This window comes from Ovis aries, chromosome 21 (assembly GCF_016772045.2).
Source record: "Ovis aries strain OAR_USU_Benz2616 breed Rambouillet chromosome 21, ARS-UI_Ramb_v3.0, whole genome shotgun sequence".
In the NCBI taxonomy this organism is placed as follows: Eukaryota; Metazoa; Chordata; class Mammalia; order Artiodactyla; family Bovidae; genus Ovis; species Ovis aries.
The window spans coordinates 39,830,831-39,971,396 of NC_056074.1; the positions used below are offsets into that span (position 1 = coordinate 39,830,831).

Sequence of the window (140,566 nt, forward strand, 5' to 3'; positions counted from 1 at the left end):
GCAGGGATCAAACCCGTGTCCCCTGCATTAGCAGGTGGACTCTTCACCACTGAGCCACCAGGGAAGCCCCTCCCAGGTCTTCTGGAGCGTGATCATCAGCAATCCTCTGATCTTCAAAGAGAAACCTGACTGAGTTCCTGGGAACCCATTATGATTCTTTGAGTTTCTTGAGATGCGTCACCGTTTTCACTCTAAAGTGACTCTCACTGCTTTCCTGTTCCGTGACTTCGAGTTTAATATCCTCTTCCTTCTTATCCCCCAAGTCCTCAGTTGAAAGTTTTGAAATGGGGAGCTATTGTTTCGTGAGTACTTAAAAATGTGAACTTAAAGGGTGTTAAGGCAGTACGTATTGTTCAAGTTATGTGTACTTTATTAAGGGAAAAAAAGGGGGGAGAAGTCACCTGTCACATGTAGGTGCTGACTGTCCCACAACACTAAAGAGTGAAGAGAAACTGAGTCAGTGAAGATGGAAAGGCTTAAGGTCTGCTTGGTGGGGCGTGTGGGGGAGCAGTGTGGAGGGGCTGAGCTAGGTGGTCCTGGGCAAAGCCCTCCTCCTCCACTTTGGAGCCTCTGGAGGGGCTCTCGTATCCCTAAAGGACCTTGGAATGGGGATGTGGCCCCAGGGAATTCTCACTCCAAGACAATCTCCTCTCTGGTTCCCAGGTTTGGGGATTCCTGTATCTGAAATAAATACAGACACAACCAGCGACCCTTCCCCAGCAAGGCACAATCACTGAATATTTATAATTTACTCATCAGCCACGCGCCGCAACCCAGGTTGGTAGCATTCTAGGTCCGCACCTTGGCACTGCATTTGTAAAGAGCGGAGAAGGGCTCCTGCTGCCTTTCTGGCCCTGGGGTCCCGCTGGCCTGCCCTCACCCTTCTCGTAGATGATGAAACTTGAGAGAAGCCTTTACCCAGGAGAGCCGCAGCTGGGAGGTGCGTGGTGGAGACTGACTGGGTTAACTCTAAGTGGAGGTGAGCGGTGATGACGAGAAGCCACACCCTTTCCCAGGAAGGGGCCTGATTGGTGGAGGGCTTCTAGGGCGGGGCAGCTCTGGGGCTATATAAACACACTCGTTGGGCTTGGAGTTACGCTGTAGGCTAACTCCTGAGCTCAGGTAAGTCTTCTGGAAGGAGGAGGCTGGGCTTACCTGAGGGAACCTAGATGGAGGCCCCTAGGTTGACCAAGCCGTTTTGGAAGGGACCCTCCCCCGAGACCTGTAGTTGGAGTCTCTCTCTTTGTAGCTCCAAATGTTTGCAGTGGCTCCACCTCAGAACTCGCCCTAAACCCCAGTATTTTTGTCTGATAACGTCCTTGTCTCTGGGCTTCAGTTTTCCCTCTGTGAAGTAATGGTCTGCTGGTCTTTTCAGGGCTGCTTGATGAAGGGTGAGGGGGTGGTTGTGAATTGGGTGGCAAGAGGCGCCATGAGTCTCTGGCTTTGGGGTCAGACAGGAACCACCTTGAAGTGGCCATGAGACCTCCATGCTTCAGTTTTTGTGTTTGCAAAATGGGTTTACTTACCAGGACTAAATAAGTTAAAGCGTTTAACACAGCTCCAGGCACTTAGGAAACCCTCAGAGGCGCTCGTTGCTGCTGTTGTTACTCTCTGGCCTGGTCTGGGGTGCCAGGAGGAGGCGTGAGGGTGCTGTAGCTCCCAGGAATTCTGCGGCCTGTCTTGTCTCCTCACCCCCACCCCCACCCCTGTTTCTCCATGCCCATCCCTCCACCCTCTGGAGGTCCTCTGTCAGGCCAGCCACACTGATCCTGTTGACTTGTGTGGGGCTGATGGGGTAAATGCTAAGTCCTGGGGCTGCTTTCTTTACAGGTCACCCTGTCCCACCCCACCCCACCCGCCCCCAACCCCCCAAGAGATGAACGATGCCCAAGATCCGGCCACAGTCCCTGGAGCTGATACCCAAGTGAAGCTGAGGGGCTGGAGCTGTCAAGGTGAGGGTGATGAGTCTTCCCATCTCCGCCAACACCAAGAGCTCCAGGCCTTTCTCCACCTTCTGGGTGAGTCCACTTGGGGGCTGGCACAGAAGGGACTGTGAGGACCAAGCGTGAACTGATGTGAGAGGTGGGATCTCAGCCTGCCCACGTCTTGGTCCCATCCCTTCTCAAGTAACTCTGGTTTGGCAGGTTTGCGAGGGGGCGGGATGGGGGGAGGCGGTTCATGTCAGACATGTCAGACAAGTGGGTTCAGTGGGGGCTCGGGCTTTGGAACTTAGAATGCTGCTCTCGTCTCCTGGGGTGAGGGTGGTAACTCCAGGCTACCATTTCTCCTCCTCTCCCCCAGAGCACAGTTTCCTCCAGGATTTCCTCTCCAAAGATCCCTGTTTCCAGATTTCAGACAAGGTGAGAGTGGGGGGAGAGTCCAGGCTCACTCGGGGAAGGTTGAATTAGTGGAGCCTGAGTGCTGCTAATGCATTGGGTCCCCTGGTTTGGTGGAGGGAATGCCCCCATTTTAAGCCCTTGTCTTTGCAGGTCCCCCCGCACCATTTTACCCTGGATTTTCTAGGCCTGCTCCAAGCCCAGAACCTGCTTGATGGGCCTGGCACAGTCCCCTCCCCTGCCCGCAGTGCCCTGCTCTAACTCTCCCCATTTCTGCGTCTGCAGTATCTCCTGGCCATGGTGCTGGTCTACTTCCGGCGTGCCAACCTGCAGCTCAGCGAGTACACCCACAGCAATCTGTTCCTGGCACTGTGAGTGGCCCGGGTGCCTGGTGGGGACGCCCACTTGGAGTCACAGGGTGGGGGCAGGGTGGATGCTTACAACCTCTGTTCCCCCTGTCCCCCACCTCTGTGGCCAGGTACCTTGCAAATGACATGGAGGAAGACCTGGAGGACCCCAAAAGCGTGATTTTTCTGTGGGCCCTGGGCCAAGATTGGCATCACCAAGTATCAGACTTCCTGCATCAGAGGGACAAGCTGTGGGCACGGATGGGCTTCAGGGCTGTTGTGAGACGCCAGAGCTGCGAGGAGGTGAGGCGCCAACCCCCCCCCCCCACACACACACACACACCAGCATCCCAGGGTGGGGGAAAGAGGCTGGGCCTCCCACCTCACACTTACCATCTACTCTTCTCATGCAGGTCATGGCCAAGGAGCCGACCCACTGGGCCTGGACTCGGGAGCGGCACCCCCACCATGGCAGGGCTCAAAGGAGCTACCCAAAGGCCCAGATCCCCCTCCCCCGGGGTCCTGGCCTCTCGCCACCCCACTGCCCTCTCTGTGCCTTGCCCCCTCGCCGCAGCCTGTGCTGCCACCGCCCCCGCCCCTTGCCTGTCTTATCCAAGTGCCTTTCCTACAATGCTGAGTGGCACCGCCCTTCATTCCAAGCTTGGCCCTGGAGTAGGGGCTTCCTCATTGTCCTGCCCACCCAGCTGCTACTGGAACCAGGCACCTATACCCTCCACAGTGAGTAGTGGACAGAAGCTGGGGGGTGGGGGGGGCAGGGTGCTGGGAGGAGCTGGAAGGCAGGTGTGGAGCCCAACAGAATGGGAAGGAAGGGCATGGTGCCTGGGGTCCAGCAGGCTTGGGCAAGTGTCCAGCTTGCACCCCCTTGCTGTGTGAGCTTGGCAGGCTTCCTCTGAGCAGCTCTCTGTCCTTCCTCCCCCAGTCTTCTCTAAGCTGCTGCTGTGCCCTCGGCGCTGATACTCGCAGGGTGAAGAACAGCCCATCTGCTTGCCTGCTGGCCCAGTGCTCTACTGACTGTGGCCCCTCCAGCCTCCTGTCTGCTTGGCCTCAGGCTGGCAGGGCTGCTCATGCCTCCTGCCCCTTTCTCCCAACCTGCAACTTGTACCCACTCTGACCTGACTCCTCTAATAAATTCATACCCACAGGACATCGGCTGTACTTAGGCCCTGGTCTGGGTCCTTCACCCAGGGTGGGAGTAGGGAGGAAGTTTTGGGGAAGGGGGGGATCTGCCAGATTTAGGTACCAGTGGTTGAGACCCCTGAGCACAGGCCCTGTAATAGCTCTCCCTTCCCACTGGTGACCAGTCATCCCGCTGTTTCTCCTCTTTAACATCTTAGTGGATGCTGACACCCACATAGAGCCCACGGAACTGAATGAAATGAGCTATATGCAGTCCTTAGAAGAGGGCCTGGGACCTACTGGACCAAAAAGAGCTCCAAAGGAAAATGGCTCTATGTCAGTCTAGGAATGCCTGCAGGGTGAGGTCTTTTTCAGAATGAGTCTTAGTCCTTGCTCTGGGCTGCAGTTGCCTCTTGTGACCCCATGGACTGTAGCCCACCAGGCGCCTCTGTCCATGAGATTTCCCATGCAAGAATATTGGAGTGGGTGGCCATTTCCTTCTCCGGGGGATCTTCCCAACCCAGAGATTGAACTCAGGTCTCCTGCACTGCAGGTGGATTGTTTACTGCTTGAGCCACCAGAGAAGTCCGTCTGATGTGATGAACTATGTCAAGTTTGCCCGTGCTTGGGTGGTGGTGAGGAGCAGGATTTTTGGAAAGACTGTCTAGAGTAGTGATTAAGACTTGGTCTTTGGTGCCAGACAGTTTAAGTTCAAAATCCAGGTTTCTGCATGACTTTAGCACAACAGATTTAATCTCCTCTACCGCCTCATCTGTAAAATGAGTATTACACTAGAAAGGATACTGTTTGAGATTTGGATGTGATAATACTAGAAGGGTTTAGAAGTAGATCTCAAGAAAGGAGCTCGGATGTGGGTGTTATCAGTAGAGGGAATTGCTGCCCAGAGAAAGGTTAAAGGGGAGTGTATCTGGAACAGAAAGAAGGCAGAGATGTCTAAGGGGTCAGGTGGCAGAGGAATCTAAATGTAATTTCCCTCCCTCCTCTCTGAGTGGTTCCCAAGAAGCATGGGGGTGAAGCCTGGAGGCTGCAGACATTAGAAGCCAAGACAAGGACTGTAAAGTATTTTTAAGAGTTCTTCAAATAGGTAATATAGTCACATATATATTTTGAATTTTGAACCAAGAGTCATCTCCTGCCCCTGACTACCAGCCACCTGGTTCTCCTTCCTGGAAACAATGGAAGTGATCATTTATGTCCATCCAGAGAACAAATCTAAATGTATGAAACCAAATGTGGTATAATAAAAATACACAAATTTGGTCTTTGTCCCTGGTTCCTGGCACAGAGTGCCTAATACCCTTGGAATTTCCAGAGTTATAGGAATGTCTTTTGTTATTCATAATGAGCTCCTATAGATCACACCAGAGTTTATGCTAATGAGGTTATTCTGGATGGTGGCTGTTGCCAAAAAAACTGATTTAGAGGGTGGGAACTTTCAGCTTCCCCAGCTCTTCCAGGAAGGGCGAGGCACTAGAGAGTTGGGATTCTGTGGGAGGGTGGCATGTCTTTCCCTATGAATCTCTCCTATTTGGCTGTTCCTCAATTGTATCCTTTATAATAAACCAATAACAGTAAATAAAGCATTTTCCTGAGTTCTGAGTCTTCTACTGAATTATCAGTTCTGAGGAGGGGGGTTATGGGCATCCCCAAATTTGTAGTCAGCCAGACAGGAGTATGGGTCACCTGGGGGTTCCGTTTGTGGCTGCCCTCTTGTGGAAATGAGATGCATGGGGCCTGTGCTAATTCTGGGAATTGGTATCGGAATTGAATTGTAGGTGCCTAGATGGTGTTAGAGTTGGTGTAGACGAATCACATGGATTCCTATCTGCACATTCCTTTTGACAGCTGTATAGTACTCCTCTGTGTGGGTGTACTCTTTTTTTCTTATTGACTGGCACATGTTTCCACACTTCTGCTATTCCAAACAGTGCCATAGAGCAGTGGCCCCCAACCGTTTTGGCACCAGGGACCAGTTTTGTGGAAGACAACCACTCACCTTCTGCTGTACGGCCCAGCTCCATTAGACTGGTACTGTGCTGGGGATCCCTGCTATAGAGACTCACTAAGACTCTGTAAAAGTGTGAAAGTTGTGTAAATCAGTTCTGAATATTCATTGGAAGGACTGATGCTGAAGTTGAAGCCCCAACACTTTGGCCATCTGATGTGAAGAACTAACTCATTGCAAAAGACCCTGATGCTGGGAAAGACTGAAGGCAGGAGGAGAAGGGGATGACAGAGGATGAGATGGTTGGATGGCATCACCGACTCGACGGACGTGAGTTTGAGCAAGCTTGGGGGTTGATGATGGGCAGGGAAGCCTGGTGTGCTGTAGTCCTCAGGGTAGCAAAGGAGTTGGACATGGCTGAGTGACTGAACTGAACTGACTGAAGGCTTTGTAAGAACAGCATTATTCAAATATGAAACGGAGTGAATTCCTAGAAGAATTGTTCAGCCAAAGGTCAAGTCAAAATTGTCATCTTTTTTCCAAGGACCATTTAATTTATTTTTTGGTGGCACTGGGCTTTCACTGTGGGATGCAGTCTTCTCTAATTACACCATGTGCACTCTAGAGGGAGAGGCCTCGGTAGTTTCAATGTACCACTTCAGGGCTTAGCTGCCCTGAAGCACGTGGGATCTTAGTTCCCTGATAAGGTATCAAACCCACATTCCCTGCAGTGGCAGGCAGATTCTTAACCATTGGACCACCAGGGAAAGCCTCCAAAATTGTCATCTTGAAGAACTTTGCCACATGTCCATCTGTTGGGGCTGTGTCTGAAACACCTCCCCAGCCTCCAGCTGTGTCAAGGCTGTTTTCCACAACACTCACCAATCAATGAGGAACAAGGTTATTTTATGTTTGCCAAACTGCTAAGGAGAAAATCGTGTCTTGGTAAAGGTTTAGTTTGTATTTCTTTTTTCTTTCAAGTGAGCTCAAGCATTGTTTCATACATGAAAGTGCTGTGTGCCTTTTTTTGTGAACAGTTCTTATCTTTGCCCATTTCTCCATTTTTTTTTTTGATACTTGACTTATATGTAAGGAAAAATAGCCTTTCAGGATATAAATTTTAAGTATTTTCTTCAGTTTATCCTTTTAACTTTGTGTGTGGTAAAATAAATTTTCTTGGTTTCATGTCACACTTAAAAAGAATTTCCCACTGAGATGATTAAAAGAATGTCTCCCTTAGCTGCTGGCTGTATTTTTGTTTTCATTTTTTACATTTAAATCTTGAGTTCATCTGGAATTGATCATATACAAAATTCCCTCCCATTTTCCTAATGCTTTTTAATGAAAAACTCATCTTTTCTCAACACATGTGAGATGCTGCTCTTATATACTAAATTCCTGTATGCATTTGGACCTGTATCTAGATTCTTCTGTCTTTCAGTGATCTATATGTATTAGTCCCCTTCTTCATAAATTATTATATAACAATTGTTTAATCATTATAGATTGGATTCAATACCTGATAGTGTTAGGCTCCCTAATGGACCCCCTGATGGCTCAGATGGTAAAGAATCTGCCTGCAATGCAGGAGACTTGGGTTTGACCCCTGGGTCAGGAAGATCCCCTGGAGAAGGGAATGGCAATCCACTCCAGTATTCTGGCCTGGGGGAATTCCATAGACAGAGGAGCCTGGCAGCTACAGACCCTGGAGTCACAAAAAGTCTCCAGGGTCAAAACTTGACTGAGTGACTAACACTTTCACTTTCACAGGGTTAGACTCCTAACTTGTTTTCAGAAGTCTCTTGGCTATTCTTGCTTGTTCCGTTTTCCATAGGAACTTTAAATCATTTTTTCTAGTTCTTTTCCCCAAATAATCTGTTAGAATTTTTTTTTTTTACTTGTTAGAATTTAAAATTTTTTTTGGCTGAGTCATGTGGCATGCTGCTGCTGCTGCTGCTAAGTCGCTTCAGTCGTGTCCGACTCTGTGCGACCCCATAAATGGCAACCCACCAGGCTCTCCCATCCCTGGGATTCTCCAGGCAAGAACACTGGAGTGGGTTGCCATTTCCTTCTCCAATGCATGAAAGTGAAAAGTCAAAGTGAAGTTGCTCAGTCGTGTCCGACTCTTAGCGACCCCATGGACTGCAGCCTACCAAGCTCCTCCCTCCATGGGATTCTCCAGGCAAGAGCACTGGAGTGGGATGCCATTGCCTTCTCGGGAGTCATGTGGCATCCAGGATCTTAGTTCCCCAATCAGGGATGGAACCCGTGTCCTAAGTATTGGGAGCTCGGAGTCTTAAACACTGGACTACCAGGAGAGTCCCTAGAATCTTTAATTTTGATCACGCTATTACTTTCAGAACAGACATCTTTATGAAGCATCTTTGTATCCAGAGTTACATGTCTGTCCCCTGCCTCTACTTCTTTCAGGCGGCATGATGGCCAATGACTCCCAAATCTGTTCCTCTATTGGGAGGGCTGTTCACACCTCCAGGCATCTCCCCTTGGATGAGGGCAGGTCCCACAGCTTTCTCATTTCAGTCACTCAGTTGTGTCCCACTCTTTTCAACACCATGGACTGCAGCACTCCAGGCCTCCCCGTCCATCACCAACTCCCAGAGCTTGCTCAAACTCATGTCCATTGAGTCAGTGATGCCATCCAACCATCTCATCCTCTGTCTTCCCCTTCTCCTCCTGCCTTCAATCTTTCCCAGCATCAGGAGCTTTTCCAATGAGTCAGTTCTTCACATCAAGTGACCAAAGTATTAGAGTTTCAGCTTCAGCATCAGTCCTTCCAATGAATACTCAGGACTGATTTCCTTTAGGGTACCACAGGTACCTCCCTAACCTGACCCTCCAGTATCCCCTCTAGATAAGAGTCCCCTACACCATGAATCTACTCAGATGGTCTAGAGTTGTCTTTTTCCTCCCTGTCTCCCAAGAGCCATATCCCATCAGTGGCTAAGTTCTATAGGTCTTTTTAGCAGCTTTACTGAGGTATGGTTGACATAAAATAAACTATGTATACTTCAAGGTTCATTTTTGTTGACAATATATACCACCACAAAACCAATACCACAGTCAAATAATGGACATATCCATTACCCCCAAAAGTTTCTTCAAGCCCCTTTGTAATCCTTTCCCACCTGCTAGCCCCCCCCATCCCCCACAGCAATCACTGATCTGCTTTCTATCACTAAATTGCTATCATTTTCCTAGAATTTTCATAGAGATGAAATTATATAGCAGACCCTGATAGCTCAGTTGGTAAAGAATCCGCCTGCAATGTGGGAGACCTGGGCTTGATCCCTGGGTTGGGAAGATCCCCTGGAGAAGGGAAAGGCTACCCACTCCAGCATTCTGGCCTGGAGAATTCCACGGACTGTATAGTTCATGGGGTCGCAAAGAGTCGGACACGACTGAGCAACTTCACTTTCATGTCCCTTTCTGTCTTGTTTCTTACACTCAGTATAATTATTCTGAGATTAAGCCATTATTCCTTTTTATGACTGAGTAGTATTCTGTGGTGTATATGTGGCACCGCAATTTGCTTATCCAGTCACAATTTGTTGATGAACATTTGGTTATGTCTAGTTTGGGCTGTTACAATGAAAAGTTGCTATGAATATTCATACACAAGTCTTTGCGTGGACACATGCTTTTATTTCCCTTGGGTAAATGCCTAGGAGTGGAATGGCTGGGTCATATGATAGGTGTTTATTTAACACACATGCTCTAAGTTGATTCATTTGTGTCTGACTCTTTGCGACCCTATGGACCGTAACCCAGTAGGCTCCTCTTATTCATGGGGTTTCTCCAGGCAAGAATACTGGAGTGGGTTGCCATGCCCTTCTCCAGGGGAACTTCCCAACTCAGGGACCAAACCCAGGTCTGTCTCCTGCACCGGCAGGCGGGTTCTCTACCACTAGCACCACCTGGGAAGCCCATATTTAACTTTACTGTTCTTTTTTTTTAAGGTAGACTAATTTTTTTTAGAGTAGTTTTCAGTTCACCTCAGTCGCTCAGTCATGTCCGACTCTTTGCGACCCCATGAATCGCAGCACGCCAGGCCTCCCTGACCATCACCAACTCCCGGAGTTCACTCAAACTCACGTCCATCGAGACAGTGATGCCATCCAGCCATCTCATCATCTGTCATCCCCTTCTCCTCCTGCCCCCAATCCCTCCCAGCATCAGAGTCTTTTCCAATGAGTCAAGTCTTCACATGAGGTGGCCAAAGTACTGGAGTTTCAGCTTTAGCATCATTCCTTTCAAAGAACACCCAGGGCTGATCTCCTTTAGGATGGACTGGTTGTTTTAAGTTTACACAAAAATTGCTCAGAAAGTGTAGAGAATTCTAGTAGCCCCTTTCCCATCTGCACAGTTTCTCTATTGACATTTTGTATTAGTGTGATCTATTTGTTACAATTGATGAAACAATATTAATACATTGTTATTAAAGTCTATAGTTTACATTAGGGTTCAGGCTTGTTTAAAAAACTGTGTTTATTTTACTTGGCTGGGCCAGCTCTTAGTTGTAATGCAAGATCTTCCCTCTTTGTTGCAGCCCATGGAATCTTTAGTTACATTTGAACTCTTAGTTGCAGCATGTGGGATCTAGTTCCCTGACCAGGGATGGAACATGGGGACCCTGCATTGGGATCTCGGAGTCTTAGCCACTGGACCACCAGGGAAGTCCCCAGGGTTCACTCTTGCTGTTGTACATTATATGGGTTTAATGTAATGTCATGTATCTACCATTACAGTATCACACAGAATAGTTTCAGCGCCCTAAACATGCCCTGTGCTCCCTTCCCCCACCTTCCCTGAAAGCTTGGCTATCACTGATCTCTTAACCATCTCTAGTTATACCAGTTCCAGAATGTCATATAGTTGGAATCATACAGTATATAGTTTTCTCATACTGGTTTCTTTTACTTAGCAATATGCATTTAAGGTTCTGGCATCTTTCTGTAGCTTGATAGTTTATTTCCATTTATTGCTGAATATATGTTTAACTTTTAAAGAAACTGCCAAACTGTTTAACAAAGCAGTGGTATCCCACCAGCATCATATGAGAGTTCCAACTCCTCCACATCCTTGCCAACACTTGGCATGGTTAGTCTTTTTAATTTTAGCCATTCTAGGTTTGTAATGTTGGTCCTTCCAGTTGTTTTAATTTGCACTTCTCCAATGAATAAACATTTTTTTCAGTGCTTATTTGCCATCACATGTCTTCTTGGGAAATGTCGATTGAAATCTTTCACCCAATTTTACTGGATTATTTTTTTTAATTGTAAGAATTCTTTATATATTCTAACTACAAGCCCTTCATCAGATATATTTTTTGGCAATGATTTCCTCCTCTGCGGTTTTTCTTCATTTTTACAATAGTGCCTTTTGAGGAGGAACAAAGTGTTTTATTTCAATACATTTCAATTTTTTTTTCTTTTATTATCTGGGCTTTTGTGTCATATTTAAGAACTCTTTACCAGTGAAAGTGAAAGTTGCTCAGTCATGTCCAACTCTTTGTGACCCCATGGACTGTATAGTCCATGGAATTCTCCAGGCTAGAATAATGGAGTGAGTAGCCTTTCCCTTCTCCAGAGGATCTTCTCCACCAGGGATTGAACCCAGGTCTCCTGCATTGCAGGTGGTTTCCTTATCAGCTGAGCCACCAGGGAAGCAGATCATAACCCGCATATCCTTAATTCAATACACTAGATCTGGCTTCTCAAAACGTGGGGATCAAGCTTCATTAAAATAAGGCTGGATCATTACTTACATTCTCTACCAAAAAACAAACAAAAAAAATGATAATGCTGGTACTCGTTATAACAAAGTCCAGAAGAAATGTGTCCAGTACCCAGAGTACCTACATTATATTGCCTAAAATACCTAGTTTTTAACAGAAATACGAGACATGCATAGAAATAGGAGTTGGAACCATATAGTAGGAATAAAGGGCATTTGAAAAATGACCAGTAAAATCACCCCAGTAAAATTAGGTGATATTGCAGCAAAAATACAGTGAGGCCAAAAGGCAGAGGGAAGCATTCAAGGCGTGCTAAGAAAAAAACCTATCAACCAGAACTCCATCTTGACCAAAACTACCTTCTGAAAGATAAGAGACAAAACAAAGATCCTCTCAGATCAATAACAACTGAAAAAAATGTATTAATAGCCAATTGCCTCACAGGGATTACAGGAGGCATTCTTCAGCTTGAACACTAGGGATTCCAGAAGACAGTTCGTATTAACATTAACAAAGAAAAACACTTGTTTATCTAATGCTGTAAGAATAAAAGGCAGAGGTAATACAATTTTCTTTTAATTGATGTCAAAGGAACTATGTAAAATCCTATGTATGTCAGATGTTAGTACACTACAATATATAGCAATGTGATACCAAACTCAAGAGAGACTTTATTTTCTTGGGCTCAAAAATCACTGTGGACAATGACTGTAGCCACAAAATTAAAAGACACTTGCTCTTTGGAAGAAAAGTTATGACAAACCTAGACAGCATATTAAAAAGCAGAGACATTACTTTATAGACAAAGATCCACGTAGTCAAAGCTATGGTTTTTCCAGTAATCACGTATGGATGTGAGAGTTGGACAATAAAGAAAGCTGAGAGCCAAAGAATTGATGCTTTCAAACTGTGGTGCTGGAGAAGACTCCTGAGAGTCCCCTGGACAGCAGAAAGATCAAACCAGTCCATCCTAAAGAAAATCAGTCCTGAATATTCTGTGGAAGAACTGATGCTGAAGCTGAAGCTCCAATGCTTTGGCCACCTGATGCAAAGAACTGATTCATTGAAAAAGACCCTGATGCTGGAAAAGATTGAAGGCAGGAGGAGAAGGGGAAGACAGAGGATGAGATGGTTGGATGGCATCACCGACTCAATGGACATGAGTTTGAGCAAGCTCCGGGAGTTGGTGATAGACAGGGAAGCCTGGCGTGCTGCAGTCCATGGGGTCACAAAGAGTCGGACACGACTTAGTGACTGAACAACAACAATGCTTTCTTCTAGAGGTTGTTGTTCTTTTCTTTTTTTTTTTTCAATTTATTTATTTGGCTGCACCGGGTCTTAGTTGTAACATATGGGATCTTTTAGGTGTGGCATGTGGGATCTAGTTCCCTGACCAGGGATCGAACCCAGTCTCCCTGCATTGGGAGCAAGGAGTCTTAGCCACAGACTACCAGAGAAGTCCCTCTTCTAGAGGTTTGATAGTTCTAGGGTTTATATTTAGGTGTATAATCCCGTTTGAGTTAAATTTTGATCTGGTGTATCCTATTAGTAAATAGTTTTCAAATCCATCTCTTTCTCTCTTTTGTCTACCACCTCTGGAACTTGAGCCACCCACTTCCAGGTGTCCTCCATCATCTGTACAAATCTGAGCAGGCTTCTACCTCAGGTAGAACAAAATCCATCTTCCACAGCCCACCCAGGCCTGCCACAACTCTCCTCTCTCTTTCTCTCTCAGCTCAAGCAACACTCAGAATATTTCAGTTCCTCCATACGCCGAGGCAACTAATTCCCCTACCTCTCCCACCCCTGCCATAACTTCTTTGTCTGATTTATCTTTACTCTAATACCCTGGATTAGCGAGGGCTTCAGCTACGGGCTTCCTTCACATCGTTCTTCTTCCCAGTTAAATCATGGGTATAAGAGTTGAGTCAATGTCTGCCTCCTTCAGAGGGAGCCAAGGCCTTGGGTCTTCAGCATCTGATGTCCAGGTGACCACGGCACCTTGCACATACAGGAGGTGGTCAGTGCCCATTTGGGGAGCAGTCAAACGCAGTCAGCTGGAGTGACAGTTTAGTGAAAATAATCTGGGGACTGTGGGGCACGTCGGTTGAGCCAGAGTGCTTTGAGGGGAAGGGGGGCCTTGGCTACCTCTCCAGAGCATCTCCCAGGCTCCTGCTCCCTGCGTTCCAGTCACAAGGAACAATTGCAGTCTCCTGACTGACCTGTGTCCCCCCAGCCCCTGGACCTTTGCACACGTACAGTTCTTTCAGTTTGGAACGCCCTTTCCAGCACCTCACTGCCTAGTTAACCCTATTTTTCCAATAAGATTCACCTTTCTTAAACCCCAAAGCTGAATCAGAACAGCAGCCTCCTCTAGCTGGTCCTGGTCTGCCTTAGTCATGGATCTGCTGTGCAAAGACCTGTCAGAAGGGTTTGGTCAAGATCAGACACATAAATGCCCAACGGTGATGAGCAAAGAGCTCAGAAGCTGGCTCCAGGCTTGACTCACCAGTGGAAGGAGCTCAGCAAGCTGCACTCTCAGGCCTCAGTTTTCCTCATCTGTACACTAGGAGTGAGAATGGAGTCAAGTTAGATCAGTGGCCCTTAACCTTCTTGGGATCAGTTCAGTTCAGTTCAGTCACTCAGTCATGTCCGACTCTTTGCAACCCCATGAATCACAGCACGCCAGGCCTCCCTGTCCATCACCAACTCCCCGAGTTCACTCAGACTCACATCCATCGAGTCCGTGATGCCATCCAGCCATCTCATCTTCTGTCGTCCCCTTCTCCTCCTGCCCCCCATCCCTCCCAGCATCGGAGTCTTTTCCAATGAGTCAACTCTTTGCATGAGGTGGCCAAAGTACTGGAGTTTCAGCTTTAGCATCATTCCTTCTAAAGAAATCCCAGGGCTGATCTCCTTCAGAATGGACTGGTTGGATCTCCTTGCAGTCCAAGGGACTCTCAAGAGTCTTCTCCAACACCACAGTTCAAAAGCATCAATTCTTCGGCGCTCAGCTTTCTTCACAGTCCCTCAAATTCGAGGAAGGCAAAGTACTGTTTGCCCAACAAAAGGCTTGTGTGTACAGCACTTAAGGGGCTTCCCTGGGGGCTCAGTGGTAAAGAATCCACCTGACAATGCAGGAGGTGCAGGGTTCGATTCCTGGATCCTGGAAGACGCCCTGGAGAAGGAAATGGCAACCCATTCCGGTACTCTTGTCTGGGAAATCCCCAGAGGAGCCCAGCGGGCTACAGTCCATGGGGTCACAAAGAGTCACACACTTAGGGACTGAACAAGAAAACATCATGTAAGGGCCGTGGGGTCACAAAGAGTCGGACACTTAGGGACTGAACAAGAAAACATCATGTAAGGGCCGTGACCTTCCTGGCTGGGGCCGCCAAGGTCAATCAAAAGCCCTGAGCCGAGGGTCCGCTGCAGTCTCCGTTCCTCCTACTTCCGCATCTCAGGTGGCAAGGTCTCTCCGGGTCCCGGGTGGGCCTGCTGTCCGCCTCGCAGCCTCTACCGCCCCCTCCTGGGTAAAGTGGCACACGGGCGTTCCCAGGTGGGTGGGAGAGGGAGGGCAAGGAGGAGAGGGCAAGGATACTGGTCTCTCGCAATTTCCGAGCACAAGAAACCTCAGAGCGCAAGATGGGATCCCGCAGTTCCTCATTTCATCCCATTCGCGGCGCAAATGGGGAAACTAAGGCCGAGAGGGGCAGAGACTCATCCAAGGTCACGCAGCCAGCCCGGGTCCGGGGGACAGATTCCCCGAGCCCCGCCTGGATGCCGCGAGCCGCTAAGGCGGGGTGGCAACACCGGGAGCCTGCGCCCCGGGGCGCGGGGGCGGGGTGGGGGTGGGGAGAGGGCCCTGCCCAGGAACCGGGCTGCGGCGGGGAACCGGCGGGGTGGGGCTGCCGTTTGCAGAGCGTCCGGCAGGGGTCTGCCCGCCTCCGGCCCGGCCCCTCCTCCGAGCAGCTGCCATAGCCCGAGGTAATCTCGGCCCCGCGCTAGGGACGCGCGGGGCGGGGGCCATGTGGGGGGACAGCTGCGGCTCTGCCGAGGGGAGGGGGGACGGACCCCGGGCTGCGGGAGGTGGCGCCGAGGGGCTGGACTCCCGGGAATGCCCTCCGGGGCGGCCGCGTGGGGTGGGGCCACCCAGCCCTGCAACTCGAGCTGCTGCCCCTGGTTAAAAATACTCCCTGTCCGTCCTCCCCCTCCGCTCCCCTGCGCTGCCCTGGCGTCCGGGCCCCAGCCCTCCCCACCCCGACAGGCGCTGGCCCCTCCCCGGGGACGAATCTGCCTTTGACTAATTTGTCCTCTCGCGGAGTTGGCCCGGCGTCTGCGGAGGAGGGCCGGGGAGATACCGTGAGTTAAGAGAGATCGTCGGAGAAGGTGCCCGGAGAGAAGGGAGAGCGGAGAGGAAGCGGGGTGGAAGCCCCAGGAGGAGAGAAGGGAGGGGCGGAGGAGGGCGGGGAGGAGCGCTCTTCCTGGTTGGGCCCTGTCCTCAGTTGCCACCCGGGAAGCCAGCGCAGGGACCGCAGCGACCCCCCAACACGCTTCCCCCAGGTAAGGAGGGTGAGGCCGGCCCGGCGTTCCCCCAGCTTGGCCTGGATCCCGGCTGCGGGGCTGCCTTTCCCCCGGGCTCTCTGAGTGCCTGCGACGGGGCGGGTGCTCGGGAACCGCAAGGCTCCGGAGCCCGCCCCAGGCTGCGTTCCTCACTGTCTCCAGAGGCTGGGCTGGGGGCTGGCGGGAGGGGAAAGGACTGAGGCCGAGCCTCCCTGATCCTTCAACCCGTCTCAGGAGCCTGGGGAGGGGAACCCCGGACTGCCTGGGCTTATCAGCCCCCAAGCTGGGAAAGGGGCCAGTGCCTAGGAGCTTGGCTAGGCTGGGGAGAGGGGCATTCAAAGAGGATTTGCCTCGGGGTCTCCCACCTTCCTCGTTCCTTGTGCTATTATCTCGGGCCCCGCCCTTCCCCACCTGACTGGCTGACCGCAGGCCTGCAGACCCGGGACAATGGGAGTCTGGGAAAGGAGAGGTGGTAGCATTGGGTGGGGGTAGGGAGGTGGTGGCCAGCGCACCTGGGGGATGGGAAGCCCCCTCTGGTGGATTCTGGGAGCAGAGAGGTATGGCTGCCAGCCCTAATTTAGTGAGGAGGTGGGGAAACCACAGGCTTGGGGAGAAAGGATGGCAGCGGGTCAGAGAGCAGTGGTAGCAGATAGGAGCCCCAGCTCTAGGCCTGGGAAGGCCTGGGTTCTAAGCAGGGCCCCTCTGTCCCACAGGATGGCCGAGGAGTTCATCACTCCGGTGTACTGCACCGGGGTGTCTGCACAAGTGCAGAAGCAGCGGGCCAAGGAGCTGGGCCTGGGCCGCCATGAAAATGCCATCAAGTACCTGGGCCAGGATTACGAGCAGCTGCGGGTTCACTGCCTGCAAAGGGGGGCCCTTTTCCGTGATGAGGCTTTCCCCCCAGTGCCCCAGAGCCTGGGCTTCAAGGAGCTGGGCCCCAACTCCTCCAAAACCTATGGCATCAAGTGGAAGCGTCCCACGGTGAGAGGGGCCACCCTGGATGGGATTCAGTTTACCCCCTTCCTGAGTGAGGAGTGGGAATAGGACCCCAGGTCCCTCGAGTGGGGTCTGGGATGGCTGGGTTCCAGTTTCTAGGAGGGGCTGGCCCAGAGACAGGACTCTGGGTCTCTTGCAGGAGCTGTTCTCAAACCCCCAGTTCATCGTGGATGGAGCCACCCGCACAGACATCTGCCAGGGCGCACTGGGTAGGCCCTGGGGGATTCCGAGTGTGTTTTCCGTAGTTCCCTGTGCCCGTTCCTTCCTGCTCTGCCTCAGCCTCTCCCTCCTACAAGCCCGAGCAGGTTCTGGCTCTCAGTGCTGGGGCTGGTTTGCCCAGATTCCTGGGTCTTTTCTGTAAGTTGAGGGGTACCCTGCCTGGGGAGTCCCAGGTTCTCCGCAGTATGGCACTCACTGGGCGAAGAGTAGATCTGACATGGATCCTTCCCATCCCAGGGGACTGTTGGCTTCTGGCTGCCATCGCCTCCCTTACCCTCAATGACACGCTCCTGCACCGAGTAGTTCCACATGGACAAAGCTTCCAGGATGGCTACGCGGGCATCTTCCATTTCCAGGTGAGGAGCCCCACATGCGCCTTGGACAAAGACAGGGGCGGTGAGGGAGAGAGGGGTAGCAGGCAACGGAGATGGGCTGGGGGACCCTGAAGTTAGGGTGACTCAGGGCCGCACCTTGCGGGGCCAGCTCCCCTACCTCCCCGAAAGTATTTGACCTCTTGATTCCATCTCAAGTCTGTCATGTGTGAGAATCTATCGTGTGTGAAATGGTTGGGCAGGTATTTCAGCTGGCAATCTTCCTGGCTGGTTGTGCACACTAGAGAAAAAAAAGTGTTTAGAAGAGGAGAAAATTCTCTGGATTATGTCCTGTGGGACAAACCCTTTTCCTCCCCAAGGTCTGTTTCCCTGTCTGAAAAATAGTGTTCTTCTGGGGAAAATCGGCCATCACCTGTGGTCATCTACACCCTTGGCCTCAGTCTCTCCCCGACCCCCTCACCCCCAACTCCTCCTGCGCTCAAGTCAGTCTCCAGCCACTGAGAGAGCCCTGCGGAAAAGAAAGACTCTGGATAAAGTTTATTTAAAGCAGCTTTTCCTGATGCTCTTTGCGCACAGGACCCACTTTTCAAATTACACTGATGAATTCTCAGTAGGCTCGTTTTGGGGAAGAGACACGCCAGTAACCCTGGGTGAGAACCTCTGGCGCCGGTGTCCTCTCCTTCCGTCTGGTCACGGAGCGCCTTGCCCCCTACTTCATCCTCACCCGCCTTGGCGCATATGGCTTGACTTGCGGGACCCACAGTGCAGCGCGAACTACTGGGGCCAAGTGAGGCACCTGCCCGCGCTGGTCCGCAGGGGCGTAGCCTCGCTGCCCTTTCCCCACCCTCTCCTCGTACTCCTCCAATCCGTTCCTCCGCAGCCTCTGATTAGCCCGTTCACTTTCTCCACGGTGCTGTGGGTGCACCTCCTCCCTTTCGCACACTCACGGCCCCCAGTGCTGTAGCACAGAGTCACTTTTGGCCTGGAATAGGGGGAAGTCCTTCCCTCCACTGGGAAACTTGCCTTTCAAGGCATCTTTGAAGCAAGCCCGCGATTGTGGGAATCCTGTCCTCCTTGGGGTTGAAGGATCTAGATCCCGCGTCTTCATTCCACACCTAATTTACCTATGTATCCCCACCCCCCCTACACACACACATGCACACACCCGCATTTTCATTCCACATCTAATTTACCTAGGTATCCCACTCCCTACACGCGCACACACACACACACACACACACACACACACACACACACACCCTGGCATAGAATGGTGGGAGGGGGAAAGCCTGGGGTCATGGTAGAGTCAAGGTTTAAGGGCTTTGCAACATCTCTGTACCTGAAGAGGCACCTTGGTCTGTTTCAAAAATATGAACAATGCTGCCTTGCAAGCGTTACCTTCCTAATCTTGTTTAGTTTTCCCATTAGGAAGGCATTACTGTTCCCTTTTGTGGAGGGGGAAACAGGCCCGGAGAGGACGACTTGCTCAGATCCCTGTGTCTAGGATGCATGGCCTAGAATCAGGTATCTAGTGAGTGGCAGAGCTGCTGAGGCCTGACCTTAGGCCGGAGGGATCTCAAAGCAGGGATTCACCGTGCCCCTCCTCCCCCAGCTGTGGCAGTTTGGTGAGTGGGTAGATGTGGTGGTGGATGACCTGCTGCCCACCAAGGACGGGAAGCTGGTGTTCGTGCACTCTGCCCAAGGCAACGAGTTCTGGAGCGCCCTGCTGGAGAAGGCATATGCCAAGTGAGTGGGGGCCCAGGGACAGCTCCAGGCCACACCTGGGTTGGGGGTCCTGCTCGGTGCAGAGTGCTGACCTGGGCCGCCCACAGGGTGAATGGCAGCTACGAGGCCCTCTCAGGAGGCAGCACGTCTGAGGGCTTTGAGGACTTCACCGGCGGAGTCACCGAGTGGTATGAACTGCGGAAGGCGCCCAGCGACCTCTACAACATCATCCTCAAGGCCCTGGAGCGCGGCTCCCTGCTGGGCTGCTCCATCGATGTAAGTGCCTCCCCCATCCCGGGCCCTGAGTCTCCTAGCGGTTCCTTCTCTCTACTCAGCCCAGCCTCAGACTTGCCACGGGCTTGGCTCCAGACCCTGTCCTTTGCTTCACACCATCCCCAGATCCTCACCCAGCCTCGCTCATCACCTCGGTCCTGTCCTCCACCTCCATGCCTGGCTTCCTCCTGGTCCCCAAAACCTCAGACCTCAGCATGTTTTCCGACTTCCTCTTTCCTGTCACGAGGGGCCATGCCCATGCACTGTCCAGTTCACAGCCTGGCCTCAGCTCCTCCTGAGTCCCAGTTCCTGTGGGCCCCAGACTCCCCATTCGTTCCTTCGGTTGCTCTTCTGTTCCCCGACTTATCTTCGGACCTCCCTCATCCTTGATCTCGGCCTCCACCCCCACCATCACTGCATTCTCCACTCTAACGCTGCCGCCATGCTCTTCCCCAGCCTACCCGACTCTAGTCTCTGCTCACCCCTCTTCTCCGCCTCCCTGAGTCCCTCCACATGAGGTCCTCTGAGGATCTCGTGGCTCCTGGGTGAGGGGAGGGGCTTTGCATGGCTGTATGTTTGTGTTCACGCGTGTTTGCCCAGGGTCTGGCCAGCTCTGGCCAAAAGCAGTGTCAGTGGGCTGCACAGGCCCCCTCACCAGCAGTAACATTGGTGGAGTAGCCAGCAGCTCCTCCTTCCAGGGACTGAGAAGGGGTCAGGGGTCCTGCCCATCGCTCCCAGTAACTGTGGGTGTATGCAAGGGAAAGCCAAGACTCGGGGCTCATCTCCTGAATGGGGGTGGGGACAGCAGCCACAGCCCATGTGTCTTTCTGCAGATCTCCAGCATTCTGGACATGGAGGCTGTCACCTTCAAGAAGCTGGTGAAGGGTCACGCCTACTCTGTGACTGGGGCCAAGCAGGTACCGCCCCAGGTGGAGGTCTTCCCCAAAGGGTGGTTCCAGCCTCCTTGCCTCTCTGGCCTGTGGCCAAGGCTGTGGGAGAGGCCGACTCTCCCCGTGACCTTCAGCAGCACCTTTCCTATCTCCCAGGGACTCTCGCCCAAAGATGGTTATCTTGTCCCACCCTAATTTACTGTACTTTGTGTGTAGAATTGCCTCTCTCAGCAGTTTATGCCCAGACAGGCTTCTCAGCTGTGCTTCCAATGGTGGGTGCTGGGTACTGAGTTGGGCTCTGCGAGGATGAGGTGGCGGGAAGGGGTGTTAAAGTGTGTGCCAGAAGCAGACACTGACGTGAGCTCTGGGGAACAGGTGAACTACCAGGGCCAGATGGTGAACCTGATCCGGATGCGGAACCCCTGGGGCGAGGTGGAGTGGACGGGAGCCTGGAGTGACGGGTGAGGGGCCGTGGACGCTGGCTGGGGAGGCCTGGGAAGACTGTTCAGTGCCACTGGCATTTCTGCTGGGGTCTCTGCCAGCCCACAGTGGACTCAGGCTTGAACACAGGGGCCCATCTGTGTGTGACTGGGTCTGGGGACTGCCCTGGCAAAGCTCAGGCTGTGCATGTGGGCGGCTGTGCATCCTCCTATGAGCATCCTCGGAGCGTCTGACCCGGCCCTCAGAAGATAACCCCTGGGACTGGGGTCTCTGGACATGACCTTGTGGAGGCCTCCTGAGCCGGGCCAGGGAAGGACAGGCCCCAGGGATAGAGGCTGGGCAGGTTGGTGGCCGCCAGCCCCTGGCAGTGCCCTTTTCCCGCAGCTCCTCAGAGTGGAACGGCGTGGACCCTTATGTGCGGGAGCAGCTCCGGATCAAGATGGAGGATGGGGAGTTCTGGTGAGCAGCCCCCTCCTCAGTCTGAGTGGGCACCCCAGCTCCCAAGCCCCCCCCCCCAGAAAGCCAGCTGTGCCATGTCTCTCGATGCCCCGCCTGGGCACCCTGGTTCACTCTCACCTCGACCCCCCCAGGATGTCATTCCGAGACTTCATGCGTGAATTCACCCGCCTGGAGATCTGCAACCTGACGCCTGACGCACTCAAGAGCCAGAGGTTCCGCAACTGGAACACCACCCTGTACGAGGGCACCTGGCGGCGGGGGAGCACCGCGGGGGGCTGCCGCAACTACCCAGGTGACCTGGGGGGTGGGGTCCTGGGCCCTGCTGCCCTGGACAAGACGTATCTTCTCTCTGAGCCTGTTTCCTCACCTGTAAGATAGGGGTAGTTTTGCAAATTTGCTTTGAGGATGAAAAAGTGTAAATTCCCAAGAGCCACCTTTGATTGCCTTGCTGGAACCTGAGCTCAGGGTGCGGACAGAGGAGACTTCCTTGCAGCCTGGCCACCTCCTGTCACTCCTCCTTCAGGCCTTCCTCCTGGCCCGCTGTCTCCCTCCTTGGTCCTTCTGTCGCCTTTCCCTGGGGTCCATGGGTATCCTTCCTCTCCCACCCTGCCTTCTCTTCTTAGCAGGTTAGCATCCTCATCCTCCCCAGGTTGGAGTCAGCATTTTAATGCTGTCCCTGCAAACACTCAAGTTTCTTGGCTTCTAGCTCCCTCTGGTCCTCTTACCTGGCACACCCATAATCCTCTTGACCGGCTCCAGAACCACTGACCGGGCCTGGAGAGAAATCACACACTTGGAGAAATCACAGCCACAGACCTCAGATGTGTGCTTTCTGTGGCCCCAGCAATTCCACTATTCATATGTTCCTAGTCTCTCCTCAGACCTGCCTCCACTGTCAGTGTTTTCCGATTTCACGGGACACCCCCATAGTCCCACCTCCAAGGCCCCCAGCCTGTCTGGACCTGTGCCCGTCTTTGCTGCCTTCCTGCCTGTGACAGTGGCGGAACTGTCCCCGCTCAGGGGCACCCCTCCCCCCACCTCTGCTCTAGACCCCGCTCTCCTTGGGCTCCTTCACCCGTCGCCTCTCTCTCCGGGTCACAAGGGAGAATTGCCTACCTCTGGAACCCACTTCCCCGCTCGTTTCTCTGCTCCTCTTCAAAGTGAAGTTTCTCAAGATGGCCAGCCTCCCCATTTCCTTCCTCACCAAGTTCAGTGCTTAACCCGCTCCAGTCCACCTTGCGTCCCCACCACGCTGCCGCGGCTGCTCCTTGTCCGCTTGGGTTTTGCCAAACCCACCACTGCTGCTCTCTTCTCGTGTCCTGCCCCCTCCCGCAGTTCTCAGCCTGGCTCCCAGCCTTCTGTGTTCAAGCATTCTTCTCCCTCGCAGGAACCTAATTTCAGTTCTTCCCCAAATAGATGACCACTGTTTTCTGTACCGTTTACTGAGAAGTCTGTCCTCTCCCTGCAGGTCCAGCCCTGTCATAAGTTCCCACGTAGCTGGGTCTGTTTCTGAGTTGCCTCTCTGTCCCTCGGCCTATCTCTTTGCTACTGCCGCACTGGTTTACTTGCTATAGATTTGTAAGTCCTGGGACTTGGCTGTGGTCCAGTGGTGAAGATTCTGTTTCCAGTGTAGGCAGTGCATGTTTGATTCCTCATTGTGGAACTAAGATTTATAAATCCTGAAATTGGGCAGGATGAATTCCTTCTTCAAGAGTCTCTTAGCTCCTCTTGCTCTTTGCTTCTGGTTTTCTTTTTTTGGTTTTATCTGTGTGAATTTTAGCATCAGTTTATCAAGTCCTACAAAAAGCCCTTTTGAGATTTTAATTTGGGATTGCGTAGACCAATTCAGGGAGAATTGACATCTTTCCAATCTTGGTTCTTCTTATCCAAGAATGTGCCGTGTCTATTTTGGTCTTTAGTGTCTTTCAATAAAATTTTATAATTCTCATTGTAAAGGGCTTATACCTCTCTGTTGAGATTTGTTCCTAGATACTCTATCAGCTTGTTGCTGTTGTAAATAGTATCTCTTTTTAAGTGACGTCTGCCAGGTCATTGCTGATACTGTAGTATGCAGCTGACCTTTTACGTTTATTCTACATCTGGCAAGCTTGTTAAAATGTAATGAATTTTACTCATTTTTCTGTATTCTTTTTGGTTTTCTAACTGACAGTATAGCATCTGCCAATAATGATAAATTTGTTTCTTTTCCAGTGCTTATAACTTTGGTTACATATTCGTTCTTGTTTAATGTGCTGGCCAGGCTTGCTACATGCCCACTAGGACTCACTATGTTCTGGTCTTACCCCCCTCTCTCAAAGGAAAAGTTTTTACTATTAAACGTTGACTGTAGATTTCATCACTACAAACTTTTCTACTCTAGGTTTTTGTGTGTGTGTGTATATGCACCTTTTATCAGAGTAATGAAACTTAATGTTATGAAATAACTATTAGAATTAGAATTAGCTGTTTTAAATTACCTGTTAAAACAATAAGTTGCATTGATCACTTTTCTCACATTAAATTAACCTTACATTCCCGAGATAAAACAACAGAGTAATGATATAAATTTTTTATATAATAATTTTGCATCCACGTTCATGAGTGAGATTTGCTAATAGTTTTCTTTTCTCATGCTTACTTTATTTAGTTTTGATATGGATGGTATATTTGGCTGGCAAAGTGAACTGGGAAATGTTCTGTCTTTTCCTATTTTTCTGGAAGAGTTTGCATAAGGTGGGGATGGTTTCTTGCTTGAATGTTTGGTGGAACTGGTCTAGAAAACTACCAGGCCTGCTCTTTTATGTGAAGATTAACTTTTGATATTGAGTATCTTTTAAGGTCATTGAATTTTTCAGATCTTCTACTTCCTCTTAAAACTATTTTGAGGAGTTTTATTTTCTAGGAGTTAATCCTTTGCATCTTGTTTTCTTAATTATTAACATGAAGTTATCCTTAATATACTATACCTCATCTGCAATGATAACATCTCTTTTATTCATTGTCTCTTTTGTCTTTATTAATCCTATGAGGGGTTTGTCAATATAAGTCTTTAAAATAAAATGATTTTTTACTTTATTCTTTATAGTATTTTTTTTCCGTATTATGAATCTTTCTTGCTTGTTATTTCATTCTTCTGCTTTCTTCAGATTTATTTTTAGAATTTATTTTATGACATTTTTTTCCTTCCAGTTTTATTGTGGTATATTGACATTCAGCATCGTATAAGATGTACAGCATAATGATTTGATTTATATACATCGTAAAATGATGGCCACAATAAGTTTAGTGAATATCCATCATATCATATAGATACAATATTAAAGAAATAGAAGAAAATGTATTTTTTCCTTATGATGAGAACTCTCAGGCTCTTAGAATGTACTCTGTTAGCAGCTTCCATATCTAACATACAGTATTGCTCTATTTATTATGCTATACATTGTATCCCGAGTATTTATTCATTTTATAACTGGAAATGTGTACCTTTTGACCACCTTCATCCAATTCTCTCTGCCTCTACCCCTCGCCACTGATAACCACAAATGTGATCTCCTGTGAGTTTCTCTCTCCTATTCAGTAGGCAGTCTTTTCATTTTGTTGCTGTGCAGAAACTTTTCAGTTTGATGTAGTCCCATTTGTTTGTTTTTGCTTTTGTTTCCCTTGCCTGAGGAGACAGATCCAAAATAATCTTACTAAGACCGATGTCAAAGACTGTATTGCCTATGGCTTCTTCTAGAAGTTTTATAGTTTCAGGTCTTACATTTAATTCTTTATTCCATTTTGAGTTTATTTTTATATATGGTGTGAGAAAATTGTTGAGTTGGTTTTTTTTTTGCATGTAGCTCTTCAGATTTCCTAACATCATTTATTGAAGAGGCTGTCTTTTCCTCACTGTGTATTCTTGACTCCTTTGTCATAGATTAATTGCCCATAGAAGTGTGGGTTCATTCCTTGGCTCTCTGTTCCGTTCCATTGATCTGTGTGTCTGTTTTTATACCAGTATCATATTGTTTGTTTGTTTGTTTAAAGAACCCAAATAAATCCTTTATTCTTATTAGCAGTTTTCTATATTTTTTCAGTTGACAATACATGGTGTCCAAAGTGGGCTGCAAAGCAACCTGTGCAGACTGTTTTGATTACTGTAGCTATGTAGTATAGCTTGAAGTAAGAGAGTATGCTACCTCCGGTTTCGTTCTTCTTTCTTAATATTGTTTTGGCTATTCAAGATCTTTGTGTTTCCACACAAATCTTAGAATTATTTGTTCTAGGCCGGTTAAAAATACCATTAGTATTTTAATAGGGGTTGCATTGAATCTGTAGATTGTCTTGGGTAGCATGGTCATTTTAACAGTATTAGTTCTTCCAGTCCATGAGCATGGTATTGCTTTCCATTTGTTTGTGTCCTCTTCAATTTCTTTCATCAGTGTCTTGCAGTTTCCTGAGAATAGGTCTTTTATCTTCTTACTCAGATTTATTCCTAGGTATTTTATTCTTTTTGATGCAATTGTGATTTTATGACTTCTTCAATCAGATTCTTACTTCATTAATTTTTTTTCTGTGTGTACCTTTGAGTTATACAATTTTGATACATAATGTTTTTAAGAATTGTAATATAATTTGCATTCTATAAAATTTACACTTTTAATGGGTACAATTCAGTGGTTTTTAATATATTCATAATGCTATATAATCATCACCATTACCCAACTCCAGAACATTTTCACTACCTGCAAAAGAAATCTTATATCCATTAGTAGTCACTCCCTAACCCTCTCATTCACCAACCCCTGGTAACCACTAATTTAATTTTGTCTTTATAGGTTTGCTGTTCTGGACATTTCATAAAAATGGAATCATGCAATATGTGGCCTTTTGTGCCTAGCTTTTTCCCCTGAGCATTGTGTTTTCAAAAGTCATTCCTGTTGCAGGATGATCAATACTTCATTTTCAAGGTTGAATAATCTTCCATGACATGGATATACCGCATTTTGCTTATTCATCCTTCAGTTGATGAATTGCTTTCAGTTTGGGGGTATTGTGAGCACGCTGCTCTAAAGACTTCTGTACGTGCGTCTGTATGAGCATACGTTCTCTTAGGTCTACAAGTAGGAGTGAGATTTTCAGGTTGTGTGGTAGCTCCATGTTTACCTTTTCGAGAAACTGTGATCTGTTTTCCAAAGTGGCAGCACTGTTTCACATTCCTCCTTTCAATGCATGAGGGTTCCAATTTCCCCACATCCTTGTTTTTTTTTTTCCACATCCTTGTTAACACTTATTGTCCACCTTTTTTATGATAGCCATCCTGGCTGGTATAAAGTGGTATCACGTTGCAGCTTTAATTTGCATTTCCATAGTGACTAATAATGTTTAGTATATTTTCATGTATTTATTGGCCATTTGTGTATCTTTTCTGGGATGTCTATTCAAATCGTTTGCCCACTTTTAGATTGAGTGTTTGTCTTCTCATATATTCTTCATACATATATTTATATTTTCTGGATGTGAGCCTTATGAGGTAGATGGTTTGTGTGTATTTTCTCCCTTTCTGTTGGATGTCTTCATTTTCTTGACAGTGTTTTTGAAGCACCAAAGTTTTTAATTTTGACGATACCCAATCTTCTATTTTTTCTTTTATTGCTCATGCGTTTGGTGTCATAGCTAAGAATCCATTGCCAAATCCAAGGTCATTTATCTTTGCATTTTCTTCTAAGAGCATTATTATTTTAGCTGTTATATTTAGGTGTTGACCTATTTTGAGTTAGATTTTGTTTATGGTGTGGGATAGGTGCCCAATTTAGTTCTTCTGATTGTGGAAACCCAGCTATCCTAGGATCTGTTGAAAAGACTATTCTTTATGCATTGAATGGTCTTGTCACCCAGTGGTCAATAGCCATTTAGGTATGGATTTACTTTTGGTCTCTCAGTTCTATTCCTTTAGTCTATGCATCTGTTTATTCTTATTCCAATATCACACTATTTTGATTATTTTAGCTTTGTAGTGAGTTTTGAAATCAGGAGGTATGAGTCTTCCAACCTTGCTCTTTTTCAAGATTATTTTAGCTTCTGGGCCCCTTAAAATTCCACATAAATTTGAGGATCTGCTTTTCACTTCTGTGGGAATTTTGATAAGGATTGCATTGAATCTGTGGATTACTTTGAGTATTATATCTTTTGACTTTTCTATGTCTTTTTTAATTTGTTTCAGCAAAGTTTTGTAATTTTCAGTATATAAGTCTTTCAACTCCTTGGTGAAATTTATTCTTAGGTATTTTACAGCTTTGGATGCTGTTATAAACATATTGTTTTCTTAATTTCCTCTTTGGGTTTTTTTTTCATTGTTGGTGTATAGAAACACAGCTGTTTTTTGTGTCCTGATGTAATCTGCAACTTCACTGAATTTGTTATTAATTCTAATATTCTAATTTTTCAGGCTTTTCCATACAGGATCGTGTCATTTGCAAGTAGAGATAGTTTTTTTCTTCATTTTTAATTTGGTTACTTTTTCTTTTTCTTGACTAATTGATCTAGCTAGAACTTGCTGTACAATATTGAATAATAGTGGTGTAAGTAGGCATCTTGTTCCTGATCTTAGAGAGAAAGCTTTCATTTTTTTTCACCACTGAACATATTACTTAAATGCTCTTAAATGCCCTTTTTCTTATTAAGGACGTTCTTTTATTCCTAAATTTATGTATGTTCTTGTCATGAATTTGTGTTGGATTTTCTAAAGTGCCTTTTCTGTCTCAACTGAGATGGTTATGTATTTTTTTCCCCTTTGTCCTATTAATGTGATGTATTACACTGGTTGATTTTCTTATATTGAACTGTTCTTACATTCTTGGAATAAATCTTCCATAGCATATAATCTTCTTAATAAACTGTTGGATTTGGTTTGCTAGTATTTGTTGAGGATTTTTATATTGCTATTTATGAGTGATACTGGTCTGTCATTTTCTTTTCTTATGATGTTTTTATCTGGCTTTGGTGTCAAGGTAATGCTGCCCCATAGAATGCGTTTACCTCAAGGAAATAATAATGTAAATGAGAAATCACATATGATAGTAATTAAAACACTGTGTACCTATATTTAAAAAGAACTCAAAACAATAGCCTAATTTTCTACCTTAAGGAACTAGTAAGTGGGCAAACTAATCCCAAGGCAAGCAGAAGAGACAAATAAATGAAATAGAGAAACGATAGAGGAAAATCAATGAAGCCAGGCTGGCCCCGTGCAGTGGAAACGTGGCATCCTAACCACTGGATTGCCAGGGATTCCCTATTTTATTGTTGATTTATAATTTAATTTCCTTGCATTCAGAAAATATGATCTATATAGGTCATAACTTTGAAATAAACGGAAGCTGGTACAATGGCTCAGGGTGAGTATTCAGGTGTCCTCAAAAAGACTGGCGAACACTTTCATGTTGTGGACTGTAGGCTAAGCACTTCTATAAATATTTAGAATAGAATCTACTTAACTTTCACACTGACCCTATGAGGGATGTACTATATTTTCACTATTTTACAGATGAAGAAAGTGAGGCACAGAGAAATTAAATAGCTTACCAGAGTCACTAGTAAGTGGCTGAGCTGGGATTTAACCCCATCTGGAGTCTGTTTTCTTGACAGGCTGTTCGCTTGACTATTCTCTGAATGTTAGAGGGAATCTTCTACAATTGTTCATAGTATCAAACTTACTGACTATTTTGTCTGCTTAATCTATCAATTACTGGAAGAGGGATAATAAAAATCTCACACCGCCCTGTTGGCTTTGCCAATTTCTCCCTTTATTTCTGTCAATTATTTTTCTTTACAAATATCGAGCTATGATTTTAGGTATATCAAGTTTAAAATTGTTTTAAGTTCCTAGTGAGTTAAACTTTTTTTTATTTTCCAGTGCCCGCCTTCATCTTAGTAATTCTTTTTACTTTGAAGTCTGTTTCAGTCTGTGTGGCTGTGCTGTTCCAGTTTTCTGTTGATTACTGTTTTTGTGGTATGTCTTGTTATACTCTTTGATGTCTGATCTTTCTATAGCTCAGTGTTTTAGTTATCTCTTATAAATAGCATATGACTTTTTTTAATGGTCAGATTTGGAAAACACTGTCCTTTGATTGGAAATTTTAATCCATTTGCATTCATAGTGTTACTGATATATTTGTATTTAGTTCAGCAGACTTACTATGCATTTTCTGTTCATCCCTCCTGCTGTGCCTTCTTTTGGAGTGAGTTTTTTTTCTTTTCTGTCTGCTAGTTTTTCCCTCTATGAGTTTGGAAGATATAAGAGTTTGCTTAATAAGTTCCAAAGTTAGTTGGTCAGTATCTTTACCCTCTACCTGAACAGTGTAATGTATAAAGACCTGAAAATGTTTCAGCTGGATCACATCCTCTCTTTATTCAAGATGCTGTCTTTAGCTAGCATTTTAATCCTGAACTATTTCCTGCCTGTCCTAAAGTAAGCACCATCATCATCCCCATTATTTGATATAATCCATGTTTGTTTGAGTACCCACATAATATTAGTATTTTTGCTTGCCATACTTAGACCTTTCACCTGAGATCTTTTTAGTCTGTCTGCAATATAGCCTTCTGAATTTATTTTAGTGAGGGTCTTTGGTAATAAATTTTCTCAGAACTCGTGTAAAATGCCTTTGTGATGTGCTCATTCTTGGTGATTCTCTAGATGCTGAATCTTGAATCGACATTACTTTCACCTCCCTGGAGATGCTATTCCTCTTCACTCTGCTCCCACTCTTGTGTCTGAGTCTGGAATCTGCCCATCTACCATGTCTTCTGAAATGTTTGTCTTTCCTCCTTTAAGATTGTGTTTCTTTGATATTCTTCAATTAGACAATGATGTGTTGAGTTGGGGATTCTGTTTTGGATTTGTTGAGCTCCCTGTATATGAAGATTGATGTTGTTCAGCAATTCTAGAAAATTCTTAGCCGTGCTCTTTCAGAATATCATTTTCCTAGTCTCTTAATTTTCTGCTTTGAGAATGCCAATCAAATGTAAGCTAGACTTCCTCAGTCAATCCTCTAGATCTCTTAACATCTCTTAAATGGTCCTTCTCTGAATCTCCCTAGATTGCATTCTGGGTAGTTTCTTTAGATCCATTCTCAATTCACTTGAATTTTCCTTTTTGCGGTTGGTTAAGCTTTCCAACAAATACTTAATTTCACTTTTATTTCTAGAAGTCTTAGTGGCTTTTTTCTAATCTGTTCGTTCTTGTTCATATATTCCAGCTTCTCATTTATTTCTTCAAATGTAGTAAGCTTAGTCTTTCATAGTCCATGTCCGATCATTTCAGCATCTGAAGTCTTGGCAAGCTGTTTTTCATCCATCATGGTGTCAGTCTCAGCCATCATGAGGTTTGTCCACTGTGGCTGCTTGTTCTCAGCCTTGAGAGGTTTTTGGCTTATTTGACCTAGAAGTATGTGGGAATTCTTTGAGTTCTTAGATGAAGTTAAGTTCCTCGAGTGTTTCTGCCAGTCACCTTGGATACTCCAAAGCCATGACTGAAAAATAAATTCTCTCAAGTTTTTTTTTTTTCACCTCATGGGCAGCATGAATTAAAACTGCAAGCTCATGAGAAGGCTGCTTATGGTTGTAAATTCTCAGAGAATGCTTTCCTTCCTCCCGGTGGTTTTATTTTCTTTCATACTTCTGCTGCGGGCATTCCTCACAGAGCTCCCAGTTTTATTGCTGGGATCTCCTTTCGGACTTTGTATCCTGCCCTTGTGCCCAGGCAGGACTCAGGGTCTCTATGAGTCCACAGAAGTCCTTCGGCATTATTTACCTTTCATGGCTCCCAGTTTTTATTTTTTTTAAATAGCTTTATTGAGATAAAATTCACATACCATATATTTCACCCATTTTACAGCGTAAAATCCAGTGTGGCCATTGCTGTATTCATAGAGTTGTATACCCATTATCACATCAATTGTAGAACATTTTCATTACCCCCAAAGAAGTGCTGCACACCCCTGGCTGTTACTCCCAAGTCACTTCTCCCCCTTATTTCTATCCTACCACTCATCTACTTTCTGTCTCATATGGATTTGCTTGTCCCAGAAAATAATTTTATATAAATGGAATCATACAACATGTGGTCCTTGGTGACTGGCTTCTTTCACTTCGCATAATGTCTTCAATGTTCATCCACGTTGTACAGCATGTGTCCAATTCCTTTTTTGAATAATATTCCATTATTTGGTTATATCCCATTTTGTTTAAATTGGGTTGTTTCTATCATTTGTCAGTTATAAATAATGCTACTTTGAACAGTCACATACAAGTTTTTTGTGTGGACATATATTGTCATTTGGAGGAGGAAGTGGCAACCCACTTCAGTATTCTTGCCTGGAGGAGGAAGAATGGCCAGGGGGAGCTTGGCAGGCTACAGTCCATGGGGTCGCAAGAGTCAGACATGACTTAGTGGCTAAACCACCACCACCACCTGTTGTCATTAGTCTTGGAGATACATACGTATATGTACATATATATACACACACATACATACATATTCCTAGGAGTGGGATCACGGGGTCATGTGGTAATTCTATGTTAAACCATTTGAGCAACCGCCAGATTATTATGCAAAGTAGTTGAACCATTTTATGTTCCTACCAGCTGTGAGGTTCTGATTTCTCTATACCCTCACTTATGATCTGTCTTTTTGATTAATGTTCATTTGGTATGTGGGGGAGGGAATGCTGGACTTACTGGTGCCTTTAAAAGGAGGTTTGGTATTTTCTGTCCAGCACTTTGCTGTTCTAGTCCGGGGGGGGGGGGGGGGGGGGGGGGGGGGGTGGTTCAGGCAGCTGAATTACTAAACAGCCAGAAATGCAAGGCTCCATCAGCCCTGTGGCCCCCCTGCAGACCCTCTTTCTCTGCCCCTGCTCCAAGTCACTGTCTACACAGCAGACACCTTCTAAAACCCTAATCCAGTCACGCCCCTCCCAGTACAGACCTGTCAGGGGTCTTTTTTACTCCCTGATTCAATCCACACTTCTTACCTCTGCCACCATCCCAGACCCCCTTTGCTCACTGGAGCCCCCGCTGTGGGTCTTCTTTCTCTTTCTGCCTTGTCCTGCTTCCCAGGCCTTCTCCTTCAGGTCTCAGCTCACAGGTCACCTGGAAGATTCCTTCACTGCCCAACTCCAGCTTGCTTTCTTTGTAATTGTCCCATTCACTAGCCTGACTTGCTCGCGCTTTGCCGAATGTGAGCTCCTGAGGGCAGGGACTTTGTGTGTCCCCTCTGCACACATGTCACCTGGCACGCGGTGGACACAGTGACATTTGTTGAATGAACACATGCAGGAGGGAAGGCTTGATGGGAGGCTGCTCTCCTCCGCCTCTCCTCTGATCCCTGCCTCTCTACCTCCTGCAGCCACTTTCTGGGTGAACCCCCAGTTCAAGATCCGGCTGGAGGAGACGGATGACCCAGACCCCGACGATTACGGGGGTCGCGAGTCAGGCTGCAGCTTCTTGCTCGCCCTCATGCAGAAGCACCGCCGTCGAGAGCGCCGATTCGGCCGTGACATGGAGACCATAGGTTTCGCTGTCTACGAGGTGAGCAGGCGGAACGCGTGGAATGCGGCAGAGAAAGCGGCCTCCCGGCGAGCTCCGCCAGGGGGCGCCAGTGTGTGTGGGGGGGGTCTCCGGAGGACTTGGTGACACCTGCCAATCATGGTTCAATTGGGGCCAGTCACACCCCTGAGGTGCACAGTCCTAGACCTGACCTTGGGGAGGCACCTGCTGAGGCCCTCCACCAGGACTAGGGTAGCCAGGGGCCTAAAATGCTTCGCAGGAGGCGGATAGTGAGTGAGGAAAATGTTTAGCCAGGAGAAGGGAAGATCCTGAGATTCTCCCTGTCCTCGGAGGCCAGCAGGCTGCTCTTGGGCAGACCTCTGGCTTAGCGATGCCTGGGAGACAGACCGCCTGGCTCAATTTCAGAAAGAAGTGGGCAAGTGGTCTGCCCTGAAGGAGTAGTGAGCTCCCCATCTGGGAAATATGGAAGCAGATGCTGGCCATGGAGGACCCTGCTACATACTCTGTATTCGTGACAGACAGACACTTCTGGATCTCCCTGGTGGGGGTAAAGGACAGTCACAGCCTCTGCCCAGGCCCACAGCCCCCCTGACAGCAAATTCGTGTGGATGTCTGATGTCCCTGGGCTGGAGGACTTTGCAGTTGTCCCTGCAGGGGGCAATCCTGGAGACTCCGGTTCAGAGCTGAGGTGCAGGGCATTCCAGGGACCAAGAGGGCCCCGCCTGGGCCTCCCTCCTGGGGTCCCTCTCTGGCATGAAAACAGGTCTGAGTCAACAGTAGCCCCAGGCCCATCCCTAACCCTCCTGGTCTCCCCATCTTGTCCTTTTCATCTGAAGAACTCTGGGCCCCTGTGTGGCACACACCATACTCCCTGCCCCTGGGCCAATCGTGTATCTCTAACTCCCCTCATTTCTCCGGCAGGTCCCTCCGGAGGTAGGTGTGGCACCTGACTCACCTGGATTTACACACCCTTGAACACACGTGGCCCGATGCTGCCCAGAGGGAGCGGGACAGCGGCACGCCCACATGTAGAGAGCTAAGACGCCACCCCCTCTGGGGGCTCACACAGTGCCCCCACCCCCTGCCCACTATTTAGTGGGCAGAGCAAACACTGTCCTCCTGTGTGTCAGAGCAGGTAACAAGTCAGGAGGCTGGATTTGAACCTTGACCCTCAGAGCCCTGCCTGAACCACACCCACAAGGCTCTTCCTGTCTGACTCTTTACACTGAGGACATCTGGGACCCTGGTTGGGAACAGGGTAGTGAGTGGGCTGAGTGTTCTGTGCCCTTGAGCAAGTTGTTTAAGCTCTAAGCCTCATGGGCTCCCATGAGCTTAAATAAGGTGCTTGTGTAGAGGGCCCTGCAGTGTCTTATATGGGAAACTCCTGGTAAGGATGATAAGAAAGTTACTTCATGGTGTCATCAGTCAGTTCAGTCGCTCAGTCACGTCCAGCTCTTTGTGACCCCATGGACTGCCAGGCTTCCCTGTCCATCACCAGCTCCCGGAGCTTACACAGATTCATGTCCATCGAGTTGGTGATACCATCCAACTATCTCATCCTCTGTTGTCCCCTTCTCCTCCCACCTCCAATCTTTTCTAATGAGTCAGTTCTTCCCATCAGGTGGCCAAAGTATTGGAGCTTCAGCTTCAGCATCAATTCTTCCAATTAATATTCAGGACTGATTTCCTTTAGGATGGACTGGTTTGATCTCTTTGCAGTCCAAGGGACTCTCAAGAGTCTTCTCCAACACCACAGTTCAAAAGCATCAATTCTTTAGCACTCAGCTTTCTTTATGGTCCAATTATCACATCCATACATGACTACTGGAAAAACCATTGCTTTGACTAGATGGTCCTTTGTCCACAAAGTAATGTCTCTGCTTTTTTAATAAGCTGTCTAGGTTTGTCATAACTTTTCTCCCAAGGAGCAAGTGTCTTAATTTCATGGCTGCAGTCACCATCTGCAGTGATTTTGGAGCCCAAGAAAATAGTCTGTCACTGTTTCCATTGTTCCTCCATCTATTTGCCATGAAGTGATGGGACCAGATGCCATGATCTTAGTGTTTTGAAAGCTGAGTTTTAAGCCAGTTTTTTCACTCTCATCAAGAGGCTCTTTAGTTCCTCTTTGCTTTCTGCCATTAGGGTGGTGTCATCTGCATATCTGAGGTTGTTGATATTTCTCCCTGCAGTCTTGATTCCAGCTTGGGCTTCATCCAGCCCAGCATTTCTCATGATGTACACTGCATATAAGTTAAATAAGCAGGGTGACAATATACAGCCTTGACGTACTCCTTTCCCAATTTTGAACCAGTCTGTTATTCCAGGTCCGGTTCTAACTGTTGCTTCTTGACCTGCATACAGATTTCTTAGGAGGTTGGTAAGGTGGTCTGGTATTCCCATCTCTTGAAGAATTTTCAGTTTATTATGATTCACATAGTCAAAGGCTTTGGTGTAGTCAATAAAGCAGATGTTTTTCTGGAATTCTCTTGCTTTTTCTATGATCCAACGGTTGTTGGCAATTTGATCTCTGGTTCCTCTGCCTTTTCTAAATCCATCTTGAACTTCTGGAAGTTATTGTTTCACGTACTGTTGAAACCTAGCTTGGAGAATTTTGAGCATTACTTTGCTAGCATGTGAGATGAGTACAATTGTGTGGTAGTTTGAGCATTCTTTGGCATTGCCTTTCTTTGGGATTGGAATGAAAACTGACCTTTTCCAGTCCTGTGGCCACTGCTGAGTTTTCCAAATTTGCTGGCATATTGAGTGCAGCACTTTCACAGCATCATCTTTTAGGATCTGAAATAGCTCAGCTAGAATTCTATCACCTCCACTAGCTTTGCTTGTAGTAATGCTTCCTAAGGCCCACTTGACTTCACATTCCAGGATGTCTGGCTCTAGGTGAGTGATCACACCATCATGGTTGGGTCATGAAGATCTTTTGTGTACAGCTCTTCTGTGTATTCTTGCCACCTCTTCTTAATATCTTCTGCTTCTGTTAGGTCCATGCTGTTTGTGTCCTTTATTGTGCCCATCTTTGTATGAAATGTTCCCTTGGTGTCTCTGATTTTCTTAAAAGAGATCTCTAGTCTTTCCCATTCTGTTGTTTTTCTCTATTTCTTTGCACTGATCACTGAGGAAGGCTTTCTTATCTCTTCTTGCTATTCTTTGGAACTCTGCATTCAAATGGGTATATCTTTCCTTCTCTCCTTTGCCTTTCATTTCTCTTCTTTTCTTAGCTATTTGTAAGGCCTCCTCAGACAACCACTTTGCCTTTTTGCATTTCTTTTTCTTGGAGATAGTTTTGATCACTGCCTCCTGTACAGTGTCACGAACCTCTGTCCATAGTTCTTCAGGCAGTCTGTCTATCAGATCTAATCCCCTGAATCTATCAGTCACTTCCACTGTAGAATCGTAAGGGATTTGATTTGGGTCATGCCTGAATGGTCTAGTGGTTTTCCCTTAGTGTCTGCATTCACCTCCGTGGTGTCTCCTCCCCTTGCCTTTGTGCAGTAGGCAGGCTCTTCCACCCATTTTACAGATGAGGAAGCAGACAATGTGACTCATCAGGGTTGGGCCGCCTGCGGGTGGCTGAACCTTGACCCAGCTTTCTGGCCCGTTGGCCAGAACCTGGAGCCTGAGGTCTGGGTCTGGGGGCAACTTCTAAGGGTGGGCTGAGCTGCAGCCCCCACTTCTTCCTCCCTTCCCACCAGCTGGTGGGCCAGCCGGCCGTGCATCTGAAGCGAGACTTCTTCCTGGCCAATGCCTCCCGGGCCCGGTCTGAGCAGTTCATCAACCTGCGGGAGGTCAGCACCCGCTTCCGCCTGCCGCCCGGGGAGTACGTGGTGGTGCCCTCTACCTTCGAGCCCAACAAGGAAGGCGACTTTGTGCTGCGTTTCTTCTCAGAGAAGAGCGCAGGGACCCAGTGAGTAGAAAGCCCTCCCCCGACTCCCCTTTCCTCCCACCACGCCCTCGCTGCCCCTACCCAAGTTGACTGGCCCCTCTCTCTCCCACCCTCTGCAGAGAGCTGGATGACCAGGTCCAGGCCAATCTCCCTGATGAGGTATGTGCCCTGCCCCAACCCTGGGTGCACGATGGGGACCTGGGTGTCCTGTGTCTCGGTCTCTAGCCGGCAGGGCAGAGCCCCTCCTGGCAGGAGCCATACACATCCCTCACTTGCCAAGCACTTTACAGCTTGCAAAGGACTTTGTGATAGTAATGGTGCCGGGCCCCTGGGTTCTTGCTCCCTGCAGGGTCTGTGCTGAGCTGTTTACCTGGGTTACTCAGTTTCCTCCATAACAACCGTGTCAGGGCGCTGTCACCATCTCTCCTCTCAGGGAAACTCAGGTTCAGAGAGGTTAAGGAATTTACCCAAGGTCGCACAGCAGGGATCCAGCCTCACCCCTCATCATTGGGCTGAACTTTCGCCTCCACATTTAGACTACACGAGTTCTAGACAGGAGTAGAGTAGGGGCTGGGTTCCCATTTTACAGATGAGGAGAGTGAGGCTCTAAAGTGAAGTGACACCTAGCTGATGAGTGCTCCCAGCCCCGCCTGCCGCTGCTGGCCGCGCAGAGGCCAGCCAGGCTGGGGCACCCCTGACCTGCTCTCCCCGCCTTCTCTCTCCAGCAAGTGCTCTCAGAAGAGGAGATTGATGAGAACTTCAAGTCTCTCTTCAGACAACTGGCAGGGGAGGTAGGCTGGGCCTGGTGGCGGGTGTCCGGGGCACCGAGGGGTTTCCCCAGGGCAGGTGCCATCCTCCCTCTCCCCCCCAGGACATGGAGATCAGCGTCAAGGAGCTGCGGACCATCCTCAACAGGATCATCAGCAAACGTGAGCATTCCTAGGAGGCTGCTCTCTACCCCGTGTCCTGCCTCCACACCCCCAGCCCCCGTTCCTCCAGACTCCAGGATCTAGGCTTCTCCTACCCTGGGTTGAACCCAACCCCTCGGTCTTCTAGGGCGGGCACCCTCCACTGCCTTTCAGAGCCCTGCTCACCCCACTTTTTCCTCCTAAATTCCTCTTGCCGGACCCTATCCTCTGTGCCTGAGCTCCAGGCCCTGGTGTGATTAGGAACTTAGCTGGGGAGTAGGCCAGTGGTTAAGAATCCACCTTTGATCCCTGGCCCAGGGGCAACAAAGCCCTTGCACCACAACTGGAGAGTCCATGTGCCATAGGGAAGATCCTGCATGCTGCGACTAAGGCCCGACGCAGCCAAATAGATAAATAGATGGATATTTCAAAAAAGCAGCAGCTTAGCTGGCTGGTGGCACCTTAGGGCCAGTGTGCCAGCCCCCTTCCTCCCAGAAGGCAGGTGACAGGTACCTGGCTTCACTCCCCAATGTGTACAACTGAAGGCAGCTGCCTTTCAGCCTTCCCTTTGCCCCCACCTCTGACTTCTGACCTCCGACCTGTGTCCATGGTTTTCCCTCAGCCCAGAACTCCTCTCTCCTGCTCTTCTCACCCTTCAGGACCTGCAGCAGCCCCTAGCCCTGCCGTGACCACCTTCCCTCCATGTTTCTGCTGCATTTCCTTCACTTCTGTCTACACTGTTCCTTTTTACCTGCATCTAATCGTGGTGTTGATGTGGCTGTTGGGTCAGCGGCTTGATTACTAGAGTACTTTAAACTCCTTTTTCTGATGATAAAAACAATCCTATGCACCTCCTCAGCTAGATTTTAGATACCAGGGGACAGGAATGGTGCCTCCCTGCCCCTCGTCCTACCCAGTGCACCCAGCGTGGGGCAGGCTAGGGACGCTGGTCGGGTTGAGGTGTTGAGACTGGTCTTTCTTGCAGACAAAGACCTGCGGACCACGGGCTTCAGCGTGGAGTCCTGCCGCAGCATGGTCAACCTCATGGATGTATCCTCCTGAGCAGGGCCCGGGGTTGGGGTGTCCACATAGGAAGGGCTCGGGTTGGGATGTTGGCGTAGGAAGAGCTCTGGGTGACCCGTCCCAGGAGCAGCACAGGAAAAGAGACAGGTGTGGACAGGGCAGTTCCTTCTTCCTGGCATCCTCCCCTTGACTAGGGGGAAACTGAGGTGCAGGGCTATGTCAAGTGACAGGGGAGGGCCTCATCTACAGGCTGGCACTCGGTGAACGCCCCTCCCAGCCTACCCTAATTCAGGCCTGGCTTTGGGCGGCTCCTGCAGCTTCTCCCCTCCCCTCCCTCGGGTTTCTCTCCACGGCCAGTCTCCCCTCCCCTCGTGCTCAGTACTCGCTCACCCGGTGTCTGGTTTAAGCTGTGGAGTTTTCTTCTTAACCGCCGCCCAGCGCGACGGCAATGGCAAACTGGGCCTGGTGGAGTTCAACATCCTATGGAACCGGATCCGGAATTACCTGGTAGGTGGTTCCTGCCGGCAGCACCCTCCCCTCTTCTTCAGCCTCAGTCACAGCAGGCGGCAGGCCTCCGGTTCCCAAGCCCTCACCCTGGCTTCTGCCCTTCCGAGCCCACGTGTCCCAGTGGGTCACCCCCTCTCCGCCCCCCGACCCTCGTTAACCCTCCACGCTGGGCGGATAGGAAGGGCTGGATGCCTGCTGAGCCCTCACCGTCTGCCCCCACCCCAGTCCATCTTCCGGAAGTTTGACCTGGACAAGTCGGGCAGCATGAGTGCCTACGAGATGCGGATGGCCATTGAGTTTGCAGGTGAGGCCTGAGGGTGGGCAGGACCTGTGGAGCCCCCAGGGAGAGGGCCCCGGGTCTCTTCCCTGACAGTTCCCAGGGCAGTGGCCCACCCACAGGGCCTTGTTGGTGGGTGGGGGTGGGGGTTGTTGATGGCAATGGTGGAGAAGTGATAAACAGCCATCTACTGCCTTTTTCTCCTGGTGACTGTTAGCATTTCCTTTTGTCCTCACTAGACTTCTCTGGTGGCTCAGAAGTTAAAGCGTCTGCCCGCAATGCGGGAGACCTGGGTTCGATCCCTGGGTTGGGAAGATCCCCTGGAGAAGGAAATGGCAATCCACTCCAGTACTCTTGCCTGGAGAATCCCATGGACAGAGAAGCCTGGTAGGCTACCGTCCACGGGGTCTCAAAGAGTCAGACACAACTGAGCGACTTCACTCATTTCACTTTGTCTCACTGTAGCCTGCTGAGGATAAGGTCTTTTATCATCCCGTTGAGCACAGAGAAAAGTATCTACTCAGATACTGGATACTGGAGCCACACAGCCAGGGAGAAGTGTAGCCGGCTTCCAGGGGCTCCAATGGGAGCCATACAGGGCTCACCCTCATAGTCCCACTTCAGGATGAGGCCAGGGCTTTCCGAGCAGATGAAACTGGACCTGTGGGCCTTGATGGCCAGCTCCTGGGTGGGGCATTCTGGGTCCTCAAGCTTTCTCTGGGCCAGCACTTGCCCAGGACTGCCCCCGAGCCCAGGGTGGGGGCTCACTCCGCCCCGCCTTCCGTCCCCCTTCCCACACTTCCTGGGGCCTCACCTGCTCTCCTGGGCCAGGCTTCAAGCTCAACAAGAAGCTGTACGAGCTCATTATCACCCGCTACTCGGAGCCAGACCTGGCCGTGGACTTCGACAACTTTGTGTGCTGCCTGGTGCGGCTGGAGACCATGTTCCGTGAGTGTCCCCGTGGGCGCCCCCTACCCATGAGGGTCTTGGAGTGGAGCTGGGGGTCCACACAGGCTGAGTGCCAGGAGATGAGGAGTAGGGAGGGAACTTTGGAGGGGGCTCTCGGGCAGCAGGTGGAGGTGGAGGGTGAGGCTGGAGGTGCGGCTGGCCCTCGAACTCGTGTCTCACCAAGCCCTCCTCCCATCATTTCTTGAACACACAGGGTTTTTCAAAACTCTGGACACCGATCTGGATGGAGTGGTGACCTTTGACTTGTTTAAGGTGGGACTCTCCTCTGGTTGGGTTGGGGAAGGCACTCAGGGGCAGTGGGTTTTTCTCACCCGCCCCCCCGCCCCGGAGTGGGGCTGGAGCCTGCAGCCTCAGAGTCAGCCCTGAGGCTGGCCACCTGCGTCCTGCACGGACACAGCAAGGATCTCTGGTTTCTGAGGGTGGGGGCAGGAAGGTCCAGGCCCCTGGAGGCCTGCACAGGAGCCAGCAGCCTGGGCTTCCGGGTTAGAGGAGGTAAGAGTGGCCCCCTCCCCAGGAGGGTCCCTCTCCCTCCTGCCCTTGACAGAGGGAGGAGACGGCAGCTCCTGAGCCATGGGGCTGGGAGGTGGGACTTGGGGCTTCTGCCCTGGCTGACCGCTCTCTATGCCCTCTCTGCCCGGCAGTGGCTACAGCTGACCATGTTTGCATGAGGCGGGGGCTCGGGCCCCTTGCTATGCTCCTCTGCCCTCCTCGTCCGCCAAGCCACGCCTTCCTGCGACACCACGCCAGGCCACACCAGCTGCAAGTGCCTTCCTTGGAGCAGGAGGCGGCCTCGACCTCCTGTCGCCTCTCCTTTCAGCCGCTGCGGTTCGTTTGCTATGGGCAGAGCCATGGGGCCCTCCCTGCCTCCAACAGGCGCACGTGGACTCCTCCAGCCCCTCCGGTCGCCAGACCAGGGAGGCAGCTTTCGCTAGTTCCTGCCTCAGGATGGGGCTCCCCAGGGAGCTGGGGGCCCCTGGCCTCCCCCATCCTGACGTGTCCTCTCTCCTGCCCCCGCAGGCCACCCATCCGCCCCCTCCCCCACCTGCACACTTTATAACCACTAGCTCTGCAACAGTCTGCAGTCTAGACCTGTGGAGCCCCCTCCCAGCTGGGGCCCCCTCCCCAGGACTGGGAATGCCTGTTCGTGCCTGTGCGGAAGCCAATGCTACCCTCTGCCCCATGACCCCCCCAGCCTGTCCCTGCCAGCTGAAAGAAGCAGCCTAGCCTGGGAGGTGGTCAGTCCTTCCCTCCCTCCCTCCCTCCCCCTCTCCTTTTTTATATTGGTGATTTTAAAGGGGACTCTGTGGGGACTGAGTTACGGGGATACCAGAGGCACCTGGGCATGGGGTGGGAGGGGTCTCATGTTTACATGTGGAGAAACCCCAAACAATAAAGGAAAAGACCCCACTTTTGTCTCTGGAGTATGTTTCTGCCTAAACCTGCTGGCCCATGAGGGCACCTTGTCCTGCACCCGCCTCTGCCCTGCCCTCTGTCTCCTTCCCCATTGCCCCAGTGGCTGGCACCTCTGCTGGAGTCCTAGGCATCTGGTCCGGGGTGGGGGGGGGGAGCGGGGCGGGGGGGGCCACACTGCTGAGGTCCCACATGGCCCTGCTGGTCCTCCATGCCCCCCTCCTCTGAGCCCTGACCCCTTCATCCCCTGCATGTTCTGCAGGGAACACGAGGCTCTGGCTGAGACCCAAAGCTCTACTTAGCACCAACCTGACCCCCAGGAAGCTCCGCAGAGCACAGAGCCTCCTGGAACTCTTCTTGAGGCTGGGGGAGGGGAGTTGCCCTGTGACCCAGACACCTGTGGTTTATATAAGCTGCTCTGGCCCTAAGAATCCAGGTTCTTCTTACCAGGGATAAGAGAAGGTTATGTTGGGGGTAGAGGAGGGGCTGGGACCAGTGCTGCAAGGGGAGAACCGCAAACTAGGGCAGCACCTGCAGGGCAGAAACTGATGGAGCCAGGTGGGGGGTGGGGACTGCCCTTGGCCCCAGAAGCCCCAGGCGGAGCCCCGAGTGGCAGACGGGGCCTGGAATCTGCATTTTGCCTCTGGGAGTCCCTGGGCCTGTCTGCTGGGTCTCATCAGTAAGGGGAGTGGCCCGTCATTTCCTGGGCGCCAGGGCTGGTTTGTGAGAGGGGGCAGGTGGAGGGCCCCACCCTCTTGGTTCTCTGTAGTGGGTTTCCTTTGATGAGGGGCTGGGACACTGTGGGTGCCCAAGCGCGGAGGCCTTACTCCTCACCCACCTCCAGCCTGAGGGTGCCTGGGGTGGAGGCAGGGAGAGCAGGCCTTCCTCTTGGTTGCCCTATTTGGGCATTTTTAAAGGACTTTTTTTCTGAGTATCTCCTGTGCAGCCCCCGACTTCCAGGAAAATGGGGGAGAGGCAAGCAGCAGTAATCGCTGGCACCCCCTTACATGATCTCCAAGCTTTTAAGGCTCTGGCCTCAGGGGAGACCAGTGACAGGCCTGAGTCCCGTGTGCTGAGGCTGGAATTGGGCTCCTGAGGATGCCTCAGCGGCCTCCAGAGAAAAGGGGAGGGTGACGATGGTGCCACGTTTACTGCTGGGGTCCCCCCATGAGGGCCGTGGGCAGGGGCCTGGGCCTGCAGATCTGGGCAGGGGGCTGTGAGGCGGCCCCCTGGGACCTCCTGCTTTTCTAACCTGGGAGGTGAGAGATTAGGAGAAATGAGGAGAAGGGGCTTGGCAGTAGGGGAACTTGCAGATGTGGGGACGCCCCAGGCCTCCTGTGAGGTGTAACCAGACTCCTGTGAGTTCCGGACACGGGGCATCTGCGGTCCTAACCCCAGGCCGTTCCTCCACCTCCCAGGGCCCAGCCCCTTTACTTAAGGCCCCACACCTGGGCCTCGGGTCGGGCCCGGGGCCATGGCCTTCACAGACCTGCTGGACACCCTGGGTGGTGTGGGTCGCTTCCAGCTCGTCTCCACGGCCCTGCTGCTGCTTCCCTGCAGCCTGCTGGCCTGCCACAACTTCCTGCAGAACTTCACGGCCGCCGTGCCCCCCCACCACTGCCAGAGCCCCGCCAACCACAGCGTGGCCGCCATCTACGGCTCGGGGGCCTGGCTGAAAGCCACCATACCCCTGGACCCGCTCGGGCTCCCCGAGCCATGCCGGCGCTTCACACGGCCTCAGTGGGCCCTCCTGAGCCCTAACGCCTCTGTCCACGGGGCAGCCACGGAGGGCTGCAAGGACGGCTGGGTCTACAACCGCAGTGTCTTCCCGTCCACCATCGTGACGGAGGTCAGGTGGGGCCAGGGGCTGCGGGGTTGGTGGAGGCTGCACCCCAGGCCGAGGCTGGAGCATCCTTCCCTCCTCTACAGTGGGACCTGGTGTGTGAGGCCCGCACCCTCCGTGACCTGGCTCAGTCCGTCTACATGGCCGGGGTGCTGGCAGGCGCCGCTGTGTTTGGCAGTATTGCAGACAGGTGAGCCTTTGGGGCAGAGGGTCTCCCCAGTCTCTTCATTAACTATTCTTTATTAAAGTTTATTTTAAACTAAATTTGAAAATAATATGTATTTTAATGTATTTTAAATATATATTTTAAAGTAGATGTATGTATTATATGTTGTATTATATAATTTATTATAATACATATAATACATTCACGTGGTTCAAAATTCCAGAAGGTACAAGTGGGTATGCAGGCCAGCGTTCTCCCCTCTGCCCTGCACTCCAGTAATTCCTCTAGGGCAGCCTGGTTTCTGTGTATCTCACAGAGATGTTTTATGGTTTTATACAATCCAAGGCTGGGCGAGCTCCGGGGAGTCGCAGAGTCGGGCACGACTGGGCCACTGAGCAACAACAGTGCGAGAGCGCACGCACACGTGCTCCGTCCCCCTTTCTCACACAAACGCTGGCGCAGCCCACACATGGTTCTCTATCAAGATTTTACTTCATTCGAGGCCTCTGCGCATTGCTTCAGACAGCTATCCCATCCTGCCTACATCCAGGCTGCACCCCACTGTGTGGGTGAGCCACTGCTGACCATCAGGGCCCCTGAGGGTACAGAGACGCCCCGAAGCGCAGCGCACACCGCGGCCCTGATGGAGCTGGCATCCTTCCCTCCTCCGTCCTCTTTCCCTTCCCTCCCTGCTTCGCCTCCCCTTCTCTCTCCCTCCCCTCTCCTCTCCTCACCCCACCGCCCCTCCTCACAATCTTCAGGCTCTTGGGTCTCCAGGACTGCAGACCCACACCCTGGACTGTGCTGTGTGGCTCAGCTGCCTCGTGGGTGGCCCTGTCGTAGCCCCTGTCGCCCTGTGTCATCACACATTGGATCTTTCTCTGTATGAGCCTATATCTTATGCATAGTGTCTTCTTTGCCCCCAGCTCAGACCTACCCCTTAGAGGTCATCAATGGACATCTGTGCAACTGAATCAATGAATGAGTGATGAAATGAATGAGTGTAACGTGCGGTGTGTGAGCAAGAGGTGCTGCCCACCTGACCCAGCTGGGGCTCCAGCCCCGGACCCTCACTTACAAATGAAGCAATGCCAAGGCCCTGCTTCCCTGGCCTTGGACTCCTTTATGGTATAACAAGCCCCACCTCACCCTGGCCCCCGCAAAATGACCAATCCAAATGAAGACTGGCCCCTGGGGTCCTGCTCCCATCAGCCTGGGCCCCCTCAAGGGCTCACACCCCCGTGAGTTCTGCTTCAAGGGCTACCCCCTGCCAGGAAGTCACTCAGGGGACCCTCTCCTAACCCTCCGCACCAGCTTCTGGGCCTCTGCAGAATCTCTGCCTTCCCCCAAATCCTGGGAGAGTGGGGGCTTGGTCGGGAGCTAGAATTCTCCTTGAGTGAAAGGACGAAGGTGGGAAGGTGTCTCTTCATTCCCGCTCTCCTTCCCCACCACGTTCTCCCTCCCCGGCCTCTGCCGGGGCCTGGGCCCCAGCGAGTGCGCTTCGCTTAGGATGAGTGGCTTTCAAACTGGGGAGTAGTGAGTGGGGATAAGTAGCTTCCTCTCATCCTCCCTCCACAACAGCCGTGGGGGAAGCTGCTGCCACCTCGGAACCCTAACCCTGTGCCCATGGCCGGGCTCAGGCTGGGCCGCAAGGCCCCCCTGGTCTGGTCATACCTGCAGTTGGCAGTTTCGGGGGCAGCCACGGCGTACTTCAGCTCCTTTGGCACCTACTGCTTCTGCCGATTCCTGATGGGCATGACCTTCTCCGGCATCATCCTAAACTCTCTCTCTCTGGGTGAGTCCAGCCATGGAGGGGACTGGAGGGGAGGGGCCTGGCAGGGGCAGGAGGGCAGGGGCAGCCCCACTGGTGGGCATCTTTCCCATTTCCTTGTGGTGGGATTCTCATCCGGTGACCTCAACTCACAGCCTCCCACCAGGGTTCTCAGGAGACCTGGGTTCTCAGTGGGGTCTGCCAGCAGCAAGCCGGGGACCCTGGGTTGCGATTTGCCTGTCTGTGAGCTGAAAGGGCTGGGTTCCCTTCTTTTGTGAATTAGTCAGCAATAACCACTTACTAAGGACCTACTGTGTGCCAGGCTCCTGTGGGGCTTAGTGTGGGGGCATGGAAACGAGATGAGACACAGGCATCCCCGGGGTGGGTGGCAGGCATCCTGAAAGTATGTGGATCCAAAAGAGGCGAGGCTTCCCCTTGGGGCCACTGGCGGCCTGGCCTCCTGGGTGCCAGGTGGGAATGTCCCCACCCCACAGTGACAGGGTCAGTAGTAACTCCAGGCTGGTTCCAGTGGCTGTGGCAGAGAGCCGTGTGGGCAGAGGAAGCCCACCCTGGACGCAGGCCCGCCCCTGCCTCTAATTACTTGGTTTGTTGGGGTCTTTTATCCCAGGGTGGTGGGGAATCTTGGGGCTGGAGAACTAGGATGCTCCAGGTCACACTCTGGTCACCTCTCCTCCCCACATCCGGACATTGAAGGGTGCTGAGCTCACAGTGGGACCTCAGCAAACCCCAGCCCACCCGCCTCATCCTTCAGGGTGGGCGTCCAGCCATGGCTCGTGGAATCGAAAGGCAGAAACAGTTGTCCAAAATCCATCTCCTGCTAGAATCACCTGTATAATACACATGCCTACACACACACACACACACACACACACACCCCATATACATACATCCTGACATACACACATGCACACTTCTAACCACAACACCCACCCCTGCACAATATATAATGTGTATATTGTATACACAACAATGTGTATACCTCTACACATACACACACCCATATACACATACTCCTACATACACACACACACATGCTCCTAACCATTACACACGCACCATACACACTCCTAACCACAAGACATGCACCATATACACACATCCCTACACACACACACGAACACATACACACGAACACACACATACACGAACACACACACACACACGACTAAGTGTGCGAGATGGCAAACAAGTAGATCCTGCTCTGTAGAGCCCATGTTCTCCTGCAAGAAGACAGATAAACAACACAAAGAAGCGGACTGCGTAGTGTGTTAGAAGGTGACAAGCGCTACAGAGGAAAACTAAAGCCCAGAAAGGGGATGAGAGCGGCCAGGCGAGGGGGCCAGGCGGCGGCGGCCTGAGGCGGAGAGAGCCTGCAGCTTTATTGGCTCAGGGCAGGCCTCGCTGAGAAGGGGTCACTTGGACCAAAGCTTGAGGGGGGTGAGGGAAGGGGACCTGTGGCCGCCGGGCGAGAACGTTCCAGACAAAGGCCCTGAGGGGAGAGTGTGTCTAGTGGACTCAAGAGCAAGGAGGGCCTCGTGGCTGGACAGAGCTGAGGTGGGTGACAAACGGGCTGGGACGACAGCGGCAGATCCTTAGACCTGCTGGCCCTGAAGGACGTTGGCTTTGACTCTGAGCGAGGGGGCAGCCTCTGGAGGGTAAACAGGCCTGACTTGGTCCCACCTGGCGTCGGCCAGGACCCCTCAGGCTGCATGCGGCTTGAGGACAGGAGCAGGAAGGCCGGTCCGAGGCTCATCCGGTCACCTGGCAAGAGGCGAGGCTGGAGTGAGCCGGGGTTAGCGCAGGGGGAGGCAGGAAGGCGCAGTTAGGCTCTGAGGTTCTGTCTGCGGGGAGAAGCCACAGGGTTTGCCAATGGACTGGACACACGAGCTGGCTGCTGCCTGAAAGCAGCATCCTCTTCCGTTTATTCTGGTCGCTTCGTGAGAGTGTGCCTGCTCTACGTCACCAGGCCCCCACGGATGGACATTTAAATCATTTTGCTATTTGCTATTTGCAAAAAATAATGTAATTAAGAGGGGCTTCCCTGGTGGCTCAGATGATAAAGAATCTGCCTACAATGCAAGAGACCCGGGTTTGTTCAATCCCTGGGTCAGAAAGATCCCCTGGAGAAGGGAATGGCAACCCACTCCAGTATTCTTGCCTGGAGAATTCCATGGACAGAGGAGCCTGGCAGGCTATATATAGTCCACAAGGTCACAAAGAGTCGGACACGACTGAGCAACTAACACAGATAAACATGTGTAATTAAGAGTCATTATATTCCCTTTTCAACCAACTGTTCACAGCCTTTGCCCGTTTTTCCTTTTGACGTGTTAGTTGTTTTCCTATTGATCTGTAAGAATTCTTCCCAGATTAGGGAAATTCACCCTTTGACTATTATTTGAAATGGTATTTTTTTTTTCCTGTCTTTTTTGCCGAAGTTATGACTCTGCTTACAATGGGTTTTGTTTTTTTTTTTTTTTTTTAAGCAGAGACTTCTTATTTTTATGAAGCTCTTTGTTGGTCTTCCCTTTTGTTGTTTCTGGGTTTTGTGACATTCTTGGAAAAGCCTTTCCTGACTCTAAGATTGAAAAGACATCTAGCATGGTTTCTTCTAATATTGTTATGCTTTTATTGTTATATTTAGCTCCTTTTTAATATGTATTTATTTATTTTTGGCTGTGCTGGGTCTTTGTTGCTGCGCAGGGACCTTCTCTAGTTTGGGAGCTACGCTCTAGTTGCAGTGTGCCGGCTTCTCACTGCAGCGGCTTCTCTTATTGCGGAGCAAAGGCTTCAGGCTCAGGCTTCAGTACTTGTGGTGCACAGGCTTAGTTGCCCCATGGCATGTAGAATCTTCCTGGACCAGGAATCGAACCCATGTCCCCTCCCTTGCAAGGTGGATTCCTAACCCTGGACCACCAGGGAAGCCCTACGTGAAGCTCTTGAGTCCACCTGGCATTTGTCTAAGGGTAAGGACTGAGGTTGGGATGTCTTTGCCATGCTCAGTGCCTCTCTGGAATGATTTCCAGCTGCCACAGGGTCATTCTGAAGGAGGGGGAGGCTTGAATTAAACACCCACGTGAGCAACGAGCCCCGCTGAGCCTGGCGTGGTTTTCTCCGCAGTCATGGAGTGGATGCCCACCCGGGGCCGGACCGTGGCGGGGATCTTGCTGGGGTTCTCGTTCACCTCCGGTCAGCTCATCTTGGCGGGCGTGGCGTACCTGATCCGCCCTTGGCGGTGGCTGCAGTTTGCGGTCTCTGTCCCCTTCCTCGTCTTTTTCCTCTACTCTTGGTACGTCCTGAGCAGAGAGGGCTGAGGCAGAGCACCTGCATAGCCGGGCCCTCACCTGTCCCTGGGGGAGCCTTGGGGTGGGCAGCGACTGGAATCTGGGGGACGTGGTGGGGACATGCAGGAGTGAGGACATGGGCTCCCGAGGACCATGCATGGCTGTGGGCAGGTTCAGGCTAGGACCCCTTACATTACTGAGGGGCTCCAGAACACACCGAGAGCTTTGCCTTCATCAGCTCCTTTGCGCCTCACAGCAACCCCAGGGAATTTTATAGGAGGATCGCTGAGGCAGCCCAGGTGGATCCATGACTTCTTCAAAGCCACATACGGGGAGAGACTGGGATTGACATAAAACACTACTATATATAAGTTAGGGCTTCCTGGTGGTTCAGATGGTAAGGAATATGCTTGCAGTGCAGGAGACCCAGGTTCAATCCCTGGGTCGGGAAGGGTCCCTGGAGAAGGGAATGGCTACCCACTCCAGCATTCATATCTAGAGAATTCTATAGACAGAGAAGCCTGGCAGGCTGCAGTCCATGGGATTGCAAAGAGTCGGACACGACTGAGCAACACGCTTTCACTCTTTTTTCATATATAAAGTAGATAACCAATAAGGACCTACTATATAGCATAGAGAACTCTACTCAGTACTCTACAATGACCTATATAGGAAGAGAATCTAGAAAAGAGGGGATTTAGGTATATGTGTGACAGTTTCACTTTGCTGTTATAGCAGAGAGTAGCACAACATTATAAATCAACTATACTCCAGCAAAAATTTTAAGAAAAAAAGAAAATTAACTACAACAAACAACCAAAGGAAAACAAACAAAAAGGCCATTTACTGGGGTCAGAACCAGTTTCAAAACCAGATCTGTGGACACCGGAAGGCCCATGTCGTCTCTAAATACACTGTAGAGATTCTCTGAAAGATGTGCTTCGAGAGAGGCCGCGTGTCCCCCAGTTTTCCTGATTCTGCTGACAGCAAGGGTTTTTCCTTTTCTCTGGGGTCTGGAAGGTGAAAGAGGGTGAGCTCTGGTTTGAGGAATGGCTCGAGTGCCACCCTGCCCACTCAGGGCCCCAGTGGCCATCACAGGCCGTCACGGTGGCCATTTCTGTGCCTCTCCTTCTCCATCCTTCTCTCGGTCCCAGGTGGCTGCCAGAGTCGTCTCGATGGCTCCTCCTCCATGGCAAGACCCAGGCAGCTCTGAGGAACCTGCGGAAGGTGGCTGCGATGAATGGGAGAAAGGAGGAAGGGGAAAGGCTGACCAAGGAGGTAGGCAGGTCTGGTGCGAGTTCGGGGAGCACCAGTTTTCAGTCTTGCTGGCAGCCTCGAGATGTGCTAGGATTTGGTGACTTGCCAGGACTCACCATCCAGGTGAACAGGCTGAGAATAAATAGAATGGGATGAGCTCCAGTGAGACAAAGATGTTTAACCATAGAATGGCTGTGTGATCTGGGGTAAATCATTTCACTGCTTTGATGGGGAAATAACCCATTCACATTTAGCCAAAAATTCAATAAAATAAAAATCCTAAGATGAAATTATCAAATAATCAATAATAAAAGTACCATTTACCATGCATACCACTTATGATAAGATAGCTACCATTTATTATAAATAAACACATTTATCTAGCCAGTTGCTTGATACCGTGCTGAGGGTTTTCCATACACAATCTCATTTAATGCCTCACTTTTTTTTTGTTGGCTGCTCTGTGCAACTCGCAGGATCTCAGTTCCCCAAATAGAGATTGGACTGGGGCCATGGCAGTGAAAGCGCCGAGTCCTAATCACCGAACCACCAGGGGATTTCCTAATGCCCCACTTTTAAAGATGAGGAATCTGATGTTTGGATTACCAAGTCACCCAACCCTTTGGATCCAGAGGGAACAGACAGGGAAATAATAACTTAGGCAATCTGCTTAAGAAAACACGATAGGAGGTGGCAGAACCCCTGGGAACCTGCCTTCTTAACCACTGGCTGAGACCGTCTCAGAGTTAATGCCAGGAGTGGGGCCTGTGGGTGCCCCTGGTTATTTCAGCCTAATCAGTGGGCAGCCCAGGCACCCTGGGACTCAGGTTGGAGCCTCTGCTTCACCTCAGAGTCCTGGAACCAGACTGGGGAGGAGACAAGAGTCAACCATCCTGCCAGGGCTCGCGACTTACCAGGCCCTCCCCTGGGAATAGGATAGCAGATCCCGCCTTCCCCTGATCAGACTTTCCTCGCCCAGGTGGTGAGCTCCTACATCCAGAGTGAGTTTGCAACTGGTCGCCCCTCCAACTCAGTCTTGGACCTCTTCCGAACCCCAGCCATCCGTAAAGTCACGTGCTGTCTCATGGTGGTCTGGTAGGTATTGGGCTCCTGGCCAGGACTTTGACCCAAGCCCAGGTCACGCCAGTGTCCCCACTGACAAACTCTCAAACACTTAAAACAATGCACAGAAGGGCCTTGTGAAGTCAGTCCTGTTCCCCATGCTTTTTCCCATGTCTTCTGAGTGTCCAGGGTCCTCTGGGCCCCCGCTGGTTGCTAAGACCTAAGGTTGTGCATAAGATACCCCTGCTGACCTAGGGTACCCACATCTGGAGATGGGTCTCACCCAGCTGGGGCACCGACTGAAATCAGCCAGGCAACTTGAATGAAATACCCCTGGTTGCATCCTAATATGCCTCCAGGGGATTCTGGGAAGTTCCCCACTCTGGAAAAACACTTGTGTCCCTGTGCCCTGCAAATGTGGGGGTGTCCCCTGCACTGAGCATTCAGAGGGCTTCTGCCCCAAAAGTGTTGCCTGTGAGGCCGTTCTGGACCTGGGCAGCCAGAGGGCTCCTCAGGATCCAGGTTCTGGGAAGACTTTCAGCTGGGGCGCTCACGTCTTCACAGGCCACTCCTTATATTCCCCACTTTCTAATCCCCAGTTGGGCAAACGTGTTATTGAGCAAAGGATATGAATGGAAACCAGTTAATTTTTGACTGGGTGTCCCTCAACCCTCTCAACAATCACTTCAGTTTTCATATGCTGTATTAGTATCATGTTGCTATGTAACAAATGACCATAACAGCTGAAAACAATACCATTTTTTAATTAATTGAGTTTCTTTAATGAAATATTAATGATACAGAAGTACATTTGAAGTCTTAAGAAATACCCAGGTTCAATAAACTAACAATGTCTTTTAAGCAACAGTTTCCCCCTTTTTAAAATTTTTTTTTTAATTAAAGGATAATTGCTTTACAGAATTTTATTGTTTTCTGTCAAACATCAACATGAATCAGCCATAGGTGTACATATGTCCTGTCTCTCTTGAACCGCCCTTAAAACAATACCATTTTTTAAGTTTATTTGTTGAGGGATAGTTGGTTTACAGTGATTTATAGTGGTGTGTTAGTTTCTACTGTACAGCAAAGTGACTGTTATATTACATATATATATACATTCATTCTTTTTCATGTTCTTTTCCACTATGGTTTATCACAAGATATTGAATATAGTTCCCTGTGCCATTCCGTAGGACCCTGCTGTTTATCCATCCTGTATGTAACAGTTTGGATCTGCTAATCCCAAACCAGTCCAACCTCCCCCTCTTCTCTTCCCCCATGGCAACCACAAGTCTGTTCCCTACATCTGTGAGTCTGTTTCTATTTCATAGATTAGCTCCTTTGTGTCATATTGTAGATTCCACACAATACCCATTTATGTGCTTCTAGTTGCGTAGGTCAGAAGTCCAGGCATAACATGGTTGAGTTCTCGCTTCAGGATTTCCTTACAAGGCTGAAATGAAGATGGTGGGCAGGCTGCACAGGAAGAATTCACTTTCAGATTCCTTCAAGTTGTTGGCTGTGTTCTTTGTTGTTGTGGGACTGACATGTTCATTTCTCCACTAGTTCTTAGCCAAGGGCCACTCTCTCAGGTCATTGAGGCCATTTATATTCTTGCCATATGGCCACCTCCATCTCAAGGGAGGATTTTCATCACAGCAAATCCTTCTCACATTTCAAGTCTCTGACTTCCCCACCTTTGACCTCTATATCCAGAATTAAAGGATTTCTGGAGAAGGCAATGGCACCCCACTCCAGTACTCTTGCCTGGAGAATCCCTTGGACTGAGGAGACTGGTGGGCTGCAGTCCATGGGGTCACTGAGAGTCAGAGACGACTGAGCGACTTCACTTTCACTTTTCACCTCATGCATTGGAGAAGGAAATGGCAACCCACTCCGGTGTTCTTGCCTGGAGAATCCCAGGGACAGGGGGGCCTGGTGGGCTGCCGTGTATGGGGTCGCACAGAGTCGGACACGACTGGAGCGACTTAGCAGCAGCAGCAGCATGACTAGGTCAGGTTCACCCAGAAAAATCCATCATTTTTCTCTCTTATTTTTTAAACTGAAGTACATAGCTGATTTACAATGTTGTGTTAGCTTCTTATCTATTTTTTTTCCAGATTCTTTTCCCTTATAGTTTATTACAAAATATTGAGTATAGTTCCCTCTGCTGTATGGCAGTCTTTGTTAGTTATCTATTTTGTCTATAGTAGGTGTATAGTTAGTTCAGTCGCTCAGTCGTGTCCGACTCTTTGCGACCCCATGAATTGCAGCACGCCAGGCCTCCCTGTCCATCACCAACCCCCGGAGTTCTCTCAGACTGGATATGTTAATCTCAAATTCCTCCGCTTTTCCCTATAAAAACTGTGAGTTTCTTTTCTATGTCTGTGGGTCTTTCTGTTCCACATGTAAACTCATTTGTATCATTAGATTCCACATACAAGTGATATCAAATGATATTTATCTTCCTGTGTTTTACTTCACTTGATGTGATAAACTCTAGGTCCTTCCATGTTCCTACAAATGGCATTATTGAATTCTTTTTTGTGGCTGAGTAATATTCCACTGTATAAATATACCACATCTTCTTTATTTTATTTTTAAAAATTTATTTATTCATTCTTTTTTTTTTTTTTTTTTTGGCTGCACTGAGTCTTCACTGCTGCAGCGGCTTTCTCCAGTTTCAGAGAGCTGGGGCTCCCCTCTAGTTGCAGCGCACGGCTTCTCTCTGCTGTGGCTTCTCTTGTGGAGCGCAGGCTCTAGGGCACGCGGGTTTAGTATATGACGCTCAGGCTCAGTTGCTCCACAGCATGTGGAATCTTCCTGGACCAGGGATCGAACCCGTGACCCCTGCATTGGCAGGTGGATTCTTAACCCCTGCACCACCAGGGAAGTCCTACCACTTCTTTATCCATTCATCTGTCCATGGACATTTAGGTTGCTTCCATGTCTTGGCTATTGTCAGTAGTGCCCGCAAGAATGACTGTCACCTTTTCCTGAGGTCTGTTCTCCTTTTCTCCATCTTCACTGACTCACACGGCTGGGGATAACCGGGAGGGATGGCAGGAGTTTCTCAGTAAGAGGTTTGGGGGCTGATGCTGGGCCCTGGTAGGAGAGAGCCCACTGCCACTTTCTGTTTTTCCACTTCCCGTCTCCCTACACTCCTGGGTCTGTGCCAGCATGTCCTACAGAGAAACAAGACCTATGCAGGTGGGTCATGAGGGCCCATCTCAAGCCCCTTCCTCAGGGATATTTTCTTTTGTTTCACATCCAGAAAGTGTCATAAAATACACATAACAGAAACTTTAGCATCTTAAGCATTTTTTTTGGCCATGTCACGTGGCAAATGGGATCTTAGTTTCCAAGGATCAAATCTGTGCCCCCTGCAGTGGAAGTGCGGAATCTATACCACTGGAGCACCAGGGAAGTCACAGCTTCCTAACCATTTGTAACTGTGCGGTTCAGCCGTGTTGCGTACCAGCACATTGTTGTACCACTATCAGCAGAACTCTTTTCATCTTTCGACACTGAAACTCTGTACTTATTAAACAACATCTCCTCCATTCCTGCTCCCCCCCAACCTCTGGCAACCAGCATTCTGCCCTCCGTGTCTGTGAACTCGACCACTCTAGGGGCCTCCCATAAGTGGAATCATACGATACTTATCTTTTTGTGAGTGGCTTATCTCACTTAGTATAATGTCCTCAAGGTCCATTTGTGCTGTAGCATGGTCAGAATTTCTGCCTTTTTCGGGCTGAGTCATTACATGTGTAGACCACTTGCTGTTGATGGACACCTGGCTTGCTTCCGCCTTTTGGCTATTGTGAATGACACTGCTATAAACACGGATGTACAAGTAACTCTTTGAGACACTGTCTCAGGGACCTTGTAAGCTTCTGTGGAGACCCCAAGTGTTGGAACTCCAGGCCAGTGCAGTCAGTTTGGCTGTGAACCCCGAGATCTTAGCTCCCCAGCCAGGGATTGAGTCCTAATCACTGGACCACCGGGGATGTCCCTCCCTCCAATTCCTTTTTTTTTTTTTTTAAGAATAACAAAAATATTTCAGCAAAACATAGGATTTACAGAAGTTTCGAGACAAGCCATATTAAATGGTCACAAGCTTTTTCTTGAACCCCCCTCTAATTCTTGATGTCCTGTCCAGATCAGATCAGCCACTGAAGCCTGGAGATGGAGGGGCTGGAATGATGCTGGCTGGACTCACGGTGGCTGGGAAGGGATGCGGATGGAGGGGCATGGGCTCCAAGGCCAAAATCAGAGGCTTAGGAGATCAGGAGAAAGTGTCCTGCCAAGCCGGGGCATTTTCGCTCCCCACTGACGTAGTCAGGTTCTGGGAATATTTTGGTGGCAGAGCAGCAGAGGAGTCCTATGCCGTTCACCCTTAGGTGCCCTTCTCAGATCCAGGACAGTGAGCTCTGGGCTGAAGCAGGGCCGTCTGCCTCCTCTGCCAGGTTCTCCAACTCCCTGGCTTACTACGGCCTGGCCATGGACCTGCAGAAGTTTGGGCTCAGCGTGTATCTGGTACAGGTCCTGTTTGGCGTCATAGACATCCCGGCCATGCTGGTGGCCACCACCACCATGATTTACGTGGGCCGCCGGGCCACAGTGGCCTCCTTCCTCATCCTGGCCGGCCTCATGGTGATCTCGAACATGTTTGTGCCAGAAGGTGAGCTGCCTGCTTCTGCCTTTGGGGTTGAGGGTTTCAGGGGCAAACAGACACTGTGCGGGAACAAGGCTGAGGGATATTCTGGATCTGGAAAGAAAGTGACTACAGACTACTGGAGTTTTTAATAAGCACTAGGACCTACTGATAGTATCGCAGTGGAGAATCTACAAAGGACGTGAGTCTTCGCCCTCAGAGCCTTTACTGTCTTGCCAGAGAGATTAGAACGATGGATAAGAACACCAGGGCTTCCCCGGTGACTCAGATAGTAAAGAATCTGCCCGCTATATACAAGACCTGGGTTTGATCCCTGGGTTGGAAAGATCCACTCCAGAGTGGAATAGCTATCCACTCTAGTATTCTTGCCTAGAGAATTCCATGGAGAGAGGAGCTTGGTGGCTATAGTCCATGGTGTCACAAAGAGTTGGACACAACTGAGCAACTAATACTGTCACTTTTCACTTCACTAAGATGAGCTGGAGAGGCAGAGGGTGGGGTGGCATGTCCCTCTGGAGCCTGGCTAGGCACTTGAGGGTCTGAACTTCCACCAGGTGGATCTGAAACAGTAGTTTGCAAAGGTGGCTGCAATCATCACCAATCTGGAGACCTTTGAAAACTCCCAAAGCCCATGGGCTCCAGGCCAAGGCAACCATTCTCAAAGAGAGGGACCCAAACCTCAGTATTTAGTCCAGTGATCACAGCAAGAAGCCAGGCTTGCATATCAGAGACCCGAGCAAAGCCAAGGGCCCAGCTGTGACCCCCAGTTCTGCCACTACGGCCTTGGGCAGGTTGTTTGCTTTCTCTGTCCTTCAGTTCCTTCCCTGAGAATAGATGTGTGTGTGTGTTAGTGGCCCAGTTGTGTCTGACTCTTTGAGACCACCATGAACTATAGCCACCAGGCTCCTCTGTCCATGGGATTCTCTAGGCAAGAATACTGCAGTGGGTTGCCATCCCTGGTCCAGGGCATCTTCCATTCCAGGGACTGAACCCAGGTCTCCTGCATTGCAGGCAGATTCTTTATTGTTTGAGCCGCAAGGGAATGGTAGAATAGATAGATTATTACTATTGAAATTTTGACTTATTTTCTTCCAATCTTTTTTTCCTATTCATAGATTTTGTACTTGACACAATTGAGATAAATATATATATAATACTATAAATAGGATAATATGTGTATATATTGTACATAGTTATCTATATAAAACATATATCTCTTTTCACTATTTGTTGTAAAACAAAGTTGCATTTCCACATTAATGCAAATGTTTCATAACCCTAATTTTTTATACTATTTAGTATTTAACCTGATTGGTGTTTTTCAACTCTAGCTGCACATCAGACTCCCCTGGGGGGTCTTTTAAAAATACCCAAACTTGAACCAGCCCCAAGAGGCTTTGATGTACTGGAGATGGAGCAGGGCCCAGGTGTGGGTGTTCTATAAAATCTCTCCTGACTCCAGCGTGCAGCGGGAGCTGCCCCCAAATCCAGAGGACGTGTCATAATTTCTTTGACCATCACTCTGATGTTGGGCTTGTCATTGGAATTTTGCTGTTTATAACCAACTGCATGGTGAATAATCATGGTAACAGCAAACTTTCAATGACACTGAGCACTTTTTCCTCATTTTGCAGATGAGGACAGGGAGGCTCAGAGAGGTTGAGTCACAGTGGCCAGGTCACCCAGCTGAGTCAGAGCAGGGGTTGGAACCCAGGCCTAACCCTGCAGCTTGGCCTGCCTCCGCAGAAGGACTGATGATGAGAGATGGAATAAGGCAGGAAGGAGGCAGAGGGCAGAGAAGGACAGTGTGCAGACTTCTGGGTCCTGGGAGGTAGAAAGCCCCCGTCCTCCCCTCCATGTTCTGCAACCTGAGCCTCTACCCCCCGGGCTCTGCCTCCTTTCTCCCTCTGCAGGCTCTGAGCCTCATCCACCCTCCTCCCCAGGAGTCCCTCCCCCTCCAGCCCCACCCTGCTGTGCCTCCCTGCTCCCCTTTTGGGCTCTGGCCTCCCCCTGCAACTCTGTCCCCCTGTCCCCCAGATATGCAGAGCCTGCGCACGGCCCAGGCGGCACTGGGCAAAGGCTGCCTGGCCAGCTCCTTCATCTGTGTGTACCTGTTCACGGGAGAGCTGTACCCTACGGAGATCAGGTGGGGGCCTGGGGGCAGGTGAGGCGGTAGGCAAGGGTGCTGGCCCCAAACTGGGAGGACCTCACTCCAGGCTGGCACCTGCTGGGCTTGCTGATGCAGGACCTGCTCTCCATTCTGCTCTGCCCGCAACACCCAGGACCCGGCGCACCGGGCCCTCTGGGCGTCCAGGCCACAGCGGCTAACCTGGCCCCACTGCTCTGACAGGCAGATGGGAATGGGCTTTGCCTCGGTCAACGCCCGGCTCGGGGGCCTCGTGGCCCCGCTGCTCACCATGCTCGGGGAGTTCAGCGCCGTCCTGCCGCCCGTGGGCTTCGGGGCCCCCTCGATCCTGGCCGGGCTGGCCGTCTGCTTCCTGGCTGAGACACGCAACATGCCCCTGGTGGAGACCATCGAGGCGATGGAGAGGAGGTGAGGGGCCTCTGGGCACAGTCGGGGTGGGCAGCGAAGACAAGTGCGGGTCCTCCACGTGCTGCTAACACGTGGCCTGGTGGCAACAACAGAGCCCAAGAGACCAGCGTCCTGCCCGCCTCCATCTTTCCACAGCAAATGGTGAAACAGAAATAAGAATAACCTATAGACCAGGAAAAATAGGACAACTTGAAGTGAACTGTGGCAGAACAGTGGCAGATGTTTAGCCGGAGGAAGAGGTGCCCCAGTTTGAAGCAGAGACCAGCCCACAAGGTTGTCCACCGGCTTTCCACTTGGGCTCTAAGCTTTCTGGCAGCAGAAAGGGAGACCCCTCATTGATGACTCTTTTCACAGAGGACGAAGAACACCAGTTCCTCCCAGAAAGGGAGGTTTTTCTCAGCAGCTAGCACTGGAAGACGTGTCTCTAACATGTCTTCTCAGGGAGATCACTGTGTGAGCTGACCAGGATGTCCTTGACAACGTTTCTAAAATAAGAGCCAGAGGGGACTTGTGTGGCTTCTTGAGGCATTTCTCACCAACAAGGGCTCCGTGATGAGCCTCAGTTTTAGGGTGCCAGGGGACCTCTGTGGGTCTAGCTTGATTCCACCGCCGAACCATCTGTGCCCAGAGGCCTGTGTGTGTGGACTGTGTTTGCATCCCTTAAAAATAACCCCCCATGGAATTTTCAGGAGGTCCAGTGTTAGAACTCTGCGCTTCCACCGCAGGGGACACAGGTTCAATCCCTGGTTGGGGAACTAAGATCCTATAAGCCTTGCGGGATCCATAACGCAAACCATAAACATCCCATTTCTACCCTGAGCTGTGGACAAAGTCTGGATTCATACAGATCAAGGATATAGACCTTGACACGTCCTGTCAATTCTACCTCCAAAGTATATTTTGAATCTGTCCATCTCTCTCCCCTTTCCTGACCACCATCATCTTTTGTCTGAACAATCACAAAAACTTCAGATCCTTCCCTGCCCCTCTCCTCTTTCCTCTCTACACAGGTGCTGGTGTGAAGGACTTATCCAATGAGTAGAACCACAGCATTCCTCTCCTCAGAACCTTTTCTTGGCTTTCTATTGCACTGAGGATAAAAATTGAAACCTTGCAAAACTCTCAGGATCTGGTCCCTGCCCACCCTCCCGTGGTCGACCTCTGCCCACCACCAGAGGTCCCTGTCTGGAATGTTCTTCCTTTTGCTCTTAGCCCCTACTCGTCCCACAGAACAGATGTAGGCCCAGGTATCCCAGGGGCTGGTAAGTATTTGTCAATAACCCAGTCCTGTTCGCAGGTGCTCTGAGATGTTGCCTGAGGGCCCCAGGTACTTGGAAGAGAAACTGGGGAAGTGTCCTTCCCTAATATGACAGAGAGAACCCGCTGTAATGGTCTGGCCTGGGCATTTTTAAAATCAGATTTTGCTTGCCCTGGCTATAGAAAAATCTGAGTAATGCCAAATGAAATTCTGGTTTTAGGTAATATACTTTCCTTTGATCTTGCCAGGAACAATTAATTATGAAACTACAGTATGTTATTACTGGCTATGAACCAACTGAATTTGGGGCACCATTTGCCCCAGATAATTTTGATTTTTATAGCAATTGACAACAAGCGATTCTTTCTCACAACGATCTACTGTTTGGGTCTGATCTAGCAGGAGTCCCCTCCTCCCAGGGGTGAGGAAGAGCTTGTGACGGCCACAGTACGAGAAGTTCTCTTAAGCGTGACAAAGTAGTCCCGTATTTTGTATTGCTTTTGTTGTTTATTTTTATAGTTGTATATATATATGTATACACACATGCTTGTGTGATTTGGAACAATCTCAAACAGAAGTACTAGTGTTGGACAAAGAACTTTTTTTTCCTGAACCATACAGAGAACGTTGTTGAAATCTCTTTCAAATATGTTCATGTGTAATTTTTCCAAGGGTGTTCTTCTGCATGAGCACAATACAGCCGCCACACACTGCAGAAAGTTAATGTTGCTATGTGACTACCATTTCACCCTCAGACCTCAGTCACGTCCTCCCCAACCACGTCCTACAGAGCAGGAAGGCCGGGTTCAGAATCACAAGCGGCATTCCGTTGTCGCGTCCCTTTCAGGCTGGAGTAGGTCCTTTGTCTTTGACTTCCACTACTCCAGCAATTACATAGGATTTTATAATTGGCAGCACTAAGATGACTCCACAAAGCACACTTATTTAAGGTTGTCGTAATTCAAAGGATACAATATGGCAGGAGGAAGAAAATGTAGGCCAACATCGGGAAAGGCCAGGGCACCCAGCTCATCTGCCAGGGTCCTCAGAGCCCCCAGGATGCCATTCATTCCCGCATCACAAGCCATCAGGATGTGGGTCTCAGTCTCAGGGAGGCCAAGCGCAAGCTTGCTGAAGGGTCTTTTCCATTCCGTTGGTCATAGCCCAAACCAGCCTGTGTAATCTGGTAAGCCAGATGCAGACCACAAATCTATAATTTGCAATCAACAGTGTAGACAGGCTGGTAAGAGGCTGCCTCCAGGAGGAGATTTAGACTTGACCAGCATATTATAAATTATAGAAGTAGTGCCTGGGCTTCTTCAGTGACCAGTCCAGGGTTCTTCTTGACTGTTCTTGTCCAACCAAACATGAGATGGCCACATCTGGACTTGTGGTTTGTTGGGGAAGGAGAAGCAAGAGACAGCCTTTCTGATGAGACAGCCGAGTGGAGTTTCAGACATTTAGACAATAAGAATTCAGAACTTCTCAGCCCCTCTTATTTTTCTGTTTTGAATCTCATCAGATACTTATGAATGCCGGTCACAGGCCTAGGATGTTAAAGATTAAGGTGAAAAGAAAATGCCTGTTTCTAAAGTTCCAGTTGCTCATCCTCAAGATCCTTCATTCATCACGAGACCAGATACTGTTTCTGAGAGTATCTGAATGCCTGATGTGGTCCAGGGCTCAGCCCCAGTTGGGTCTATGCCCTAGTTTGTTGGAGCAACATAGCAAAAGAGCAGTTGACTAATCCTGTTTTTTTAAAAAAGGCCCTTTTATGTAAGAATAGAACATTCACGAAGAAGGAAATGCCAGTAGGAAGTAAACAGAGAAAAAATATCCACCTCAGTCATAATCAGAGAAATGCAAATAAAACCATATGATGTCCTGTTTTAAATATTCACTAAGGAAACATTTTCAGTGCAGGAGATGTACAGGTAGCAAGGAGGAAACTCCTGCAAGCTTTCTGGAAGTTTCTTTGGCATTACTGACCATGAGTTGGAAAATTTTCCACAAGCTTCTAGGCAGCAATGACATTTCAAAGACTCTGCCCTAAAAAAACTAGCTGAAATGTGGACAAAGTATATTTACAAGGATATTCATCATCATGCTTAATGTATCAGAAAAAAATGTCAACTCTCCAAATATCTAGCAATTTAGATAACCTATGATACACTGTGCACTAGTTAAATGTTATGTTGAGGAGTTTTTAAAGGCATGGGGAATGTTTACAATATGCTGTTAAACAGTGTGTTATAATTAGGATATTTTCCTAATTATGTCAAGAAATAGAGACTCAAAAGAGAAAAAAAGTATATTAAAATGGTGACAGTGGTTGTCTCAAAGTATAAGCGATATTTTATTTTTTTCCTGGCTGCTTTATATTTAGAATTTTTTTCTCCAAATTATCTGCATTGAGCAGGTTTTCCTTGGTAATCAAAGAGATGAGTCACACAGTGAAAAAAATTGTAAGAATTCAATTAGGCCAGTTCCCATTTCCCAGGCCTAGAAGTGAGGGAAGGATCTGGGTGAAGCTGAAGCTCCCCTAAGCTTGTGAGGTGTCGTGAAAACCCGGAAGAGAGGTAGCCTGGCCTGAGAAAGTGCCAAAGGTCCAACCAGTGACCTTCCATGGAGCTCTTCCCACTGGTGGGGGCATGGAGAGGTGAAGGGTGGAGAGAAAAGTTCAGCCTTTCAGCAGAGGTCTGGTTTCCACCAAGGCCAAGGGCCGGGTCTTGGTCAGCTAGGACCTCCTGCTGCCCTCCCACCCATAGTGAGCACCAGCTGCATGGCTGACCCAAGCATGTTTTTAATGCTTATCTTGAGAGCGTGGAGTCCTAATCACTGTGTTTGTGTATATATATATATATATATATATATATATATATATATACATATACATATTATATTTCAGATACTTATATATATATTTTATACTGTATTTAAAGAAAGTATCAAAAGACCATTGATAATTCCCTGGGGGTCCAGTGGTTAGGATGCCACACTTTCACTGCTGTGCTCTGGGTTCAATCCCTGGTCAGGGAACTAAGATTCTGCAAGCTGTGAGGCACTGCCAAAAAAAAAAAAAAAAAAGACTGGATTACATGAAGAGGCTGCCTCTGGTCGTCTTTGCTCATTTGATGAGTTTAAAAAATAACACCGAGCAAGCCTACCCGTCGCAGCAGTTGAATCTGGAGAATGTCTGCCTCTGGGTTTTTAGGAATCATCTTCGAAAGGGAAGAGGAATCTATTAGACAGAACTGGAGAGAACCACCTCTCACTCCCCACCACAGGCACTTAGCAAACAAAACCAACAAGCTTCAGTCCCTCAGTGACCCTAAGGGACAGAAGTCAGGAAAATGAGGCTTAATGGGCAGAAAAGAGATGCAGAACAGTAAAACGAGAAGAAAAATGTTTCTCTGTGATTATGTTAGGACATGATCACACACACACAAAGGCTTAAACCACTGAACTAAAAGATCAGAAATAGAATAGGTAAGGATTAAAAATTAAAAAAAAACACTGATGAAATGTTTTGAACGTGGAAAAATTTCTCAAAATGGAACCAGCTGAAACTGGACAGGAGTGGCTCAGAGGTTAAAAGCGTCTGCCTGCAATGCAGGAGACCTGGGTCTGATTCCTGGGTCGGGAAGATCCCCTGGAGAAGGAAATGGCAACCCACTCCAGTATTCCTGCCTGGAGAATCCCAAAGATGGAAAAGCCTGGTGGGCTACAGTCCGGGGGGTTCGCAAATAGTTGGATACGACTGAGCGACTTTACTTCACTTCATGTGAGTGATTTAGACAAGAAGATAAGAAAAACTAAGTAGAAAACCAGGTAGTTCTTAGTCTGTGCAAGAGGAGGACGAAATAAACAGGTCAGAACACAATGATTTCAAAGACTCGAATAGGAAACAGCGGAACCAGATACGGTCAGGGACAGGCAGCCCTGGGGGCAGCCTCGGGCTACCAGGAGGCTATTGCCCTCATCCTCACCTGACTCCTCCCTCCTCCCTGCTTCCTGAGCGACTGACCTCTACCTGGGCCAGGGCCCAGTCCCAGAGTCTCACTTGTGCCCCTGGTCCCTGGGCAAGCCCGGCCCAACAGCAGAAACTGGGCTGAGCCTGGTGCCCTGTTCACCAGCTGTGTGAGCTGGGGTGTGTGTCTGGCCTCAGGTCCTCATCCGAAGACTCTTTGACTTGGCATCCTTTGCAAGTCTGGCTGATAGCAGCCAGGCCAGCCCCTGGTGGCTGTGGACCTCAGGAGAGAGCGAGGGAGTGGACGGGATGGTGGGAGGCACCCGCTGAGGTTCCTCACAGGGATGAGAGGACGGGTTGCCTTCTTTGGGGACTTTGGGACAGCGGAGATACACCCCCTGTATATGGAGCAAATACACCCTTGACCACGACACTCACCACCCCTGCCCCTCATCACCTCCTTTTTATGTCATTTGTCTTTTCATTTCAACAGAGTCAAAGAACGCCTGTCCAGGAAGGATGCAGAAGAGAAGGGTGAAGAAGTTTCTCTTCAGCAGCTGGGAGTCTCGCCCCTCAAGGAAACCATCTAAGCTGCCAACAGCCTGGCACTTGCTGGCAGCGCCCCAGCCAGTGTCCAGTATCCTCCAGTTTCTCCTGGCACTGATGGGGCAAGACTGGCTGAGGACCAGGGCGACTCTGCAGAGCCGTGAGAGAGAGCCGCCCTGAGAGCAAGGCTGGGGCTGTTGGAGAACACCAGCCAGCAGCAGCCCAGCGGCTTTGTGAAGGTTTAGAAAAGAGAAACTGCGCCCAGGGGCCAAAGAAGGCACCGTCTTCCTTTCCAATCCCTGACTCTGCCCCTTAAAACCCTCTCTGTTCCTCCTTGTCCCAAGTGGAAATGCCATGTCTTTGGAGGGTTAAGGTGAGATTTCTGCCCCCGGTTGTCCCTGGAGCAGCCCCTGCCTGCTGGGTTCCGGGAACTTCAGGACTCACTGTGCTCACTCATTTGGCATTAACTCTTTCCTGCCTTATATGATTAAAGCTCTTCCCCAGTGTGTGACTTGTATCTTCCCCTGGCAAATGTCTCCCCAGCAATGGGCCTCGGAGACAGTACTGTCTCAACACACAACTGATGAGTAAATGATGCAGCCAGACTCGGGCAATGAATAGAGAGACCTCACCCATCACTGGCATTCCTAGCAACTCCATTTTGCAGAAGTGGGATGTGGTTTGGTTCCCCAGGAGTCAGACAGAAGATCGAGTCACTGGTATGACACAGCACCCCTCGGAGCTCAGATCCCATATTAAATATATTTTGAAAGATTAGAGACAAGTTGGAGAAGGCAATGTCAACCCACCCCAGTGTTCTAGCCTGGAGAATCACATGGACAGAGGAGCCTGGCAGGCTGCAGTCTATAGGGTCAGAAAGAGTTGAACATGACTGAAGTGACTTAGCAGCAGAAAAAAGTACAACACAAATTCAAATGCCTTTCCTGATACATTGCATTATTTTTATCTTAGTAAAAAAAAAAAAGAAGTAAATACTAAGACATTGTAATATTTTCATGGGGTATTTCCATGGAGTATTGGAACAAATACAGAGGTATAGAGATAACCTGTTTCTCTCTCTTCTTTTACATGATTTTTGCCACTGTGTTTTGAAGTTATAGCAAACTACAGGTGGCATTCTGGGGGGTTCCGAAGAGCTCTGGTCCTTTATGTCAGCACAGAAAGAATTCAGTGAGAGGCAAAGTGATAGATAAGAAGTGATTTGTTAGAACAGGATGATGTTGAGGCTTACAAGCAGGCGGGGGAGAGGGTGCTGCCCTGAGAACTTAGCGAGCTACAGTTTTATAATCAAAAGAAGAGTGGGGAGGGGACAAGACCTTTGTCTTTCTTGTGTAGACGTCATGCTTCCAACATCAGCTCCTCCTCCAGGTTGAGCAGGAGAGTTTTTTGTTGTTTCTGCATGGTCCAGTCAGGACTGTAGAAATTGTTTCAGGTCCTTGTAACAGTGAGTACTTCTCTGTAAATTGTCATTTTTATGTGTACAGAGAGCATGTCCTAGGATCATTAACTTACTGAGCTCACAGGGAAGGACGTGGGCCTCACGCTGCCATTGTTTTAGCGTTCTGGAGCATAGTTCTTGCTTCTGTTACATCGTTTTGTTGCTAAGCAAGCCTGCTTGGTTTTGTGGTTAAGCAAACCTGCTTTCTTGTGTAATCATTAACTTAGAGGGGCCTCCCATGTTTTATTTTATCTTTTTTTTTAAAATTTCAATCCCCTAGTGGGATTAACTATTTCATCACCTACCTTGTCCCCTACTCTGTCCTTAGGAATATGACACTATGGCAAGTTTGAAAAACAGAGTGAAACAATCAACCATGACTCCACCCCTCTCCACTCACCCTCATAATTAGTCATCTGTTGCTGCTTTACAAATCATCGCAAAACCTGGTGGCTTAAACAAATGATAGATGTCTATAATTCCTGATGGTTTCTGTGGGTCAGGACTTCAAGAAGGGTTCAGCTGGGTAGCTCTAACTCAGGAATTTCATGAGGTTGCAGTCATCTAAAGGCTTGACTGGCATTGGAGGATCCATTTCCAAGGTCATTCACCCACATAGCTGGCAACTTGAAGTTGGCTGTTGGCGGGAGGCTTCAATTCCTCTCCCCGAAGGCCTCCACTGGACTGTTGAAGCATTCCCATAACATGGCAGCTGGCATCCTCCATAAGACATGATCCAGAGCTCAAGGCAGAGTCCAGAATGAAATCCCTTTGTGACCTTAGCTTCAGAAAGCACACCCTTCTGCTACATTCTACTAATCACTCAAGTTAGCCCTGACTCATGCCAAATGAATCTACCTGTGGCCTTGGATATCAGGAGGTGAAGGTTTTGGGGAGGAGGTTTTGGAGGTTGGCTGCCACACTCTCCCCCAACACTCTGACTGTGGTTATGGCTGGGTATTCCCTCCCCAGACTTCATCTTCCACCGTTAAGCTTTCAGACAGTGATAATAATATTATTCAGACATTTAAATCTTTTTTCTATGTGTGTGCACTAAGTTGCTTTAGTCATGTCCAACTCTTTACAACCCTATGGACTGTAGCCCATCAGGCTCCTCTGTCCATGGGATTCTCCAGGCAAGAATCCTGGAATGGGCTGCCGAGCCCTCCTCCAGGGGATCTTCCCAACCCAGGAATCAGACCCACATTTCTCAAGTCTCCTGCCTTGCCCGTCAGGTTCTTTACTGCTAGTGCCACCTGGGAGCAATTCACATGTGGTAAAAATTCAAACTTGAGAGGAAAGTGTCTGGAAAAAATGTGAAATTTTCTTCCCCATACTCTGTCGATTCCCATGCTCTCTTCACAGTTAGAGGTAAATTCTTTCAGAATGTTTTTTCTTCTTGTGATCTTGGGCAAGTCACTTGACTGCTCTGATTCTCAGTTTCCTCAACTGTAAATTGAGAAGAAATAAGGCCTACCTAACAGAGTTGTCATGAGGATTAAATGACATATATACAAATAACCTTACCTGGCAACCATCAAACGTTCAGTTAAAACCTCTCCTGGCTGAAAGTTCAGTAGTCAGTAACTTGACAGACCGACTGGCTGGTGGCGGGGCTATAATTTGAACCCAGGTCTGCATTTCCATTATTTTGGTCATCTGATGTGAACAGCCGACTCGCTGGAAAAGTCCCTGAGGCTAGGAAAGACTGAGGACAGAAGGAGAAGAGGGCATCAGAGACTGAGATGGCTGGATGGCATCACTGATGCAATGGCCATGAACTTGAGCAAACGTCAGGAGATGATGAGGGACAGGGAGGCCTGGTGTACTGCGGTCCACGGGTCGCAAAGATTCAGACATGACCAGGCAATGGAACAACGACGACCACTGCATTTCCATAAAACCATTCATTTCCCATTATTCCAAGTACCTATCTGTCCCAATGCTATCAGTTACCAAGTGTGTAAACTTGAGCAAGGCATTTAACATTTTAAAGCTTAGCTTACTTCATCTGTAAGATGGGGACAATACCGTGTGTGCAGGGAAACTGGTTTAGTGAGCAAATAAGTCAGCTCTGCAGATGTATGACAGGTGTGCACAGGTATGACCAGAGCAAGAGGCACTTGTCTACTAAGATTCTTCTAGTCTCTAGCAACAGAAACTGACTCTGGCTAATGGCAATCCACTCCAGTTCTATTGCCTGGAAAATCCCATGGACAGAGGAGCCTAGTAGGCTACAGTCCATGGGGTCGCAAAGAGTCAGACACGACTGAGTGACTTCACTTCATAGTGTTTAGGAAGGTTGCATTAGATAAGTGGCAGATAATCTAATTCCTCTCCTCCCCTGCCCTCTACTCTCATCTTGTATTCTTTCTTCTTTCTTCCTGGATCTTTCTGGTCAAAGGAAATGATCTTTCTGAGCTATTAAGCTAAGACTGAATATTTCTTTCCTTTTACTTCCTCTGCAAAACACTCCTGAATTTTTTCCTTCACAAAATACTTAATGGCTCATTAGTTTCTGGCTCTAAACAACAAAATCATCTTATTCCTTTAGAAGTTTTATATCCCTTCTCTAGAGGACAAAACGGAGAAGGCAATGGCACCCCACTCCAGTACTCTTGCCTGGAACATCCAATGGACAGAGTAGGCTGCAGTCCATGGGGTCGCTAAGAATCGGACACGACTGAGCGACTTCACTTTTCACTTTTCACCTTCATGCATTGGAGAAGGAAATGGCAACCCACTCCAGTGTTCTTGCCTGGAGAATCCCAGGGACGGGGGAGCCTGATGGGCTGCCGTCTATGGGTTCACACATAGTCGGACACGAGTGAAGTGACTTAGCAAACTGAATCCCAGAGAAGGTTTTTCTGGACAGCTGTAAGAAAAAGCGAAAGGATCCAAGCAGCCCCAGGGCTGCTTAGCAAGAGTGCCCCAGCCTTAGTAGACAACCAGGACCCTATGGGTGATGGTGCAGCTCTGAGCATCTTCTGCCTCTGATTCCTCACTTACATTTTCAAATCCTTGGATAGCATCTGACTTGCTTTGCTTGGTTCTGGTGCATCCTGAACACATGAATCAGAAAGCCTCAACCAGGATGGGGTATAGCCTGCTCAGAGCCATGGGAGAACTGTGGGTCCGACAGCCTGCTGGGTTACAAAGTATTTCCTGCGGAAAATGAATGAGAGACCTGAATCTTGATGGAGAAGTTGCCATTAGCCTGGTGGGGAGTGGCGGAGCGGGGCAGGGGGAAGGGGGGGTCCGGGGGGGGGGGGCGGGGTGGAAGGGACTGGGGAATAGTCCCAGGAAGAAGAAAGGGCATAAGCAGGGACAAAGAAGTAAAGAGAGTGTGATGCATATTAGAAGATGCAAGATGGAATCCTGTGGCTAGATGAGCTCAGAGCAAAGGTAACAAAGCCCCCTATTTTCAGGTGGGAAACCCCAGTACTTGTGGTTAAAGAGGTTGATTCCATGTCCAGCCTGACCAATCAGAACACGCCATTTCCTCAGCACCAAGGTTTGGTGCAGGGAGGCCATGTGACCCAAGGAGGGCCAATCAGATTCACTTTATGAGGGTCTGGAGGAAGATATCCTCTGGATCCTGACCCTGGAGGTCTTCAGCAAGAGATCCATGTCCTGGGTGGCAGGCTCTGGAGGCAAAGACGCTCTTCTCTGACTTTCTGCTGCCACCTGGAGAAAAAGCCATTTGTTTAGCAAATACAACCTTCCCTCACATCTCCCATTTTTTTTCAATCCCAGTTGATGCTCCAGTATTTTAGTCAGGACCTATGAATGAGAAATGACAGAAACAGTCTGGTCCCAGCTCCCTTACTAACTGTGAAACGTTGGGGGAGCTGCCTAGCCTCTCTCGTCTTGGTTTTCTTCTCTATAAGATGAGAGTAATAAGCATTGCCTACCCGATCGGACAGTCAAATAGAAAACAGACACGGAACAGGTAGAGCAGTGTTCCCAGCGCATGCCAGTTGCACACAAAAAAAGCCAGGGTGAGAACGAAACCAACCAAAACAAACCGAAGCCAAGAGCATACATTATTTTGAGTCACGTTTCTGTCATTTCTCATTCATAGGTCCTGACTAAAATACTGGAGCATCAACTGGGATTGAAAAAAAAAAAAAAAAGGGAGATGTGAGGGAAGGTCGTATTTGCTGAACAAATGGCTTTTTCTCCAGGTGGCAGCAGAAAGTCAGAGAAGAGCATGAAGAGAAATATAATCTCCTAAGGGACTATCAAGGGAACATATCAAGGAAATGACCTCTGTTGACATTTTAAAAGCAGAAGTTGTACATGTAGGAAATACAAACACAGAAAAGCACAAAATGAAAAAAAAAAATTTCCCCTGTCCATCTCTCTCCCCAAAGGTAAGTATCATTCATAGTTCTTTGTGCTTTTTTTCAGTCAAGGGTTTCAAGTAAGTGATGAGCACAAATGGGAATTTTAGGAAGGCCTCTCTGGCAGCAGTGGGGAGAGTCAGATGTGTCAGGGTTGGAAGAAAAGGCAGCAAGAGAAGGGGATGAACTGAAGGCTGGCCCTCCTCTCTCTCCTCGCCGCTACCCTGGCTCATGGCTTCTCACCCGGGCAGGTCCGGGTGCATATCACTCCAGCAGGAAGCACTCCCACCCCTCGCCAGGATCCCCTCCAGACTGGACCACGTACTCTTAGAATAGAACCATAGCCCCTTACACATTCTATCATCTCATTTGTCCTCCTTGTTCAGCGTCTGCCTTTTCTGCTGGGCTGTGAACTCTATAAGGGCAAGCCCCATGACTGCCTTCCCCGAACACCTGGCAATCACTAATCGGCTTTTCTTTTTATTAAGTTTATTTATTTTTAATTGAAGGATAATTGTTTTACAGTATTGTGTTGATTTCTTCCAAACACCAACATGAATCAGCCATTGGTTTATCCACGTCCCCTCCCACTCGAACATGCCTCCCACCGCCCTCCCATCCCACCCCTCTAGGCACTGATCCACTTTTCTTTCTCTATAAATTTGCCTTAAGTACCAATCATAAAGAACCATGAATGGTACTTACCTTTCGAGAGAGAGATGGACAAGGGAATCATGTAAAATCTGGTCATTGTATCTGATTTCTTTGACTTAGTATAATGCTTTCAATGTGTAGTAGCACATATGTGTGCATCGTTACTTTTGATCCCCAAATAATATTCCATTGCATTGATAAATCACACTTTGTTTCTCCATTCATCAACTAATGGTCTTTTGGGTTGCTTCCACTTTGAGAATACTGCGAACAGTGTGGCTTCAAATATTCATGTGCAAATATTTGTTTGAATACCTGTTTCCAATTTTTTTGGTTAAATACCCAGGAGAGGAATTTGTGGGTAATCAGGTAATTTTTTGAGAACATGCACAGCATCTGCGCCATTTTCCATTCACACCAGCAAAGCAGAGAATTCCAGTTTCTTCACATCCTTGCCAGTACTTATTTTCCATGTTTTATTATAGTTATCCTAGTAGGTGTCAAGCGATATCTCATTGCAGTCTTGATTTGCATTTTCTTAATGACTGATCTGTTGAGCATCTGTTGCAAGCCTTTGATTAATTAATTTTCAGAGTTCTGAAAAAGTTGATTCCAACATCTTTGGCCAGTGTTCACATGTTTTTATAGGGGAGAAGACTTTGGAGTTACTTACTCCACTGGAAGGACCACTGTCCTTGATGACTCTTGGTGGATGATGTTGACAAAACGTTACCATCATCGTCATGTTGCAAGGTTGTTTCTGCAACAGGGTCTGCCAGCACGATTGGAAAAGGACTTTCAAAAGCTTTAGGTCTCATCAGCTCACGAACTCTGCAATTCTTGCATCTTAGTCAATGTTCCATATCTGTCTCCTTGTCAATACAAGGCCCTTCTATCCGTGTTGTTCCCCGTGCTGTGCTTTGTCTGCCTAAAACATTTAATAGACCCACTTTTTGACATTATTTGGGTCTTTACAAATATTTTAAAACTGTTTAGGGTTACAGTGTTCTGAATCTAGATTCCAGATTTAGTCTGCATTGTCCAATGCAGTTGCTAATGGCTCCCTGTGGCTACCGAGATTGATATTAATTAAAATTAAATAAAATTTAAATGTAATTCCTGGGTTTCACTAGCCACATTCCAATTGCTCAATAACCACATGTGGCTAGTGGCTACTGTACCAGGCAGCACAGATCTAGAAACTTTCTACCATGGCCCTTCTCTAGGTGCTTCCTCTCCAGCTGTCTCAGGATCATCACTGTTGGGATATTGAAGGGACACTGGGCATAGAGTCTCCTTTATCTACAAGAAGGTAGCTCTTTTAATGAGTCCTGATTACTTTTAATGATACGGTGATGGATACACATGACTTTCCTGGGTGATTTCCAACTATTTCTAGACAAGTTTCCAGAGTAGCTCTGTGCAAGACAGGATGACTGTGCAAAACACCAAAAAAAAAAAAAAAAACCACACACAAAAAAACAAATTTAAATAATGCTACCATTGTTGTCTCTTTTGGGCAGCTTTTCATCAGCTCCCAGGTGCCAAGACCACTTCTCTCTTTAGCAAGCACTCACCCAAGGGCAAGCCAAGGTCAGTTGTCATATAAGCCTAGCCCCAACCCAACCCTTTCTGGAGACAGAACCCAGCCAGGTCTCCTGGTTCCCCAGCCATGTCTGCTCCCAGGACACCCCTCCCCTCTCACAGAGCAGCTTCAGGTCTCAGAAGGACTTAATTCAGATTATAAAATAGACCCATCAGGCAGAAGAGAAGCAGCTGAAGAGCCCAGATCAGGAGAAGGGCAGCCAGCCCATGTGGTCCTAGTCCAGTGCTGGCTTCAAGCAAAGGAAGACTCTGGCATTATTGAGAATGACTGTGAACATGGCCGACTTAATGGGTGTGCAACCTTGCAGATGCTTGGAGCTCCACACTCAGAAGGGTCCCACGTTTGGGCATAATGCTTGGCTGCTACCATGTTGAAATGCTCAGTCATTTCTGAACGAGGAGCCCCGCATTCTCACTTTGCACTAGGTTTCACAAATTATGTAGCTGGTCTTGCCTGAGCTTCTCCATGGAAGGCGTTAATCTATGAGCAAGTGGGGAGCCTGAAGAGGAGATGGGGGGAGTGAATAGTTGGACAGCAGCTATGGAGCACCAAGCGGGAGTCAGCGAGCCACAGACCCACCCCAGGGGCCCCTGGTGTCCAGACACTCGAGGGGTAAATGCTTGCTTGCTGCAGAAACATAACTATTCAGAGAAATTCTGATTACATATAGGAAGGACTTCCATATTATAAATCTGTTTTACCATGATGTTCACAGTTTGTTCTCTTCCCAAACTTTTGCCTGATTTCATGTTAACAGGTAAAAGCTAAGAAGTATTTGAAAGTAAATTCAACCAAAAAACTTGTAATGATACTTTTTCATTCAAGGGACTTCCCTGGTGGTCCAGTGGTTAAGAATTCACCTTGCAATGCAGGGCATGCAGTTTTGACCCCTGGCCAGGGAACTAAGATCCCACCTGCTATGGGGCAACTAAGCCCATTGGCCACAACTAGAGAGCAGTGGACCAGCTCGGCCAAAAATAAAACATAAGTTCATTCAATATGCCAAACAAGACATTGTTATTTATCAGAAAGCCACGCTACATGCAATACAGTTTTGAAGGTTTAAAAAACAGCAATGTGACTTTAGAACATAAAAGGTTACTTAAATATTACACTAGGGGTGTGTGTGAGTGTGTGTGTGTGAGTGTGTGTGTGTGTGTGTGTGTGTGTGTGTGTGTGAGTGCTCTCAGTCGTGTCTGTTTGAGACCCCATGGACTGCTGCCCGCCAGGCTCCTCTGTCCATGGAATTTTCCAGGCGAGAATACTGGAGTAGCTTGTCTTTCCTCACTCCATGACGTCTTCCCAGCCCAGGGATTGAACCTGCGTCTCTTGAATCTACTACATTAGCAGGTGGATCCTTTACCACTGTGCCTCTTGGGAACCCCCAAATATTACACAAAGAAGAAGAAATAACTAAATGTCCTCTTGTATCTGAAAAAGACTCATAATGTTCTAGATTTGTTTTTTGGCCTGATTAGGAAAGAAGAAATAATAAACTATGAAAATACGTTAGTTAAAAGAAAACAAGATAAAGAAACAGAAAATAAATCAACTATACTTCAATTTTTTTAAAAAAAGATAAAACTTTTTTATGCCTACAAAAAAAGAGAAAGAACAGAACAGAATGTCAGAGTCAGCCTGATCATCTTGAGGAAGAAGCTCATTGTACCTACTAACACGAATTGAAAATCTGCTATTTACTAAAGCAGGAGAATGTGTAACAGCTGTAGCCTTAATTCTGTATAAATGGAGCTTAAAATGCACTTCAGCTTTGTGGCCACTTGCTAGCTACCTCATGTATTCCAGGTATTTGTTTTGCTTTGTTCATTAATAATAAGAAAAATTTAGCTAATTCTAAAAAAAAAAAAAATTTGCCTTCTTGATAGCGCCATCTTCCCAGCCTACCTCACACACACCTCCTTGTCTTCCTGAACACTTACACTGCACCCACAACCAGTCAGAAAAACATCTGGACGCATTAAACTTGCCCTTCCTCAGCCCAAGAAACTGGAGCAGTCGGGACAGCAGCTCCAGACTTACTGGACCTCAGGGTGAAACACTCAGAAGGGAAATGGCACCCCTCCTTGGCTGCTGTCCCTAACCATCCCCAGCCTTGGGGGAGAGGGGCTGGGGAGGAACAGGCTTTTTTTTTTTTTTTGGCCATGCCCCATCCCTTGTGGCTTAGCTGGTAAAGAATCCGCCTGCAATGCAGGAGACCTGGGTTTGATCCCTGGGTTGGGAGGATCCCCTGGAGAAGGGAATGGCTACCCACTCCAGTATTCTGGCCTGGAGAATCTCATGGACTGTGTAGCCCACTGGGTCGCAAAGAGTCAGACATAACTGAGCGGCTCTCTCTGTCACTAATGGCATGCAGGATCTCAGTTTTCCCACCACGGATCAAATCCATGCTCCCTGCGGGATCGCCAGGGAAGTCCCAGAACAGCCCTTCTTTGATAAATGGGGGTGGGGAGGCCGGGCAATGGCAGTGGCAAGGAGTCACCTGGGTTGGCCCTCAGGGAGTGTTTGCTAAAGGGAGAAGCAGTTTGTCTTGTACGCTGGCATGATCCTCAGGGACACAACTCATCTCCCACAGTGTCACCTTTAAGGACAAGATAAACAGCCAAAACTGGGGTCCAGCTCAGTCCAACCCAGTTCTAGTTCACATCATGTGCTAAGGAAGAAAGTCTAGATGCCGAGCATCCCGCAGCTCGAGGGCACAGCTGGGAAGGTGAGGGAAAGAAAGACTGATGTCATCGCTCTATTCTCCCATTTATACACAGCACTCCCAGGACAGAGGAGCCTGGGAGGCTACAGTCCGTAGCGTCGCAAAGTGCCGGACACAGCTGAAGCATGCAGCATGCACCCCAAAAAAACAAGTTGTCTTTTCTTCATAATTTCTTACAATAGAATGCTTGACTCAGTTAAAACATACCATTGGGCTGGCCATAAATGCAGGGCCACCTAGTCCATACACCACCCATGGGTGAATTTAGAAAAGATACCCCCTCCAGGCAGATGCAGCCTGTTCAGCACCCAACTTGGTGGGTGGGTGGTGCCCACTCCACCCCCAGGGAGATCCACAGCTTGGCTAGCAAAACATGAGCTCCATTTCCACAGCCTGTTCCCACCCGTTTGGCCAGGCCTCCTTGCTCAGTGAACAGCCTGCACAACTGCACTCAGAGGTTCTGCTTACTCACTAAACATTAAGCTGTTCTACTGTAGGAGGAGAGCAATTTGCCTGGACTAATTCCTCTTGCGTACAGTTCACTGACAATTCTCAGAACCTCACAGCAGGGCTTCCCTGTGGCTCAGTGGTAAAGACTCAGCCTGCGAATGCAGGAGACACAGGTTCGATCCCTGATCCAGGAAGATCCCACATGCTGTGGGGCAACAAAGCCCATACATCGCAGCTATTGAGCCTGAGCTCCAGCTGAGCCCACCCACCACCGCTACCGAAGCCTGAGTACCCTAGAGCCTGTGCTCTGCAGCAAGAGAAGCCACCATAATGAGAAGCTCTCACACTGCAAGTGGAGAGTAGCCCCCGCTGCCTGCAGCTGGAGAAAAGCCGCACAGTAACAAAGACCCAGCACAGCCAAAAATGAATAAAAATAAAATTAAAAAAAAAAAAACTCACAGCAATAGCTACTTTCTTTCTTTTTAAATTTTTATTTTATTGTATTAATTTCTTTATTTTTTGTCTCACTGGGTCTTTGATCCTGTGCACAAGCTTTCTGTAGCTGTGGCAGCGAGCAGGCTTCATTGCGGTGGCTTCTCCTGTCTCGGGGCACAGGCTGCAGGCACACAGGCTTCAGTAGTCGCAGCACGCAGGCTCAGTACGTACGGCTCTCGGGCGCTAGAGCGTGGGCTCTGCAGTTTCAGTGCAGAGGCTTAGTTGCTTGGTATTATGTGAAATCTCCCCAGGTCGGGGATGGAACCTATGTCCTTTGCATTGGCAGGCAAGCTCTGATCCACTGAGCCACTGGGAACGTTCTTGTTTTGTGTTTTAAAGAGGAGGTTGTTGGGACTTCACCAGTGGTCTAATGGCTAAGACCCTGCAACTCTCAAGGCATGGGGCCGGGGTTCAATCCCTGGTCAGGGAACTTGATCCCACATCCCACAATTAAGCATTCACATGCCGCCTGGAGAGGGGTAGCTGGGGCCAGTCTGGGCAGAGGCTTAAGGCTTCAGCAGGATGTGGTTCTTCATCCTATTAACAAAGGGAAATGAAGGATTGGTCTTATGTAAGACGGGGCAAGACGCAAGAGGTGACAGGTATGACAGGATTACATTACTTTTCGAAAAGATTGCTCTAGCTACAGAGTATTAATAGAAAATAGATTGGAAGGGAGCCAGAGTGCTGTGGGGACCAATCCAGCCATCCTGGTGAGACAGACTGGTAGGAATATAATGCAGGTCACATGTGTAATTTAAAATTTTCTAGTGGCCACATTTGAAGAAGTAAAAAAGAGGGACTTCCCTGGTGGTCTAGTGGTTAAGAATCCACCTTGCAATGCAGGGGACACAGATTCAATTCCTGGTCTTGGAAGATTCCACATACAGAGGCGCAGCTAAGCCTGTGTGCCCCAGCTACTGAGCCCAAGCCACTGCAAGGAGAGGCACGTGCACCGCAGCTAGAGAAAGCCCACATGCAGCAGCAAAGACCCAGCACAGCCAAAGAAAGGAAAAAGAAATTAATTTATAATATACAGTATAATAAAACATGACATTTACTTAATATATTCAGAATATCATCATTTCAACCTGTGACCAATATAAAGCCGTATTAATGAGCTGTTTTACATTCTTTCGTTGGCCTCTAGCCAGCACTCCGCCTATATCCTCCCTCCACATGTGTCAACTCATTTTGTTTCTGTAGCCATCCTGGAGTCCAGCAGTCCTTCCACCTGGTTTTATACCCATTTGACCAATGAGGAAACTGAAGTGCGGCGGTCAGCTCATCAGTCTGAGGTTACAAAGGGCTCGACTTGAGTGCACAGAGTGGAAACCTGCACCCAGTCTCGGCCGGCACCTCTACTGGCTGCAGGACCCTAAGCAAGGCCCTCCAGCCGCCAGCTTCTTCCCTTTGTTTAGTCAATAAGCACCTCCCGAAAGCATCTACCTGCCAAGGGTCAGCACTGAGATGTCAGCGCAGACATGTGATCTGCCTTAGGGAGCCTGCGGGAAAATGAGCTGGAGAGACATGAATCCAAGACAAATGAATGACAAAGGTGAAAATAAAGCTGTGTTGAGGGTCATGAAGGAGAGGTTCTGGAGGTCAAGGAAGAGGCCTTGAGAAAGAGGAGTTGGAGTCAATCCGTGAAGACGGGACACAAGAACATTCCAGGTGCAAAACAGAGCGGAGAACAAAACCTCTGTGGAGGATGGACCAGCATGGCCTGAGAAAGGAGAACAAAGGCCGAGCCTGGGGGTGGGGATCCAGGGCTAAGAGGAATCCACGGCAAGGGTTCTACCCAAGGGGCGGGACTGACGTGACAACACTTGCATTTCAAACAGATCAGAGACCAAAATAAGGAAGCGACTGACTGACAGGGTAGGCTTCCCTGCTGGCTCAGGCCGGTAAAGAACCTGCCTGCAATGCAAGAGACCAAGCTTCCATCTCTAGGTTGGGAAGATCCCCTGGAGGAGGGCATGACAAACCACTCCAGTGTTCTTGCCTGGAGAAGCCCATGGACAGAGGAGACTGGCGGGCTACAGTCCATGGAGTCACAAAGAATCAGACACATTTGAGCTACTAAAACACACACACACACACACACACACACACACACGGGAGTAGAGGCTGGTTGCAGTAATGCCACACAAGGTTGCCTTGCTGCTAAGCCACTTCAGTCGTGTGCGACTCTGTGCGACCCCATAGACGGCAGCCCACCAGGCTCCTCCATCCCAGGGATTCTCCAGGCAAGAACACTGGAGTGGGTTAAGGTTGCCTTAGGAGTAAGGAAAACTCGGGACAGGCACCCAGCAGAGTGAATGCACAGTAGACACCCACTGCGGTTACTATGACCGCAGCCTTCAGCCCACCCAGGAAGTACCATCTTTGTAACATTCCCTCCCCCTGCCCCCTCCCCAACTCTGCACCTCAGACTTGATAGGAACTCAATAAAGTGTAGTTAATTATCTCAAGGTTCATAGCTTTCTTTTTTAAAATCTTGCCTCCCTCTATTCAGAATGTTTTAGTTTCCCATAGCAACAGCCTGGGAGTCTGGGAAGGACAAAGGTTGAATAATCTTGCAAAAACTCAGTCCCTGGGACTGTGCCGCACTGCCGCCACCTGGTGGCAACATGTCTACACTACAGGGCAAGGCCTCCAGGCAATACTAGTCCCAGAATTCAGTTCAGTTCAGTTCAGTCGCTCAGTCGTGTCCGACTCTTTGCGACCCCATAAATCACAGCACGCCAGGCCTCCCTGTCCATCACCAACTCCTGGAGTTCACTCAAACTCACGTCCATCTAGCCGGTGATGCCATCCAGCCATCTCATCCTCTGTCGTCCCCTTCTTCTGCTCCCAATCCCTCCCAGCTTCAGAGTCTTTTCCAATGAGTCAACTCTTCTCATGAGGTGGCCAAAGTACTGGAGTTTCAGCTTTAGCGTCATTCCTTCCAAAGAAATCCCAGGGCTGATCTCCTTCAGAATGGACTGGTTGGATCTCCTTGCAGTCCAAGGGACTCTCAAGAGACTTCTCCAACACCACAGTTCAAAAGCATCAATTCTTTGGTGCTCAGCTTTCTTCACAGTCCAACTCTCACATCCATACATGACTACTGGAAAAACAATAGCCTTGACTAGACGGACCTTTGTTGGCAATGTCTCTGCTTTTGAATATGCTATCTAGGTTGGTCATAACTTTTCTTCCAAGGAGTAAGCGTCTTTTGATTTCATGGCTGCAATCACCATCTGCGGTGATTTTGGAGCCCCCCAAAATAAAATCTGACACTGTTTCCACTGTTTCCCGATCTATTTGCCATGAAGTGATGGGACCAGATGCCATGATCTTCGTTTTCTGAATGTTGAGCTTTAAGCCAACTTTTTCACTCTCCACTTTCACATTCATCAAGTGGCTTTTTAGTCCCTCTTCACTTTCTGCCATAAGGGTGGTGTAATCCGCATATCTGAGGTTATTGATATTTCTCCCGGCAATCTTGATTCCAGCTGTGCTTCTTCCAGCCCAGCGTTTCTCATGATGTACTCTGCATATAAGTTAAATAAGCAGGGTGACAATATACAGCCTTGACATACTCCTTTTCCTATTTGGAACCAGTCTGTTGTTCCATGTCCAGTTCTAACTGTTGCTTCCTGACCTGCATATAGGTTTCTCAAGAGGTCAGTCAGGTGGTCTGGTATTCCCATCTCTTTCAGAATTTTCCACAGTTTATTGTGATCCACATAGTCAAAGGCTTTGGCATAGTTAGTAAAGCAGAAATAGATGTTTTTCTGGAACTCTCTTGCTTTTTCCATGATCCAGCGGATGTCGGCAATTTGATCTCTGGTTCCTCTGCCTTTTCTAAAACCAGCTTGAACATCAGGAAGTTCACGGTTCACGTATTGCTGAGGCCTGGCTTGGAGAATTTTGAGCATTACTTTACTAGCGTGTGAGATGAGTGCAATTGTGCGGTAGTTTGAGCATTTTTTGGCATTGCCTTTCTTTGGGATCGGAATGAAAACTGACCTTTTCCAGTCTTGTGGCCACTGCTGAGTCTTCCAAATTTGCTGGCATATTGAGTGCAGCACTTTCACAGCATCATCCTCCAGGATTTGAAATAGCTCAACTGGAATTCCATCACCTCCACTAGCTTTGTTCGTAGTGATGCTTTCTAAGGCCCACTTGACTTCACATTCCAGGATGTCTGGCTCTAGGTGAGTGATCACACCATCATGATTATCTTGGTCGTGAAGGTCTTTTTTGAACAGTTCTTCTGTGTATTCTTGCCACTTCTTCTTAATATCTTCTGCTTCTGTTAGGTCCATACCATTTCTGTCCTTCATCAAGCCCATCTTTGCATGAAATGTTCCCTTGGTATCTCTAATTTTCTTGAAGAGATCTCTAGTCTTTCCCATTCTGTTGTTTTCCTCTACTTCTTTGCATTGATCACTGAGGAAGGCTTTCTTATCTCTTCTTGCTATTCTTTGGAACTCTGCATTCAGATGCTTATATCTTTCCTTTTCTCCTTTGCTTTTTGTTTCTCTTCTTTTCACAGCTATTTGTAAGTCCTCCTCAGACAGCTATTTTGCTTTTTTGCATTTCTTTTCCATGGGGATGGTCTTGATCCCTATCTCCTGTGTAATGTCATGAACCTCCGTCCATAGTTCATCAGGCACTCTATCTATCAGATCTAGTCCCTTAAATGTATTTCTCACTTCCACTGTATAATCATAAGGGATTTGATTTAGGTCATACCTGAATGGTCTAGTGGTTTTTCCTACTTTCTTCAATTTAAGTCTGAATTTGGCAACAAGGAGTTCATGACCTGAGCCACAGTCAGCTCCCAGTCTTTTTTTTGCTGACTGTATAGAGCTTCTCCATCTTTGGCTGCAAAGAATATAATCAGTCTGATTTCGGTGTTGACCATCTGGTGATGTCCATGTGTAGAGTCTTCTCTTGTGTTGTTGGAAGAGGGTGTTTGCTATGACCAGTGCCTTCTCTTGGCAAAACTCTATTAGCATTTGCCCTGCTTCATTCCGTATTCCAAGGCCTAATTTGCCTGTTACTCCAGGTGTTTCTTGACTTCCTACTTTTGCATTCCAGTCCCCTATAATGAAAAGGAAATAGAAGGTAATATTAATGAAGTATACAAATAAAAGTGGTTAAGATGGTGAATTTTAGGTTTAAGTTTTTACCGCAATAAAAATAAATGAAATAATAAAAATTAGAAGTGTGAAATAAATCCTTTCTCACTTGATTTAGAATATAGCATTGTCTCCCCGCGCTGAGGATGGCCGCAGCCTCCTTTATAACCACTCTGGTCACCCGACTGCTCCGGTCCGCGCAGAGTGGCTGCCTCCATCAACGCCCTTTCCACCTCTCGGCAGTGCGAAATGAAGCTGTTATCATTTCTGGAAAGAAACTTGCTGAGCAGATCAAGCAGGAAGTGCGGCAGGAGGTGGAAGAGTGGGTGGCGTCAGGCAACAAGCGGCCACACCTGAGCGTGGTTCTGGTTGGAGAGAATCCTGCAAGTCAGTCCTATGTCCTCAACAAAACCAGAGCTGCTGCCAGCGTGGGAATTAACAGTGAGACCATTGTGAAACCAGCTTCAATTTCAGAGGAAGAACTGTTGAATTTAATCAATAAACTAAATAATGATAATAATGTAGATGGCCTCCTTGTTCAGCTGCCTCTTCCAGAGCACATTGATGAGAGAAAGGTCTGCAATGCCGTTTCTCCAGACAAAGACGTCCATGGCTTTCATGTAATTAATGTTGGGCGAATGTGCTTGGACCAGTGTTCCATGTTACCAGCTACTCCATGGGGTGTGTAGGAAATAATTAAGCGAACTGGCATTCCAACCCTAGGAAAGAATGTGGTTGTGGCCAGAAGGTCAAAAAATGTTGGAATGCCCATTGTGATGTTACTGCACACAGATGGGGCACATGAACGGCCCGGAGGCGATGCCACTGTCACAATATCTCATCGATGCACTCCTAAGGAGGAGCTAAAGAAACATACGGCTCTTGCAGATATTGTGATCTCCACTGCAGGTATTCCAAATCTGATCACAGCAGATATGATCAAGGAAGGAGCAGCTGTCATTGATGTGGGAATAAATAGGATTCGAGATCCCACAACTGCTAAACCCAAGTTGGTTGGAGATGTGGATTTTGAAGGAGTCAAGAAGAAAGCAGGTTACATCACTCCAGTCCCTGGGGGTGTTGGTCCCATGACTGTGGCAATGCTGATGAAGAATACCATTATTGCTGCAAAAAAAGTGCTAAGGCTCGAAGAACGGGAAGTACTGAAGTCTAAGGAACTTGGAGCAGCAAGTAATTAACTATTGTGTCTTCTGTGTCATGAACAGGACTCCAAGCCAGTTCAAGAGGAAAACCAGGTCAATAGAAATGCAATATTTTTTCTTTACTTACATGGCTTTAAACAATACTTCGTATTTATTGTAAGCTTAAATGAGTGTGTGTTTCCACACATAGCTCTGCAGTAACCTACCAGGCAGCATGCCACTATCGTGCTGGGTCACGCGATCCAACCAAGAGAAACATTACCCTAGAGATGAACAGGGAGGACCCTGTCACACTGAGAATGGCTGCTTAACTCCGTGAGGCCACTTCAGTTGAAATCTGTCTTCTTTAGAAAGGCAGCTTGCTCACCATTATACCACCAATGCTGCCCAAACTTGTCTTTTCTATGATTACATTTCCCAAGTGCTATTCCAATAATGAGTTGATACTCACTTTAGGTTCCAAACCTTTTGAGTTCAACTCGTCAAACCAAAGGAAAAATGTTGCTAGAGAAAATTAGGGAAAAGTTAAAAAAGAAAGAAACGATGGTAATTGAGTAGAAAAAACTTTACCCTAATTTATATATGTGTTGATGATTAACAGAAGGAAAACTGCATGTTAATAGTCTCCTAAGCTATCATTTTGTGACTCAGTCATTGGGAAAATGGTTGGGTTTTTCCCACTTGCTATTAGCCCTTGTTTTATGTTCATTACCGCTTGGGATCTCCCCATTTTACTTTCCTAGGATTAAAAGGCTTGTTTTATAAATTACTCGTGTGTGTTGTCATATTTGAGTTTTCCTATATCCTCAACCTTCACTGTCAAATTTTATACTGTTAGAGGTGTCTGTATGGTTTCTTTAGTGTATCTTGAAACCTATTTTTGGAAAACATAACTTGGGCTTGATAATCATTAGGGCAGCTATGTGTAAGTATGCAACTTACTTTTCCACCAAAGAACTGTCAACAGCTGCCAGCTTTTCTCGGCTGCACCTGTTGGCTTTCCTTGATCAATTTTTGATAATGAGAGTTAATACTGAATTTAATCAGACTTTATTAAGGGACTTTTTTTGCATCATTTTGATTTTTTAAATAAAACACTTCCGACTAAAAAAAAATAGAATATAGCATTGTCTAATATTGGGATTATGCTGTAGTCTCAAGATTTACTTCTCATTATTACACACTGTATTATTACATGACAGTTCTGTCCTATCTCTACATTTCCCTCAAGCCCTTTATAATTTCTGTTGGGCATCCTTGGGGGTGTATATAACTATATACTGTTAAACATGTATTATGAATTTGAGCAAACTCCAGGAGATAGTGAAGGACAGGGAAGCCTGGAGTGCTGCGGTCCATGGGGTCGGGAAGCAGTGGACGCAACCTAGCAATCGAACGACAACAGTATATTTTATGTTATGTTTATGTATACTGCTGTTCTTTGGCTCAAAAGCCACCCTTTATTAAGTTTGCAAGCATAAATTCTCAGCATCATGTTCCATTTGATTTCCACTGCATGAGCTCCTTCGAGGTACAGAATACATGTGACCTAGCCACTGCCTGAGCCAACAGCAGTGTGCCATTGGCCTTGACCTTAACTCCTTAAATCATTTCTAACAAAGGTGAGGTACATGAGGTCCCAATTTGCAATCAAAGTCCAGGATCTCTAACAGGAGCTGGTTTTAAATCTCACCTCATTGTTCCCTGGGAGTTCCCCACAACGGTTTCTCTACGCTTACTTGGAGCTGCAATATGAAAGAACTGTTTACCTTGTTCCTTACCAGCAATGTGACTCCCAGCAAATTATCTAAACTCTCCAAGTTTATAGAATCCGTATCAGTAAAATGGGGTTAACAACCAATGTGCCAAAAATCAAATGACAAATATAATAAATGCACTATAAGCTGGAAAGCACTATGCAAGAATTGTATTCCTGTATTAAGATGGGATTCTGTTTTTCTTTTCTTTTTTCTTCATCTTGGGAGTTTTGTTTGTTTAGAGCTGCATTTAAAGCATGAACTTGAGGTTGAGATCTGGGCTGGACTGGATCTGCCTCTGCCCAGAGGGAACTCTCCCTAGGCCTGTCACTTCCCTCTCTGAGCTTCCTTATTTGCATGTGGGAAATAGAGGTAACAATACCAATAACTCAGGGATTGCATCATCATTGCATGACAAAGCGAAGGTCAAAGAGCTATCTGAGAGCAGGTTCACAATATCTGGTAGCCAAGGGCTCTGTTAGAAAATACAGGCTGGTCTGGGAGCCTCCCCAGAGAGTGGCTCCCAGCCACAGCCACTTGGACCACTTCCCTCCGCCATAGACAGCCTGGCTTTCCACCCACAGGCAGACTTTATATGGAGAGAACAGCATGTCATACTATGGGACATTGCATGTATTTGATTCCCTGACCAAACTGTTCCTTTGAGATGACAAGCCATTCAAAAAAATAGTAATAATAATGATAAACCCTTTCTGCCCCAGCCTTTCAGGATATTATGGGTTTTTTACAGCCTAACGGTGATAGGGACAGAGTAAAGGGACAAAATAGGTGATTAAATAGTTAATCCCACTAGAGAATTGTAAGCAGAAAAAAATGGGAGACCCCTGTTAATATTCACTCGAGAAAGCAGGTTTGCTTAGCAACAGAAGCGTGAGACATGCCCCCAAACAATAAAACAATGGTGGGGGCTTCCCTGGTGGTTCAGTGACTAAGAATCCACCTGCCAGTGCAAGAGACATGGGTTCGATCCCTGATCCAGGAAGATCCCACATGTTGTGGAGCAACTAGGCCCTTGGGCTACAACTACTGAGCGCATGCTCTGGAGCCCAGGAGCTGCAAAACTGAAGCCCAAGTGCCCTAGAGCCTGTGCTCCGCCAAGAGAGAAGCCACGGCAACAAGAAGCCCATGCGCCGCACCTAGAGAGTAGGCCCTGCTCACCATAACTAGAGAAGAAAGACCCAGCACAACCGAAAAAACACAGCAATGGGCGCCATGAGACCCATATCCTGCCCAGTGAGCTCAGCAAGTTAGGACGCGCTCTCTGCACACATAAAAAACACAGTAATTTGTAGACCTAGCTTGACCATGTAGGGACAAGAAAACTCCAGCCCAACTTGGGGGAGAAACTGATGATTTCTTCCTTTGATTGTAAAATTGTAACCCACTAAGTTCTCAGGCAGCATCTTCTAGCCTGCCTGTACATAAGTCTCACAAGCGTCCTATTCTAATAAATCACTTATCACTTTGTTTCTTGCTGAATTCCTTCTGAACTAGGACATAAAGGACCAGAGCTCTTCAGAGCCCCCCAAAACGCCACCTGACGGTTTCAACAGAAATTGTTTTCTTTAATGTGAGATACTACATAATGAACACTTACATTGGTCTATGCTATTACAAAACACAGCCACACCATTTTTAAAAGCTTTATTGAGATACTTCACCCTTTCAAAGTGTACAATTTGATGTTCAGAGAAGGAAATGGCAGCCCACTCCAGTGTTCTTGCCTAGAGAATCCCGCGGACAGAGGAGCCTGGAGGGCTGCTGTCCATAGGCTCGCACACGACTGAAGCAACTTAGCATGTATGCATGCATGCATTGGAGAAGGAAATGGCAACCCACTCCAGTGATCTTGCCTGGAGAATCTCAGGGGCAGAGGAGCCTGGTGGGCTGCAGTCCATAGGGTCGCGAAGAGTCGGACACAACTGAGCGACTTCACTCTTCACTTTCATGCCTTGGAGAAGGCAATGGCAGCCCACTCCAGTGTTCTTGCCTGGAGAATCCCAGGGACGGGGGAACCTGGTGGGCTGCCGTCTATGGGGTCGCACAGAGTCAGACACGACTGACTCGACTCAGCAGCAGCAGCAGTGGCACATTCACAATGTTGTATATTCACACTATTGTGTAACCATCACCACTATCAAATGCTAGTACATTTTCATCACCCCAAAAAGAAACCCTTTACCAATTAGCAGTCACTCCCCATTCTTCCTCCCTAGCCCCTGAAACCACAAATCGACTCTTTGTCTCTGCAGATGTATCTATTCTGAACACTTCGTATGGATGGAACTATACAATGTATGTATTTTATGTTTCTTTTTTGTTTTTTTGCTTCTGTCTTCTCTCACTTAACATAATGCTTTCAAGATTTACCCATGTTGTAGCATGAATCAGTAACTTTATTTCTTTTTATTCACTGAATAATATCCCATTGTATGGGTATGTCATATTTTATTATCCACTCATCAGTGGATGGACATTTGGTTGTTTCCATTCTTTGGGTATTATAAATAGTGCCATTATGAATATTCTTGTAGAAGTATTTGTATAAACATATGCCTTCAATTCTCTTGAGTATATACCTAGGAGTGGAACTGCTGGATCATATGGTAATTCCCAGGGGCTTCCCAGGTGGCACTAATGGTAAAGAACATGCCTGCCAGTGAAGGAGGCGTAAGAGCTGCAGGGTCGATCCCTGGGTCAGGAAGATCCCTTGGAGGAGTGGATGGCGACCCACTCTAGTGTTCTTGCCTGGAGAATCCCCATGGGCAGAGGTGCCTGGTGGGCTACAGTCCAAAGAGTCACAAAGAGTCAAACACGACGGAAGCAACTTAGCACAGCAACATGGTAACTCTAGCTTAATTATTTGAGGAACTATCAGACTGTTTGCTCTAAATTTTGCATTCCCATCAGCATGTATGAAGGTTTCAGCTTCTTCACAAATTCAACATTTGCTATTGTTCATCCTTTTTTGTCATAACCATTGTAGTGGGTGTGAAGTAATATGATTTGCATTTCTCTAATGACTAATGAGGTTAAGCCTATTTTCATGTCTTATTGGCTATTTGTATATCTTCTTTAGGGAAAAGTATAATCAAGTCCTCTGCCCATTTCTAAGCTGAGTCTTGTTGTTGCTTAGTTGTAAGAGTTCTTTACATACTCTGGAAACTAGACCCTTATCAGATGCATAATTTGTAAATATTTTCCCCTGTTCTATGGATTATCTTTTCACTTTCTTGATAGTATTCTTTGATTCGTAAATGTTTTTAATCCACAATCTGTTAAATTAGAGTGAATCTTATTTCATCATTATAAAAGTGACATTTTATTATACTCATAAGGTAAAAGAGGAAATCATTCTCTTGTGGAATTGGGCACAATTCAGCAGCCATTTTAATAAACTTTGAGTGAAACAGAACTAGAAGGAAAAAACTAAACTCTGATTATGAATCCTTAAGACAAACAAGTAGCAAACATCAAAGTAAATGAGCCATCCTGGAGCCACCGCCACCAGACCTGGAAGAAGGCACGGGCATGCACTAGTGTTCCATAATGAGCTCAAGCTGTGGGGATCTCCCTGGCAGCCCAGTGGCTGAGACTCTGCACTCCCAACGCAGGGGGCCTGGGTCCACTCCTTTGTAAGGGAACTAGACCCCACATGCCACAACGAAGACCTGGCACAGCCTAAATAATAAATAAATAATTTCTAAAGATTCAGGTCAGTATAAAAAGTAAACTGTAAAGCAGTTAACAAAAGAAATATTAGAAGGGTAGCTGAATAAGCTTAGGTTGGGAAGATCTCGTTAAGTAAAGCAGGAAACCTAAAAACCTTAAAAGACAGATTGGGGCTTCCCCGTTGGCTCAGTGGTAAAGAATTCGCCTGCCAATGCAGAGGACACAGGTTCAATCCTTGGTCCGTGAAGCTTCTGCATGCTGCGGGTCAACAAAGTCCCTGCAGCACAACCACTGAGCCAGCACTCTCGAGTCGATGCTCTGGGCGAGAGAAGCCCAAGCACCACGACACAGAGTGGCCCCGAGCCCCACACCTAGAGAATGCCCAGGTGCAGCAACGAGGCCCATCACAGCCAAAAATTAAACTAATAGTTTTAAAAAAAATATTGAGGAGGAAAGTGGTCTTTTCCCCTCCCCCACTTTTCCTTTGATTATAAAGCTGGAGCCCAATAAGTTCTCGGGGCACAGCACTCTCTTGCCCACCCACTTGTAAGCCTCACAAGGGTTCTATTTTAGTAAATCACTTCTTATCTATCACTTCGCCTCTCACTGAGTTCTTTCTGCCCCGAGACATAAAGAACTAGAGCCTCTTGGACCACCCCCAAATGTGGCCTAATGATTTCGCTAGGGGTGTGATGTTCAGTTCAGTTCAGTTCAGTCGCTCAGTCATGTCCGACTCTTTGCGACCCCATGAATCGCAGCACGCCAGGCGTCCCTGTTCATCACCATCTCCCGGAGTTCACTCAGACTCATGTCCATCTAGTCTGTGATGCCATCCAGCCATCTCATCCTGATGTACATCATGATAAATATAACTAACACTGCTGTACATTATATATGCAAGTTGTTAAAGAGTAAACCTTTGGAATTCTCATCACAAGGAAAAAAAAATTTTTCTATTTCTATAATGTTGTATCTCTAGGAAATGATGGATGTTCCCTAAGCTTGTTGTGGTCATCCTCTCATGATGTAAGTCAGTCAAATCATTATGCCATACACCTTAAACTTATACAGTGCTGTATGTCAATTATATCTCAATAAACCTGGAAGAAAATAGGATAAAAATACCTTTGATTTTTAAAAAAAAGCTGGGAAAAATATACGTGCAACACATTTAATGGACAGTGATTATTGTCTATGGAAAGCATCTGCAAACATTTTCTGTAAAGAGCCAGACAGTAAATATTTGAGGCTTCAGGGCCTCAATCATAACCCTTCAAGTTTTTCTCTGTAGCACAAATGCAACCACAAACCATTCATAAACAAATACGCACGCCTGTGTTCTAAAAAGACTATATGGATACTGAAGTTTGCATTTCATATAATTTCCACAAATCATTTTTTTTTCAACCATTTAAAAATGTAAAAACTGAGGGACTTCTTTGGTGGTCCAGTGGTCAAGAACCCACCTGCCAATGCTAGGGACACAGTTTTGACCTCTGGTCCTGGAAGATTCAACACACCTCAGAGCAACTAAGCCCACACAGCACAATAACTGAAGCCCACACACTCTTGAGACAGTGCTCCACAATGAGAAGCCACTGCAAAGAGAAGTCTGCTCACCGCAGCAAAGACTGGCCCCCACGCGCCACAACCAGAGACAGCCTGTGCACAGCAGCAGAGGCCCAGGGCAGCCCAAAAAGCTAATGAATAAAATTATTTTTTGAATTATGGCATCAGAATAAAATTGATAATCACTGTTGGTAATAATGCAAAATAAAGGAATATCCCTTTAAAAAAATTAAAATGCAAAAACTGGGAATTCCCTGACAGTCCAATGGTTAGGACTCCACATTTTCATTGCTGTGAACCTAGGTTCGATCTCTGGTCAGGGAACTAAGATCCTACAAGTCATGCAGCATGGTCAAAAATAAATAATTAAATAATTAAACAGATAATTTAAAATATAAAAACCATTCTTGACTTGCAAGCCTCATAAAAAAAATAACTGGTCAAATTTGGCCTAAGGGCCATAGTTTTTGACCCCTGTCTTTGATGTACAAAAAGCTCCTGTTGCTTGCTAAGGAAAGGCAAAGGACAACGGATGTAAATCCACAGAAAAAAAAAAAAACAATCCAAACGGTCATGAAGCATTTGTTACAGGATGTAGAATGAGATTTTTTTCCTTTTATCTGAATACAATATATGACAAGTGATCCCACATTCTAAAAAGAAAGTCTTGACAGCTTGAAAGCTTTCTAGAAGAGACCAGAACCAGACCCTCATCACTCATCTCCAGATAATAACAGCTAATTTTAGAAAAACTGAGGGACTTCCCCAGTGGCTCAGATGGTGAAGAACTGGCCTGTAATGCAGGAGACCCTGGTTTGATCTCTGGGTCAGGAAGATTGCCTGGAGAAGGGAATGGCTACTCACACCAGTATTCTTGCCAGGAGAATCCCATGGACAGAGGAGCCTAGCAGGCTACAGTCCGTGGGGTCACAAAGAGCTGGACACAACTGAGCAACTAAGCATGATAATTCAGAAAAGGAAAGAGAGGAGGGGTCAAAGTCGTTCTTAGCCTGTTTAACACCCAGAACAGATGATGTTTTAACTCTCTCACTATTATACGACACTATTTTGGTAATTACCATGTAATGAAACCGTATCCAATATTGAAGGCATTATATATTTCAAAATAGATCATGTCATTGTTCTAATAACTTCCTCTTCTGCTTTTGTTGTTGTTGTTGTTGTGCTCTACTGGGTTAATATTAAAAAGCAGAGACATTACTTTGCCAATAAAGGTCCATCTAGTCAAGGTTATGGTTTTCCAGTGGTCATGAATGGATGTGAGAGTTGGACTATAAAGAAAGCTGAGCGTCAAAGAATTGATGCTTTTGAACTGTGGTGTTGGAGAAGACTCTTAAGAGTCCCTTGGACTGCAAAGAGATCCCACCAGTCCATCCTAAAGGAGATCAGTCCTGAGTGTTTATTGGGAGGACTGATGTTGAAGCTGAAGCTCCAATACTTTGGCCACCTGATGTGAAGAGCTGACTCATTTGAAAAGACTTTGATGCTGAGAAAGACTGAAGGTGGGAGAAGAAGGGGATAACAGAGGATGAGATGGTTGGATGGCATCACCGACTCAGTGGACATGAGCTTGGGTAAACTCCAGGAGTTGGTGATGGACGAGGGGCATAGCATGCTGCGGTCCATGGGGTCGCAAAGAGTCGGACACGACTGAGCGACTGAACCGAACTGATTGGGTCAACGTCTTTTCCTGTTGGAGCAGTGCCCTCCTCACACTGCTATCAAGGGATTTACAGATGTAATTATGTCCCCAAATCAGTTGACCTTATGAAAGTGACATTATCTAGGTGGTCCTAACCTAATAACATGAGCCCACTAAAAGCACTGTCCCTAGCTGGTGGCAGAAACTTCTAGAAAGGAATGCAATTTAGCCAACACTTTAATTTCTACCTTACTGAGAACCCAGACATGTTGTGCCCAGACTTCTGACCTACTGATCTGTGGGTTAATAGATGAATATTGTTTTATGCCACTAAATTGGTGATAAATTATTACATAGCAACAGAAAAATATATGCTCTACTCCTTGTACCCAGGTGAAATGATCCCACCCTCTGTCCTTGGTACCCACCAGTAATAAGTCTTAGAGGAATGTAAGGTGGTTAGCCCTCTCCAGCCCTCTCCCAACTGCAGTTAATACGCAGAGTACACTCTATTTCCCAGGGCTGGACAGAGCTCCTCCCTCACGTCCTCAGGTGCCCCTTAAAAGTCTTTGACCCCTTTAGTGCAGTCTCTTTTTAATGGTCTGCTGCTGTTGTTTTGCTTCTATTTTTTGGCTGTGCTCCAAGGCATAATGATGTTTGTTCCCCAAGCAGAGATCAAACCCAGACCCCGTGCCCCTGCAGTGCAAGCACTGTGTCTTCACCACTGCACCACCTGGGAAGTCTCTCTAGTACAGTCTTGAGAACCACTGCTCTAGTGATACTCTAGTGATACTCTTTCCTACCTCTGGACACTCCATTTCCATTTTTTAATTGTTTTTTTTTTTTTTTTCACAAACAACAACAAAAAAAATGAAGAGCATCTTTGTTTATAAAACTTTTAATTTTGGCTGATTTTCTTAGGATAAGAAATGCTGAGTCAAGAGGGATGAATATTTTTAAGGCTCCTGATATATAACACCAAGTTTTTCTAGAGACTCTACCAACCTACCACCCCATTACCGAAGTATGACGTCTAAGGTTATTTGATCTAAGCTGAGCCAATGGAGATTTTTGGCTCAACGAATTAGGAGATGTTTGGGGGGAAGACCCTCTTCTCATCTTACCTCTGAACTCTCTCCCATTTACTGACTCATCTTCACTCCCAAGCTTCCAGGAACTCACTGGGAACCTCTACCCGAAAATTCCAATTGGGTTGTCTCCAAAACTAGATCACTTGTCTCCTTTCCATTTCTTCTCCATTGAAATGCTCCAGATCCAGAAAACAGATCTATCACTGTGACTGGGACCATGGTAGTAACCATGATGATAACCACGGCAACCAGATTCCCTAAAGAAATCACACTGAGGGCAGAGATGACCCAGGAGACCGAGTGGGACTACAGGCCTTCCTCTCCTGCATTGGGCACAGAATGGGACACTTAGCGGCATGTGCTCAAAGCACCTGCACACCAAAGGACAAGACGAAAGAGTGACAGGCACACCTCAACGAGTAACATGGAGCAGGGGTGCCCGGAAAGCAAGGTACAAAACCAGGATTTTGGTGCTGACAGTTACAGCTTTGAGCTTTCCTGGTAGCTCAGCTGGTAAAGAATTTGCCTGCAATGCAGGAAACCCCAGTTCGATTCCTGGATAGGGAAGATCCCCTGGAGATGGGATAGGTACCCACTCCAGTATTCATGGGCTTCCCTGGTGGCTCAGACGGTAAAGAATCCTCCTGCAATGTGGACAACCTGGCTTCGATCCCTGGATTGGGAAGATCCCCTGAAGGAGGGCATGGCAACCCACTCCTGTATTCTTGCCTGGAGTATCCCATGGACGGAGGACCCTGGTGGGCTAAGAGTTGGACATGGTTGAGCAACTAACCAGTTACAGCTTTTGCATTCAGAAGGCTAGCTTTCGTGCCAGGTAAGTCACCCTGCTTATTTAACTTACATGCAGAGTACATCATGCGAAATGTGGGGCTGGATGAAGCACAAGCTGGAATCAAGACTTCTGGGAGTAATATCAATAACCTCAGATACACAGATGACACTACCCTTATGGCAGAAAGCAAAGAGGAACTAAAGAGCCTCTCGATGAAAGTGAAAGAGGCGAGTGAAAAGCTGGCTTAAAACTCAACATTCAAAAAACTAAGATCATGGCATCCGGTCCCATCACTTCATGGCAAATAGATGGGGAAACAATGGAAATAGTAGTTTATTTTCTTGGGCTCCAAAATCACTGCAGATGGTGACTGCAGCCATGAAATTGAAAGATACTTGCTCCTTGGACAAAAAGCTATGATCAACCTAGGCAGTATATTAAAAAGCAGAGACATTACTTTGCCAACAAAGGTCCATCTACTCAAAGCTATGGTTTTTCCAGCTACGGTTTTTCATGTATGGTTGTGAAAGTTGGACCATAAAGAAAGCTGACTACCAAAGAATTGATGCTTTTGAACTGTGGTGTTGGAGTAGAGCCCCTTGGACTGCAAGGAGATCAAACCAGTCCATCCTAAAGGAAATCAGTCCTGAATATTCATTGGAAGGACTGATGCTGAAGCTCCAAAACTTTGGCCACCTGATGCAAAGAACTGACTCCTTGGAAAAGACCCTGATGCTGGGAAAGATTGAAGGCAGGAGGAGAAGGGGACGACAGACGATGAGATGGTTGGATGGCATCACCGACTCGACAGACATGAGTTTGAATAAACTCTGGGAGTTGGTGATGGACAGGGAAGCCTGGTGTGCTGCCATCCCTGGGGTCGCAGAGTCGGACGCGACTGAGCGACTGAACTAAACCGAAGGAATCTCTTCCCAGGTGGCGCTAGTGGTCAAGAATCCGCCTGCCAATCCAGGACAAGTAAGAGATTCAGGTTGGATCCCTGGGTAGGGAAGATCCCCTGGAGGAGGAAATAGCAACCCACTCCAGTATTCTGCCGAGAAGCCCAAGAACAGAGGAGTCTGTGGGCCTACGGTCCATGGGCTCGCAAAGAGTCAGACATGACTGAAGACTTAGCGCAGCACCAGGGCTAACTGCGGAGCGGCGGGTAGAGCGGGCGGGCAGCCAGGCACCGGGGCGCGAGCCGGCGCTCAGGCGTTTGTGCTCAAGCTTGGACGCGCGTGCGCGCGCATAGTCAGGGACCCGACAGCCGGAAGCAGGGGGAAGTGGTGGGGCTGAACCTGGGTCTCGCGCATGCGTGCGCCGTACAAAGCATTTGGCGGGTTTTTCCGGGCTCTACTGTTTTGCTCCCATCACTGAGAAGCTCTGCAGTGGCTTTTAGGAAGCAGGACGTTCTCCCCAAGAGAACGAGCTTCTCAAGCTTTCTGTTTTCTTCCTCTAGGCGTTTGAGGGCTTCCAAAAAAAGAAAGAAAAAGTGTTTCTCCGTGACTGACGACTGGGGCCTTCTGACCGCCTGAGGTCTTGGGCCATTTGGTCACTCTCCGCCTCAGGCCCTCGGAGGGTGAAAGGCTCAGAGGGACCTCGTTCTGCTCATCGATCTCCACGCTTGTGGGTTTCTTGGCGTCAGGTCGGAGCTAGGGTGGGCCCGGCCCCGGTCCCCGTCCTGGGTCATCATGGCTGTGTCCGCCCAGCTCTTGGTGGAGGAGTTGCACATCTTCGGCCTAGAATGCGAGGAGGCTGTGACTGAGAAATGTGAGTTCCTTGCCCCCTCTCTGGACCCCACCCAGGTCCACCCCCCCCTGCTCGATTCCGAGGTTCACCTCCCCTAGATGGGGCTTGTCGGTGTTTGTGAGATGAGTGAAACTGAGTTTGAGACTTTGAAATGCTCACAGGGTACTGCTTGGATCCCAACTGAAAAATAAGAATGTGAAGAATGGTTTTCAGTCAGCGCAGTTGCACAGAATTTGGAAAATGTTTAAAGCTCAACAGCAAAGCAAGAGATGTTGGGATTTTGAAATGTAGCTTTTTATTTCTGGCTCCTCCCTTTCCAGCCTACACCTAAACTTCTGCTGATCCATCAACTTCTCATCAAAACTGTTGGTGGTCTGTGCAAATAAGAGTCCCTGACATGGGTTCCTAAAATTAAATTTTAGCTTTGCAAGGAACTTTAAGGAGCTTGTCAGCTGATGCTGACAAAGTTTACGGGTGGAGAAACCTATTGTTGTTGTTTAGAGGCTGCTGCTGCTGCTAAGTCACTTCAGTCGTGTCTGACTCTGTGCGACCCCAGAGATGGCAGCCCACCAGGCTCTCCCGTCCCTGGGATTCTCCAGGCAAGAACACCGGAGTAGATTGCCATTTCCTTCTCCAATGCATGAAAGTGAAGTCACTCAGTCGCATCCAGCTGTCAGCGACCTCTGCAGGCTAGACGTGTCCAGCTGTTTTACGACCCCATGGACTGTAGCCTGCAAGGCTCCTGTGTCCATGAGATTTTCCAGGCAAGATACTGGAGTGGGTTGCCATTTACTTTTCCAGGGGATCTTCCCGACCCAGAGATCGAACCTATGTCTGCTGCACTGCAGGCAGATTCTTTACCACTGAGCCATAGAGAAACAGATGAGGAAAGTTAGTTGCCTGAGCTGGTCTGTGAACCAGGTCTCCTACGCCTGCGTCCAGTACCCCATTGTATTGATGAGGCTCTAGGGCAGTGTCAGGAAGCAAACTCTTGGGAGGTGTGGAGTTACCGGTTTTAGAATCAGGATGATCATGCATCTGCCTTTACCCTTCGTCAGCACATTGAACTTGAATGCAAACGTTAATTTATGAAAGACTGCAATACTCTAAATTTTTATCTCCAGGGTATTCTCTTCTCAACAGGAGACTTGAATGAGAAAATCAATCATAGTCAGTTTATTTGGTGAGCCTAGAGTCAAACCAAGAGAAATTAGTTGTGTGAACTAAGTTTGTAAAGGCTTCAATCCAAGATGCCTGCTGGTTCCATTTCATGTAGGACTACATTGGCAGTGATGTTGGAATTCTAGACTTGTACTTCATAATTGCTAACCTCACCTGGACCTTAATATTGCCTGACATATCATAACATATTCCCCTGATCTGTTCACTCTGAGTCTCCTGTGGGAGACATTCATCACCTGCTCCTCCTCTGACAATCTTCTGTCCCATCCTCACTCTCAGCTGATGAACTTACTTTCTGTTTCACTGAGAAAAATAGAAGGACCTGTGTCTATGCTATATTCCTTGCCTCCTCCCATTACAGTGAATAAATTCTCCATATTTCCAGCAAAAGCCACACGCTCTGCTTCAGTCTTGAATCCCATTCCTTCTCTCCTCCTTAAGGATATCACTTCAGTAATTCTTCCCTTTCTTATTTTCTATTTTCTCTCCATAAGATATTTTTTCCTAGTAGCCTAGGAATGTGACTCTTACACCAACCTTTAAGTACTCCATTGTTGCCCCATCCCACTCCAGTTATCTTCTCCCAGTTATAACAAATCTTCTCAGAATGATGGCCTTCAGATTTTTCCTCCTTAAGCCCATTTCAGTCAACTTTTTCATTCCCACCACTTCACTGAAACTGCTCCTCCCCAGGTCACCAACGACCTTCACCTGGCCAAAGCCACAGAGGCATTTTTCAGTCCCCCTTTGGATGAGCAGCAGCATTTGATGCCATTCATCCGGTCCTCTTCTTTAAAATGCATTTTCCTCTTAGCTGCTTGGACACTCCTCCTGGGTGTTCCAACGTGCATGTCACCACCTCTTAGCCTTTGCAGATTCCTCTGCATCCTAAGCCCCAAGATACACTCAGCTCCTTGATGATCTCACCTGATCTCATGTGTTTGCTGGTGGTCCCCAAATTTATAACTCAGCCCAGACCTTTTGCCTGATCTGCAAGCCAGTCTGCTTCCCACACGTCTCCAGCTGGAAGTCTGATTGGCATCTCAACCTCAGGTGTCTGAAGCTAAGCTCCTGCTCCCTCTCCTCAGAGTTCCTCCTGCTGCCTCCCCACCTCAGTTAATAGTAACTGGCCCCTTCTAGAAGCTCAGGCCAAACCCACAGCATCATCCTCAAGACTCTCTCTACACACCCACATCTGGTCAGCAAATCCCAGTGGCTCTACCTTCAGGATGCTTCCAGTCTAAAGTCCAACCACTTCTCCCCTCCTCTACTGACACCGCCTTGACCCAAGCAACTGTCATCTCTCACCATGGATTTTGCCATGGTTCTCTTAATTGGTCCCCCTGATTCTACCCTCGTCCCCTTCCATCTGCTTAACACAGCAGGCAGGGTGACCCTGTTCAGTGGAAGTCAGGTCGTGTTACTGTTGTGTTCAAACCATCTAGTGATTTCTCAGGTTACTCAGAATAATTACAGGGGCCAATGGTCTGCACCCCCTTTACCCTTTCAGCTTGTCTCTGTCTCCTCCTTCCTCTTTGCATCCCAGCCGTGGAGGTCTTCCTGCTCTTGCTTCTCCCTTAGGATTCTTGCCTGAAAGCTCTTCCCTCTCAACACTGCCTGCCACACTCCTTTACTTCTTCCAAGTCTTTACTCAGATGTCATGCCCTCAATGAAGCCTTCCCTAATCACTGTGTTTAAAATTGCCAGCCCCTCCCCCCAGCCCCCTGATCCCTCTCCAGGCTTTATTTTTTCTACAAAACACATTTAACCAGCTAACATACATTTTTTACTTATTTGGTTGTTTTCTGTCTCCCCTCCATAGTGAGCTACATGAGAACAAGGGTTTGTCTCTTTGTTATTCACTGCTATTAATGTATTCTTGTGTCTAGAACAGTGCCTAGTAGGTGCTGAATAAATGACTATTGAATAAATTAAGGATTATTTTCACTTTTCAAGGTGAAAGCCACAAGAAATGAACTAAGTTCTTATGTGTCCAATTTCCCCCTACAGTGGTAGAATTGTGCATTCTGTATGGACAAAATGAAGAGGGAATGGCCAGCGAGCTTATAGCCTTCTGCACCAGCACCCGTAAAGACTGCCTCACCTTAGAGACCCTGAATTCTTTTGAGCACGAGGTAAGAAGAAACTGTAGACAGACTAATAATGTAAATTTCTGTGTCTGCTCTGTCGAAAGGTGGAGTACTGTATTGAGAAGAGTGTGTACCTTAGAATCAGACCTGGATTCCAGTCCCAACGTGAGCGTGGACCACCTCCTTATTGACTCCTAACCTCAGTTTCCTCTTCAGTCAGTGGTCCCCATGATGTGTATTTTTTATGGTTATTGAATGAATTGAGAATGGTTGTAAATCCCTCCTAAAACTATGCTCAGCAGGTGGTAGTTCATCAGCAAATAATTGGTGTTCATATTAGAATTGTTATGTGTTGGAGAGAAACAGTGACAGGTTAAGTCTTTAATCTTTAGTCTATCATGTATATCTTCATTCTTCCTTTGAGGAATTTTATATTTTCGATTATATTTCAAATGCCCGTTATTACCTCATGACTATGGGAAATGCTTCCTCTATTAATTTGACTATGGAATAATATATTCATTATCTTTTATTCCTTAGTTTCTGAGCAAAAGATTATCCAGAACCTGGCATGGCGCCTCCAAGGACAGAGGGCACAGGCATGCAGGACCCAGAGACATTGTCTCCATACAAGAGCTGTATCCTTTTCTGCTCAAGGCCCTTGTATCAAACTACATATTGTATTTTATCCTTTGTCTATAGTTGCATGTGTAAGTTAAGAACCAGTAATAAGGGATTTCCCTGGTGGTCCAGTGGTTAAGACTCTGAGTTCCCAATGCAGGTGACATGATTCCATCTCTGGTCAGGAAACTAAAATCTGGCATGCCACATGACATGGCCTAAAAAAAAAAATTGTTTTTAATAAATAAATAATTTTTTGAAAACCATAAAAAACATGAGAACAAACTCAAATTAAAAAAAAACAAGTAATATGCCTAGTATTTAGATTTCTTATTTGATCGACCCTTGCCTTAGATTTTGGGTGGAAGTTTATTGTTTCTCTTAACCAATGTTTTTAGAATTGAGGTGGAGGAAGAAGAGGAGACCCTCTTGAACTCTTACACCACACCCTCTAAGGTACGTGTACCCTGTTTGGAAATTGCATTCTACACGTAGCATGTTTTTTTCTTTATTCTAAAAATATCAGCACAGCATTTGAAGTTCTGAAGGAGAAAATTAGCCACTCATACAGTTCCTACTCTATTTACACGTATGCATCTTCCTTTCCGATCATGTGCGTAGATGATTTTACATGATGGCCGCTTTTGTGGACACATAGTTATCCTTTCTTCAGTTAGCATATCATAAAATTTTTATCAATGTAGTTTCTCCATAATTGCTCTTTTTTAGTGGGTGTCTAGTTTTGTCTCAAGTGGAGGCTCTATAAATATTGCTTATCCAGTTTAGGTGTTGGACCCCACGCTAAGAGGTGGAATAGAGCAGTGGAAAGGCACTGTCCTCAAAGCCTGAGTCAAAGACCTCAGTGACCTTGAGTGAGCTGCTTTTATCTCTCTGAGCTGCCATGTCCTTTGCTGCATAATCAGGGTTCATTCATTCGCTTACTGAGCAACTACTATGTGCCAGACACTGGATGAACTGGTGGATGGAGCAGGCAAGGTTGTGCTCTGCCCTCAAGAAGCCAGTAGCCAGCAGATAATACCCTGTGATATTATCTTAAATATCTTGAAGGGCTTGAAAACATGTAAATGAACATGTAAAGTGCCAAACCCAAAGCAATGTATTCAGTAATCATAGTTAGTCTCTACAGAAAATGAATTTGTGGCAATCCTTAAACAAGGAGCAAGCCTTAATCTATCAAAGTAAATCATACTGTAAGAAAGAAGACGATAGGGGAATTCCCTGGCAAGAACTTGGTGCTCTCACTGCCAGGGCCCTGGGTTCAGTCTCTGATCTGGGAACTAAGATCCCACAAGCCACGCTGCACAGCCCCCCACCCAAAAAACAGAAGGAAGGAAAGGTGAGTCATTTACATGTGCCTGTGGAAAGCAAGAAAGCTAAAATGTTCACAGCATCAGGGTTGTTCATATTTGGGAGGACTGACTTGTGGTAACTCAACTCTCAGTAGACTGACACGTAAATCAGATACAAATTTACTTAATTTACTGTTGAAGTACACAGCTTTCTGATGGCTGAAATACCATATTGAGGACACCCCATTCCTGCTACAAAAGTACTCAGGAGGCTCAATCACAGATCAAAGTTTGGCCATGGAAACATAGCTAAGAGATGAGCTGAAATGGGTGAACAATTTGAAATATGCATCTGGAGCTCAGAGGAGAGGCAGACTGGATCTGGGGTAGAAACAGGAAAAAGACTTGAACAGTGCCCAGCATGTGGGAACTCGGGCATCAGCGCAGCACGATGACAGGGTCAGAGCCCAGGGCTGGCCTTTCCCACCCAGACTGGTGCCAGGGGCAGGAGGGCCCATGTTGCAGAGGTGAATATGTCAGTGGTTTTAGCTTGTCACCATTAAATATTTACCTTGTGCAATGACAGCTACTCTTTTTAAATTTTTTAATATTTATTTATTTCTTTGACTGTGCCGGGTCTTAGTTGCAGCATGTAGGATCTAGTTCCCTGACCAGGGACTGAACCCAGGCTCCCCTCCATTGGGAGTGCAGAGTCCGAGCCACTGGATCACCAGGGAAGTCCCACCAGCTGCTCTTTTGCCCCTGTGCTCACCATAAATCTTCTGGTTGTAGTCCGACTTTCCACATGTCCTGCCTGACAGAGAAAGATGTATCAGCCTGGGGATTTGAAGTTCCCATGCTTCTGGCATCTTTTTTCTAATAAATGAATAATCTGGCTAAAATTTGGGTTCCTGTGTGCTCTGAGGATGAGTTCCCCCCAGGGTGTGAGACTGCAGTCCCTCTGTATGTCTCATTATGGGTGGGTAAACCAGCCAATAGTATTAGCAGTGAGTCTCCTGAGCTTGCTGCGAGTGAGCACACCCCAGGAACGTCTCGAGCTGGTTTGCTGGCACAATCAGGCTTCACCACGTGGCTGAGGGCTGAGCCCCAAGGCTCTGCTCTTTCCCAGAGTCCTGTCCTCTTGCTTCATCCTGGGAGATGGACCTGGAGCTCTGTAGCCCCCTATGTATTAGAAGGGTCTTCGGGAAAAATAGTTTGAGAAAAACCTATTGAAACCGTAAAATCTTTGCCATCGTTTGGCCCAGTAATCGCTCCTAGTAAGAATCTCTCATAAGAAATTATCCAAATTCCAGGAAAAGCTATTGTGTGATAGTGAGCACCTCAGTATTTGTTGTCTCCAGAAACAGATACACCCAACAACAGAGAAGTAGTTACGTAAACTATTATATATCAATTCCATCAACACAGCTACCAGAAAGGATGAAGACTGACAATGTGGGAGAAATGCTCAGAATTAATATAGAGCAAAAAACTCATAATATACAATACTTCAATGAAGGATCATATTCAAACTAAGATTATAACTATTAGAATTTTTTCAATTGGAAAAATATTGAAATACTAGAAAGGAGTATTTTTAAATGGCTGTTGTATAAGTGTAGCACATAAGGAAGGGTCCTTTTAAAATCTAGTTTCCATTCCAGCCACTTAAGGGTGGTTTCGAATCCTGCTTTCTTTCTCCTTGCCTGTCCCTAGTCACCCCGTAGGCAGCTTTGGTGGCATAACCTAAACCCGCAGCCAGGAGGAGCCCAAGGGCAGGGGAACGCTGGCCAACTAGCCAGCTGCCTGGTTTCCCTCCAGCCGAGGATTTTGTCTTTGCTCAGCCACAGTCCGTTGTCCCAGACTCTGGGGAGCAAGGGATCTCGGGATTTGCCGGTTTCACCCTCCACTCCAGGCATCTCTTTGGATTCTTCTTGATGAGCAAAACCACCCAGAAAACAAAACTGACCATCAGTGAGGCGTGTGCTAAATACTCTCCAAGTATGAGCTCACCCGTGTTATCTGCCTGGAGTCACTCCCTTCTTTAATTCTGAAAATGTGTGGTAGACTTTGCCAGAATAAATAGTAACATGGTCCCATCCCTTGACAGGAAAATGTGTCCGTGCAGGTTAAAACTATGTGTGTAGCCAAACTCCCAGCTGTGCTAAAGCAGAGAGGTGGGGAAGGAAAATGAACACGCGAGCGATTTGACAGGACAGATCGCCTGCTTGGCAGTCCTGTCGGGGGATGTTGTTGGCATTTGTTTCTTAGTTGCCTCCCAAATGGAGACAGCGTACTGCCGAGGACTGTATTACAGTTGCTAAAGTCTGAGATTCTGCTTGAAAGATGGGGCCTTCAGAAGAAACCCAGCCCTGTGTGGTCTGTGCCCTTCATCCGGGCACGTCCCCCCTTTTTTCCTAAGGATATGCGTGCTTCACTTAGCAACCCGAGTCTAGAGTAACTGCGCCCTTCTCCTGCTTTGCTTCTAGGGTTCTCAGAAGCGAACTATCACTACCCCAGAAACCCCCCTCACAAAAAGAAGTGTGTCTGCTCGGAGCCCCCATCAGCTCCTCTCACCATCGAGTTTCTCTCCAAGGTATGGATTCTGATAATTCAGCTGTCAGGCAGCAGGCCCGCCCTCCCCTCTCTCTGGTTACCTGGTAGAGGCTGACACTACAACCTGACTTAAGGAAGAGAGGTGGACGTTTCCCTCTGCAGTCGACTGGCTAGAAGACCGACTGCTCCCTCCCCTCCCCGCCCTCATCCTGTGTGGAAAGTTACTGTTTCTTACTGGTAGTTAAGGAAACTCACTTTCCACCCTCTTTTCTAGGGCTCATTTCCTAGCTCAGAACCTGATACCTCCTACCAAAAACAACCTGTCTATTCAGAAGTTGGGGAGCCTGCAAGTCTCTTGCCAGGAGGAGGCTAATAGGTTTCCACCTGCTTCTGTTAGTTCATGTGTTGTTGGGTTTCTTTCTTTCTTCTTTTTTTTTAGGTATTTATTTTTAAAAAAGAAAAGCACATATCTTTGTTCATAACATTGCGTAACCTGTTCTTTGTTCCTCACTCAGGTTACAGCTAGTTGCTGAGAGTTTTCTTGTCCCTGAACCTACCCCAACTTCATTGGTATTTTATCCCTGCTGCCACTTCTGCACATAAATCCACAGGGATCACGTGTGACTTTTGGAAATCCATAAATGACACGTGTTCCATGAGAGAATTCCGTAGTGGGAGCTCTGCTGAGGAGAAGAAAGGGCTTTAGGTGCTGCCGCATCGGGATGGGGCAAAGGAACGGTGGCGTGAGCCAGTTAGGGCGACACTGGCTGCCAGGAGTCACTTCTAGACCAAGCAGAGCTTAAGACTTGCCAACCTAAGACTTTTCTGTCACATCAGAAAGGAGGTGATAGGGACCTCCCTGGGAGTCCAGTGGTTAGAACTCGGCACTTTCACTGCCGTAGTCCCAGGTTTGATCCCTGTCAGGGAACTAAGATCCCACAAGCCACTTGGTAGGGCCAAAACACACGAAAGAAAGAAAGGGAGTGCTAGCATTGTTCAAGATCAGAACGGGGTCAGATTCTTTTTTTCTTCAATTTTTTAATTTATTTATTTGGCTCGGCCTAGTCTTTGTTAGAGAAGGCAGTGGCAACCCACTGCAGTACTCTTGCCTGGAAAACCCCAATGGATGGAGGAGCCTGGTAGGCTGCAGTCCATGGGGTCGCTAAGAGTCGGATACAACTGAAGCAACTTAGCAACAGCAGCAGCAGTCATAGCTGTGGCACGTGGAATCTTTAGTTGTGGCATGTGAACTCTTGGTTGCAGCCTACAGGATCTAGTTCCCCAACCAGCGGTTGAACCCCGGGCCCCCTGCATTGGGAGCACAGAGTCTTAGGCCCTGGACCACCGGGGAAGTCCTCTGAAAGGTAGTTGGATCCTGAGGGCGGATTTGACTTTAGTGTGGCCCACTCCTGCTTTCAGGAGTTTTCACCCTGGCTTCCGAATAGAACTGTGTAGACTTAGAAGGGCATCTTTGGATGCACAGAGATGGCTGGTTACAGAGTGGTTCTCGTAGGTGCCAGCACCATGGCAGCAGTTCTGTTCTCTCAACAGCAAGACTTTGAAACTTGCAGATCTGTTTGCAACAAACCCCGCGTGAGCATCTCCCTGGGTTAAAGGGCCGGCTGTAATGTGTGCCGCACAGAGCTTCGCAGGGAGGAGCTTGGCGCAGCTGAGATGCCCTGCCTCGTCATTCTGTAACGCATGCCAGTAAAGCTGACATCAGAAACTGGCTTCGTAATTTATGAAAGTAACTTCTAAATTATTCAGGTGGAGGCAGCACTGGAGACAGAGGTCATTAGTCAAGCTCGTTTGCTGCAGCCTCTGTGGAAAGGAGGAACTGGCAGCACCCACTGTAACAGTGCCTATGTAGAACTGGTTCCCGCAGGGTTTCAGGGCATTAAATGAAGCCTGTTGTAAGCAGGCCTCTTGGTGCACTGTTCACAACCAAAGGCTTAGAAGACCTCGCTGTCCTCTAAGCAGATCAGCAACACTGTGTGTCCTCGGAGGTGGAATTTATCAGCGAATGAGGAGAAATACGAGAACTTGCCGATTGAGACTTGGAGAGTGGGAGTGTTTGTTCACTAGCTGACAGAATTCATTACCTGCCCACCTCCAGAGATCCTGGGGAAAGCTGATTCCCTTTCATTTAACTTCATTTTGTTACTGTTTCTGCCTTGAACTATGTCATGAGGGGTTATGTGTGCACAGAGCAGCTTTTGACTTATCCACAGTTCCAGGCTCCGATGATATTCTAACAAGTGCTAAAAATTCATAAGAAAGAAAATAGTACTCGAAACTGGCTCTTTAATCAATTCAGAGTTTGGGTTTTGTTTTACTTTGTTAGTTTTAAGCCAGGAGAAGACCTTTTAAACTGCGTCTCTGTGTCTAAGCTTTTCTAAACACGTTTGGTATTCCTCAACCCCCCTCATTCCTGAAATTCCTTAAAGGTCCAGAATGTCCAACCCCATTAAGCTGATTAGATTTATAAAATGTGAGGCCAGGCTGGCATGCCTCCAATCCCAAATTTCCGAGAGGTAGCCTCATCTTAGACTCCTCTCTCCTTTTAGATATGAACGCGGTAACGTTGATGTCTTTTGCTTCCAATCAGTGCTACTCCCCCTCAGAAATACAGCTCAAGAAGTAACCGGGGAGAAGTGGTTACCTCCTTTGGCTCGGCACAGGGCGTGTCTTGGTCCGGGAGTGGAGGAACTAGTCACCTCAGCCTGAAGGTCTTGGGACATCCAGAGCCGCTCACCCGGAGCTACAAATACATGTTTCAGAAGCTCCCAGACATTCGAGAAGGTATTTGTTTTTCCCTTTGACATTCTGGAGGGTATAAAACCACCTGGAAGGGCTTGAATCAGTAACAAAGTGTCAGCTAGGCTGGTAGAACAAGTTCAAGGTTGCCTTTGATTGATAGATGTCCTCTGGGCACCCCTATTAGGAAACAGATATAAGATGACCACTCTCAATAATTCTCCCGAATCACAATCACTTTGCTAAGAAAAAGCACACAACCATTTCCCAGTAACAGCCGCTTGAACTGTGTAAAGGAAGCCAATTACAGTGTTAAAGGAAGCGGAGACATTTATGGCTTCTTCCTTGGAAAGACTGGAAGGCTCTTCGGGTTGTTCTTGGCTTCCCTGAAACCCCCCTGACCACCTGAGTAAGAGGGAGGGTGGGGAGGGAGCCAGGCTGACCTTGGGACTGTGACCTCATCCGTGACCCCCTCCCTCCCCCCACCATGGCCAAATGGAAGGCCGGGTTCAGCAACCAAATATCGGGCAATTGGCTCGGGCTTGAGAAACTTACAGACCGGCTGGTGTCCTCGGCTGCCTGCCTGCTTCTGTAAAATGACTGACTTTAATGTTTTACAAGGTGCTATGTTTTCTCTGCTTGGCAAGTAAAATGTCTTAAACATGCTTTTTCCCTCTGGGATTTCAGTTCTGACCTGTAAGATAGAAGAACTTGGCAGTGAACTCAAGGAACATTATAAGATTGAGGCTTTTGCTCCCATTCTAGTCCCAGCACAGGTAAGAGTTGTTCTAATAGTCTTTTCTGATGGATATTGTTTTATTAAATCAATGATGAAAAGTCAGCCTCTGGCTTCCTTTTCACTAACTGTCTACCTTCTAGTTAGAACATCTACCTTGGATGAATTTGGTAAAATGGGTTGTAAGTGCTGCCTGGTTTTGTGACCAGATTAAGTCGTTTTCTTTGCGCTTGAGTTAGAGTCTTGCATGTAAACAAGATTGAGGGCCTTAAGCATTCAAGTGTCAGGATATGAGAACAGCAGCAAAGTGAGGATTTCCAGAAACAGTGACTCATGGTCTTTCCCCTTCTTTGGTCTCTGTCATCAGGGATCAAGTGCTGTGAACAGCGTCTGCGTCATAGTTTAATCTGGCTCGTGCACAGTGCTTTCTCTCTAGCGTGTACTTTAAGGGGAGATGTGTTCTCAGAGTTTCTTTACGGGGCCTCTGTCACATATTTGCATTCAGAGGAGAATGGCCAGCTGGGGAAGATATGCAAAACCATGTCATATAAGGAAGATTTGGGGGAGTTGGGAGGAAGTAGTGGAGGGGAGGCTGGGTTGTACGATCTCTTGGGGAAAGATTAGACTTCCTCGGTTTGCCCCCGGGAGTGAGAACAGGATAGAGGAAGCCACCGAGAGAGGAATTTCAGCTCAGTTTAATGAAGAACTTCCTGTTACAAGGCGGTATGGTGTGTGGTTAAAGGATATGGCCCTGGAGCCAAACATCTGGGCTTCAAACCCACACTTTGCCCACTGTTTGACCTTGATTAAATTATCTAACCTTTCTGCTGCTGGTTTTTCTCATCTCTAGTATGGATGCAATAATAATATCCACCTCACGGTTATTGTGAGAGTTAAGTGAGTTGATACATGTAAGCCTTTAGAACGGTGCCTGGTGTTTAGTGAGCCCAGTAAACCAGAGCTGTCATTAACAGTTATTCAGGAGATGTGTGAAGAAAGAAATGGCAACCCACTCCAGTATTCTTGCCTGGAAAAGTCCATGGACGGAGGAGCCTGGCGGGCTGCAGTCCATGGGTTTACATGACTGAGCACGCATGCCTGAGGAAGGTGGAGGGAGATGGATGGGTTGGTAGCGATAAGCTGCTGGAACTTAAAAAAAGAGAGAGAGAGATATGGTGAGTGGGCTGCTGGTGGGGACAGTGGGCTTGGGGGCAAGTTCCCCTTCACTGGAGATGCTGTGTCAGACAGCCACTTAGAGGGACTGAGGCATTAGATGGTGGGCAGGCTAGATGCCCCTTAAGGGTCCTTTCACCCCTGGGAGCCAGTGATGATACTTGTGGTCATCTCGGGCTCAAAGTGATCCGCCGCCCAAAACATGAGTGCTGTTGTTCGATGTCTGTTTTGCTCTCCATCGTGCAGACCAGATTTTAAGCTCCTGTGTCCCAAAGACTGTTGTTCTCCTGTGTGTCTCGGTAGGAGCCCGTTACCCTGCTAGGCCAGATCGGCTGTGACAGCAACGGGAAGCTGAACCACAAGTCGGTGATTCTGGAGGGAGATCTGGAACATTCCTCAGGCACTCAGATTCCAGTGGATCTATCTGAGCTCAAAGAATATTCTCTATTTCCTGGACAGGTGAGATCAGGGGCGTGTCTCCCCTCTGGGTGCGGCTATGCTATGTGCTCCTGGTGTGTGTAGTGGACTGTGGCCAGGTGCCCCACACTTTTGACCTCTGATGCCAAGAGGTGTAACTGGAGCTCAGGCGCCGGAGTGGACGCCAGTGTGGGGGTTCCGATCCCCTGTGTGCTGCGACCTTGGCTCTGGGATCTGCTGCCAGATTTCAACCCCAGCTCCACCCCGCAGGGCGGATGACTATGGCAATGTTACTTAACCTCCCAAACCCAGAGTGTCCTGATCTGTGAAATGGAAATGATAATTCTCACCTTATAGGAATGTTGTAAAAATGAGATCAGCATGTAAAGCATAATGATTATTGCACTAATATAACCCCCTTCATTTGTTTTCTAGAAAAACACCCCCAAGTTTACAATTACAGAATGAGAGTGGCTGGACAGTACTTGTAACTCTATGACAATAGCTTATCCCAGACCTCCTGTTGATCATGTCTGTCTGCTGCCTGCCTTTCAGGTGGTGGTCATGGAAGGAATCAACACCACGGGTAGAAAACTCGTTGCCACCAGACTCTACGAGGTACAGTGTGTGGGCTCTTCTCCATCTTGGAGCTCGTCCTTTGTAAAGGCCTGTTGATTCGCTTCTCAATTCTCTGTAGAGTACGACCTACCTCTAGGTCAGGGCTTAGCAAACTGCTCCCCAAAGGGCCAGACAATACATATTTCAGACTCCACAGACCTGGTCTTCATACGGTGTCGACTCTGCCATCATAGCACAAAAGCAGGCACGAACAACCCATTATCCAAAGAGTGTGGCTGTGTGCCAGTGAAGGTTTACTTACAGTAACAGGCAGTAGCTAGATTCGCCCGTAGCTTAGCAGCCCCTGCTCCTGCAGTAATCCTCTGCCAACTTCCAGGGGACGTGGAAGAAGTAGCAGCACGTGTCCTCCCAGGCAGGACACCCATCCTGCAGTCGCCCGTTTTGCTCCTGCTCTTTCCTGGGTGTTTTTTTAGTTTAGCCGTGACCTCATGCTACCAGGTGTCTTGGCCACTCTGAGCAGTAAAGAAAAAGGGAAGGGTCATCAACTCTGTGGTCTTCCCTGGTAGCTCAGCTGCTAAAGAGTCCACTTGCAATGCAGGAGACCCCGGTTCAATTCCTGGGTTGGGAAGATCAGCTGGAGAAGGGATAAGCTACCCACTCATTATTCTTGGACTTGCCTGGTGGCTCTGCTGGTGAAGAATCCACCTGCAATGCTGGAGACCTGGGTTCGATCCCTGGGTTGGGAAGATCTAGAGAAGGGAAAGTTACCCACTCCAGTATTCAGGCCTGGAGAATTCCATGGACTCTGTAGTCCATGGGGTCTCAAAGAGTCAGACACGACTGAGCGCCTTTCACTTTCATCAACTCTGTGGGCTTTTAGCTCCAAGGAGCAAGACACCCACAAACAAGCCCCCGTTCAGTGCCCACCCTGTTCCTGACCAGAAGCGGAGCCTGGGGCAAAACCTCACCACAGTTTTCTCTCCTGTTTGAAGGGTGTGCCGCTCCCGTTCCATCAGCCCGATGAAGAGGATGGAGGTGAGCTAGACTTCCAAGGGTATTTTGCCAACAGTGCGGGTGGAGAGGGGTGGGCCAGGGTCTGGAGCACAGTTCCTCTGGCCCTGGGAAAGCTTCAGAAGCTGAGAGAACCATTCTGGAGCTCCAAGGGCGACCGCAGATTCATGGGTTCACAGGCCCTTTGTGGACGGCCAGGGCTCTGAGCCTCTGTGGCTTGGTCGCCTTACCTCCTGTGCTCTGATTCCACAAGAGCTGTCATTTCAAGACTAATGTTTAACAGGTGTTTGAAGGTTGCTTTGAAAAAGAAAACAGTGGAATTCCCTGGCCATCCAGTGGTTAGGACCCCAAGCTCCCAGTGCAGGGGCACAGGTTCCATTCCTGGTTGGAAAAGATCTTGCGTGCCGTGCGGCCAAAAAATGAAAGGGGAGGGAGAAGAAAAGGAGAAAACAAGAACAGGGTAAAGAGCACCGATTTAAGAAAGAATTCCTTTAAATGCCATGTGATATCCTGGACAAGGAAAGGGGACATTAGTGGAAAAACCAGTGACATTTATAAAGTCACGAGCTAACAGTAACATACCAGTATTAATGCCTTCGTTTTGATGAATGTACCCTAGTTATGTAAGATGTTAGCATTTGTGGTTGCTGGGTAAAAGGTGTACATACAGGAACTCTGGACTCTGTTTGGGGCATTTCTACAATTCTAAAGTTATTCCAAAAAGAAAACTGTATTTAAAAATTAGACACATTTCTCAGGAAGCCTAGCTAACCTAGATGAGAAAAGATGAACATTTCAGTAAACTTGGCTTCATAACAATTCCAAGCATTTTTGTAAGCAGAGCAGTAGGCTGTTGAGGATTAGCAGGGAGATAGCTGATGCTAGCTGTATTGTGAACACCCCCTCCACGTTAATATTGTGTGAGGTCATTCTTAGAGGCGGCCTGGAATTGGGAGCAAGATTTAGGAGTTTATGACATTGCACATTCTCTCAGGAAGTAAGTGTTTATGGAAGCTAGAGCGCTGGTATTGAATCAAGTTCAGGTAACAAAGGGAATAGACAGGGCTGAACTGCCCGGAGCCAGAGCTGTGCCAGGGAAATCTTTGGAAGCAGTTGAATAAGTTGGTTTGGTTTTGTTAATAGTCATTTATTTTTATTTATTTATTTGGCTGCATTGGGTCTGCAGTGTGGGATGCAGACTCTAGTTCCCTGACCAGGGATCGAACCTGGACTTCCTGCATTGGGAGGGCAAAATCTTAACTGCTGGAAGTCCCTGAAAAAGTTGTTAATAGACATTTTGTGAGCGAGGTGTTGGGCTCAACACCTGGGTGTGGAGACACGGAATACAACATGGACCTGTCCGTCGGGCACTCACCGTCTACCTGGGGCTGGCGTCCCCTGGGCTCCTCGGAACTGAATGTAGCTTTGTCTCCTCCCCTCTTCACAGCACCAGTATTGCTCTCCTCCTTGAATTCTCCGTCTCAGTTCAGTTACTGCCACGCTCGAGGAACAGTGGCCCTCATTCCTGGAATATATTCCTGAACATATTACTTTATATGGCAGAAGGGACTTAGCAGGTGTGACTAAGTTAAGGCTCTCGAGATGGGGATTGTCTAGGTGGGCTCAGTGTAATCACAAGAGTCCTTATAAGGAAGGGCGGGAGAAGGCGGGAGAGACGGACATGTCAGGTTCTGGCTTTGAAGATGGAGGAGGGGCTGTGGGCCAAGGATGCAGGCAGCCTCTGGAAGCTAGAAGGGGCTGGGAAAGGATTCTCCCCAGAGCCTCCAAAAGGAATGCTGCTCTGCCCACACCTTGATTTTAGGACCTGCGACCTCTTGGACTGTAAGATAACAAATGTGTATTGTTTTAAGCCACCAAGTTTGTGGTAGTTTGTTACCAAAACCATAGGAAGCTAATAAAGCTGCCTGTTAAGAAGTCCAGGATCATTGGATTTGTTGTTGTAAGCTACAGAACTTGGTTCAGACTAACTTAAGAGAATTTGTTAGGGGAAATTCAGGTAGCACACAGACCAGACAAATGGCTGGAACAGGCTTACAGCCCGGATCACGGCTCAGTAACGCCAGGTGTCCAGGTAGCAGGGAGTCCTGGGCTGTGCTGACCAAGCACCTCAGCTGGGTGGGTCAGTGCCAGTCTTTTTTCTGTCCTTGGATAGTTCACCTTGAGATTCTGGAATCCAGAGGAGAGAGTGAATGGCTTAAGCCGGTGCATGCCTGCTCTTTGGCTGGGGAGGACGGTGCACCTAACTTACATCTCCATAGGACAGAGGGTGCGGGGGAGGGGACCTTATGGATGCCAAGGCGATTCTCTAAAAGGAAAGCAGATGCTTTGAGGAAAAGGGCACCCTGAAACAAGGCACTGCACCCCATAACACGAGAGTCTTCTGTCCCAAGCCTTGCCCCCTAGCTTGTCTTCCTGGACCCCTCGATGTACCACATTCTCCAGCTGCTGTCACCACTGATGGTCCCTCCCACTGAGCTCGCAAACCTCAGGGCTGCTGGGGACCCGCCTTGCCCTGGCTCCTGAAAAACTCTACTTTCAAGGGTAAACAAAGTCACAAAAAGACAAATACCATATGATTCCCCTTAGATGAGGTTCCTAGAACCGTCAGAATCATAGAGGTGGTTGCCAGGGACTGGGGGAGGGGGAGCAGGGAGTTAGCGTTTAACGGGTACGGAGTTTCGTTTTTACAAGATAGAAAGAGTTGTGGAGATGGAAGGTGGTGACAATTATGCCACATTATGGATTTATCTAATACCACTGAAATGTTGACTTAAACATGGCTATGATCAGGAGGAATTTCCCTGGTGGTCCAGCAGTTACACTCCGAGTTTTCACTGCTGAGGGCACAGGTTCGATCCCTGGTCAGGAAACTAAGGTCCTGAAAGCCACGCAGCACGTCTCCCCCGCCCCCCAAAAAAGTTGAGTTTTGTGTTGTATGAATTTTACCACCAAAAAAGAAGTTAAGAGAAAAAGCACGTAAGCAAATGTCACTTTGATCAATTCTCTTATGACCCCCACTTTCCTCCCATCATCTCTGGAGTCCTGTTTGCTGGCGCACTTGGCTGTGTGCAGCTCATGGAGGGCTCTTTGAGGGTAGAGTGAGGGCTTATTCCTTTCAATTCCCAGAGTTGCACGTGTGAGACTCTTAATTGAGTCCCAAGGCATCTTGTCCTCATTGTCCTTTCTCCCACCATCCCAGCATCTTCTCATCAACACCTTAACAATCCTTTCTGGCTTAGATTCTGAGCAGTTCATGGTCCTGGTGGCCTGTGGGCCATACACCACATCTGACAGCATCACCTTTGACCCCCTGCTCGACCTGATCACCATCATCAACCGCGATCGACCGGACGTCTGCATCCTGGTAGGGCCCCTCCGGGGACAGTTCACCTAGGGAGGCACTGAAGGAAGAATGGGGTGGGGGTAATCTTAGAAAAAGGTCTGATGAGGTTCTAAATTTTTAGGAAGAGTGTCAAACTCTCCTCCTCAAAAGTATTTCTGAGTTCTTGGTCTCCCTCTTTGGCGAGGTGTGCGGGTTTTTGTTTGTTTTAATGTTTATTTATCTGGCTGCACCAGGTCTTAGTTGTGGTGCGTGGGGTCTTTGATCTTCATCGCAGCATGCAGGATCTTTAGCTGCGGCCTGTGAGATCTAGTTCCCTGACCAGGGATGGAACTCGGGCCCCCTGCGTTGGGAGCAGAGTCTTAGCCACTGGCCCACCAGGGAAGTCCCTCTGTGTGCATGGTCTTAATCCAAAAGCCCAGGGTGTTTTGCCACCTGCACTGATTTTTCAGTATTTCACCTCTTGTCTAATTACTCCCATTTGTGAACTCATCTCTTTTGAAAGCTCAGAGTACTGCTCCTTGGAGGTAGATTGCCCTTGCTGGGTTGAAGGGGGAACAAAAGCCCAGTATTATAGGAGGCAAAGCAGCCAGTGACGGCCCAGTGTGCCTGTCCATCCAGGAGGCTGTGTCCTTCTGCCTGTGATATTGGCTGGGCACCACCCCCACCCATCTGCCAGTGTCCCAGGCTGTACAGGCAGCCTTGGAGGGAGAGGTGGACCCTGGGCAGAGAACTGCTAGGATCGGGTATGTGAGGGTACTCAGAGGCACGTGCAGTTCTGATGTGTTCTTTTGGTACCTTCGTTTCTCCACTTCGGGCTGATCTGCAGTTTGGACCTTTCCTGGATGCTAAGCATGAACAGGTTGAGGTAAGTGGCTGGGGCTGGAGTCAGGGAGAGACTGGGTACTCGCATTCAGTCAAGGCCTCACTGTTACTTTCATCTCTTGGAGTTTATCCTGCTTCTGTAAAAGCCTAAATGAATCCCTGTGGCTGATCAGAAAAACATTATTGCAGGGCAAGTTTAATAAAGGTACTGAATGTGAGGGCTTCATTTCACCAGAATACAGAGCCATCTGGAAGCGGGGGCGGGTGGAGGAGGGGATGCAGATGTCTGAGTCCTGGTCCCCTTCGTGTACCCGTGTGGCTCTGGGGCAGGAAGGTGGGGGAGGTGCCCATGGTCGCTCGGAGCTGTGCCTGTGAAAGCCCTCTCCTGGCTGCGACGGCTCTGGGCCCTGAGTGTCACTGTCCTTTGAACTTAAAACACAAATGGCCCTTCTGGAGGGGTTTCTTTGTTTTGTTTTTTTAATTTTCAACTGCTGGGTCTTCACTGCAGTGCGAGCTTTTCTCTAGTTGGGGCAAGCAGGGGCTACTCTTCACTTTCAGTGTGCAGGCGTCTCATTGCAGTGGCTTCTCGTTGCGGAGCACGGACGCTCGGGCATGCAGGCTTTAGTGGTTGCGGCAGATGGGCTCAGCCGTTGCAGTTCCTGGACTCTAAAAGCACAGGCTCAGTAGTTGTGGCACACAGGCTCAGCTGCTCCTCGGCATGTGGGATCTTCCCAGACTATGGATCTCCTGCATTGACAGATGAATTCTTTACTGCTGGGCCAGCAGGGAAGCCCTCTCAGGAGGTTTACCAGCCACAGCAAAGGCTTCAAAGCTCTCTGCTTCCTACTCCTCCCCTCGGCTCACCATCAGGACTGATTCTTCCTGACCTCCTTGCCTGCTCCCAACTAGACTCAGTTCTTGAAAGGACAGAGACCTTTGTCTTGTGTATCTTTGCATCTCCTTCAGCTCCTCACCCAGCATCTGCCCCGAGGGCTGTCTAACCAGCACTCAACAAGTGAATAGACACCAAAAGTTCACCCTGTAAATCTTTCTTTTCTTGCAGAGCTGTCTGCTGACGAGCTCGTTTGAAGATGTTTTCAAGCAATGTCTCCGAACAATTATTGAAGGAACACGAAGGTCAGCATTCAAAATACTGGGTAGAACCTTACATTTCCTGAGTTTCTCCAGGGCTTCCCGTTAAGAAACTGAAACCATTCAAAAGTCCTGGTAATTCCCATCCTTATATCCTTTTGAACTGCAGAGATCAGCTAGAACCCTTGAACTTCAAGTGCGCCGACCCTGAGTGAAGAGGCATCTTTGTAAAACACAAAGATAAACACATTTGAAAGGACAAGGCTGCCCAGACTTTCGCTCTTCCCTGGCTCTTTCTGTATTTCCTTCCTTTTCTCACTCCCTTTTGTAGAAATTCATGTTCCCTGAGAATCTTCCCAGGGTGGGGCCAGAGACTGTTTGATGGCTTACAGCGCAGAGTCCCAGGGGGCCTAACATCTCCTGTGAGTGAGAGTTGGAGGGTGAGCCCAAGTCCTTTACCGAGTCAGTGCTTCCCTGGTGCACGGCACCCCGCGACAGCTCGTACGTGGGTGGGGACGCATGAGGGTGGGGATTTTGAACCCTTGCCATGGACTGGAGTGACGGGACTGGGAAAGGTCATAGCGGTGATGAGGGCTGGGCAGTTCTAATTTGAGAGAAAAGCCGCTATTCCAGGAAGAGCCTAAGCCAGAAGTAGAAAGTTTTTCTGGAAGCTGACACCCCCATTTCCTGTCGCTCCCCTCCAGTGCCCGGGTTCGAGAGAAGCTGCTCTTGGTGGTGGATCTCCTCTGGGGATCTGCCTGCCAGGAGCTGAGCTCATCGAAAACAAACATTCCTGAGGCTAAGTGTAAAATGCGTCTGGAACAAGGGTGGTTTTTGAAACTAGATGTATAGTCTTCTGCCCTTGGCGGTGAGAACTGATCCCAGCAATGATTAGCTGTCATTCTACCTTCTCGTCCCAGCAGGGTAGGCCTCTCAGACTGGGGGAAAACCCCAACCGACCCCAGAGTCGAGGGGCTCGGATCGTGCGGTGTGACAGCCTGCAGCTGGGCCTGCCGCTCCCTTCTCCCTCCCCCACTGCAAGTGGCACGGCAGGTGTCTTCCCTCTGCACCCCCAGGGTTGTTTGGGACCCTGAATGAGTTTGTCAGACCTGGAGGCTCCTCAGGAGATAAATCCCTGAAAAACAGGGGCAGGCCTGGTGTCCCTGTTTTGTCAGCCCTCGGGTCCCCTCCGGGATAGGAGGGGACCGCCCCGCACGCCAGCCGGGTGCTTTCCATTTGAGATGGGGTTCTGTTTTTGGTTCCTCACCCCATGTGGTATTGACAGCAGTGCCACACAAAGAACAGACTGGGCATTGTTGCCCTTGGGGTGAGCTCCCAGCACCACCAGGCACTTTCATCTGCAGCCAGAGTGCGCCTCAGGGAGAGGGGCTGCCACCCTCCCCAAACAGTATAAAAGTGGCCCTCTTTGGGGGGATTTATTTTTACTCTGAGAGGTCAGCAGCGCAGAGCATTGAGCCCATTTATCAGTGAAAACCAGAGCCCATGAGGAAGCGCTGCCTCCCTCCCGGGAGCCCAGCAGAGCCCCGGAGCTTGAGGGAGCGGCTGCGAGGCCCGGCCCACCACGATGTGTGAAGTTGCGCAATGCTCAGCATAGTTGGAATTTTCTCTTGGATCCCTCCCCCTACAACGCGTGTATAACCCAGAGCAGGAGGCCCGTTTCCTCCTTAACTGTTGCTCTGCCAGCTCCTGCGAAGAAACAGAGCAAGTCCACGTCATAACAGCGGCCGGCTGCATTTCTTGGTTCTTTGTGTCCATCACAGACTGAGCCCCGGGGGTCTGGAACACACACTGTCCCCTCCAGACCACCCCCCCGCTCGTTTGCCAGGCTTCAGCGCCCAAATTGGTAGTCTTGGATAATCACAGGGAACTTTTCAGTGGCAAAGGAACAGTAACTAATTTGCTGAGTACCTTTGGTCTCGAGGTTCAGATTTTCCGCTGCAGAAGTATCGGCTCACGCTATGAGCAGGTATGATAACCAAGTGGCACATGTATGAACATCGCCAGCACCTTTATCCCATGTGAGAGGCAGCTGTGTCTGTATACCTGCACAGGTGGGTACCTGCCTGTACCCACCTTTGGGAAGCCATCTCGTCTTAAGCAAGAAAGGGCGCTAGAAGTGAAAGCTAGTGGTGGGTGTTGTTTGTTGTTTAGTGGCTAAGTTGTTAACGACTCTTGTGATCCCATGGACTGTAGCCTGCCGGGCTCCTGTGTCCATGGGATTCCCCAGGCAAGAATACTGGAGACGCAAGAGAGGCAGGTTCAATCCCTGGTAGGGTAGATCCCCTGGAATAGGAAATGGCAACCCGCTCTAGTATTCTTGCCTGGGAAATCCCATAGACAGAGGAAACTGGCGGGCTACAGTCCGTGGGGTCACAAAGAGTCCGACACGACTGAGCAGCTGAGCATGCACAGGGATCGAGCCCGAATCTCCTGCTTGGCAAGTGGATTCTTCACCACTGAGCCACCAGAGAAGCCCAGCGGATGTTAGACATGCCTCCAAAATAACACCTTCCGCCACAGGCCCCCCTGCCAAGGACAGCGAGGGAGTCAAGGAGACGGGTTCTTTCCCTTTTCTTCTCTGGTGTGGCTGGAGAGGATAAAGCGTCGGCCCCTAGAGTTACAGGGCTTTTCTTCACTTCTGTGTTATAACCTCCGCCAGAGGGGAGATCTGTCATCTCTGCTTTTACTGTTGCTGTTAGATATATCTTTCATGTTTGTCAGACACTCAGCTGCGGAGTGAAGACCAGCACTGATTCCCTGTGTGAGGCGGAGGGGCAGGGAGGGGGCATGGGCTCTGGGAGAATGCCCTGTTTCTCCCGCTCCTGGATCCAGTCTGCCTGCCTGGTCCCTCCCGAGGGAAGAGCCCCCAGTCAGGGAGGCAACGGGACACCTAAAAGCCACATCCGTTCACCCAGTGTGAAGAGTCAGAACTTTGGCTTCAGCTCTTAGTCTGAGGAAAGTGAAGATGTATCAGTCTCTCAGCCGTGTCCGACCCTCCAAACCCATGGACTTCAGCCCCCCAGGCTCCTCTGTCCATGGAATTCTCCAGACAAGAATACTAGAGTGGGTGGCCATTCCCTTCTCCAGGGGATCTTCCCAACCCAGGAATCGAACCCAGGTCTCCTACGTCGCAGGCAGATTCTTTACCACTGCGCCATTTGGGCTCTGAGGATTTCTAGTCACGTCCTTGTCTTTCCTGATTCTCTAGGTCTCTGTCTCGTCTTCCCTTTTTCTACTGGTCGTCCTCTTCCTCTCTCAGTAGAATATGACACGGAGCTGTGAGAAAGCATGTCCTGAGCTCGTCGAGGTGGTCGTGTGATAGAACAGACCGTGTCTCACACCCAGTACCCCATGGGGAACAGCACCCCCTCCTCGTGGAAGAGCTCCATTCCGAGCATCCCCCTCGGAAGCAGGCCCTTGTCTGAGGCCCTGACACTTGGAATCTGTCACCCGGCTAGGAGCTGTGTCATTTTCCTTCTCCTGACCTGTTTTGTCTTGTTTTGTTTTTTGCAAACCAGCTCTGGCTCCCACCTCATCTTCGTTCCATCGCTGAGAGATGTGCACCACGAGCCTGTGTACCCACAGCCTCCCTTCAGCTGCTCCGACCTGCTTCGAGAGGACAAAAAGGTACACGCTTCCTCTCCTTAACAGCAGGCAGCCGAATGCAGCGTGCCGGCGGCGACCACCCAGCTCCATCTGGAAGTGGAGGGTGGGGAGGTGGAGCACCTGACTCTCAGCTTCTCTTCATCACAAGCACATGTGTTATGTACTGCGTGGTGGACTTCCTGTGGTCTCCCCAGCCCTGTGGACCCCCCACTTGCCCAGAGGAGAAGTTTCTAACTTCGGCGCGCTAACACCTGCCCTGCCTGTCTCGTTGCAGCGAGTGCGGCTCGTGTCCGAGCCCTGCACCCTCTCCATAAACGGAGTGACCTTTGGTTTGACGTCCACCGACCTGCTGTTCCACATGGGGGCCGAGGAGATCAGTAGGTGAGAAGGGGGTTCCAGTTCCGCGGGCAGTTGCTGGCCCTCTGGACCCTGGTCCTGTCCTTGGCCAAAGGCCTGCTGGGCAGTCTCGAATGGGCGGTCCCTAGAGCAGCACTTTCTGCTAAACCCTTTGGCCGCTGAGTTTCTCTGCACCCAAAGGGGGCGGCGGGACACACGTGTCTATCACCATTTGTCTACAGTGTTTGAGGCCCTGCAGGGCCCCTTCCATCCTATCTTTGCCCTTAATTTCTAGTCATAGACATTCATCGACTTTGCTTCCTTTGCCACATGTGTGACCTAGACAAGCTGTCCGTGCACGTGGGGTGACTATTTACCCTGGAGGGTATTCCCCCTCCCAGAACAAGGTATTACTCTGCAGGGAATCAGACGCTACCGGGTCTGTTGAGCCGAAACTCAGCGGTTCAGTTCTTCCATCAGCTGTGATGGGAAGGAGTGTGGAGCCATTCATGTGTTAGGCGAGATGGGTGTGTGCAGGTTGGCTCTGGTTGGAGGTGCAAGGGTCACCCAGCTACAGCTGGCCCCTCGAGGGGCAGACCCCACGTGCTCTCGCACGGTGGGGCTGGTGCCGGCCTGCCTGGGCCCTGATCACAGGGCGTTCCCGCTCTTCCCCTTCTCGACCCAGTGTCCTGCTCAACAGACTGAGCTGTTTACAGACACGTCTTTAAACTTCCTCAGAGGCAACTTCCTGTCACACACCTTGGCCACATCGCTTCTCTCTAGTTTAAGAAATCCTCCCCGAAGAGAAACAGGTGCTGAGAAACAAGTTTCCACTTTCCGTTTCTTGCTTTTCTTCCTTCTGCAGTTCTTCTGGAACTTCAGACCGGTTCAGCCGAATTCTTAAACACATCCTGACCCAGCGGAGGTGAGCCCGCCCTGTGGGGCATCTGCCCATGCCCGGAATGCTTTGGAGTCACAGAGCTCGGACAGATTTGACCTCAAGAACCTTCCCCATGGAAGTGAAAGTGGCTCAGTCGTGTCCAACTCTTTGCAACCCCATGGACAGCAAGGAGATCAAACCAGTCAATCCTAGAGGAAATCAACCCTGAATATTCATTGGAAGGACTAATGCTGAAGCTGAAGTTCCAATCCTTTGGCCAGGCCACCTGATGGAAAGACCCTGATGCTGGGAGAGATTGAGGGCAGAAGGAAAAGGGGCAACAGAGAGTAAGAGGGTTGGATGGCATCACTGACTCAGTTGACATGAGTTTGAGCAAAGTCCTGGAGATGGTGAAGGACAGGGAAGCCTGGCCGGCTGCAGTCCATGGAGTCGCAAAGAGTCAGACACGACTCAGCAACTGAACAACAACAGCAGCCTTCCCCAGGCCCCACCAGAGAGCTCCCTCCTGGCATGACAGGCCTGTTCTGTCCCCTAAATACAGAGGGAAGGGAGAGGCAGGGTGTGACAGCCTGGAAGCCAGCGGCAGAGAAGGAGGCCATCTGGGGACGGCTCCCGAGGCCGCTGCTGCTGACACTCTCTCCTCTCTGCAGCTACTACCCGCTCTACCCGCCCCAGGAGGACGTGGCCATCGACTATGAGAACTTCTACCTCTACGCTCAGCTGCCCGTCACCCCTGACATCTTCATAGCCCCGTCAGAGCTGAGATACTTCGTGAAGGTGGGTTTGAACTCAGCCATTTCCCAGCAATGCCAGAACCAGTTCCTTTCTGGACCCCTGGCACCTACTCCTCTCGGGTCTGCTGGTGGGGACAGTGGCCTCGTTCCTTTGCAGGAGCGGGGAGGAGAAAACAAATCTGTTCGTATAGTGCTTAAGTAAGTGACGTGCCCTTGCTGCCTGCTGCCAACCACCCCATCCCACCTGCGGCATGGCGCTCAGGCAGCCCAGCCTGGGAGGCCCAGAGGCAGCTAGGAAGGCCCTCTAACCATGGCTCTCACCCACAGCCACCTCGGGTGACCTGGGTTTGCCTGTCCCCTCCCCGAATTCTGAGGTGAGCTCCCAGCAGCTCTGGGGCACATTCAGGTTCGGGCCCTCGGGGGGGAATCTACCCCATCAACCTCCTCTTGCCAAACCAGAGCCAGTCCGACCTCCGGGGGTAAACCTTCTTTCACGCTGTGAAACCAATAGAGCAAGTCTGTCTCCACGTTTGGGAATTGGCTGAGTCACCTTCTTCATTTTGTTTTGGAGACACAAGAGGAACTCAGAGTTTTCTAGTAATAAATTAACATATTGGACCGAAGATGGTTTTCCTTTGCCTTCGTTTCCAGTTTCTGTAACATCCTCTGGGGCTGAACCCTTAGATGAGTCCAGCTTCTTCACATCCGTGCCCATGGTTTCAGCCTTTCCAGACCCATAGTCACTCTTTCCTCCCCTCCAGGACATCCTCGGCTGCGTCTGTGTGAACCCGGGGCGCCTCACCAAAGGGCAGGTTGGGGGCACCTTTGGCCGACTCTACCTCAGGAGGCAGACCGCGGGCAGCGGGGGGCGGCAGAGTCCGTGTGCTGCCGCCCAGGTGGTCAGGATCTGAGCCGCCGTCCTTCGTCAGCCCTGTTGCGCAGGCCTCACAGGCGGGCCTGGGAGTAGCCCTCTGATGAGATCCCACCCGTGGAAGGAGCAGGGGCCCTGCAGGAAGGCCTCAGGCAGCTGGTCCCCATCCCTGAGTCCAGCTTCTCTGGAAGAAAACTGTTGTTTCTTCCTGGACACTCAAGAGTCCAGAGAGAACTGGCTGTGCGTGCACCATGCTCAGGAAGGTCAAGGCTTTACGATTTCGTGTATGAGTCACACAAAAACAACTTTGGGAGAAATAGAATAAATTCTGTAACTTCTGCATTGAGTCTGTCTTCTGCTCCTTTTTCCTGGTAGTGAACAAAGAATGTTGCCTCCTTGACCTCTGTCCAGAGAAGCAGAGCGTCTGTCACGCTGGGTTTCCGCCCAGCCCCAGCTCTGACCCTCTGAGGCCCCCATGGCCTCTGTGCTGAGGAGGCGCTGGGCTCGGCCAAGGAGCGTGCAGCTGGCTGTATGCTGGGCCTGCCAGGCGCGGTCCTCTCAGGCCCAACGTGGTCCCAGCCCGACCGCTGCATCTGGAGGGGTGCCTCCCAGAGCTGCGCCAGAGCCAGATCCCCTTGCGCAGGCTCGGCCGAGTTGCACCGCTGCCCAGGTCTCGCCTCCAGCCCAGAATGCTCGGACAAGGCCAGGCCCTCCAGGGCCCCCGCCACGTCCCCACCCCTGGGGGTCCCAGCACCTGGCAAGAGGCTGTTGCTGCTAAGTGAGGAGTGGGTTTCTGTTCTCAGCTGGTGGCCGTCCTGCCTCAGACTCCAGAGCCACGGCTGGAAACCCCCAGCTGCCAGGCCAAGGGCCAATGCCTTGAGTCAGAGATAAATAGGTAACCTAACTGTGTCCAACTTTTGCCTCCCCGGTGAAGTGGAATCAACAGATCTGACCAGGCTTGGGCAGAACCGGTCTCCTTTTGCAAACAAGCAGCGGCTGTTCCATTGCATTCGTTTTACAGGCGCCTCCTCTGAGGACCCCAATCAGAGACCAGCCCCACCTGTGGGGGTTGGGGAGGCTGGTTTTCACTCCTCCCCGGGGTTCCCCACACGTGAAGTACCCAACCATGGTCCAGAAGGCCACCGTGACTTATCAGCCTCCAGACCTGGCATTCTTGGAGCCCAGGCCCCTCTTCCACAACCCCACAGAATTGCTGCAGCTCAAGAATGTTATTTGCATTTTACCGAGCCAAACGTCAGCTAAAAACCCATCCCGCCCCCACCTTGGAAAACCCTTCCCTGGGAAGATGACAAGCCTTTGGCCAAAATAAACAAAACGACCCTGATCATATGAGCTACGTGTGGCTCCCAGGGTGCCATAACCCTGGCAATGGTTTCCACATTGCTGCTGGAGAAGCCATGTGGGGAATGGTAATGTGCCCATTTAGCAAGGACGGTCCAGAGATCCCAGTGGGATGGGGGTGGTTAACAGAGGGGAGACAATACCTGTATCCTGGTGGGGGTGGGGGAGGGAAGCACGTGCAGGGCAGGTGGGGGGAGAAAGCTGGAGCTGGCATGAACGGGAACAAGAGCCCGTTGCCTGGATACAAGTCGTGTGACTGGGCAGCATTCTGGGAGGACCTAGGCAGGCATTGAAAACAAACAGAAAAAGCAGGATGAGAACCCCAGATTCAGACAGGTCTGGCAGACACGCGCCCCCCACGCCAGAAACTTCCCTTGCTCTCGGCAGGAAGTCAGTGCCCAGCGACTGCCAGCGGACTGCTCGGCCCCCTCTAGCTGGCTCAGCAGTTTCCTTAAGCCTCATTCCTCTCACTCATGACTCTAAGGCTCTGAGGGGTGGCGGGCCCTTGGTGACGGGGGTGGGAGAAGCAGAGGAGTCCAGCTGGGCCTGGACTCCTGGGACCTACCTGCTCCAGAACCTGCTTTGGTGGCATCTTCCCTGGTCCAGGTCATGCCCCAGGCCCTTGAGACATAAGCCCAAGGGTGAAGCAGGTGGTTCTGAAGAAGCGAAGTACTGCACTCAGACCACGTTTGCCTTCCACGCCTTGATGCCCCAGCCTTGCCCTTGGCAGGGTCCCCAGCCCTCTCACCCGCCGGCCCAGGGGCCTGCCCAGCCTCCTTTAGCCCCTGCTCAGCCACCCTTTAGGTTCAGGCTCTGTATCAAGGAAGGTCAAGGGAGAGCTGCCAAGGGAACAAAAGCCCCTCATCGCTCTGTGTCTGGGGCCCCAAGTGTATACCAACCAGGAAGCTGGGGGTTCTGGGGGTTGGAGGTCCTGGGGGGTGAGGACCTGGGCAGGGCCGTGACTTCTCCTCTGCCATCCACCCTTCCTGCCTCCTGCGGCCATTTCAACCTCAGTGTTTCCTTTCCCTTGGCTCAGGGTCACCCATCCAGGCCATCTCAGCCCAGCCTTGCTGCTTCCCCTGGTGCTGGGAATAGCCATTTGGGCTGATTTTTCACTTCTCTGTTTGATACATACTTCCTTTCCCCTGACCCTGGGGCTCCTGGCTGAGCCACCTGAGAGCCAGTCCTGGCGGGACACACGTGGCCTCTCCCCCAAAGAACCCTGTAAGTAGATGAGAAAAACCTTGACTGGTGGGGGGTAGAGGAAGACTTTTTTTTTTTTTTTTTAAATTACTGAGATATTGGTTGGCCAAAAAGTTCGTTCAGATTGTCAGTACAGAAAACTCGAATAATTTATAATTGTAACAGAGATCTTTTTTTTTTTTTTTTTTGTCATGGGGCTTGTAGAATCTTAGCTCTAATCAATCAGGGATGGAACCAGGGGCCCCAGCACGGAAGTGGATGCACCAAGTCCTAAGCATTGGACAGCCAGGGAATTCCCAAACTTCACCACTTCAGTGCATATAATTTAGCGGGTTTTAGTACATTCACAAAGTTGTACAAACATCACCACTACTTCTAGAATATTTTCATCACCCAAAATAAACCCCGTACCCACTAGCAGTTACTCACCACCTCCACCCCACTCCCATCCCCTGGCAAACGCCAATCTGCTTTCTGTCTCCACGGGTTTGCCTCTTCCAGGCATATCGAATAAATGGCATCATACCAGTGTGCACTATGGTGTCTGATTTCTTTCACGTAACATAATGTTCTCGATGTTCACCCAAGTTGTAGCATCGTCAGCGCTTCGTTTCTTTTTATGGCTGAATACTATTCCGTTGTATGTGCATGCGTGCTAAGTCATCTCAGTTGTGCCCAACTCTTTGCAACCCTGTGGGCTATAGCCCACCAGGCTCCTCTGTCCATGGGATTCTCCAGGCAAGAATCCTGGAGTAGGTTGCCATCCCCTCCTCCGATGGATCTTCCCAACCCAGAGATCAAACCCAAGTCTCTCAGGTCTCCTGCATGGGCAGGTGGGTTCTTCACCACTAGCGCCAGCTGGGAAGCCCCATCCCATTGTACAGGTGGGCTGTATTTTGTTTATCCATTCATCAACTGAGGGACATTAGAGTTGTTTCCACTTTGGGGCTATTGTGAGTAGTCCTGCTATAAACACTCATGTACAAGTTTTTGTGTGAACGTGTTCTCAATGCTCTTGTGTATACACCCGGGCTCTAAATTTATGAAGGAAGGGAATACAAGGGAAGGGAGGGAGAAGGGAAAAAAGGAAAAGAAAGAAGAACTGAGTGATTGACCTGGAGCCGTGTTTTAGAGCCAGATGACTCAACCAGTCTAGACTTGTGAAGGAGTTTGGACAGATTCTGTGTGTCCCAGGGGATCTTTGAAGGCTTCTCTACAGTAGACAGACAACATCCAGCCTGTAATTTAGGAAAGGGCTGGCAGTGCCACACAGGGCAAAGTGAAGCTGAGAGAGATGGGAGACACTGTAATAGCTGTCAGAGGACAGGACTTCCTTGGTGGGCCAGTGGTTATGACTCCACCTGCCAATGCCGAGGGCGTGGATTCGATCCCCGATCCAGGAGGATTCCAGCTGTAGAGAGGACACTGAGACCGTGCGCCGTACCTACTGAGCCAGCATGCCGCAGCTAATGAAGCCCACACAGCAGCAAACATGCCCAAAAAAGAAAGAAAAAAAAAACCCAGAGGACAGAGCCTCACCAGCACCCTCTGTTCCTACAGAAACAGTACCCCAGTTTCCGTGGGGGGGACCTCCCCCTCCTCCCTTGCACGCTGCATTTCCCTGGCTTCAGTGGTTGGCCAGGGATAGACACAACCTAAGACACGGTAAACACGATGGCTCCAAGGCTTCTGCTGGAGGTAGGAGAAAAGACACAGCCACGAGGGTGGAGCTGCTGCAGCCATCTTGCTTCCATGAGGGGAAACGCCTCCTGAGTATGGATCAAACCAAAGGACAGAGAACCAGAAGCTGGGGGAGAGAGAGGTCAGCACCAGGCCACGTTGTCTGTCCATAAAGTCCAGAGGTCAAAAGGATGGGCCTTAATCACCTGCACTCAGGCATTTGGATGCCTCTGGCTCCTTGACATCACCATTCTAGATCTTCTATCCCTGAGCAGCCAGGCCTATCTCTGCTCCCTCTGGGTCTTCCTGGAAATGCCAAGGCCCTAGGGGCCTCAGGGCTGGCCTGCTCTTGGGCCCACCAGGCCCATGGCCAGCTCCAGACTCCCCCGCCCAGACCCACCCTCCTCCTCCTGTCAGCCCAGAGCCCTCCTGACAGCTGAGCACCGTGCAGCTGCCCAGGGCCCCTCAGGAGTCTCCGGACAGCTGCCGGCTGTGACCCCGCTGACCCCTGCCCCTGTACACTGCTCCTTGAAAGCCCAGGAGTCCGCCCCAAGCCTGGTGGGGCCCTGAAGAGCCCCATCTCTCCTGCCAGCTCCACTGTTCCCAGATCTTCCCAGGGTCTGAAGCATTTCTCGCTGAGAAACAGAACTGGAGGCCTGGAGGGCTAAGTCAGTGGGCCCCACCCCAAGGAGTGAGACGCAGGAGAGCCAGGCCAGCAGAGGCAGCCCCGCAGCAGCCCCTCTGGCTTCTTTGCTCTGAGGAGCTGGAGGAGCCCTCAACCAGAATCTGGAAGGCTCGCCTTGACTGAGTCCTGGGGCCCACCTTCCCCTGAGATCTGAAATCCTCCTCAAATGTTCTGCCCCCAACTTAACTTCTAAAATACACACACACACACACACACACACACACACACACACACAGGCTTCCCAGGTGGCACTGGTGGTAAAGAAACCTGCCTGTCAATGCAGGAGACTTAACAGACTCGGGTTCAATCCCTGGGTCGGGAAGATCCCCTGGAGGAGGACATGGTAACCCACTCCAGTATTCTTGCCTGGAGAATTCCATGAACAGAGGAGCCTGCTGGGCTACAGTCCATGGGGTCACAAAGAGTCAGACATACACTTTCACACATATATAAACACCTCATACACTCAATAACAAAAACAACAACAACAACAACAACAAAACCCAATCAAGAAATGGGCAAAAAAAAAAAAAAAAAAGAAGAAGAAATGGGCAGAAGACCTAAATAGCCATTTCTCCACAGAAGACATACAGACAGCCAATAGGCACATGAAAAGATGCTCAACATCACTAATTATATGCTGTTGTTTAGTCGCTAAGTCGTGTCCAACTCTTTGCGACCCCTTGATCATGCCCGCCAGACTCTATTAGAGAAATGCAAATCAAAACCGCGATGAGGTACCACCTCTCGGAAGTGGTCAGAAATTTAAAAGTCAATGGTGGTCATCATTAAAAAGTCACTGGTCATCATTAAATAGTTTACCAAAAAAAAGTCTACAAGTAACAAATGCTGGAGAGGGTGTGCTGCTACATCATTGGTGGGAATGTAAATCGGCGCGCCCACTATGGAGAACAGTATAGAGAGTGCTCAAAAAACTAAAAACAGAATTGCCATATGATCCAGCAATCTGACTACAGGGCATATATATGGACGAAACTATAATTCAAAAGGATGCATGCAAATTAAAAAAACCGCACACAAAAAAATATACAGGCACCCCTGGGTTCATAGCAGCACTATTTATAATACCCAAGACATGAAAGCAATCTAAATATCCATCAATAGATGAATGGATAAAAAAATATGGTAGGGATTTCCCTGGTGGTCCAGTGGTTAAGACTCCCAACTTCTGAAGCACGGGGCAAGAGTCCAATCCCTGGTCAGGGAACTAAGATCTCACATGCTGCCAAATATTTTTTTTTAATGTAATATATATATATATATACATATATACCATTTGCAACAACTTAAAGATTATCATACTAAGAGAAGTAAGAAAGAGAAAGACAAATACCATATGATATCACTTATACTTGGAATCTAAAATATGACACAAATGGGAAATTCCCCAGAGATCCTGCGGTTAGGATTCTGGGCTTCCACTGCGGGGGCGGGGGCGGGGGGGGCACATGTTCAATCCCTTAGTCCAGAAACTAAGATCCTGCATGCTGTGGCATGCCAAAAAATATAATAGTAAAATGAAATATGACGCAAATGAACTCATCTACAAATTAGAAATATACTCACAGACATAGAGAGAGAACAGACTTGCCGAGTAGGGGTGGGTGGAGGAGGAATGGATTGGGAGTTTGAGATTAGCAGATGCAGATTATTATATATGTATATATTATACATATAATATATCTGAACCACTGGGCTGTTATACACAGAAATAGTTTCTGTTACACCAGAAACTAACACAACATTGTAAATCAACTATACTTCAATAAATCAAATTAAAAGCAAAACAAAAAAATCTCAAATGTTCTGCTCCGGGGACTTCCCTGGTGGTCTGGTGGTTAAGACTTTGGCTTCCACTGCAAGGGGGTGCGGGTTCAATCCCTGGTAGGGGAGCTAAGATCCCACATGGTGCACACCCAAAAAAACCAAAACATAAAACAGAAACATCCTGTAACAAGTTCAGTGAAGATTTTTCAAATGATCCACATCAAAAAAAAAAAAAAAAAAAGGTCTTTAAAAACAACAAGAAAAGAATATTTCCAATCACAGTGGTTTTCCTCTGGGGCTGGGGATTGAAGAAGCAGGATCAGGAGCAGGAGGTCTCAGGGAATTAGTCATGTCCATTCTCACATCCTGTTTAAAATCTTTTGCCATGTGCATGAATTTTTTTTAAAAGAAAGAAAATAATGTGTATGTATATATATGTGTGTGCATGCTAAGTCGCTTCAGTAGTGTCTGACTGTGTGACCCTATGATCCGTAGGCCTGCCAGGCTTCTCAGCCCATGGGATTCTCCAGGCAAGAACACTAGAGTGGATTGCCATGCCCTCCTCCAGGGGATCTTCCCGACCCAGGGATCGAATCTGAGTCTCATAAGTCTCCTGCACTGGCAGGTGGGTTCTTTACCACTAGCACCACATGGGAAGCCCCATATAGATATACATACAACTCTCTCGCCCTTCAGCTCTGTAAACCTGTCCCCTGAGGGCAAAGACTTTGTCCTGTCCCTGTAGAGTGCCTGGGACACGGTCGACCCACAAGAGATACCCACCGAAGGAATGCAGGGTCATAACACGTCCTCACTTCCATCCACAGAAACAGATTCCTAGAGAGAAGGACGCAGCATTGTGCCACTCTGGGCCTCAGCCCGTCAATTTCCACACCCGCTCCTGTTCAGACGCCTGCCATGCCGCCAGCTCCTGTTGGGATCTCGTCTCACCATCGAGATGCAGACCTCAACCAAAAAGAACCCTTGCTCCACCTGGAGTTTCCACTCCAAGGTAGACACTGCAAGCCAGCAAGCACTAGCACAAATCCTAAGCAGAAAACCCAAGCAAGCCACATGGGAGGGGGCGCCGGGGACGGGCTGAGCAGCTGTGCCTCACGCAGAGGTGGCCGGCGCCAGGCCCTTTGGCCTCCTAGACCCTCGTCTCCTGTTTGCCCCCTGTCTGCTGCCTCCAGTGCCCTGCCCTTCATTCATTCATTCATTCATTCACATTCACGGGCATCCACTCTGGGGAGACAACCGTGGTTACAGTGCAGTGTGGGGGCGGGGGTGGTGGACATGAATCGATGACGAAGGCACAAAGAGAACAATGGTCCAGAGTTTCTCCGAGGCAATGTGACATCAACTGGGCTTGACCCCATGGCTGAGAGCTGCAGAATAAAGGAGATGGCCCAGAGAAAGGAGAAGTCATGCAAGGCGCCTGCGCCTGGAGCCTGGGTGTGTGCAGGACGGGTCCAGAGCAGAGGGAGCCAAGAAGTGGCTTGGGGTTAGAGGCGAGCAGGGGCACTGCCCAGGGTCTGTGGCCACCAAAGCATGTGAGCAGGGGTATGTGGCCATCAGCTCGGTGTTTTGCATCAGTCATGACGTGGGATGGAGAGTGGGCAGGGAGCCGTTGGGATCCTCCACTGCCTTTGATGACTCACCTGTCCTCCCTTCCTACCCTGCCCCCTCGTATCAACCAAGTCATCACCCTGGACTGGCCTGACCCCTCCTTCTTCTTCCTCCCTGGCCCCCATAGCCCATCTATCACCAAATTCCAATCTTTCGACCTCATTATCTCCAGCGCCGGCTTTTACACCATAGCTTAGAGACAAGTTCTGTTTCTCCTCTGAACCAGCTGTCCCCAAAGTGGCTCCTGCCTCCAAACAGGCCTCTTGCCCTACGCTCGTCTCTGAATCGACCCTCCGAAGCATACTTCTCAGTCAGTTCATGGAAAAGGAAAGAAAGTTGGCCCTGAAGACTGTGAAAAATGGCCAACCTCATTTATCATAAGAGAAATGTAGGTTAAAACCATACCAAGGCTTCCCTGGTGTCTCAAATGGTAAAGAATCTGCCTGCTATGAGATCCAGGTTCGATTCCTGGGTTGGGAAGATTCCCCTGTAAAAGGAAATGGCAACCCATTCCAGTATTCTCCCTGGAGAATTCCATAAACAGAGGAGCCTGGCGTGCTGCAGTCCATGGGGTCGCAAAGAGTTGGACACGACTGAGCGACAAACACTTCTGCTTTCGCTTTTCAAACTTCCCTTGTCTTTAGTTAGTGTTTGCCAATCACGGTGACAACAATAAAAAAGATTGGGACTTCCCTGGTGGTCCCGTGGCTAAGAGTCTGCGCTCCCAAAGCAGGGGGCCCAGATTCAATTCCTGGTCAGGGAATTAGATCTCACAGGCCACAACTAAAGATCCCGAATGCTTCATCTAAGACCTGGCACAGGCAAATAAACAAATAAAAATTTTAAAAATAATAAAAAAAGCTGAGAACCTGGTACCAATGAAGCTTGAGGAGAAACAGGCCCTGTGGTCCATGTGGGGACCCTGGACCTGGTAGATCCCCTGAGAAGGACAAGTGGACGCAGCTGACCAAATGACAACTGCGAGTGTCCTGTGACACTCGTGTGCCTGCGTGCCAAGTTGCTTCAGTCATGCCAACTCTTTGTGACCCCATAGGCTGTAGCCCACCAGGATCCTCTGTCAAGAATACTGGAATGGGTTGCCATTTCCTCCTCCAGGGGATCTTCCAGACCCAAGGATCAAACCCACGTCTCTTACGTCTCCTGCATTAGCAGGTGAACTCTTTACCACTAGCACCACCTGGGAAGCATATGACTCTTGAGTTCTTATGAACTTACTCTGCAGCTGTGCTCACATGTGTATAAAACAGCGTCTATACAAGATGATACACTGCAGCGCCGCTTGTCACAGAAAGTCCTGGGGACAAGCTAAACGCCTATCAGCTGAGACCATTATGAGCTGAAAGCCCATGTCTGGAGCAGAGGGAGCAGAGAAGTAGCTTGAGACTGGAGAGGCCATAGTTTAGGTAAATTATGGGGCACCCCATGTGGAATACTATGCAGCTGTGAGAAAATTACACTGAGGACATATTCTATAAGCAGATATGAAGTGGTCATGAGTATAGTGTTAACTGAAAAAAGGAAGGTGCAGGACAATGTGAATAGTAGGGGTTTAAAAAAAAATGCAGCTTCCCACAGCCCCTGCAAATTCTCCCCCACCACCCCCGGCAATGGGGCCTCTCCTCTCCCTGCTCCCACCATGGCCTGCTGTAATTTGGGGCTCTCCTTGTCTAAATACTGCCATTTGTGTAAAAAAATAAAAAAAAAGGGCTTCCCTTGTGGCTCAGCTGGTAAAGAACTCGCCTGCAATGCAGGAGACCCTGCTTTGATCCCTGGGTTGGGAAGATCCCCTGGAGAAGGGAAGGGCTACCCACTCCACTATTCTGGCCTGGAGAATTCCATGGACTGTAGAGTCCACGGGGTTGCAAAGAGTCAGACACAACTGAGCGACTTTCACTTGCGTAAAAAAACAGATGAGAGAGGCCTTGCTTGTGCAGAGTGTCTCTAGAAGTGTTTACGAGAAAGAGCACTGGTTGTCCGTGGGGAGGAGAACTGGTGCCTGGAAAACAAGAGTGAGAGGGAGACGTTTTGCCCCTTGTGATTTCTAAATTGTGAACCGAATGAAAGCGCTACCATGTAAAAAAAAAAAAAAAAAAGTAATTTCAACGAAAAAATGCAATTCTGGTCATAATTGCACTCACACAGATCCTTGATTCTCATTCAGCAGCTAGCACGAGCTATTGTCTGTTTTTAATTATTCTTCTTTTTGGCTGTGCTGGGTCTTCATTGCTATGAGGGGGTTTCCTCTAGTTGCAGTAAGCGTGGGCGACTCTTCACTGCAGTGCGAGGGCTTCTCACTACGGCGGCTTCTCTTGTTGCAGAGCGGCTCCGGGGCTCCAGGGTTCAGCCGTTGCGGCACACGGGCTGAGCTGCTCGGCAGCATGTGGAATCTTCCCAGACCAGGGATCAAACCCATGTTTACTGCCTTGGCAGGCAGATTCTTATCCGCTGCACAACCGAAGAAGTCCTGCTTTTAACTATTCTTTAATAGGCAAGATTCTTGGTGGGAAGTGACAGAAACCCAATTCCAACTGGACTAAACAAAAGTCATTAAGTTGTTGGTTCATATAATGGATGTCTGCTTCAGCCAAGACTGGATCCAGGAGCACAAGCCATGTCATTGAAAGTCATTCTCTTGGCTCTGTTTTTCTCTGTGCTGGCTTTATTCTCAGATAGGCTCTTCCCTCAGAGTGGCAGAGCTGGCTGCTGGGGGCCCTGAGTTGACGTCTTGCCATTTGTCGCCCTATCAATCACAGGCTGAAGCTCATTGCTCATATATGGTGGTGAAAGTCGCTCAGTCGTGTCCGACTCTTTGGACCCCATGGACTATATACAGTTCATGGAATTCTCCAGGCCAGAATACTGGAGTGGATTGCCATGCCCTCCTCCAAGGGATCTTTCCAACCCAGGGATCAAACCCAGGTCTCCCGAATTGCCTGCAGATTCTTCACCATCTGAGCCACCAGGGAAGCCCTTGCTGATATATGCCTATCCCTAAACCATCCCCATCACTCAGATTGGGTAGACCAGGGTCTCAGACCCACTTTTAGAGCTTGGCAGTGGGGTCAATCATACTAGAGGCTCTGGAAAATTGATGGGTGGTCCCCAGAATAAGAAGGATGGGAGGTGGGCAAGGCAAATGGTGCCCTCTACCCTCTTGGTCTTTCCCCCTCTTCTATGCCACGGTCTGCTAGACATCTCTTGTTTCCTGATCACACCATGCATCTGCTCGCACTCCTTCTGGCCTCTGCTTTTGCCCTTGCCTGCTCCCCCTGAAATACCTTTTCCATTCTCCAACTGGCAAATTCCTACTTATCCATTAATATCCTGCTCGAATATCACCTCTTCCTTGAAGCCTTCCTGGCTCTTCCACCTGCTTCCCCACCACTAGCAGAACAAACCCGTCTTACTGCTGTTCTTTTCAGTTCTTCTTTCAACCCATTTCCTAGGTGGCATTAGTGGTAAACAGACTGGCTGCCAATGCAGGAGACTTAAGGGATGTGAGTTCAACCCCTGGGACAGGAAGATCCCCTGGAGGAGGGCATGGCAACCCACCCCAGTATTCTTGCCTGGAAAACCCCATGAACAGAGGAGACGGGAGGGCTAGAGTCCATAAGGTCGCAAAGAGTCAGACACAACTGAAGCGACTTATTAATATTATGCATGCAATCCATTGTCGCTGACTGGGCCTCATCCATGCCGCCTGGAAGAAAAGAGATAAATCAGAGCTGGCCTCTTCTTTCAAGGATCTCCATTATGGCACAGAATTGGTCATTTGTTTTACCCAGGGTATCTGTTTTCTAAGGGCTGGAACCAGCCTTGGCCATCTGTGTCTTCTCCAGTTGGCACAGCCCTAGGCACAAGGTAGATATCACTGAGTTTTCAAAATGAATAATGACAAAGTGTCTCGAAAGGGTGGGAAGTGTTGAACACAACCTCTGCTAACTCTGTGTTGCCCAGACCAAAAGACGGCCATGTGGCTCAGAGGTTCCCAAGGAAGTGCCTGGACTGGTCCCTTCTAGGACAGGGCTGTCACGACTCTGGAAACCCCCTTGGCCCTGGGCCTGGGACCAAAAATCCAGACCCACAGAGAAGTCCCCGAGTCGTGCCCTACCACCCAGTTCCCACGGATGGGACCAAGGCAGAGGCAGGAGCTGGAGGCACGCTGGGGGCACTCTAGGGGAGCTCTCATCTGGAGTCCCAGTCTCCGTCGGGTCAGAGTTCCCTAAAGGCGGGTGAGAAGCGAGGAGGGCAGGGCTGGAGTTGGCAGGAGCCCAGGGGAGGAAGGAAACAAGAAACAATCAAGGAAAAATCCATCCCAGTCCGGGGGTTGGCTCAGGCCATAGGGCCCTGCAGGCTGACCTCAGGCCGCCACGGAGGAGGCTTCCTAGGGGCGGATGCAGCCTGTCCCACTCCCTGCCTCCAGTAGCAGGAGATGGGGGTGGGGGGAGCTGAGGCCCTTTCGGGGACCTTGTCTCCTCTCTCTGCCCCCTTGATGTCCCTTCCCCTGTGATGCCCTGTCCCCAGACCTGTCCCCAGACTCCTGGTCCCCCTCGTTCCACCTGCCTCCCTAGGTCCCCAGTGGGAGGGGCCGAGGAGAGCTGGCTCCAGCCTGGGAGTCTTACCCTCCGGCTCGGTTCCTCCATCATTCTCCCCAGATGACCTTGGAGCAGGGGGCCTCCAACTCTATCCCCCAGGGCCCTCAGGGGCTGGGGCTGCTGACACCGGCGATTTCCAGGAAGAAGATGCCGGGAGGGGAAGGAAGGGCTGAGTCAGTCCCTGTGTGGCGATTACAGGTCCTTGGGTGGGGGAAGCAGCTGTGGGGTTGAGGGGCAGGGTTATGGCGTCCGGGCCTAGCTCAGGATCAAGGCGAGGCTCCAAGCTGAGGGGAAGGGACTTGAATGACCCATTGGGGCATTTCTCCCTCCAGGCTTCCTCACCTCACGCCTCCCCTGAACGTCCCTCAGGGTCCTACCCCTTAGGCCCTAGGCTGTCCGGGACCCCTTCCGGCAAGACCAGTTCAGGCCCTGAACAGGAGGCACTTGGCCTGAGTGTCCACTGGGTCAGAAACGCAGGACACCTCGATGCTCCGTTGGCCCAGGGTCCCAGCCTCGTCACCCGTACTCAGGCCTTTACACACGGCCTGAGACATTGCATAAAAAAAAAACAATTCTAGTCAATGAAATCCTGTATTATAAATGCTCATTAACTGCAGGGCTACCATGGCAACACGGGGCGTGTCTGCAAGGATCCTGTCCATTCAGCAGAGCTGAGAGCAGCCAGCAGCAGGCTCCCCAGGGACTCTGCAGGCCCCGGCCAAGCAACACAGCTGCCTCTGTGAATGGGGAGAATGGACCGCCTACCTGAGTGCTTGCAAAGCGCAGAACCCAGTGCCAGGCACAGAGTGGGCCTTGGATGTGGGCTTTGCAGGGGCCGGAACTCCGGTTGATAACAAGGGAAGTAGGAACCGTCCAGGGAGCCAGCTCTGGGTGGAACAGTGTCACATCCAGGTGGGCTTAGAACGGCCCCAGAGCGCAGGTGGCACTTCCTGTGGCTTTGGGCCCTGCTTGGGAGCCCTGACCGCACAGCCAGGCTGGGCAGATGACTGACTGCAGAGGGAAGGGCCCAGGATTGGGTCAGGCTTGGGGGACAAATCATCGCCCAAGCGCTCTGCCATCCCCAGTGCTTTCCAGTTGCCCTCCCCCATACACCAGAACTTCTCCAAAGAGCCCCGGAGTTGCTTCCTGGCTTTGAGTGGCCTTGGATAAGGGTCTTTGCCTCTCCAAGCTTTAGTCCCTGTAATTTTGTTTTGTCACCAGCCCTGAATGGAGCTCCTGACCTTTCCCAGGTCCCTTCCCCCAACGGAGGATGCTCACTGATGGGCAGAGTGGGGGCCGCGTCTCAGCCTTATTCCCACAGGCTCAGAGGAGTCATTAACAGAGTCAGCTATTCATCATTAGACTTATTCCAAGTCAGGTGGCAAGGCCATCCGCCATCCCCCAAAGCTCCAGTTATAATGTTTCTACGAAACTCCTGCCTGCAGGGACTGTGTGTTCCATCAACAAAACAAGCGCAAGTCCCTTATCTTGTTTGGGACTTATGGAACTCCACTTTTACAAGCAAGGAGGCTCAGAAAGGGATTGCCCTTTCTTGTGGCCACAGAGCAAGTCGGCAGCACAGCCAGCTCAGAACCTGGGTCTGTGGCTCAGAGACAGTGCTCAGGGCTGGGCATCGAGCTGTCCCCCCAACCTGGTTGCTTTGTAGGAATGAGGGGATGGCAGGGGTGACAACGGCTGGGCGGGAAGCTTGAGCAGGGAGGAGGACCCAGAGCCAGCAGGTCTTGCCCTTTCAGGCTAAGTAGATCACTGTCAGTGCCCCGAGTTTCCGTTTTCACTTTTATAAAGGGGGATAGTGATGCTAGCTCTGTCCATCTCACTGGCTGTCAGAGGATTTGAGGAGCTCAAGGGCAAAAGGCACTGGGCAAGGAGCATAGGCCGGCCTAGGTGAGTTGGTGGCTGACAAAGCCTGGGTGGTAGGAATGGGGAAGGTACAATACTTACCCACCCACACCACAACTTGGCCTAGGGCCCCCTCCCTCCACTGTCCAGGTCTCAGCTTTCCTCTGAGCCACTAGGCCAGTCCTGGCAGAATCCACCTAACTGATGCTCCTTGGGGAGTTGAAGGAGCGGCCAGGAAGGCTCTAGATTAAAAGTTGAAACTTCCCTGCATTTGTTTTCTATTGCTACTGTAGCAAATCGCCACCAACATGGGGGCTTTGTTGTTCAGTCGCTCAGTCCTGTCCAACTCTTTGGGACTCCACGGACTGCAGCATGCCGGCCTCCCTATCCTTCACCAACTCCCAGAGCTTGCTCAAACTCATATCCATTGAACTGCTGATGCCATCCAACCATTTCACTCTCTGTCATCCCCTTCTCCTCCTGCCTTCAATCTTTCCCAGCATCAGGGTCTTTTTCAATGAATCGGCTCTTCACATCAGGTGGCCAAAGTACTGGAGCTTCAGCTTCAGCATCAGTCCTTCCAATGAATACTTAGTACCAATTTCCTTTAGGATTGACTGGTTTGATCTCCTTGCAGTCCAAGGGACTCTCAAGAGTCTTGTCCAGCACCACAGTTCAAAGGTACCAATTCTTCGGTGCTCAGCCGTTTTTTATTGTCCAGCTCTCACATCCATAAGCTGGAGGCTTAAAACAACACAAATTTATAAACTTCCAGTCCCATTGATGAGAAGTTCCAACATGGGTCTAAAATCAAGCTCAGTGGGCTGTGTTTCTTCTGGATGCTCGAGGGGACGACCCGCTTCCTTGTTTTTTTCCAGCTTCTAGAGGCTGGCCTGCTTGTGGCCCCTTCCTCCATCTTCCTAAGCAGCAACACAGAGTTTCTGCATCATCACATCTCTTTTTCTGACACTCCAGTCTCCCTCTTCCACTTTAAGAACCATCAGTCATTATTGTGCTGGACCCACCCAGATAATTCCGATAATCTCTCTGGTTTTTTGTTTTGTTTTTTAAAAGCACAACACAATTTTTAAAAACTCATTTATTTGTCTGTGTTGGGTCTTTCTTGCCTCATGTGGGATCTTTTGTTGCAGCACAAGGGCTCTCTAGTTGGGGGTGCACCGGTTTAGTTTCTCTGCTGCACGTGGGATCTTAGTTCCCTACCCAGGGGTAGAACCCATGCCCCTTGCATTGCAGGGTGGCTTCTTAACCACTGGACTACCAGGGAAGTCCCAATCTCTCTGTTTTAAAGTCAGTTGATTAGCAACTCTAATTCCATTGGCAAACTTAATTGTTCTTTGCCATGTAACAAAATACATTCACAGGTTGCCCCTCTTTAGGGGGAGCCATTACTCTGCCTACTGGATTCTGCTTCTCCCCATCCTTCCCTCCCTCCTGGCTTAGCGGACCTTCACCTCCACCCTCAGCATCCTTCCCTCCTTCAGGATGCCTTCCTGACCCCCCTCTCCTCGAGTCCCTCCCACATTTACAGAATGGAAGATTTTATCATCTTGGTCATATTGTACTGTCACAGCTCTCAGGTCCCCTTACCTCAGTACCATCCACCCTTTGCAGGGTATGCCTTTCAGTAAATGTTTCTTCCACTGAATGAACGAATGAACCCACCAACCAACCAATCAATAATCCTCGTGGTCAGCACCATTGGCGAGCCCCAGGACCTCACCCTGCAGCAGCTCAAGCCCCACCCAATCTTGTAAAGAGTCTGAGTACCAGTCCCACCCCCGCCCCGGAAGCCACCTAGCCTGAAGATAAATACGGTAAATACGGGAGTGGCCGGGCCACTCATCCCGCGCACACCCCCAAAGCCTTCCTTTCTAGGAGACGGCAAACTTTTGAAAGCTCTCGGAAGTCTGTAATGTATTGACGTAAGCGCCTCCGAGGCCTCATTCATTTCCTCAGCAGTCACTAAATACTTTTATGCCAGTGCCCTCCAGGGAGGGAACCCTCCGGGGACGCTTCTCTTCTGAATTCTAAAGAATTCGGTCTTCCGGCTACCTCCCCCCTCGGCCGTCGTAGAACCGAGAGTTTTGGCTCTGACGGACATAGCCGGAGTCCGCGGAGTCCAGCTCCATTACCCGACGCGGCCCGGCCCGCAGCCTCCCGAGCTCGGACTGGACCCCCGGGTCCCCGCGGCTGCCGGACCTCTACGCTGCGCCTGGGAAGAGGGAGCCGAAGCGGGCCCGCGAGTGGGGCGAGGCTGTGGGTGTGGCCTAGATGGGGCGGCCCCGGCATTGGCTCTACGGGCAGGGGGCGGGGCCTCAGGGGCCACGGTCTTCCCTGTAAGTTCGCAGCTCAGGTCTATCCCACCGCCGCGCGGTCCAGCTCCTGCGCTTTCGCCTCTCTCGGGTCAGCCGCCTAAACGCGCGTCAAGGTGAGTTCAGGCCCGACTCTGCAGCCAGACCGCGGCTCCTGGGGCGGGGCGGGGTGAGGCGGGGGGTGTCCCTCTAGAGGCCCATCCTTAAGGCGCCTCATCCTTGATCGCGCCTCGGGCCCCAACTCATCTCTACGTAGGTCCTTTCTGCCGTGAGATGCACGGCCTTTCTCACCCGCGCCTCGGTCCCGGCGGCCACGCCCGCGTTCCCCTCGGCCTGCTGGGCGCCGCGCATCCCGAACCCAAATTCCTGGTCCAGTCCTCCATGCTGCGCCGGGCCCCCCGCCCCACCCCCGGGACCCGGGAGTGCCCTCCTGCCTTTCAGCGCTCTCGCCTGGACCCGGGGTCGTATTTTTAGTAGACGGTGAGGTGTCCTCCTATCTTTAGCCGTGGCCGCGAGTGTCCTGAAACGGATCCGGACTGGGCTGGGCTGCGCTCGAATAGAGGGCGGGGAGGGGGTCGGCCCCGGAACCGGAGCTGGGGCTGAGTAGCAGGACCCGCCGGAGCCACGGGGCGGGGGCCGCACGCCCGAACTCTGGCCCTGCGCCGAGCGGACACTCGGACATCGCCTAGGCCGGAAAGCACAGGGGAGGCCCCTCCCTGAGCTTGGATAACCGGGCAGGGTCCCCGATCGCTCCCTCTTCCCCCTATTGTCTGGTTGTGAGCCCAGAATCCTCCAAGGGAAGAAAATCCTGCAGACAGTCCCCACCTGGTACGCGAACGTGCGTGCGTCTCCTTGGGAGGCGCCTGCCTAGAACTGTAGATTCGCTCGAGACCCCGGTGCGTGCAGGACCCCTCCGGGACAAGGAGCGGTAGAGGGAGAGCGCGCGCCACCTGGTGGCCACGGAACCGAGCGCTGCTCTGCACAGGGAAGTTGGGAGACCCCGCGGCCAGCGAGGGCGCCTGTACTGGAGGACCCCGCCGCCCAGGGGCTGCTCTTTTTCGGTCTTGTCTGGAGCACTGTCCCCGGAGAACCAGAATGCTTGAGGAAGTCCCTATAGCTATTTGTTGAATAAATGTCGAGGCTGACAGTGACCCGCTAACCCCCTCCTACATCCACACTCTCTCTGACTTCCAGTAACTCCCTGGTAATGGCCTTGTTGTCATCCCATTTCATGGATGAGGAAGGTGAGGACCAGAGAGAAAAGATGTTTTCCAGGTAGCAATGGGTTCAAGGTTGGGGGCCTACCTTTGGATCATCCCTGGTGGGGAGTGGCCTAGTATTCCTTGTGAGGAGGGGGCTCTGCCTCCAAGAAGTCATTACCTCTGAAGGAGGCCCCGGGCTCTTTCCAGAGCAGGCCCACAGAGCTGGGATGGCTCCTATCTACTCCTTCCAAAGCTGCAGGGTGCAGCACAGCCCAGCCCAGCCCCTAGAGCCTTGTCCTGATGGACAGCTCATTCTCATATATCTGGACACTTGCACGTTGAGAGATGGAAGCAGCCAAGAGGTAGGACTTAAATGGAGGAGGCTTGGGGACCTGGCAACCCCAGCCCAGGTGGATCCGTTTCCCTCTTGCTCCCCAGGCAGTGCACATATTTTGGCATGGCCCATTGTATCAGAGCCACTGGACTCAGCTGGGTAGCCGTGCCCACTCTTCCTCTTACTAGCTGGGTTATCTGGGCAGAGTTGCTTGATGTCTCTGAGATTCAGCTTCTGCCTCTGTAAAGGCCAGTGATGACACTGTGTTGTGCCTCGGAGGTTAAATTGGAAACCATGCAAGCCTAGCTGGAGCGTGGGGTCTTGGAGTTGCCAAATCTGAATATTTGGGGCTTGATGGTTGCAGTTCCCAGCTCTCCCCTGGTGGTTGACACTGGCCCAACCCTCCCCCCCCCCAGCCTCAGTTCTCCTCACATCTGGAATTGGGTGGATACATCTGGCTCAGAGCTCGAGAGCTGTCAGGGACGCCGGATCTGTTGTGGAAACACTCAGGCTGTCTTGGCGGCCCTGTATGATGGAGGGTGGGAGGAGGGGGGAGGTCTGGCCCAAGTTCTGGGCAGATCCCACCAGTTGGCCTCCTTCTCCATGAGTGAAAAGGAAGGAAAACTATCCCAGGATTTCTCGCCTGCCAAGGGGACAGATAGGATATATGTCAGCATGCCTCCAGACCTGGCATGGTGGGCACAGATAAATGTCTTTTAGGTAAATGAGTGATGGGAGTCCAGGACCTCAGAGCACGTCCTGCCTCCCTCCCCTGCCCCCCCAGCTCCTTCCAAGCTTAGCTGGAATTCTGCCACTGGAGAGTCATTCCTTTGTTTCCTGTTAAGCTGCAGGTGCTCTGGGAGGGGCAAGATGTCCGGTCTCTGGCTCAGCACCACTGACCCGAGCTGTCCGGTCCTGGGGTGGGGTTTCCTGAGTAAGGGCCTGGCTGGGGG

General features: G+C 49.1%; 6 protein-coding genes across 12 annotated transcripts in view; all 6 read left to right on the forward strand.

Moving 5' to 3' along the window:
- Positions 1-1,856: 1,856 nt before the first annotated feature.
- SPDYC (speedy/RINGO cell cycle regulator family member C) lies at positions 1,857-3,848 on the forward strand. The gene is made up of 6 exons (XM_042238185.1): positions 1,857-2,018; positions 2,302-2,360; positions 2,622-2,707; positions 2,815-2,986; positions 3,097-3,421; positions 3,624-3,848. Exons 1-6 carry the CDS (start codon positions 1,877-1,879, stop codon positions 3,656-3,658), a joined length of 819 nt encoding a protein of 272 aa, XP_042094119.1. The 5' UTR covers positions 1,857-1,876; the 3' UTR covers positions 3,659-3,848.
- Positions 3,849-15,440: 11,592 nt separating this feature from the next.
- Positions 15,441-41,981, forward strand: CAPN1 (calpain 1). 7 transcript variants are annotated; one of them, XM_015102889.4, is made up of 22 exons: positions 15,441-15,528; positions 16,818-17,085; positions 17,240-17,309; positions 17,557-17,675; positions 19,264-19,397; positions 19,484-19,652; positions 20,483-20,566; positions 20,915-21,000; positions 21,365-21,439; positions 21,571-21,731; positions 32,829-33,010; positions 33,911-33,922; positions 36,700-36,911; positions 37,010-37,049; positions 37,616-37,681; positions 37,762-37,819; positions 38,784-38,848; positions 39,260-39,328; positions 39,554-39,632; positions 40,437-40,553; positions 40,768-40,826; positions 41,216-41,981. In XM_015102889.4, the coding sequence occupies exons 2-22, from the start codon at positions 16,819-16,821 to the stop codon at positions 41,240-41,242; spliced, it is 2,151 nt and encodes a 716-aa protein (XP_014958375.1). In that variant the 5' UTR covers positions 15,441-15,528; position 16,818; the 3' UTR covers positions 41,243-41,981.
- A 1,477-nt stretch (positions 41,982-43,458) lies between these two features.
- SLC22A20 (solute carrier family 22 member 20) lies at positions 43,459-64,905 on the forward strand. The gene is made up of 10 exons (XM_027959621.2): positions 43,459-43,833; positions 43,914-44,017; positions 45,634-45,788; positions 48,906-49,074; positions 50,224-50,347; positions 51,306-51,421; positions 55,858-56,072; positions 58,104-58,212; positions 58,417-58,620; positions 64,342-64,905. The coding sequence occupies exons 1-10, from the start codon at positions 43,459-43,461 to the stop codon at positions 64,436-64,438; spliced, it is 1,668 nt and encodes a 555-aa protein (XP_027815422.2). The 3' UTR covers positions 64,439-64,905.
- Positions 64,906-81,402: 16,497 nt separating this feature from the next.
- On the forward strand, positions 81,403-82,577 carry LOC101107147 (bifunctional methylenetetrahydrofolate dehydrogenase/cyclohydrolase, mitochondrial-like). Its single transcript, XM_042237831.2, is given in 1 exon segment — positions 81,403-82,577. A coding segment is annotated over 1 exon segment (1,053 nt). The 5' UTR covers positions 81,403-81,410; the 3' UTR covers positions 82,464-82,577.
- An 11,727-nt stretch (positions 82,578-94,304) lies between these two features.
- On the forward strand, positions 94,305-121,267 carry POLA2 (DNA polymerase alpha 2, accessory subunit). Its single transcript, XM_004019668.6, has 18 exons — positions 94,305-94,763; positions 97,935-98,059; positions 98,555-98,652; positions 99,034-99,091; positions 102,435-102,541; positions 105,110-105,303; positions 105,946-106,034; positions 107,471-107,626; positions 108,140-108,202; positions 109,156-109,198; positions 112,435-112,559; positions 113,365-113,403; positions 114,424-114,497; positions 117,992-118,100; positions 118,354-118,460; positions 119,281-119,340; positions 119,967-120,093; positions 120,812-121,267. The coding sequence occupies exons 1-18, from the start codon at positions 94,685-94,687 to the stop codon at positions 120,959-120,961; spliced, it is 1,803 nt and encodes a 600-aa protein (XP_004019717.2). The 5' UTR covers positions 94,305-94,684; the 3' UTR covers positions 120,962-121,267.
- Positions 121,268-138,120: 16,853 nt separating this feature from the next.
- CDC42EP2 (CDC42 effector protein 2) overlaps positions 138,121-140,566 on the forward strand; it is a 5,832-nt gene continuing 3,386 nt past the window's right edge. The window contains exon 1 of the mRNA XM_012102126.4: positions 138,121-138,193. The gene's annotated coding sequence lies outside the window, so the exon portion shown is untranslated. The remainder of the gene's footprint in view (positions 138,194-140,566) is intronic.

Excerpts from the sequence above, each read along its gene's own strand:
- SPDYC (XM_042238185.1), top strand. The coding sequence starts at position 1,877 with ATGAACGATGCCCAAGATCCGGCCACAGTCCCTGGAGCTGATACCCAA. Across the intron at positions 2,708-2,814 it reads AGCAATCTGTTCCTGGCACT|GTACCTTGCAAATGACATGG; the intron begins GTGAGTGGCCCG and ends CTCTGTGGCCAG. Across the intron at positions 2,987-3,096 it reads GACGCCAGAGCTGCGAGGAG|GTCATGGCCAAGGAGCCGAC; the intron begins GTGAGGCGCCAA and ends CTTCTCATGCAG.
- CAPN1 (XM_015102889.4), top strand. The coding sequence starts at position 16,819 with ATGGCCGAGGAGTTCATCACTCCGGTGTACTGCACCGGGGTGTCTGCA. Across the intron at positions 17,676-19,263 it reads CGGGCATCTTCCATTTCCAG|CTGTGGCAGTTTGGTGAGTG; the intron begins GTGAGGAGCCCC and ends CTCCTCCCCCAG. Across the intron at positions 39,329-39,553 it reads ACCGGATCCGGAATTACCTG|TCCATCTTCCGGAAGTTTGA; the intron begins GTAGGTGGTTCC and ends CCCCCACCCCAG.
- SLC22A20 (XM_027959621.2), top strand. The coding sequence starts at position 43,459 with ATGGCCTTCACAGACCTGCTGGACACCCTGGGTGGTGTGGGTCGCTTC. Across the intron at positions 45,789-48,905 it reads CCTAAACTCTCTCTCTCTGG|TCATGGAGTGGATGCCCACC; the intron begins GTGAGTCCAGCC and ends TTTTCTCCGCAG. Across the intron at positions 58,213-58,416 it reads CTGTACCCTACGGAGATCAG|GCAGATGGGAATGGGCTTTG; the intron begins GTGGGGGCCTGG and ends CTGCTCTGACAG.
- POLA2 (XM_004019668.6), top strand. The coding sequence starts at position 94,685 with ATGGCTGTGTCCGCCCAGCTCTTGGTGGAGGAGTTGCACATCTTCGGC. Across the intron at positions 118,101-118,353 it reads TGCTTCGAGAGGACAAAAAG|CGAGTGCGGCTCGTGTCCGA; the intron begins GTACACGCTTCC and ends GTCTCGTTGCAG. Across the intron at positions 118,461-119,280 it reads GGGGCCGAGGAGATCAGTAG|TTCTTCTGGAACTTCAGACC; the intron begins GTGAGAAGGGGG and ends TTCCTTCTGCAG.